Genomic DNA, 144,179 nt, shown 5'->3' on the forward strand with positions numbered 1-144,179 from the left:
TATAAGTATTACAACCAGTAAGACGCCTGAGGGCGAGAAGCAACCTCGCCCATCCGCCTGGGCGACAGCAGACTGCTGGGCGAGCGCTGGCGTTTTGTCATGGGGGGTCAGATCAACATATGGAATGAATTCTGTCTTGGCCATACAAGGAGCGTATCTTGAGTGTACAGGCTTTGATGAGGTCAGCTCCATATATGGAGATCTATGGATGGCAGCGGTGGCAGTGTCTTGAGTGTACAGGGTTTGATGAGGGCCCAGCTAGGGCCGGCCCTTAATTTTCGGGCATGTTGAGAACTCTAGTGTTCGCCGGCTGCCGGGCGCGGCTGCACTAATAACTCTGGGACAGGCCCGTCTAGAGTTTAAATGGCCCATATATGGCCTGGTAAAAGAAAGAAAACAAAAAGCCACACATATACAGCTTTCTTAAAGTAAATGAGCAACGTGTGCAGTTTATTATCTCACATCTAAAAGCCAACGGTTGCGTTGGTCGAGGTGATATAAACATTTCCTGTGTAGATGGAGCGTGTGGTTTTGACGTGGGCTGTGTTTCTGATGAATGGACTTCAACAGATAAACCACAGGTTGGTTCCAGGTGCTCCGTAACCACTGATCACTTCGTTAGTAGTACATATGTCAGCCAACCTTTTTTTTATTTTTTATAAATGAATGACCTACTTAATTGTACAAGCAGCAAAAATATTGCACAACCTTATAACACGCCACGGTCACAAGCTTGTAGATTTTTGACTCTTTTATGTTGGACGGTGAAAAGTGGTGTTTTGCAAAGTGATTTTTATAAATGTTCAACCAATGAAAAATATTAACAAGAAGCTTGTGACCAAATAATTATTATTGTTGGATCCATTGGAAAACATATTTAAAAAAAAGAAATCTTCCTCTCTTCTATTTCCTAGAAAAGGAAGATCATGTAGTACCAAATTAAAAGTATTAATATTCCAAATGCTTGCAATGGATTCAGAATAATGAAACCCCCCTAGTTTGACCCGACACATGCTATTAAAGCAGAATGACATTTTGTAAATTTTGCCTGCAATGTTAATGGGGGGGGGGGGGGGGCATACGTTAGTCCGACATACGTGGTAGGTTAAGACTCGCCTGTTGCTCTGACATACGTGGTCGGTTAAGACTAACTTAATTAGTTAATTAACTGACCATGCATCTTCTTACAATCGTCTGTAATCGTAATCCAACTCGAGAACCGTTCGCCCTACCAACTTCAAATTTGACACACGTCACCACAGGGAGTGCAGTGCCTGGCCTTGAGTCGGTTGGATACACGGTTGTCCAGAACCGCCGCAAAAGGCTCTGGTCAGGCTTTGCCAGTGACTAATGAGCCTAATCCCTCACCTGTAGAATTCCTTTTTTAACAAGTACACACCAATGTACTAGTACATTTCAGAATCTACATATTCAACCTCCACAGGAGATCAAATAAAATAGAATTGATGCATACAACTTGCAGGAGTGTTGTGATTGATACAATTAAATAGCCATTATCATAATTTATAGCATATGACGTCAAATATGAATAATAATGACAAACAAGTTCAACATAATGTACTATTACCTCCATTGTGAGGATAATAATCTCCCATGTATTGTAAAGCCACTTTGAGTACTTTGAAAAGCGTTGCAGGTCAGGCGATTTTAGTATAATCTGTATATATAGTGGCCCCCTGGTGTCTGGAGTGAGTGTGGAAATATAGTGACCCTCTGGAGTGAGTGTGGAAATATAGTGGCCCTCTGGAGTGAGTGTGGAAATATAGTAACCCTCTGGAGTGAGTGTGGAAATATAGTGGCCCTCTGGAGTGAGTGTGGAAATATAGTGGCCCTCTGGAGTGAGTGTGGAAATATAGTGGCCTTCTGGAGTGAGTGTGGAAATATAGTAACCCCTTGGAGTAAGTGAAAATATAGTGGCCCCCTGGAGTCTGGAGTGAGTGTGGAAATATAGTGGCCCCCTGGAGTCTGGAGTGAGTGTGGAAATATAGTGGCCCCCTGGAGTGAGTGTGGAAATATAGTGGTTTAAAGTTGCCCACCCCTGTTCTAGGCTAGCCCACAAAAAAATCAGGAAAATGCTCACATTTTCTGATTGTGTCATTCATATTTTGCCATTTTTGAGGGTGCTAGCCCCGCCTATGCCCAGTGTGAATTTAGAATGATTTGATTGGCTGAGCAGCCCATAGCGGTGATTTGAATGAGATGATGTAAGAGCGCCCCTCACTTCACACTGGTGTTATTTTTTTTTTATTTGGAACTGACAATGGTAAGACGCAGCTGTGCGACATGAAACTAATTAATTAGAGCGACAGAGAGAGAGGAGTATGTGTGTACGGGTGTGCGTGTGTGCGTCAATTTAACAAAGGTGCAGACGATCAGAAATCACAAATCAGCAGAGAGTGATCGACGTTTGCGCTACTCTATTGAAGTGAACCTCAGTCCCAGACTTTTTTTTTCTCCCTGGAAATAAAAACGTCTGGGTTTCCGAGGCTAGCGGCAATGTATACCGTGCATTTCTTTCATTCTTAATACTACTCATTTATATGTGTTTTACTTTGTATTGTATTGTATATATTATTGCATACAGTACAAATACAGTAAATATGAAAGTATTACAACCAGTAAGACGCCTGAGGGCGAGAAGCAACCTCGCCCATCCGCCGAGGTCTGATGAATGGACTTCAACAGATAAACCACAGGTTGGTTCCAGGTGCTCCGTAACCACTGATCACTTCGTTAGTAGTACATATGTCAGCCAACTTTTTTTATTTATTTTTTTAAATAAATGAATGACCTACTTAATTGTACAAGGCAAGCAGCAAAATATTGCACAACCTTATAACACGTCACGGTCACAAGCTTGTCGATTTTTGGCTCTTTTATGTTGGACGGTGAAAAGTGGTGTTTTGCAAAGTGATTTTTATAAATGTTCAACCAATGAAAAATATTAACAAGAAGCTTGTGACCAAATAATTATTATTGTTGGATCCATTGGAAAACATATTTTTCAAAAAAAAAACATCTTCCTCTCTTCTATTTCCTGGAAAAGGAAGACTAGGGATCATGTAGTACCAAAGTAAAAGTAGTAAGTAATATTCCAAATGCTTGCAATGGATTCAGAGTAATGAAAACCCCCTAGTTTGACCCGACACATGCTATTAAAGCAGAATGACATTTTGTAAATTTTGCCTGCAATGTTAATGGGGGGGGGGGTTATTGTATCTTGTTGTCCAGTTGGATAAAGCAGGTGTTTATTGTATCTTGTTGTCCAGGTGGATAAAGCAGGTGTTTATTGTATCTTGTTGTCCAGGTGGATAAAGCAGGTGTTTATTGTATTTTGTTGTCCAGGTGGATAAAGCAGGTGTTTATTGTATCTTGTTGTCCAGGTGGATAAAGCAGGTGTTATTGTATCGTGTTGTCCAGGTGGATAAAGCAGGTGTTATTGTATCTTGTTGTCCAGGTGGATAAAGCAGGTGTTTATTGTATCGTGTTGTCCAGGTGGATAAAGCAGGTGTTTATTGTATCGTGTTGTCCAGGTGGATAAAGCAGGTGTTTATTGTATCGTGTTCTACAGGTGGATAAAGCAGGTGTTTATTGTATCGTGTTGTCCAGGTGGATAAAGCAGGTGTTTATTGTATCTTGTTGTCCAGGTGGATAAAGCAGGTGTTTATTGTATCTTGTTGTCCAGGTGGATAAAGCAGGTGTTTATTGTATCTTGTTGTCCAGGTGGATAAAGCAGGTGTTTTATTGTAACTTGTTGTCCAGGTGGATAAAGCAGGTGTTTTATTGTATCTTGTTCTACAGGTGGATAAAGCAGGTGTTTATTGTATCTTGTTCTCCAGGTGGATAAAGCAGGTGTTTATTGTATCTTGTTGTCCTGGTGGATGAAGCAGGTGTTTATTGTATCGTGTTGTCCAGGTGGATAAAGCAGGTGTTTATTGTATCGTGTTGTCCAGGTGGATAAAGCAGGTGTTTATTGTATCGTGTTGTCCAGGTGGATAAAGCAGGTGTTTATTGTATCTTGTTGTCCAGGTGGATAAAGCAGGTGTTTATTGTAACTTGTTGTCCAGGTGGATAAAGCAGGTGTTTATTGTAACTTGTTGTCCAGGTGGATAAAGCAGGTGTTTATTGTAACTTGTTGTCCAGGTGGATAAAGCAGTTGTTTATTCTAACTTGTTCTACAGGTGACTAAAGCAGTTGTTTATTCTAACTTGTTGTCCAGGTGGATAAAACAGGTGTTTATTGTATCTTGTTGTCCAGGTGGATAAAGCAGGTGTTTATTGTATCGTGTTGTCCAGGTGGATAAAGCAGGTGTTTATTGTATCGTGTTGTCCAGGTGGATAAAGCAGGTGTTTATTGTATCTTGTTGTCCAGGTGGATAAAGCAGGTGTTTATTGTATCTTGTTCTACAGGTGGCTAAAGCAGTTGTTTATTCTAACTTGTTCTACAGGTGACTAAAGCAGTTGTTTATTCTAACTTGTTGTCCAGGTGGATAAAACAGGTGTTTATTGTATCTTGTTGTCCAGGTGGATAAAGCAGGTGTTTATTGTATCGTGTTCTACAGGTGGATAAAGCAGGTGTTTATTGTATCTTGTTCTACAGGTGGCTAAAGCAGTTGTTTATTCTAACTTGTTCTACAGGTGACTAAAGCAGGTGTTTATTGTATCTTGTTGTCCAGGTGGATAAAGCAGGTGTTTTATTGTAACTTGTTGTCCAGGTGGATAAAGCAGGTGTTTATTGTATCTTGTTGTCCAGGTTGATAAAGCAGGTGTTTATTGTATCGTGTTCTACAGGTGGATAAAGCAGGTGTTTATTGTATCGTGTTGTCCAGGTGGATAAAGCAGGTGTTTATTGTATCGTGTTGTCCAGGTGGATAAAGCAGGTGTTTTATTGTATCTTGTTCTACAGGTGGATAAAGCAGGTGTTTTATTGTAACTTGTTGTCCAGGTGGATAAAGCAGGTGTTTATTGTCTCCACCAGGCCGAAGGCATGGGGAGAGAGTATGTTTTGCACTCCGTCCGTGTGTGTGTGTGTCCTTCCGTCCGTCCGTCCGTCCTTCTGTCCGTCCGTTATCAGCTAATCTCCGGCACCGTTGGCCCGATCAATGCCAAACTTTGCACACACACTCCCTGGATGCCAACGATGAACCTCTGCCCCACATTTTCCAGAACGGCCTGTTATAGCGCCACCATGAGGCAGCTTTTCACATTGTTTACCTAAAACTGCACCGATCTGCGTGATACGTTGCATGCACACTCCCTAGAGGCCAAGGACAAACCTTTGACCTGCATTTTCCGCATCTGCCTTTTATAGCGCCACCAGGAGGCCGACTTTTGTAAAACACATTTTTTGATATTACTCCTCCAGATTCTGTCCAAAAATCTCACAAATCGTTACACAGTATCTCTATGGTCATGTGCTCAAGTCGGATCTGTCCGATATTTCATATTCCATCCTAATTGGCTATAATTGGCTTTCACAGTTTGCAAGATTGCCCCGTTTTGAACAAAAGCCTCAAATCATGAACGCAGCTAGACCTAGAATGCCTGTGATCATTTAATTAACTTCGTAAATTTTCATGTATCATAGGCATAGAACGGTCGCTACTGTCCCTGGTAGATTTCAATTGTGTGCGGCCTGAATGTGATAAATGCTCCGTTTGTACTCACCCATTAAATAATTCCAAAAACGTGGAGGGAAATATGGTCCTCTAGTTTTATATCCATGTGAAAGTTCTGGCACAAAACGTGTATTTAGTAAATTATCTCCACTTTTTCAAGAGATGCACACGGACTTCTTTCTCTCCGGCGAGGGGGGACTGGAATGATCGATGAACTGATTTTAGACGTCATCACCAATTGACAAGGGAAACACAAAAAGTTTGGGTCACACAATTGGCAGGTGCCTTGCGATAGGTGCTGGGTAATTAATCACACCACCTGCCAATTGTGTGACCCAAACTTTTTGTGTTTCCCTTGTCAATTGGTGATGACGTCTAAAATCAGTTCATCGATCATTCCAGTCCCCCCTCGCCGGAGAGAAAGAAGTCCGTGTGCATCTCTTGAAAAAGTGGAGATAATTTACTAAATACACGTTTTGTGCCAGAACTTTCACATGGATATAAAACTAGAGGACCATATTTCATTCCACGTCTTTGGAATTATTTAATGGGTGAGTACAAACAGAGCATTTATCACATTAAGGCCGCCCAGTTAACGTCCAACATGAAAGTAACCGCGACCGTTCTATGGCTCTGTATGTGAAATACTGTATATACTGTATGTAACAACAGAGCCATTCTAGGGCTAGAACGCAGCATGCAATTTACGTGAAATCTTTCACACATTTTCTTACTAGGCTGAGGAATATATCCCACCCTTTTCACATTGGCCTGTTATAGCGCCACCAACAGGTAGATTTTTGCAAAACACATTTTTGGAACAAAATGCTTAAAAAACATGTTTATATTAATCCTAAACATTTTGCCAAACATCTCACACAGTCCTATCCTCCTGGTGGAGACCTGTGCCCAGAAGGGGCACTTCAGGTCCAACATGGAGATCAGTCGGAGCATCATGTGTGTCCCCTAAACCTAACGAAGCATTTCAAGAACCTGGTGTGTAAGCAGCTCGGATGTGGAGAAGCCAGGGAGGACTTTAAGACAGACCTGAATCACACAGAGGAGGTAGAACACTGTTTACTCTTTGCTTCATTACAGAAGCGGAGGAATACCTCAGATGTATATGTATATAATGCTTTTATTAAGTACTCAAAGTCGCTTCACGTGTCTTTTGGACACTTTTAGACAAGTTTTGATTTTGATTTTAGGACCTGGAAACGACCCTGGATTGTACGAACAGTCAGTTGGACATCAGAGAGTGTGTCAGCCTGCAGTCTTGTAAGAATGTCACACCAGCTGAAATTTATTGTGAAGGTACCAATCACCTGCTTTCGTATAAATAGTATACAAACAATGAATCGTATATTAAACTACCTGTGTAATTCTCCCTTGCTATTCAATCGCTATTTTATCTAGCCACTTAAGTGGAGTTAAACCAATTATTGATTCATATATTTTATGTGGATGACAATGCAAGTCAACTACACAAAGGAGAAGACTACCAAAAAAATAATTATAGGCATACACACCCCATGAAGCCTTGAATTCATTTATTACACACCCCATGAAGCCTTGAATTCATTTATTACACACCCCATGAAGCCTTGAATTCATTTATTACACACCCCATGAAGCATTGAATTCATTTATTACACACCCCATGAAGGCTTGAATTCATTTATTACACACCCCATGAAGCCTTGAATTCATTTATTACACACCCCATGAAGCATTGAATTCATTTATTACACACCCCATGAAGCCTTGAATTAATTTATTACACACCCCATGAAGCCTTGAATTCATTTATTACACACCCCATGAAGCATTGAATTCATTTATTACACACCCCATGAAGCCTTGAATTAATTTATTACACACCCCATGAAGCCTTGAATTCATTTATTACACACCCCATGAAGCATTGAATTCATTTATTACACACCCCATGAAGCATTGAATTCATTTATTACACACCCCATGAAGAAGCATATTTTGAATTCATGGAGTATTTTTTTTTTTTTTAAGCTTTTGTCACATTCCTGGCGAATCGCGAGCCAGTAATTTGATGAGCGGATCATCGGCCAATCGTAGTCTCAGTAGGAGACTTCCTACCCGGAGACTCCACCGGTCATCATTATTATGATTGGCCCAGGGATGTGACAAAAACAAAACATGTCCATCTTGACATTGATCCATTGATAGAACATATTAAAGTCATTTTTTTGGTAAACTACTAATAATGTCATTATAGGTGAAGGTCTTTAATCATTTTCAACAACAGCAGATGTGCAATGTGCCACAATTAAAACTTGTAGATCGGCTCTTTTCTTTCGCTATCATACAGTATGGCTGGAAGTCGTTAAGATCTTGCGGCACGTTGTGAGCTTGTATATCGGCTATTTCCGTTGAATGTTGGCCTGCCTATGACACGGCTAAAATCCAGACTCTAAAGTTCCATGTGGTTGATCACCTGATTTCAGCTCCTCCCACACCTGAGGTTCTCGTTAGTAGGATCTGGACCGCCACTGTCCTTGTGGTTCTAACCATGGTTGTCATCTGCCTCTTCCTGGGTTTTTGTGTTTTTTTTTGTGTTTGCTGTGAGTAACTTCATATTATAATTGTGTCTCCATATCTACATTTCTTTGTGTATCTTTCGTAAATTAATGCTCGGTTTCATCATACAAGAGGGTTGAACAAAAGCAGTGAAAATAACTGTTGAAATGAATCTGACTTCACCATTTTAAAATAAAAATAAAGAAGGAACGGCTTTAGACAAAAACTCCCTGAAGGTGAACAATGACCACCTTCGCCTCGGTGGTTAAACTCCCTGAAGGTGAACAATGACCACCTTCGCCTCGGTGGTTAAACTCCCTGAAGGTGAACAATGACCACCTTCGCCTCGGTGGTTAAACTCCCTGAAGGTGAACAATGACCACCTTCGCCTCGGTGGTTAAACTCCCTGAAGGTGAACAATGACCACCTTCGCCTCGGTGGTTAAACTCCCTGAAGGTGAACAATGACCACCTTCGCCTCGGTGGTTAAACTCCCTGAAGGTGAACAATGACCACCTTCGCGTCGGTGGTTAAACTCCCTGAAGGTGAACAATGACCACCTTCGCCTCGGTGGTTAAACTCCCTGAAGGTGAACAATGACCACCTTCGCCTCGGTGGTTAAACTCCCTGAAAGTGAACAATGACCACCTTCGCCTCGGTGGTTAAACTCCCTGAAGGTGAACAATGACCACCTTCGCCTCGGTGGTTAAACTCCCTGAAGGTGAACAATGACCACCTTCGCCTCGGTGGTTAAACTCCCTGAAGGTGAACAATGACCACCTTCGCCTCGGTGGTTAAACTCCCTGAAGGTGAACAATGACCACCTTCGCCTCGGTGGTTAAACTCCCTGTCGGTGAAGGTTAAGGTGACCAATCAGAATCAAGCATTCAACCAAGCCATGTAATAAACGGCCATATTATTGGGTCTACAACACACAGTATGGAATCCCCCTATAGCTAGTATCCCCCTTCACATTGACTGGATCCAGTGATCTTTAGTGACCAGATGTAATTTCCTGCATGGGATCTATAGTAGGTAGGGGTGTAACGATACATTTGAACAACGATACGATACGTATCACGATACATGGTTGGCGATACGATACATGGACGATATTGGTTGGTTCATCATGGCGAAACGATACGATTCAATGATTTGAAATCGCTATAGTAACTGTTTGAAATACATTGACATTATTTTAAACTAAATCATTAAACCCCTCTTTTTATTTTTTCATCCAAAAAAATGCAAAATACCCCGCACAAAAATGTAGTATTGATACAATCGATTAGTTGCACAGCGACACGATTCGATACCGCTTAATTGCATTGCAAAACGATACGATACATAGTCAATGTTGCTGTTTTCATTTCGATATACTTCAATTCTTGAAATTAAAATCGATTTTTCGATTGCAGTTACTATATAGTTACACCCCTAATAGTAGGACTATAGTAAATAACACTAAATAATTCGCATTAACGCTTTGTTAGACAAAACTAATAAAAAAATACATTATCTAGGCACTTGTTCTAATGCCCCTGCCCCCTGTAAAAATATCTAAAAATGCTAAAGCAAAAGAAAAAAATGAAAATAACACTTATTTTACTTTCTCTAATACCACCCTAAAACATGAACCAATTGGTGGGGGAAAAAACAAAGGTGTCCTTAAACTATAGTAATTTTAATCCAGATGCATTAATGCTGCTGTCTGGTCACAAGAGGGCAGTATTTGTGCATTATAGTATCATCATGTTGCCCCTAGTTTTTCCACAGTGATTGTTCCTTTTTCTTTTACATTCTTGCACCAGTATAACTTAATATGTGTTCTTATGCAGTAAACAGATGTTCACAGAAATACAAAGTGAATGAAGGTGTTCAGCACGAGGATATTGAAGCTGTTGAGTACGAGAATGTTGAAGGTGTTGAATACGAGGAGATTGGCAGCTCTGCACGTTGCTCTGCAATGCTCTGCTTTCATTGGCAGACTCCTGCAAATGAAAGCAGAGCAGAAAGCACTGTTCCTGGTGAGTGATATTTATATGTTCATCAGACGTACGTGTGTGTGTGCGCGCGCGTGTCACACTCATTCATTGTATATTCAAATATAATATATACTAATTATAGTATTTTTGGTACTTTAAGTACATTTTGATGCCGATAGCAGTACTTTTACTAATTAATACATTTTGAGTTCCGTCCAGTTACTTGTAACGGAGTATTTCTACATTGCTGTATTGATACCAGTGTTGTTTTCGTCGACTAAAACTAAGACGAAAAATGTTCGTCGACTACCCTTTTTCACTGACTAAACCAAAATAAAAACGAATCTATGATGACTAAAACTATGACTAAATATATTGACAATATGGTCAACAAATAAAAACTAGACTAAAAATGTTAGGGAAGGATCTAGTGGACAAGAGATCCAACACATTTTATTTAGTCGACTAAAATCTTATGATATTAAAACTGGATAAACACTAGAACATTTCAGGTGACTAAAATGTGACTAAACCTAAATGAAAATGATTCAAAAGACTATGACTAAAACTAAAATGTACTAACATGTGAGTACCTTTTTCCACCACCGTGTGTTGTTTTAGTTGGAGCCAGAGCAGCGGCTCTGAGACGAATCCAGAGAGGAATATCTTTCTCCTCTTCCTCCTCCTCCTCTGAAGAGAGCATTGTACACATTAAGCCACGTTACATCAATACTCAACCTGCAGGAAAGTTTGCATTCATTGTTAAACTTGTGAAAGGCGTTCCACATTCTAGTCAGATTGTCATACATTAGCATCGTATACGGCACACCCACTGTATATATAAAGTGTGTGTGTGTGTGTGTGTGTGTGTGTGTGTGTGTGTGTGTGTGTGTGTGTGTGTGTGTGTGTGTGTGTGTGTGTGTGTGTGTGTGTGTGTGTGTGTGTGTGTGTGACTACAGATAGTGTGATCTATGAAATGGAAGACCCAGAGGAGGTCTATGATGACGTGGACACAGATCCTGACAGACTGGGTATGAATCATATTAGTTTTATATTAGATATTAGATCAGAGTTATCAAAATCTGTCCACTCATTATTTTTTCCTTTTTGAGGGGCGCTAGCCCCTCCTATGCCCAGCTCACAAACATTGGCTTGTGATTGGCTGATAACCCCATATCGATGATTTGATTGGCTGAGCAAAGTAGGCTACATATTGAAGATAAATGTGTAGCCTCTGTCCCAGGCTTACTTATCAATAAATGTGAGGGCAGAAAAGTGAAGACGCCAAAAGTCATTGGCTGGAATGACTTGTGATGATTTGATTGGCTGAGCACGGAATGTGATGTTAAGAGCACCCCTCACATCCCACAAGTGTGATTTTTGAGGGGCGCTAGCCCCTCCTATATACAGCTTTTGTCCCCACACGTCTCAATATTTGCCATTGGCAATGAAAGGAGAAATTAGGTCAAATGTCCGCCAAATATGATGTAAATTTAACCAACCAATCACGTGTGTGTGTGTGTGTGTGTGTGTGTGTGTGTGTGTGTGTGTGTGTGTGTGTGTGTGTGTGTGTGTGTGTGTGTGTGTGTGTGTGTGTGTGTGTGTGTGTGTGTGTGTGTGTGTGTGTGTGTGTGTGTGACTACAGATAGTGTGATCTATGAAGTGGAAGACCCAGAGGAGGTCTATGATGACGTGGACACAGATCCTGACAGACTGGGTATGAATCATATTAGTTTTATATTAGATATTAGATCAGAGTTATCAAAATCTGTCCACTTATTTTTTTCCATTCTTTTTTTCTTTTTGAGGGGCGCTAAATATGTCCGCCAAATATGTCCGCCAAATATGATGTAAATTTAATTTTTATATTACTGTCACGCTGTTGTAGGATTGCAGTTTCGGGACCAAGTATCTATAAGTAAAAAGCTAGCCTGAGCTAATGTCACCCAGTCACCCCCGGCCCCTCCTCTCCCCCCCCTAGTGCAGCGCTACGTCACATAATTTGGAGCGACGCCCACCCGGAAGGGTTGACTCCCACTTCTAGCCCACGCAGAGCGGCCAATGCGTTCCTCCAGGCTTTCATTTTTTGCGCCAATGAAAATGAAAGCCTGGTACAGAGGCTAGTAAAAAGGCAAGCAATGGGAGTTGTTGAAACAATACTTTACCGGTAACTTTAGGCAACACAGGAAAACGTCCCTCAGGGCAGAAATAACAGAAAAACAACAAAAGGCACAACCAGGAACAGCAGCGACGTGTTGTTAAATACAAGAGTCCACAATCAAGGCAATAGTTCACAGCTGTGTTCCTCAGAGTAAGCAGTCTCTCAAGGGGGCGGGGAAACGCACCAGGTAGACAGGGGAAAACATAGGGAAGGCGGACCTGGCATGGTACGTCCTGGGACGTGACAATTATAATATATTGTCAGTTGCAGGCTGCAACTTGCAGCTGTAAGGCTAGGAGTGTTTGGGTAGATGTTTAGTTGTTCAAGTTGTCGTTGAGTTTGAGTAGTTGTGGTGTTTTCGTTTTGAACGCAGCATCCGGACCAGAGGGGGCAGCACTCCCACAGAAGGACACAGGAGATTCGTCCTCCTTGTCTTATGACGACGTCGGTGAGGAAGTGAGCTTCATCCGCAACTCTCAGCCCCGTCGTCAACCTGCAGCAACACCTGGAGACACTGGTAAAACCTGTGTGAAAGAAGCTTAATTTCTTCAGTTAAAAACGTCTCTTATACTGGGTTTTTAGATATTCGTCCAAAGTTTGTGTGTAGAAGGTTTAGAGCAAATTGCCCAAAGATCATTCATTGTTAGACTTGTGAAAGGCGTTCCACATTCTAGTCTAAAGACAGATTGTCATACATTAGCATTGTGTATGTACGGCACACACACTGTGTGTGTGTGTGTGTGTGTGTGTGTGTGTGTGTGTGTGTGTGTGTGTGTGTGTGTGTGTGTGTGTGTGTGTGTGTGTGTGTGTGTGTGTGTGTGTGTGTGTGTGTGTGTGTGTGTGTGTGTCTCTCTACAGATAGTGTGATCTATGAAGTGGGAGACCCAGAGGAGGTCTATGATGACGTGGACACAGATCCTGACAGACTGGGTATGAATCCTATTAGATCTCTAACATAAAGACAGACTGGGTTCGTGTCTATAAGCAGGGTGACAAGTGACATACTATGTAGCCCTCTACCATATTGCCGCATTTCGTAAAAAAGAAAACGACTGCACGGTTTGGCCTTGACCGCAGACAGAAGAAATTATCCATAATTCTAAATAGTGGGTGAACTAAAGGTCAGAGGTCAAAAGTCAGAACACAATCGTTTTTTGGCATGAAGAGACGTATACTGTATCAAAGTTTAATTGCTGACGGTCAAACGGTTCATGGTTCAAAGGCATTTTCATTTGGCTGCTATAGTGCCACCCTTTGGCCAATGGTTGTGGGCTTTGTGTCTTCACCTTTTGGCATAGCCCTCTACCATAGTGACGCGTTTCGCGAAAACCGACTGCACGGTTAAGCCAGAACAGGCTTACCATTAAGTGGCGGAAGAAGGAGAAGAAAAAACAAACATACAAATACAATAAGGGACCATAGGCCATTCGGGCTTGGTCCCTTAAATAACATGAACAAAATAAAATCATATATGAAATGGAATTATTGTAATTATACACGTGTGTGCGTGTGTGTGTGTGTGTGTGTGTGTGTGTGCGTGTGTGTGCGCGCGTGTGCGTGCACGCACAGACTATGAGGTGGAGGACCCACAGGACGAGTACGATGACGTGGGCACAGGAAGTGACATCGCAGAGACAACAGTTTAAGGTCATCATTGTTACGCAGATTGTATTTATTTATTTATTTTTAATATTTTTTATCCCACGATTTTGTAACACATTTTTCACCCCTGTGTCAATTATCTAATGTGATGCTGGGCTCTACACACCCTCCGCCAACCTAGTCCCCATATATGGGGGACATGGGGAGAGCAACGGACTTGAACTCATGCTTCCCTCATGCCTGAGTGTCCAAGTTGCTCCTTTACACCTGACAGGGGGGAGTTTCCCTGGTTGGACGTAGCGCGTGGAAGGAACACGTTATTCCAACCAGTTCCTTTCCCCTCCATCAGGAGGCAGTTTAGAGACCAGTATTACTGCATGTTTTTTGTGAGGGTACCTACCCAGATTTTATTTTTTAAACAATAATTCAATATTTTTGTTTTTTATTTAGATTTGTATTAACGCGAGAACAATGGCTTGGCTTCCATTCCGTTGTAGCACTAACCTTCCAGGAATAGAACGCCTGCCGTTTCTATTATTCATTCTTATAATTAATTTGGACAAAAATGTGATTGTGTAATTTTGATGTATGATGACTATTGATGTCTGATGACTCATGTTGCTTCTTTCACAGCACTGTGGGTCTGACCGACTCGACACCGGGCACTGCACTCCCTGCGGGGGTGTGGAACGTGTGTGTGTCGAATGTGAAGTCGGTGGGGCAAACGGTTCTCGAGTTACGTGCATTACAACCGTACACACGCACGCACACGTCACACACACACACACACACACACACACGCACGCACGCACGCAGACATGTGTGCGTTTATTGTTTAGATTAGATTAGTTTTATACTTTTATATGATGTTAAAGCTATATTAGGCATACTGTTTATTTTTATACTTTTATATGATGTTAAAGTTAGTTTACTGTTTTTTTTATATGATGTTACAGCTACATTGCTGTCTTACTTGATGCCTGTTGAATGTATGAATGAATTTAAAGTTAGTGTAGTCTTTAGACTTTTATAACTTTGTGAGATTGGCAGCGGTGGCCGAACGGATAGCGGCGCGGTCTAGATACCGGAAGGTTCCCAGTTCGAACCAGCCGTCCGACACGTTAAAATTACCACCGCTGAAATGCCCTTGAACAAGGCATCAACCACTACGATGAAATGTGTTCTATGAGCAGGGCCTGGCTGGAAACAAGTTCTTGAGCTTAGCCCAGATACCCTGGGTAAATATAGATTTCATTTCATTTCATTTCATTTCATTTCATTTCATTTCATTTCATTTCAGATATATAATATGCTAAAAGGTTGTTAAAAGGTGGCATAGTGCAGCTTTAAAGTTAGTTTAGAATCATTGGGATTAGTTTTTTCAATCTTACTGTATTTACACATGAATGCATTATAATCACATGCTATAATTGGATGATTGTATTTACAGTTTTGGTGTGCTATTTCATTAACCACTATAGAGTTATTCTTCTGTCGTATATATCCTGTTTTCACAGAAATAAGGCCTCTTATTTCTGTTTACTTTTTTATTTTATTTTTTATGTTCACCATGTTTAATCAACATGTTTTGAATTAACATAATAAAAACAACAATTTACAATTTACAATTTAGGCATTTAGCAGACGCTCTTAATCCAGAGCGACTTACATTAAGCAATAACAAAAGCATGGCATACATCTCATATATAAAAAGTAGTTATCATGAATCATGCGTAGACTAAGAACGTAACAGTGGAGTATCTATGTAAACTATGTACACATACTATACTATATAATATATTATACATGTGTACTATAAAGTGCTATGACTACATAAAGTGCAATTCTAGAGCTGTCTACAACAGTGGTTGTTATGGTTGAGCTTCTGGTGATATTTTTTCCCTTCCTTATATTTCAAGAAGTCAGATTTTAGAGATTAGACACCATTTTAAACCATGAATGATAGAATGTATTATGTCACTATGACAACCCTGGTCTATATGGCAGTGCTTCTCAAAGTGTGGCTCGGGGACCCACATCCCATCCCGCCACATTGTTTTGATCGATTGTTTGAAGTTTTACAACATTTAGAGACGTACAAATATACACTTCTATATGGCCAAAAACAGGAAATCATCATAAAAGAGGGAAAAAGGGGAAAGAAAACATACAGTGAGGGGAATGTGTGTGTGTGTGTGTCTTTTGTGTTGCAACACTGCAACACAAAATAATCACCTGCGAGGACAGAAAGTATAGCTCATAACATGTCTACAGTGGATTTTTGAGGGGCGCTGTTGGTAGGGCGTTGTGAGCGTGTATTATCAAATAGTCGAATAATAAAACAGGGATTCTTTGTAGTAGGCCCAGAGCCATAGAGTAAGACAGAGTTACGCAAACTCTGTTCACTTCATGGGGCCAGTCCAATGGCCTGGACCGGAAGTAGGCAGAAATGCATTGGCCCAGGCAACAGCCCAGCTTTAATGATCTTAAATGCCTTTATTTTAGATTGTTTTTTAGTAATAGTACAACATTACAGAAACTTTAGTTGTCACTGTACAATACTTTAAAACAGTTGTCATGTTGCACACATGCCTACAATTGCTCTTATTTGCGCCGCCCTCGTTGAAAACAATGTATTTCAAATTCCAGCTTGTCCCAGTTCAGGCTGCGCTCGGTTTCTGCCCCCTCGATATCGTAACTCTTCTATTAGATGGCTCTGACTAGGCCTTAAAGGACCACTTCACCACTTTTCAACCTATCTTCATATAATAGGTCCTCACTAATAATCATGATAAAATGGCACCATTTGTTCTACTCTAGAAGTCTGTCTCATAGGAGGGCTGTGGGCAGTTCAGAAACCCGTCCACCAGTGACATCATTGTTAGGCAGACTTTTTTTTAAACAATATTTTTTTTTTTTATTGTCGCGAGAATGATGGCTTCCATTTTCACATTGCAACTTTTCAGGACTAGAAAGCCTGCAGTTTCTATTAGCTTGGATTCCCCATCGATGATGTCACTGGTCGACGGGTTTCCGAACTGCCCACAGCCCTCCTATGAGACACAGACTGAGTAGAAAATTACCTGTTATATGAAGATGGTTTGAAAAGTGGTGAAGTGGTCCTTTAATAATAATGTCCATAAACTGGCATCAGTGCGTCACTTTAGCTACCGCTACTGAGTTTCAATGTAACAATGCTGCCACCTGCTGGAGAGCAATTGCAAAATGCATTCAAAATGTAGCCTACTTTTTACCCACATCTATTCTAGACTCGTGGGCTATTCAGAATAGAGGATCATTGTCCTAAATGATCATTTCTGAAGATGTTTTGCTAGTAGTTCACGTCGTTCGGGTCGCATGCAGCGGGACAATTATTATATTTTTGGACCAGTCTCTGCTCAACTTTCTGACCAGCTGAAAAAAAGACACAGCTCTCCGTCAGAACAGCGGTGGCAAAAACGTTACTTCCGGCCTTCCCTTCAAAATATAACTATTCACCAAAACCTTAATTGATGTTTCTGTAATTCATGTGGACAATAGCCTACCACAAAATATCAGCATGCATTTCTTCTCTGTGTGACGCTGGGCACAGCTTTATGGTTTTCATTTTTGTCCCTTTTCAGACATTAACAAATTGTAAATCATTTAAATTTGTTCTTGGTTAAAATAAAAGTCTAACTAGCACTGAACGCACAGGGAAGAACCAGAACTACCATATTTGAATAGAAATCAGATTAAATGAATCATTAATTTCTCGGAACATTGTTAAACAACAACAACGTCGTCGACGTCTGCATATCTCCTACTATACACCTAATTATAATAACAATAACACATAATTCATGTCATCATCAAATAAACACTAGGCTATATAGCCTAGCTCCTTGTGTTTACCTCCCCTTTGTGGTTTGTTTGATTGGTTGATTGATTGAATTGATTGAATATGTTATTAGTAGTTTTCAGAAAAAAAGCACAGGCATAAATAGCCTACAATCCAATACACAGTCTTCTAAGATGATTTAAATCCAAGAAAGCTTGTTTGTTTCCATTCATCAAAATTAATGTCAGGCAAAATACAATGCTTATATGCAAAACATTAGGGAAAAAAATCAAAATAAGTAGGCCTATATACAGGAAACAGTTCCGGGGGGGAACTGCCCCAGGCCAATTTAGAAAGAAACCAGTTATTCACATGTTTTGATTGATTGATTGATTGATTGATTTAATACTTTATGAACAGTTTGCAGAAGAAAGCACAGGAAAGTAGCCTATACAGTTCAATACAATTTAAAAAATCACACCCGTGTGAACTGAGTGGTGTAAGGTTTTATATAGCATGATCAGCTGTGGTCTGACGTAATGTCTAAGGTATTATATAAGGTAAGGTATTATTTAGCCTCACACCCGGATGTGATTTCACAACTGGCTGTTTTTGTGCAGAAAAAATGACCATGGTTGCTACGGTCATCCAGTTCACCCGGGTGTGATTTAATTACGTCAGAAATTATTTTGAACATAGCAACCATGCTCATTTTTTTCTGCACACACAAGCCAGTTGTAGGAGTGGTTTACACCACTCAAAAATGAATGGTGTCAGGGCATTCCACATTTTGGTGGCAGAGTAGTAGAAAGAGAATTGTCCCATTGTTTGCTCTCTATAGGAATACAGGAGGGGTCTTGTAGCCCAAGGCCGCCCCATGGCCCCTGGTAGTCAAGGGCTCCTGAGCACTGGCCCCATTGGCCCCCGTCTAGCCTCCGTCCATATCACTAACGAGGTCCAATCTGGGAAAAGATCAGCCAACCAATCCAATCAGCCAACATGATGAGTTGACCCATGCAGGCCCGGGTGCCAGAGGGGGCCTAGCTGGCACCCTCGGTTGCAAATTCTGCCCGCTCAATTTAGGGTTTTACTATATGAGATGTGCCCCCTCACCATTTTCAACCAGTGGTTCGGTTCCTAAAGTAGGGTCCGGGGACCCCCAGGAGTTTTCGAGGGAGTTCCAGGGGGTCCCCAGCTAGTTAGGATAGTTTGGAACCAAATGGACCCTTATGGGTCTGTAACGGGTCCATTTGGTTCCATTTGAACACTCTCAGAGTTAAATTAACATTGACTTTACAATATAAATTGGGGGTCCCAGAGATGGAAAATTGGAAATGCCATTAAATGGGGGTCTGTAGACTAATGCAGGTCAAACTGGGGGTCCTTGAAATGAAACGGGTTGAGAATCACTGCTAGAGCCGTGAAAACAATTCTCTTATGGGGCTCCCTGACACAGCTTTTCAAATGTGGGGTCTGCGGGCTAATTAGTGTCAATTTGGGGGTCCTTGACATGAAAGAGTTTGGGAACCACTGGTATAACGGCCACATCAGACCTTGCAAAGCTTTTGAAGAGGAGCTCGTCAACAGATCGTCTGTGGTGCGATGCGGTGCTTTTACTTTGAAAACCGTTAGACCAGATGCATTGACTCAGCTCTCCTGACTTGACGCGCCTGGTAGAACAATCACACTCACATCACACACACGCACCCACACACCGAGAGAGAGAGAGAGAGAGAGAGAGAGAGCGAGCGAGCGAGGGAGAGGGAGAGAGAGAGAGAGAGAGAGGCTTAGCAAGCAGCAGCGGCTCCAGTCCACGGTGTGCGTACAGTGCGTAGTAGTGTGTGCGTGCGTATAAGGGTCAGTGTGTTTGGTTAGTATGCTAGAAAGATGTCCGTGGACGAGGTGCACCATCATGTGTTCAGGCCCTTCAAGCTGATCGCTCTCCTCAGCGTGTTCCTGGCGCTATGTCTGGACGTGGTGGCTCTGCTCAGCCCGGAGTGGGTCACCGCGGACCACTTCTCCCTGTCCCTGTGGCAGTCCTGCACGCAGTCCGCCGCCGCCAAGGACCACCAGCATGAGCCCGAGTGGAGCTGCTTCTCCACGCTGTCATCTGGTGAGAAGGAGATATTCATATATCAATGATTTCATTATGCGTTATAATTCCTAATCCTGAAATGTCATGTGTTCTTGTTGTTTTTAATTGTTTGCAACGTGGCCGTATAGACAGAGCAGTGTTTTTCCCAATTAACCCTGTTGATTCTGGGCATTGTTGAGCCACACGGACCACCATTTGGATGTCAGAGTTTGCGCCTCACTCAGACCAAAAACCCAGGAATATTTTGTTGTCGTTGGATAAGATTTTGCCCACATTTCCATGCTGTATTGATGCTGGTACCAGTACCACCCATTATAGGAGAGATAACGGTCAAACGTGATCAAAATAACAATTCTTCTACATTCTCTAATTGTGTAGAATTAAGTAATGCAGTTCATGCTTAATGGGTCCAGTTGGTTTCATTTTATGCTCTCAAGTGTTTAATATCTAATAAGGGTCCATTTGGTTACCAACTTTTCATCATTTTGCTGGGGGCCACCTGGAACCCCCTCAAGACCACTGGTGGTCCCCGAGCCACTGGTTGGTATATTATGTTTTGGTAGTCTAGTAAAAGTGCAGTGGTTCTCAAAACTAAATTTCATGGCAATAAAATCCCCAAATTGATGTATTTATGGCCCCATCTTAAAATATGTTGTACCAGTGATCAGAGAAGATTTGTTAAAATATGTATTTTAAATGTAATATTTCCAATAAAAATCACCCAAATATGAAGGTATAGGCTAGCTTATTTATCACACATCACAGAAACTTTGTTTCTGTCTGTGGCTATAATGTTGCAAACCACTACCGATCTACAAGCTCACAATGATAGCATATTGTGAAGTTGTAGATCAGCAATTTCTAATAGACCATGTGTTCTCTGGGGTTAAAATGGTTCAACTGAATTCGATGCTATTGGTAACTAATTTAGCTAGGGAGGGACCCCCTAAAACCCTGCAAGGACCCCTGGGGGTCACCAAACCGCACTTTAGGAACCATATTATTGGCTGCTGGCTAGCGGATGATAAGTGGCATCGAATCGATATCCACAAATCAATGCAGAGTCAAATATGACATCGGTTTAACTACAGGCAGGCCTTTCCTTTTATGTAAGGTTGATTTCTGTCTAGTATGAATACAATGTACATATAACTGTAAAACAATGTGTTTTAATTATCTCATCTTTGTTTGAACTGAAATAGTGGGATTATTTAGATTCAGTGTGTAGGGGCTACTATAAAAATCTTTGTAATTAATAATTTTAATAATTTATAATAATGATCTTTTTTTGCAAAACATGCATTTGTATTTTTGTAATTTACATATTCATATTTAACCCAATATGGTTCTCAACCTGTGGGTTGGGACCCACCAGAGGTTGCATAACCTTTTTTTTCTTCTTTTTTTAAATAATTTGGGGACCCCCTAAAATAATTTGGCGACCCCCCGAGGGGTCGCGACCCACGGGTTGAGAACCCCTGGCATAATGCATAAGAAGAGCGTTTGGTGGGGGTGTTTATTGTTTATTAAGGATCCCCATTTAGTCAAAAACACCACAATACAATTATGTAACAAGGAATGGTCAATGTTGGAGAAATGAAAACCAAAACGGAACATTCAAAGTAAAGTTGTCTTGTCTGAAAATTCCAATAATAGCAACCTAATCTAAACCAATTTCCATTCTGATTATTGCTTCCTTATGTTTCCTTTATGAAACCACATGTATTTCTAGTTGGCGTCAAATGTGGGGCGGGGTCGGGGGCGGGGTGGGGGTGGGGGGGAGAGCACATTCCACTATGCAATGGCTCTGTGTACATTGCATACGTGTGTGTGTGTGTGTGACTGTGTGTGTGTTATGGGAGAGAGGGTTCAAATAATTAGTGCCTATTTACTCCAATGATGGGGAAAATATTCATAATAATGACACTGAAGTGGTGTTTGCTGTTTGATATTGTAATGTGACAAATGTTGTCACGTTATGTAATGACAGGCTATTAGTGCGGCTCACACCAGCTGTGTATCTCCAACATTTTCATGTCATGAACCCCGCAGGCCCCCTTTCCAAAAGATGGTCCCCCATGAGAGGAGATTTGTTGTCAACAAGCTTGTAGATCATTGCCTGTCCGGCTATGTACACGCATGGCTTCATTGGCTTGAGCCAGTCTGAGCGGGTACAAGCTGAAAAATAAAACAGGGCTGTTCCCCATTTAGCTGGAACCCCCCTCAGCCCCCCCCCCCCCCCCCCCCCCCCCTCCCCCTAGAGGGCGGTGTCCAGACCCCCAACACATCCCTGTCTACCAAAACAAAGCGAGAAAACGCCAAAATACAGTGAGAGGCTGAGAGGGCAGGGTGTGTTGCTGTAGGTATAACCACCAGCACATTACTCCAGTGGCTAAACTGGCTATTATGACTGCTGTTATGATTGGTTTGTTGTGTGAGCTACTGTATATACGCATACAATACACGCCATTTTGGAAAGAACTTGGTCCACTTCCCTACTTGCTTCACAGGTGTTACTGATGATGATACTAATGAAGGCTCTGTTCCATTCTGGTCAAACAGAGTCACGGTGTTGCTATTGTGGATGTTCAGCTCAATGGAAACACTCAAAGTGTCCTTGAGTGGGTTCCAAATGGCCCCGTACGGGTGTGTAACTCTGAGAGTATACACATTTGCCACACTTTTTAATTTCAAGGACCCTCATAACTCTCAAAGTTTGAGAACCACTGCACACTAAATGGAACAGAGCCTATTAGTATCATCGGTAACACCTGTGAAAGAAGTAAAGAGGTGACCTGGAAGTAGGAAGAGTTATTCTGTGTGCATATAGCCTACTGTAGCCCCGTTTGGAACCTCGACCCTCCGCTGTTACTGGCTTCGAGAAGAGGTTCCGTATAGAGGTATCCGTGCGTGCATACTGGGTGTAGCCTCAGAAACCCAGGTTTTTATTTCCAGGAAGGAAATAAAAGGGGGTCGAGTCCACTTCAATACGGCATAGAGTAGCGCAAACGTCGATCACTCTCTGCTGATTTCTGATCGTCTGCACCTTTGTTAAATTGACGCACACACGTACACACACACACACACACTCCTCTCTATCTCTGTCGCTCTAATTAATTATTGTCATGTCGCGCAGCTGCGTCTAGATTCTCCCGGGTGGATCCTGCCGGGAGCTGCCTATGCCATAGAAAGCAAAGAAATTGGTGGATCCCAGGCTATACTGGGTGAAATGGGGGGAGCACGTCCAAAAGCAGTGGCGAAAACCCTTTTCGCAGTATCGCTTCCAAAAAGTAAAGGGGTGAAACAACCGCTAACATAGATTACGAAGTCTGCCAGCAACAGGTTTTTAAGACTTGTCGGAAGCGGAGAGGCAACATTAGCACCTCCCCTGGTTGAAAATGTCCAACTGACTTCTGTTGGAAAATGTGAATCTCAATTCTGACACGATTCTCACATTTTTTTCCATGAAAATGTTTGTCTTTTGTCTGTAGTTGCTGAACATTACTACATTCAAAATGTGGCACCTGGAGCCCACTACTGTGGCTGTAACGGACAACATCAAAGTGCTCGACTTAAACCTCTCATAAAGTCTCTCTCTTGTAGCAAAAACATCAGAGTAACTAAAAATGAATTGGATAGCCAACTGGTGCTGCACGATTTCTTGCTCAAATGTAGGAATTAGATCGCTTAGGCGTCTGAATCTAGATCGCAATCTTTTTTTCAATTAATCGTGCAGCACTAGGGCAAAGGTACACATTATGCCTTTATAAAGTGACAGCAGTGCGGAGTCTACTACTGAGGTGGGAACAACACAACGTATTCTGTTGCTGGTGCATTTTGTAAGTCTTTTCTAGCAGTGCAGCAACTTTTTGGCAGGTACACGGCAACCATTCAATGGTGCTACTGTTCCGTTTCAAAAGCCTGTTTGGCTTATCAAACGGCGCAAAGTGAATTGGTTCCGATGGACAAAAGAAGTAGGTCTCCACTCTCCAGCTACCCTGGTCTTCAGCGATCATTAACACAATCATTCCCGGGATTCCTTGAAAATAGGAGCTATTATTTTGCTAGCTTACCTTGCTCTCGATTCTATTATATCGCTAAAATCTCCAAAGCGTTCATATTTTGAACGAGAGGCGGATGAGAAGTCAGAAATGAAGCGCTTAGTATATCCATCAGATCAAAACCACGGAGAGCGCCCTGGATTAGCAGATACGAGGCATTCTTTCTGCCACGCTAACGGCTATAAGTGAACGGGACGCTAATATGAATGAAGAGCGACGCGTACGGTGGCCTTAGAGGCTCACTCAAAAATAAAAAAAGGCCTGATGGATGCGCTAGGACGTGTACACACGTCCTATGCATCCGACGATTGGATTCCCTATGACGTGTGGACACGTCGGATGGACGGAACCTGTTAATATTGGTTACACAAAATGTAGTTATAAAAACGATGGGAAACTCAAAGTTTGTTTTTGACCTTATTCTATGCTGCGTTCAAACTGGCAGCTACAAAGATACAGTCTGCCATTCCACTTTCAATGGAAGCCACTGAAGCCAGCGACATGAAGATACAAAGACGCATCTGACATGTGGTCTTTTCAACGGCTCCAAAAAGTTGAGCTGGCTTCAACTTCAGATACGAAGCTACAAAGCGACAGATAACAGAGAGCTTTGCATAGTTTGTCATATCTGTGAACGCAGCATTCAAGATTGTTTTGTTGTCGTTTTAAACCAATGAGGCTTTGGGAAAAAACAAGTCCTTAATGTAAAACACAGACTATGAAGTCACACAACAGAGCCATCCAAGTGAATGAAACAGTAATTGGACTGGGTGGTGGGAGTCCATTCAGATCACCCCCCCCCCCCACCAAACAAACCACATGAACCCTCACCCAGTGCTCTGCCATTATTTGCACGCATGCACAAACGCACGCACGCAGCCACGCACGCTCAGTCGCACACACACACACTCTCACACACACACACACACACCATGCGGCACTGCATGAACACAACAGGACGGCAGTGATTGATGGCTCTGCAATGGCAGAGGAATGCGACACGTTGAATCGGAGGCAGGCCCTGTTGGGTTTTTTTTTGGGGGGGGGGGGGGGGGGGGGGGAGACGGGTGGGATGTCCCAGTTGAAGAGGGGAGCGTGCATGGTGATGATGCCTGGTGCCGGAGCTCATTACTACCACAATACGCAGGGGTGTGACTGAGGTCAACGGGGTCAAAGTCCTCCCCCAAAAAAACAAAACAACAAAACAACTATAGGGTTGGGTGGGTCTCCAGGAACCGGAGGAAACCGGATGCACCATTGAGGGAACCAGGACTCGGTTCCGGTCACATTTTGGAACCGTTTCCCGGCGAACGGGGTTTTCATTCATTATTACACTGTCAGAGCTGGTATAATGTGGACTTCACGTCTGTTATATAATTACAACAACACCGGTGGTTCTCAAAGCGTTTTCATTTCAAGCACCACCATCAGCTACAGACGGTAGACCTGTATAAAGCCCAGCCGCACCCACAGCTTTAGTTGTATGATAAAGGGGGAGGGGTTAGGGGAGGGGCTGATAGTGTGATGTCACTATATTACTGTTTATTTCATTGGCCCGTTTGACTGTCAAGGGTTCAGCCTCCAGGAAGAAACCCTAAATACAAAGGGATACATCATTGCACATACAAACGACCCCAGGGTGTCTAATGAAGTACTGTCACCTCATAGACACTGGAAAAATACAAAAATTGTGACACTCCATCTTTAAGGTCAAACACACCAATGCAACTCCTTGCAACTCCATGAGTTGCATTGGTGTGTTTACCTTAAAAAACTAAACGTTTTGTTTCCATTTGGATGTTAATAGTTAATCGCCGATAAGAAAATAGTCGGTAGTCGTTACATTTAATAACTAATCGTAATGAATCGAAAATGATGTGGTTCTATCATTGGGTGGTTTTCTGCGAATGTAATGCTGTCTGCGCGCGCGTGTGGCCGAGGAACGCACATACAGAGATGCCATTGCCTGACCCTGTATCGTCAATGGTCAAATAAATATTTGATTAAGGAATATAATATGCCTTTTGTATTACTTCTGTATATCAGCTAAATGTAGATTTGTATGTTAGACGTTGAGGGAAATTAAGATTCATAGATTTTATTTACAAAAACGCCGCTTATCAACTAACCGGTTAATCGATCGATAACCTTATCAAAACGTATCGATTAACTATTAATGCATTAATCGATAATTCACGTCCCTGGAACCCTCTAGTCCAGGGGTGTCAAACTGGTGATCCGCAGGCAATTTGCGGCCTACGGAGAGGTCCAATGCGGCCTGCGACATGATTTAAAAAAAAGTAAATGAAGACTACCTCTAACCGACATAACGACACCATGCAGTGCTTGCTTGTAAACAGTGGTCAAATCAGTTCTTCTCCCAGCTCAATGGACGGTTTTGATATAGACTAGACTCTAGTCTATATCAAAACCATCCATTGAGCTCAGTGGACAGGTGGGGGAGCCATCTTGCGAGGTTTAATTTCAGATAATAATTTCAATGGTGTGATACGTTCACATTTCCTTTCTGATCGGAATCGTTGAAGGGAGCCAACCGCTATAAGGAATGGGACCTTGTTAAGAGGGAATTGTTAAGCAACCGGAATCGTTAACATCCTAAATTATCCCAACCCTAAAAACAAACCCAAGCTGATTTGTTATGGGCAGGATTTCACCACAATCCTCCAAACGCTCCTCAACACTGTCTCAATAATTGTTTCGGTCTGCTGGCAGCTTATGATGACGATGATGTCTTTCATCCAATGATGAAATCTGTTGGACATTCTTTGCATGCTGGGTGTTTTGGAAAAAACAAACGGGTTTAATTGAATTATTATAAGAATGAATAACAGAGAGAGAGAGACTATAAATTGTACATTTTAGAGAATACAGCAGTGGATTTTATGATTCTCCAGGAATGTCGCTGAAAACAAATCGAAGTACAGAAGAATTTGAGTAATTATTGGCATTAAATGCTAACATTGCCGTCTCAGTATTCTTATTTTCAGACGGTGCATATAATATTGTAATCTTTATTCAGAACTTATGTGCACATTGTGCAGTAGCTGACTGTCAACCAAGGACTGGTTGACAGGAGAGCACAGACGGATTCAAATGCTTTCTACTCCTACTGAAGACAGGCTAGCCAGAAAGTAGGCTATTAGCACACACACACACACACACACACACACACACACACACACACACACACACACACACGCTCCCTGGCTTCTTCCAGTGAACATCGACCTGGTTCTTTTAGAGGAGCAGTGTATTCTGGCACTGGTGCTGCTCTGCTGGGACGGTCCCAGCTGGGACTGGTGGTGATGGAGGCACTGACAGGGCTCCTCCAGACTAACTTTTAGTTGGCTGCACTGGTGCACCTTACTTTTTCATCACACACACACACACTAGGGCATTAAGCAACTTGTCGACTAGTTTACTAGTCGACTAGTTTACTAGACTAGTTTACTAGTCGACTAGCAAATCCACTAGTCGACCTTGTTGGTACTAGTTGACTAGTTGATAAGAAAAAAAAGTATTTATTTCTTTTTTTCGATTTTGTAGGTCTCAAGATCAGGTAGATTATAGTTATAGTCACCAATGTACACAGTTTTTAAATGTACACATATTTATTTAAAACAAATGTTTTTTTTTTTTTTTTACATAATTGGTAGTTAAACAACTAGTCGACTAGTAAACTAGGCAACTAGTCAACTAGTAAAAATGACTAGAAGTGAATGCCCTAACACACACACACACACACACACACACACACACACACACACCAGACTGCTAAATGTAAGGAGCACAGGTGCGACCAACAGTGGTTGGTGGACCAAAAGTTGCTGGACAGATTTTTGGGTGCATGCACTCCCGAAATGGCTGTGCTATGGTGGCCTGACTCGGCGGCCTGCCTTTTTTGTGATTGGTCAGTGCTGGTGTGTGTGTGTGTGTGTGGGGGGGGGGGGGGGGGTGTTGATGGTGCGTGCGTGCGTGCGTGCGTGTATTGATGAAGCTGGTTGATTAAAGTGGTTCATGCGACGTTGTGTGTGTGTGTGTGGGTCCCGGCGAGACGTCACATTTCTCCGTTGGGGTATAATATTCAGCTGAAAAGGTTTGAGAAACACACAGACTGCCATAAATCCATCCAGTAGTCTCAGTGGAGAAACCCCTCCCTCCCGCTGTCATCTCTACCCAACTGTTACTGATTAGGCTTTGATTGCTTCAGGCCTAAACGAATGCCTTCTGTTACTTCACGGCCCGTATTTGTATAAATGCCGCAACCGATCGCAGCTGCCGTTTTTCACTGGTTCTCAACGTGTGGTTCGGGGGAACCACCAAGGGACCAGTTGGACCCCTAACGGGTCTGTGACTCGGCGAACGTACGAATGGAAACCGAGAACCAACCGTTACGGGTTCATTTGGTTCCATTTGTACGCTCGCAGAGTTCAATTAACACGGGGAATTTGAAATGGGGGGGGGGGGGTCTGTGACTCTGTGCATAGGGGGGGGGGGGGGGGGGGGGGGTCTGTGACTCTGTGCATAGTGCATTGCACGTTATGCAATATGTTACCGGTATGCATATGAATTGAGAAAGGATGAGAATCTCTTGAGAATCAATAGTCTCTAACAATGTGTCTGTGTGGTCTCAAACCACTGGACTGATGCAGCGCCGCGCATTTTGTAGCCTCGGAAACCCAGACGTTTTTATTTCCAGGGAGAAAAAAAAGTCAATTCGGCATAGAGTAGCGCAAACGTCGATCACTCTCTGCTGATTTCTGATCGTCTGCACCTTTGTTAAATTGACGCACACACGTACACACACACACACACTCCTCTCTCTCTCTGTCGCTCTAATTAATTAGTCTCATGTCGCGCAGCTTGCGTCTAGATTCTCCCGGCGGATCCTGCCGGGAGCTGCAGAAAGCATAGGTGGACCCCAGGCTACGCATTTTGTGAACCCTGCCAGTAGGAAGTGACTACCCAAACAGTTTTAGATGTTTGAACTTTATAATTCGATACTGGGACCTGTCAGTGGAGGTTGGATTGGGCTGAAACTTGGACCAATTATGGGGATGACTCGCTGATGTCTCAGCACCAACATAAATGGTCCAATGTGAACTGTAAATGGTGCATTTATACTGTACTGTACTGTAAGCCTTTATCCAAAGCGCTTTGCAATGTGCTGCACATTCTCTCACACACGCACGCATGCACGCGCACACACACACACACACACACACACACACACACACACACACACACACACACACACACACACACACACACACACACGGATAATGCGAGAGCGCCAGCCTGCTATCGGACTGGGAGCTGTTAGACTTTAACCGTGTAGTAGATTCTAGTGTAGGTCCACTGGTCCAGTGGGAGAGGGTTCAGGTGGTTTGGAGGATTCCCAGTTGTTGTTGTTGTTATTATTATTTCCTTGGATGATGATCTTCACATGATCTTCTTCATAATGCAAATGCAATATCTCTAAAATAAGGTAAAATCTTTTTTCAGGCAAATGCGCAACATTCCGCCATTCCGACGTGCTCAATACTAACCCTGAACCCTATAACCTTAAACCCCATTTTGACCTGAGATCAGATTCTAAAAATGTCTTCTACATCCTGACTGTTTTCTGAAAAAGCTATGTTTCTATGTCAGTCGTTCTTCGATTTTTCAAAAATAGCAGACCTACAAGCTCGTAGCGCGCCACTCGGTGGCGCGCTATGAGCTTGTAGATCTGCTATTTTTCAATAGCTAAAGCATAACATAATGCTAACACCAAAAGGGGTTCCCGCCCAAAATGGGTTAAGTGCACGCGGAAGCCAGTCAAGTCACGTAGTCGGAATGGCGGTGCGTCGGGAATGGCGCTCTGTTCCCACCTTTTGTATAACCAAGTCATTGTTGAAGACCAGGGTAGAAGATGGAGACCTACTTCTTTTGTCCATCTGTTTTCAAACGGGCTTTTGAAACGGAACGGGTCAGTAGCACCATTGAATGGTTGCTGTGTTAGTACCTGCCAAAGTAGCTGCACTGCTCGAAAAGACTTAGCCCATTTTGGGCGGGAACCCCTTTTGGTGTTAGCATTATGTTATGCTTTAGCTATTGAAAAATAGCAGATCTACAAGCTCGTAGCGCGCCACCGAGTGGCGTGCTACGAGCTTGTAGGTCTGCTATTTTTTTTAAATCGAAGAACGACTGACATAGAAGACATTTTTAGAATCTGATCTCAGGTCAAAATGGGTTAACACAATGCAACAGAAGATGGTGTGTTGTTCCCAGCTTAGTAGTAGACTGCGCTGCAGTCACTAATCAAATTGTGAATGTCAGATGTGATTAGAAAAATAAAACGTTGTGGTTTTTATTTGGATGAGTGTTGTCTCTTGAGTCGTGCTCTCTTTGTGGTCCAGACAGAGCAGGTTCAAGACAGTCACTCTGACTCACTCATTAGTTTTTGAGTGGTGCAACCACTCCAAGGAACAGCAATGTCCGTGACTATGTGACTATATGTGACTATGTTTAGAGTACCAGTAGGGGCAAAAGTGGCGCTGTTGTGCCAGAAACAGAGAGAGAGCGATAGTGCTAAATGGTAAATGGTGCATTTATATAGCGCCTTTATCCAAGGCGCTTTACATAGATTGTGCATTACATTCACCCATTCACACACACATTCATAAACCGATTGCGGCGGAAGCCATGCAAGGTACCAACCAGCACATCGGGAGCAATTTGGGGTTCAGTGTCTTGCCCAAGGACACTTCGACATGTAGACAGGAGGAGCCGGGATTCGAACCGCCGACCCATGGATCATTGGACGACCTGCTCCCTCTTGAGCCACAGTGCTGAGAGATGGAGAGAGAGAGAGGGGGGGGGGGGGGGGGGGGGAGTTGCACCACTCAGTTCACACAGGTGTGATTTTTCTTTTTCAAGTCTTCCAGGAATGGGGTTATCCAAGTCAATGTGAAATCAATAGTTTGTGTTTTTAAGTTAACATAGCTCTCTAGTGTAGCTCTCAAAAGTTGCATTTCACTTAGATCTCTAGAGAGACTGACACAGGAGTGGATTCTCACTCCCGTCCAATCCAAAACCTACAGAAAAATCCCATCCCGTCCCACTCAAACTTTACTCCCACATCACTCCACTCCACTCCACTCCACTCCCACATCACGCTCCCGTAGTTTATTTGTCTTGTTTTTATTAATAGGTTAGCCATTAGGAAAGGTAATGGATTTTGTGTTATTTTTGTTAGATTACTGTGTTTCATAATTCAAAAGATAGGACCATCTGACTCCCAAGATCCACCGGTTTAAATAACATTAGGAAGCAAGCTACACTTTTAAAAAACAAGCCCCCCCCCCCAAAAAAAAAAAAAACGGCAACCCGAAGCGACATCTGACGTCATCATCTGACTGGTCACATCAATTCTAGCCATGCCGTGATTAGACCCTGTGTTGTATGGCCTGTTGTTTTGTTATTTTTCTTTTTTAAATAATTGTGTAATTGTATTCCGTGTGACCTGGTTGTGTCCCCAGTACACTGTCACAAAGCTCTCCTGTGGTCCAGAGTGGGCACACGTGAGGTGTGTGTGTGTGTGTCACAGTGTTCACTCACCTCAGGGTGTGTGTGTGTGTGTCCCAGTGTTCACTCACCTCGCTGTGTGTGCGTGCGCGTGTCACAGTGTTCACTCACCTCGCTGTGTGTGCGTGTGCGTGTCACAGTGTTCACTCACCTCGCTGTGTGTGCGTGTCACAGTGTTCACTCACCTCGCTACCTTGTGTGTGTGTGTGTGTGTGTGTGTGTGTGTGTGTGTGTGTGTGTGTACACACCTCCCTCTGTGGGATTACAGCCCTTGTTTCATGTTTGTCAGCACAGCGCTTCCATTCAGCGCAGGCCTCTGAATCATGCTTTTGTTAGCAATGCTCCCCCCCGTAACCTGTGTGTGTTAGTTATAGTCATAGTCTTTTGATTCAAATTCTATTTAGTCATCTGAAAAGATTTAGTGTTAGTCGACTTTTTGTCGACTAATTATCATAAGATTTGAGTCGAATAAATGTACAGTTTAGTTATTAAACTAAATGACTTGTCTTTTAGTTCTACTGGATCTCTTAAGTCCCCCTCAAACATTTTAGTCTAGTTGTTATTCGTTGATGAAATTGACATACTGTATTAGTTAGTTTTAGTCATCATAGCTAGTTATTATTGCGTTTTGCTTTTTAGTTTTTCGTCAGTGGAAAAAAGGTATTTGACGAACATTTTTAGCTTCAGTCGACGAAATCCAAATGTATACAGTATATTTTCCCTGAAGCTAGTTTTGTGTTTCAAAATGATTTGGTGGAGTAAGGCTTATACTTCTGAAGAGATCCGTGTTAGTTAGGGTGTCGTACGGTTTAGGGGTTGTGGTTGAACTTACACTTAGCCGTGTGCTGGTGTTATGCACCGAAAATAGCATCCTGGCTTCAGAGGTTAAAAATGGCACGGCAACATATTTCTTTTTTCAACAGCATTCATTCACTCATCAGCTTGAGGCATGCCTCAAGACCAGAAGAAGGTCTCCAACCGGATGAATGACATGAAACATTTAATTGTTTTCCCCCAAAATAATGCTTGCTATAAAATAAATGGGATTTCTGCACAGCTAGAGTGTTTGGAGGCTTTTTATTATTCATTTGGTTTCCTTTTGGCTCTAGTTTACTGGCAGATGACTGGCCCAGTAGTTATAATATAGCACCACACAAGCTCACTGCTCTCTGCTATTCTTAAAAATAGCCAAAATGTTTGGGAAACTTTGAATAATTTAGAATTGTTTTAACACAAATCTTCTCTCCTGGGGGTCCATGGCTGGTGGGGGGGGTGACCCTAGTAAAATGTTGATGTCCTCACAACAAGTAATATAGTAAAAGTATCAATTTTGCGATATAGAAGTAAAAGGTCCAGAATTCATAATTGCATTGTAATGGCATCAAAATGTAGTTAAAGTACCAACACTGAGACAGTATATATACTCATTACCCGTATGCAGATTGTTCCATGTTCATGTTTTCAAAATGTCTAAAAATAAATTGAAAATGTCCGATCTACAAGCTCACAGTGCGTTTCGATGTACTTTGAGCTTGTAGATCTCCTTGTATAGAGGGTATGCGCGTGACATCATCATCAAACCCGGAAGTTATGCGGGAGGGAACGCCTACTGCGTGGCAAAAAAACCCGACTTTCTGACCATGACCATGTGGCCCATACATCCAAACAGAAAAGTTGTATTTGATTGCATTAAACAACATTAACACATTCTGAACGGGATCCCCTTTTGGTGTTTAAAGCATTATGTTATACTTTAGCTATTGAAAAATAGCAGATCTACAAGCTCATAGCGCGCGCTATGAACTTGTATATCTGCTATTTTTGAAAAATCGTGAAAATGTGGCGCAAATCTTTGAATATATATTCTTTCAGAGCGAACGTTTTGAACACAAATATTTGCTTCTGAGGGGATCCCTGGAACAACATATAATCTTTGGGGTCCTTGACATGAAATATTTTGAAAACCACTGACATAGAAACATGGGTTTTTCAAGAAAACTGTCAGGATTTAGAAGACATTTTGTAGAATCGTCTTCAGGTCGAAATGGATTAAACTCACTTTGCCCACTCGATTTGCCCACTCGATTTGCCATTCACATTATGCATGTGCATATACCAGGGTTCCCCAATTAATTTTCCTCAAGGGCCATATTTTGACTAGGGTACCAGGCTGTGGGCCGAGCCCGCATGCACAAGGTCGAGGTCTTGCCTGAAAATGAATTTTCAGGACCCCATTTGAAAAGGATGCCCAGTTTCACATGCATAGGCTACTGACCCCCATTTAATGCCATTTATATCTGGGACCCCCTAAAAAAAAAAACCCAAAAAAACTTCTTTTTTTGAAATTCTTCCAGGGGCCACAAAAGGGCGTTCCGCGGGACGCAAATGGCCCACGGGCCGCCTATTGGGGAACCCTGGCATATACCCTCTATTAGCCTGTATACTGTACAGTATGTTTTGTTTTATTCCCAACATTCTGTGTGTGTGTGTCCCTCCTGCCTGGCAGACTGGCAGATTGCCACCCTGGTGCTGCTGATCGCCGGAGCCGTGTCGACGCTCGCAGCCTTCCTGGTGGCGCTCATCTCCCTGTGCCGAGGGACGCAGAGACGACACTATCGCCTGGTGGCCGTGTTCCTGCTCACCGCAGGTGAAAACACTTCACACATTGATTGTCAGGTATTAGTTAGCCTGCAGGCCCAGCCTGTGTGGTTTCAGGTCTATAGCCCATTTTGGGCGGGAACCCCTTTTGGTGTGTTAAACATTATGTTATAATTTAGCTATTGAAAAATAGCAGATCTACAAGCTCATAGCGCGCCACCGAGTGGCGCGCTACGAGCTTGTAGGTCTGCTATTTTTTAAAAATCGTGAAAATATTTATTTCAGAAAACTGGAGGATTTAGAAGATTTTTTTTTTTTTTCCCGAGGTCAGGCCTAAATGGACTAGAGGGGGGCGGGTGCCGGCCAAAATACGGCGGTGGAACCTATTGGTTCACTGATCTGAGCGCCCGCCCACCTCCCCTCATCGGTAGAAAACAGCGGAAAAAACACTGATGTCACCAATTTTGGAGCGACGCCCCTCTGCACTGTTATTGGTTAATGCAATACAAGTTGTCTCCCACTTCGTATGCCAGATTTTCCAATGCATTCCCCCAGTCTTTTCTTTTTGAGCCGAATGCGAACGAAAATAAAAGCCTGGGTACCGAGGCTAGGTTTTAATTCAACAATTCTTCAGCCAATGGCTGTGTTTTTCATTGTTTTACCTCACTTTGGTTTGTAAACAAAGGCCACCTGCTGCTCATAAAATGGTAGTAGCAGGAATTCTGTTGAATGTTTTGAACCAAGCCGTCTTTGGTAGTGTTTTCTAGCTCGACTGTATGATTGATTGATTGATTGAAATATTTATTAACAGTTTGCAGAATTACAGTACATTTCAAGCACAAACTCAATACAAAAATGTTTTGTGATCAAAACGGAATGGGCGGTGTCCATTTTGGTTACACTCCCAACGTTAAATTACTGCGTACATTACCATGTAAATTACTGTGCTCAAAATTAATTACTGGGTACAAATGGACCCTTTTGTGTCCATTTGCGTCCTGTTGTTACTGATTCGCCTACTGTTTGATTGCTTCAGTCCTGCAGTCTGACGTATGCATTCTGTGACTTCACGGACCATATTTTATAATCGCCACAACCATTCGCAGCTGCCGTTTGATTATTTTTTTACCCTAGTGCGCAACTAAATACATTTTGTCAGCGTGTCAAATGCCGTAAAAGTGACCGGGCTGTTTCACTGTACTTTTGGCAATGTTTAAAAAGTAAGCCACATATATAGAATGTAAAAGACGGGGTTTTTTTTTTTTTTCAAGGACCATACCGGCGTCATTACGTCACTGTCTATTCACAACTTTGGCCACAGCCTAACTGTAAACATAGACCTTTTTTCCCCCAGTAAATGACAGTTACGTGGTTTGTAACTTTGTACTTGACCATGAAGGAAGAACGTTCTCTCCACATGTCTCTGCAACATAGACCAGTGGTGGACAAAAGTACTCAATGTTTTTTGAGTAAAAGTATCACTGCAAGTACAAGTCTGGAATTCAAAATGTGCAGAATGTCCCGTTTCAGTAAAAAAAAACATTTTGAAAATGGCCAAAATGTGTATAGGGCTGATGTGGTTAATGTATGCTTTGTAATTATAATCAAAGTTTTCAAATAAAAAGTAGTAGAAAAAAGTACAGTATTTGCGTATTTGAGATGTAGTGGAGTAGAAGTAAAAGTACTGGAAATGGGAAATACTCGTACGTACGTACGTACGTACGTACAATATATGTACTTAATTACTTTGCACCACTTTGATTATTTTATTAGACAATAGAAAATGCAACCATACTCTGTTTCAAGTAAAAGTCCAGAATCATAACGCTGTATAATTATAACAACGTATTACTGCTTCACAACAATCATCACAAGGCCTACTTGTTCCTCAGACTAAAATGTGAGTGCTGCTGGGACAGAGGAATGAGGCGTTTTGGGGGTGAGCTCACTTTCTGTGGTGTGGAACGGAGAGTCCCATGTGAGCCTCAGTGAACTAGCTCTCATGCCAAAAAAAAAGTGGAGCCGCAGAATGATCACACTTACCCCAAAAAATGTGTTCCCACAGGCTGCTCCCCCAGCCTCTCCCTCTCTCTCTCTCCCTCTCTCTCTCTCTCTCTCTCTCTCTCCATCGCCACCCGCCACCACTAACACCACCCCTTGTTGCTTAACCCATTCTGAACGGGAACCCCTTCTGGTGTCTTAAGCAGTATGTTATCTGTTGAACAATAGCAGATCTACAAGCTCATAGCGCTGCACCGAGTGCCGCGCTATGAGCTTGTAGATCTGCTATTTTTTTTAAATTGTGAAAATGTGATGCAAATCTTTGAATATATATTCTTTCAGAGCGAACAATTTTAACTCAGGGGAGTCCCTGGAACAACATATTTTCAGATGGGGGTCAGCGGCCAGTTTTTGGGGGTCCTTGACATGACAATGTTTGAGGACGACTGACCTAGAAACATGAGGTTTGTCAGAAAACTGTCAGGATTTAGAAGACATTCGTAGAATCGTCCTCGGGTCTAAATGGGTTAAAATGGGGCCTCTCACTTAGGAAGTGTCGTGTCCTCAAACATACACGTAGCCGATCTACAAACTACAACATCGATTCGAATTAGAATCGCGATTCCCGTTATTTATTTAATTTTTTTATTTTATTCTGGTTACAGTTACAGGAGTTTTCACTACATGGTGTTTGTGATATGAAATGTAAGCTTACCCTAATCACAGTAAACATCATGTATTCAGTCATTTTCAAGTTACTGTAGTATAGTCACTTCAGTTGGCTGGAGTAGATTGTGATGAAATCCTATGTATTGAATCGAGAATCATCATCGTTTTGAATCTGGAAAAAAAATGCTTTTGAATCGAATCGTGACCCCAAGAATCGGAATGGAATCGTGAGACACCCAAAGATTCACAGCCCTAGTTGCGATGTATTGATTTGAGAGCTTTGCCCCCGCAACTGCATAAGGCTGCAGTTGAACCAGGATGATTTATATATATAGTGTGAATTAAATGTGTTGGATCAAACTAATTTCGTTTTTGTGGTTTGTTTTAGCTGATTTCCTTATCTGTGGTACATATTTCGCAACTTTTAGACGCTGAGCATGTCAAATTTAAAGCTGTAATTCGTAAGCCGTATGTCCTACCTGGGATTTCTTCTGGGGGGCACATGTTGTTGTTACTCCGACATTCCGTTAGTCCGACAACGTGGCCGGTTAAAAGCCTATTCATAGTCCAGTTTTCGGTGAAGAGGTGACCACCGAAAACTACAACATGACGTCGGTGGTCACCGACGTCAGCACCTTAACACCGCGGCGTTAACGTGCTGCGTTAACGCGAGACTCTTATCGCGCGATAAAAAAAATATTGCCGTTAATCTATTCTCAAAGTTGGGTCTGGGAGCTGGGTCTCTATAACTGCGAGTGTAGCCTTAGCCTACTTCAAATGGAACCAAAGGACCCCTTTCTAAAAATAAACTGTACAAATTATAAACTAAGGGGTCGTCCGATGTCGCCCTAGGCGATATTTAAGACTCACCCGTGGCTTCCGCATGCGGTTATGGATAGGGTTAGTATGGGGCTCTATGGTCGGAATATTAGGTAGTCAGATTTATGGGTGTACAGTATGTGAAACTTTATCTTTTCTATCCTGAAGGCAACTAAGCAACAGAACAAGATGAGTTTCTGAGGCGGGGTCAGGTGATCTGTTATGACTCCCGTTTCAAAACGAAATAGTACCCCCTCCCTCGTCTTTGTAGTTAAAATGGTAAATGGTGCATTTATACAGCGCCTTTTATCCACAGCGCTTTACTATGTATATTACCTTCTGGGGGGGGGGGGGGGGTCCGGGAGCAGGTTGGGAAGATGTGGGAACCTTCCGGTTCCCAAGCGGGCCGCTCTACCTCCTGAGCCGCTGCCGCCCCGTTTTCGGTTGGTTCCTGGTGCTTCGCGGTGGAATCTCTGGCAAAGCTAATTGCAATCTTAATCAAACCACATTTCTAACACCAGCAATTAAAACACAACCTTCCTCACGGACACATAAATAGCAATATGAAAAACAAACGAGGCGTAACGGGCACGACCCGCAAACTAAAATGTGTGTTCCGCATTTTTTTTTTAAATCTTTCTGTGCTGACACAGCTGTGAGTGAGCATTCTCTGATCAATCAGTAGTAGTCACAGACTTTACACGTCACCGTTTAGTTGTTCAGCACAAAAAGAGCCAAGGCTGATTTGAGTCAAAGGCGGATGCTCCAGGGCTTGTTTACCGTCTGCCTGTCTGTCTGTCTGTCTGTCTGTCTGTCTGTCTGTCTGTCTGTCTGTCTGTCTGTCTGTCTGTCTGTCTGTCTGTCTGTCTGTCTGTCTGTCTGTCTGTCACCACCTCAAAATTGTCCCTGTGTGTGGGGAGGAAGGGGCGAATGTTTAGGCCTGTCACAAAGATGCAAAACGATATACTACTACGTACATATCTGATTGACTTTTATACCACTTAAACGGTATAAAAGATCAGTTTCTCTGATTGAGCCAGTTGGAGTGAAAATCGGAGCACCTCTACAATAACTCATAATGTGTCCAAAAAACGTATCGGGACCTGGTGGTTCCCTGCATTATGGAAAGGACCGCGAATGCAGTTGGTTCTGTGCAGGTCCAGCAACAGTATATGGAAACCCGGCGTATTCCAGGATTCGCTCGTGATTATTATTTTTTTCCCACCACGATTCCAACAGGGTCTCTCACTTTGGTAGCCAACCAGCGTGTGTTACCAGTACGCCAGGATAAAAGCAGGAGCACCGCAAACGTAAACACGGTGAATGGAGAACAGAACAAGCAGCTACTTCATGCTACTTGGCTCGTTGCTGCATGAGTGCCCTAACCCATTTAGGCCTGACATCGAAATTAAAAACAAAAAAGTCTTCTGAAAGAATATATATTCAAAGATGTGTGCCGCATTTTCACGATTTTTCCAAAAATAGCAGACCTACAAGCTCGTAGCGCGCCACTCGGTGGCGCGCTATGAGCTTGTAGATCTGCTATTTTTCAATAGCTAAAGTATAACATAATGCTTAGTTAAAACACCAAAAAGGGGTTCCAGTCCAGAATGGGCTAATTTGTACTGAACCCCCCCCCCCCCAAAAAAAACAAAACCAAAGAGAATAGAAATCATCAGACCACACGTTGTCGGAAACATGGGTTCGCTGTTCTTCGGGGAGAACTCGGAGCTCGTTGGCCGTTAATACTCGTAGACGTAGACGCAAGAATCCGCCCCGTGACTGCCTGGAAAGAAAATCGGAACCGATTTGATTCAAGTCTTTGAAGTGGCCGATCTGCGAGCTCACAACGCTTCGCAATTGTGACACGTTGTGAGCTTGTAAGATCCGCAGTCTTCTGTATTTTTAGAACATTCTTTTGAAAATGTGTTCCTATAATGACATGTCCCCCGAAAAAGCTTAAAGTGTTTTAGCAGTTTTAGTATCTGCTAATGCAGCTCTGGGGGCTGCATTAGCACTGCTACTAACCCATTTTGGGCGGGGAACCCCTTTTGGTGTTTTAAACATTGTTATAATTTAGCTATTGGAAAAATAGCAGATCTACAAGCTCATAGCGCGCCACCGAGTGGCGCGCTACGAGCTTGTAGGTCTGCTATTTTTGAAAAATCGTGAAAATATTTATTTCAGAAAACTGGAGGATTTTGAATAATTTTTTTTAAATTTTGAGGTCGGGCCTAAATGGGCTAAAAAAAGGACTGATGGTTTTTGGGGGGAGTGCATGCTGTCTAGTGTGTTTATGTTTTATTCAACTTTCAGCATTATCACAGGTTTTACAAGACAGGTGCCATTAAAAACACTGAATTATTTTGCCGATCACAAATATAAAACTTCAAATCTAAAATGCAATAGCCTATCTAAAAATGCAAATGGTGTAAAACACAAATCTAAAATCCACTATCATTTAAAAGTCCACACATATATGGGATTGGTGATTTTCTGTATCTCTCGGTTCTGCATGATGGGGTGTCCAGGTCGTCTCCATTTCTAGTTTGACGTCCAGAGATCTCTTTTCTGAGGGGAGGTAGCCAGTTCCTGAAGTTAGATTTGAACAGCTTCCTGGTGTCTACGTGCCGCCAGACCAGAGCCAAGGCCCACATTGAGCCTGCCTGTGGAAGCACTGACGCATTGGCTTCAACGTCAAGCCAATATTATACAGCAATGGTTTCCAAACAACGGTCAAAACACAACCGCAGCCTCACTTATAAACGTGGTGCCCTGACCATTACGTTTGCCATAAGTTTCCCCCCCCAGTACAAATTCGGACTACGGTACAGTATGTAATAAAGAGATGTCCTGTTTATGGAATCCACATAAGATATATATATATATATATATATATATATATATATATACACCTCCTACCTCAGGCTGAATGTATACTTATTGCTGTTGTCGGGCAGAAACCTCTTGTCTCCATTGTTTCACTTCTTGTCTTTTTTTTCCTAAACGAATGTCCTATTTGATACTTGATACACACAAAAGCATCAAAAGTAGCAGATCTACAAGCTTGAAGCGCGGTGCAAAGCTCCGTGCTTTGAGCTTTGAGCTTGAATTTTAATCCTGAAAAGGATTAACATAGGAGGAATAAATAAGACGAACACGCAGGAGTAGCTGTGACATTTAAAGGCAGCAGAACTCCTGAGGCTTTACTGTGACTCCTGGCGGTTGGGACAATGGACCCTTACAGGTCTCCCCCCCTTCCTTCTTTTTAAGCGTACAAGTAATCTTTGTCTTGTTCGGTCCATCTGGGCCGGGCAGTCTTTCAAAGGGACCAGTGTGAATGGGCTCTAAATTGCAGGGGACGTAATCTCTGTGGCTTTGGCTGTTTTCCATTTAGTGAAAACATGCAGATGCAGTGTTTTCCTTTCCGTGTGTGTGTGTGTGTGTAATTGCCTGGAGGGGCCAGGCTGCGAGAATAATGTCTCCCCTTATAGCTAGCTGCCTGCACGACCCGACGAGAGAACAGCAGCGGGGAGGAGGTTGTGTTAAAACCACTTAAAACCTCTCTGGACTTTGTAAACCATCGCCCATACAAAGTACTGCAACCTCGGTACTTGAGTTCAAAGTATAGTTCTAAAACGGTTGGTCCCTAATACTTGATTTTTGATTGGCTGGTTGCCATGGTAAATCTCACGATAATCCACACCTTCAATCACTTTATATCATTCCCAGCTGCGTTACATTGATCCCTCAGCTCTGTAGCTGAACTGGGGAAGGGGAGCACTTGATTACCGGTACCTTACAAACACTGGCCGTGCGGCACCACCCGCGCTCATATGACTGTGAATGTGTGGCTCCGGGCGGCCTCGTAAAAACATCAAGCGCCTCCTATTCTCCCGTCTGAGTAAAAACAAGGAAGTGTGGCTCGCTCTGGTGGGCGCAAAGTGTAGCTACTTTTGTGAATTAGGAATAGTTTTGAGGTTAATATTGCTATATGTTTGTAACCGTTTAGAAAAGCAATAAGCCACTCGAGGTCCCAGCTTACCGGGACCTCGGGTACCGGCTGAAAGGGTCGGAGACACTCCACTACGCGTCGTGTCTCACTACGCCTCTCAGCCATTATAAAATACCCGGTAACCTGAGACCTCTTGTGGCTTATTGCTTTAATAACTCCTCCTGGTCCTGATAAAAAAGTCAGGGCAGAAAATTGAAGACGGCAATTGTGATTGGCCGGAATTACAGAAAAGTGAGGACGCCAATTGTGACTGGCCGGAAAGTGATTTTTGAGGGATGCCAGCCCCTCCTATATACAGCTTTTCGTCCTGTCACGTGTCACATTTGCCATTGACAATGAAGGGAGAATTTGTGGAATCATATGTGGACGAGCAAATCGACTCTTCTAAACACAGTGCAACTCAGCTCGGGGCTTATTAAATACATTGAATATTTCTTTAAACATTGTATCATGGTTAAAAGATAACATAAGTTGACAAATGAATTCATACGGAAGTATATTCATTGTATTATTGGATGATGTATGATGATAAGAGCGCCCTTCACTTCACACAATTTGTATTGATAGGACAGTAGACTGACGGGAAACGAAGAGAGAGAAAGAGATGGGGAGTGACACGCTGAAAAGGACGTTTGGATCGGGATTTGAACCCACGACACGCCATCAGGCTGGCATTTGCAGGCTAGGTGCCCGGACCGCTACGCCAGCGGCCCAGGCTTTGCTTTTACAAGATACACTTGCATACCCCCCCCCAAAAAAAATTCAAAGACTCCAGAAATGTTAAAAAAAACACATTGATTTCCCATCATCTATAAGCTGATCGTGTCAAAGCGTCATGTCGTCTTGCTTGTTAGATCGGCTATTCTTTTTTAATATACAACTGTTCTTGCAAGTGATGATGAATTCCAATGCAATAGAGCGTCGCAGTCCCGCCCCCTACCAGGGCCCAGGAAATTATTCTCCGTTCATTTTCCTCATAGACTTTTCAGAAAGTATTTATTTAAAGACGTTTACGCCGCGGACAAAGCCAACTCTTGTCGTGACAAATCATGACAACAAACACATTTTTTTTGGGCCGAACAAATAATTAGAAAGAAGAAAAAAACGGCAGGTTACAACCCTTTTTTTGTTGTTTTTCTTCTTTGTAATTATTTGTTTGGTCCAAAATATAGTTTGTGTTGTCATGAGTTGTCACGACTCCAGTTGGCTTTGTCCGTGGCGTAACCGTCTTTAAATAAATACTAATAGAAATGTCTATGGGAAAAATGCATTGGAAATGTCTATGGGAAAAATGCATTGGGAAGCATTTCCTGGGCCTGGTGTCGTCATGAAAGGGGGCGGGACTGCGACGCTCTATACTGATAACTTGAACTGACTTCCTGTTTTATTGTTTTTATGTGTACAGTTGGAGGCCATCGATATTGTCCTTTTCTTTTTGCTGAGGTTTGCGTGATCTGCGCAAAAGGACAGTTAACCCATTTTGGGCGTGAACCCCTTTTGGTGTTTTAAACATTATGTTATAATTTAGCTATTGAAAAATAGCAGATCTACAAGCTCATAGCGCGCCACCGAGTGGCGCGCTACGAGCTTGTAGGTCTGCTATTTTTGAAAAATCGTGAAAATATTTATTTCAGAAAACTGGAGGATTTAGAAGGATTTTTAAAAGTTTTGAGGTCAGGCCTAAATGGGTCAAATGATAAGGGACAATATCGGTGGCACCCAACTGTACCATGTGTATTCTATGTGATTTATTTTGTTTGCCTGTTATGATGTTTTGCTGTACAACAAATCGCCCCTCGGGGACAAACTAATAAATGAACCTGAACCTGATTCTCGCCACCAAAACGTTACAGCCCCAGAATACTGATGATGACCACCCCCCCCCCCCCCCCCGGCCCTTTTAGTAGTAAGCGTACTGTATATAGCTCCTCTCTTGACTGTGTGCAGCTTGCTGTGGAAGTGGTGTGCGGTATGCGTGTGTTTTTGTCAGCCAGAAATATGAGCTCAGCAGCCAGCCAGCCAGCCAGCCAGCCAGCCCAGGCTGGGCTGCATCAACACCGCACTCACATTCCTGGGCAGCAGAAAGACATGTCTTCTCCCCGCTGGTTGCATCTGCTCCATCTGTCCTACAGCAGGGAAGAGAAGGTGGTGCAGAGAGAGAGAGAGAGAGAGATGGAGGGAGAGACAGAGACAGAGAGAGGGAGACAGAGAGAGGGAGGGAGGGAGTGAGGGGTGGAGGGAGAGAGAGAGAGAGACGGAGGGAGAGACAGAGACAGAGAGAGGGAGTGAGGGGTGGAGGGAGAGAGAGAAAGAGAGAGAGACGGAGACAGACAGAGACAGAGACAGAGAGAGAGAGAGAGTGAGGGGTGGAAAGAGAGAGAGAGAGGAAGACGGAGAGAGAAATGGAGAGAGGGAGAAACAGAGACAGACTGAGAGAAAGAGAGAGAGAAAGAGAGATAACCTGACTCCGCCAGATGGGGCAGCAGAGAGTACACTGGGTTCCCCCCTCCTGCTCCCATCTGGGAACTCTCAGGCTCAGACTTGATGCCCGGCCACAAAACGGCCTGACCAATCAGCGGCAGCTAGAGGCGGGATCAAGGCATACACAGTGCTGCCTTGATCCCGCCTCTAGCTGCTGCTGATTGGCTGATTGGCTGCCCCATCTGGCGGAGTCAGGTTAAAAGAGAGAGGGAGACAGACAGAAACAGAGAGAGGAAGACAGACAGAAACAGAGAGAGGGATACAGACAGAAACAGAGAGAGGGAGACAGACAGAAACAGAGAGAGGGAGACAGACAGAAACAGAGAGAGACAGAAAGAAACAGAGAGAGGGAGACAGACAGAAACAGAGAGAGACAGACAGAAACTGAGAGAGGGAGACAGACAGAAACAGAGAGAGACAGACAGAAACAGAGAGAGGGAGACAGACAAACAGAGAGAGGGATACAGACAGAAACAGAGAGAGGGAGACAGACAGAAACTGAGAGAGGGAGACAGACAGAAACAGAGAGAGGGAGACAGACAGAAACAGAGAGAGGGAGACAGACAAACAGAGAGAGACAGACAGACAGAAACAGAGAGAGACAGAAACAGAGAGAGGGAGACAGACAGAAACAGAGAGAGACAGACAGAAACGGAGAGAGGGAGACAGACAGAAACAGAGAGAGACAGACAGAAACAGAGAGAGGGAGACAGACAGAAACAGAGAGAGACAGAAAGAAACAGAGAGAGGGAGACAGACAGAAACAGAGAGAGACAGACAGAAACGGAGAGAGGGAGACAGACAGAAACAGAGAGAGACAGAAAGAAACGGAGAGAGGGAGACAGACAAACAGAGAGAGACAGACAGACAGAAACAGAGAGAGACAGACAGAAACAGAGAGAGGGAGACAGACAGAAACAGAGAGAGACAGACAGAAACAGAGAGAGACAGACAGACAGAAACAGAGAGAGGGAGACAGAAACAGAGAGAGGGAGACAGACAGAAACAGAGAGAGACAGACAGAAACAGAGAGAGGGAGACAGACAGAAACAGAGAGAGGGATACAGACAGAAACAGAGAGAGGGAGACAGACAGAAACAGAGAGAGGGAGACAGACAGAAACAGAGAGAGACAGAAAGAAACGGAGAGAGGGATACAGACAGAAACAGAGAGAGGGAGACAGACAAACAGAGAGAGACAGACAGACAGAAACAGAGAGAGACAGACAGAAACAGAGAGACAGACAGAAACAGAGAGAGGGATACAGACAGAAACAGAGAGAGGGAGACAGACAGAAACAGAGAGAGGGAGACAGACAGAAACAGAGAGAGGGAGACAGACAGAAACAGAATACAAAACTCTGATGTTGGCATTCAAAGCAACCAAAGGCATGGCCCCCCCATATCTCACAAGTATGATCGTACCCTACAAACCCTCCCGCTCACTCAGATCAGCCAACGCAGGGAAGCTGGAGGTACCTTCACTAAAAACGCCGGGACAACGCTCCACACGTCCCAAACTCTTCTCCCTTCTGGCTCCAAAACTATGGAATGCACTTCCCATTGCAGTCAGAACTGCAGCCTCACTCCCAATCTTCCGCCGTAGTCTGAAAACCCACCTCTTCAGACTCCACCATGGCCCGTAGCACTTGCCCTAGCCTAGCCCCTTAGATAGCACATTATGTAGACTTAGATAGTATTTTAAACAGACTTATAGCTTGTTATGTAGACAGCTCTAGAATTGCACTTTATGTAGTCATAGCACTTTATAGTACACATGTATAATATATTATATAGTATAGTATGTATAGTTTACATAGATACTCCACTGTTACGTTCTTAGTTTACGCATGATTCATGATAACTACTTTTTATACATGTGATGTATGCCATGCTTTTTGTTATTGCTTAATGTAAGTCGCTCTGGATTAAGAGCGTCTGCTAAATGCCTAAATTGTAAATTGTAAATTGAGACAGACAGAAACAGAGAGAGACAGACAGAAACAGAGAGAGGGAGACAGACAGAAACAGAGAGAGGGAGACAGACAAACAGAGAGAGGGATACAGGCAGAAACAGAGAGAGGGAGACAGACAGAAACAGAGAGAGGGAGACAGACAGAAACAGAGAGAGGGAGACAGACAAACAGAGAGAGGGATACAGGCAGAAACAGAGAGAGGGAGACAGACAGAAACAGAGAGAGGGAGACAGACAGAAACAGAGAGAGGGAGACAGACAAACAGAGAGAGGGAGACAGACAGAAACAGAGAGAGGGAGACAGACAGAAACAGAGAGAGGGAGACAGACAGAAACAGAGAGAGGGAGACAGACAGAAACTGAGAGAGGGAGACAGACAGAAACTGAGAGAGGGAGACAGACAGAAACTGAGAGAGGGAGACAGACAGAAACTGAGAGAGAGAGACAGACAGAAACAGAGAGAGGGATACAGACAGAAACAGAGAGAGGGAGACAGACAGAAACAGAGAGAGGGAGACAGACAGAAACAGAGAGAGGGAGACAGACAAACAGAGAGAGGGAGACAGACAGAAACAGAGAGAGGGAGACAGACAGAAACAGAGAGAGGGAGACAGACAGAAACGGAGAGAGGGAGACAGACAGAAACAGAGAGAGGGAGACAGACAGAAACAGAGAGAGAGAGACAGACAGAAACAGAGAGAGGGAGACAGACAGAAACAGAGAGAGGGAGACAGACAGAAACAGAGAGAGGGAGACAGACAAACAGAGAGAGACAGACAGACAAACAGAGAGAGACAGACAGAAACAGAGAGAGACAGACAGACAGAAACAGAGAGAGACAGACAGACAGAAACAGAGAGAGACAGACAGACAGAAACAGAGAGAGACAGACAGACAGAAACAGAGAGAGACAGACAGAAACAGAGAGAGGGATACAGACAGAAACAGAGAGAGGGATACAGACAGAAACAGAGAGAGACAGACAGAAACAGAGAGAGACAGACAGAAACAGAGAGAGGGAGACAGACAGAAACAGAGAGAGAGAGACAGACAGAAACAGAGAGAGACAGACAGAAACAGAGAGAGGGATACAGACAGAAACAGAGAGAGACAGACAGAAACAGAGAGAGGGATACAGACAGAAACAGAGAGAGACAGACAGAAACAGAGAGAGACAGACAGAAACAGAGAGAGGGAGACAGACAGAAACAGAGAGAGGGATACAGACAGAAACAGAGAGAGACAGACAGAAACAGAGAGAGACAGACAGAAACAGAGAGAGGGAGACAGACAGAAACAGAGAGAGAGAGACAGACAGAAACAGAGAGAGACAGACAGAAACGGAGAGAGGGAGACAGACAGAAACAGAGAGAGACAGACAGAAACGGAGAGAGACAGACAGAAACAGAGAGAGGGAGATAGACAGAAACAGAGAGAGGGAGACAGAGAGAGAGCGAGCGAGAAAGTGTGCTCTGGAAATGACACAACCCCCCCTTGTGTGTTTTAGAGGCCTTGTGTGTTTTAGAGGCCTTGTGTGTTTTAGAGGCCTTGTGTGTTTTAGAGGCCTTGTGTGTTTTAGAGGCCTTGTGTGTTTTAGAGGCCTTGTGTGTTTTAGAGGCCTTGTGTGTTTTAGAGGCCTTGTGTGTTTTAGAGGCCTTGTGTGTTTTAGAGGCCTTGTGTGTTTTAGAGGCCTTGTGTGTTTTAGAGGCCTTGTGTGTTTTAGAGGCCTTGTGTGTTTTAGAGGCCTTGTGTGTTTTAGAGGCCTTGTGTGTTTTAGAGGCCTTGTGTGTTTTAGAGGCCTTGTGTGTTTTAGAGGCCTTGTGTGTTTTAGAGGCCTTGTGTGTTTTAGAGGCCTTGTGTGTTTTAGAGGCCTTGTGTGTTTTAGAGGCCTTGTGTGTTTTAGAGGCCTTGTGTGTTTTAGAGGCCTTGTGTGTTTTAGAGGCCTTGTGTGTTTTAGAGGCCTTGTGTGTTTTAGAGGCCTTGTGTGTTTTAGAGGCCTTGTGTATTTTAGAGGCCTTGTGTGTTTTAGAGGCCTTGTGTGTTTTAGAGGCCTTGTGTGTTTTAGAGGCCTTGTGTGTTTTAGAGGCCTTGTGTGTTTTAGAGGCCTTGTGTGTTTTAGAGGCCTTGTGTGTTTTAGAGGCCTTGTGTGTTTTAGAGGCCTTGTGTGTTTTAGAGGCCTTGTGTGTTTTAGAGGCCTTGTGTGTTTTAGAGGCCTTGTGTGTTTTAGAGGCCTTGTGTGTTTTAGAGGCCTTGTGTGTTTTAGAGGCCTTGTGTGTTTTAGAGGCCTTGTGTGTTTTAGAGGCCTTGTGTGTTTTAGAGGCCTTGTGTGTTTTAGAGGCCTTGTGTGTTTTAGAGGCCTTGTGTGTTTTCGAGGCCTTGTGTGTTTTCGAGGCCTTGTGTGTTTTAGAGGCCTTGTGTGTTTTCGAGGCCTTGTGCTACCGCTGCGAGCACGGAACGCCAGGGCCGCCGTCGAGCAATTAATGGGGAAAAAAAGGAGATTGCTAAACGAGAAAAGGAACTACTGCAATTTCTCAAACTGTGGAGTCTGCAGTAAATTCAATTCTGTGTGTGTGTGCGTCACAAACTGGTCTTAATTAATGCTAAAAGGTGTTCTAGCGCTGCCTGTCAGAATCAACTTGGTATTGTCACATCACTGCTTAAAGGTGTACAAAAGACGTTGATCGGCAATTCACCCAATCTGGAGAAACCGATCTTTTTAAGTTATATTATTATACTGTTAACCCATTTTGACCTGAGATCAGATTCTAAAAATGTCTTCTACATCCTGACAGTTTTCTGAAAAAGCTATGTTTCTATGTCAGTCGTTCTTTGATTTTTCAAAAATAGCAGACCTACAAGTTCATAGCGCGGCACTCGGTGCCGCGCTATGAGCTTGTAGATCTGCTATTTCTTCAATACACTGACACCAGTGTAAACAGCGCCTCAAACTGTGACTCCGCCCACAACAGGGGGAAGTTGTGATTTGCGCTCGTTCACTGCAATGCAATTTGCGGCATTTTCAAAATAATATTGAGCAGAGTAGCGATTATCAAACGTATTTGCATTTTGCAATGCCATACGTTGAAAGATCTGTTGCCCGTGGACAAGGCACGCTACCTCCGCAAGTTAGATAGCATCGGCATAGATGTTTGTCCGTATGTGATTAAGGATTGGACCAAGTTGCATTGGCAGCCATAGAAAATTCTTACCCCAGGCTAAAACCGGATGTGACGTTTTTGGGCGTTCCTGTCTAGCGTGGTGTCAGTTTATAGCTAAAGCATAACATAATGCAAAACACCAAAAGGGGTTCCCGCCCAAAATGGGTTAAGTGGTATAAAAGTAAATGAAACATATAAATAAACATTTTAAACTCTTTTTTTAAAAACTCTTTCAACCATTGTGTCTATAGGGCACGGGCTGGCCTGGCCCGTGACAGTATAATAATAATCACTTTGCATCTTTGTGACAGGCCTAAACATTCTCCCCTTCCTCCTCACACACACACACAGGAACAGTTTGGAGGATTTTGTGGGTTTTGACATGTATACAAATTGTCAAATTTTCCCCTCACGAGTCACGCACAAGATCGGTATCGGCAGATCGTAACAGAGCAGCCCTAATCAAAGGGTTGCGTATTAATGGATTGTGCACAATATGACTTATTGTCTCTCATTTCACGAATGAAATGGCAGTCGCAATATCCCTTTGAAAACAATGACCCCCAGAATCATTCTGCCTCACATCACATGCAACACCAGCTTTATACTGATGTGAGAAGGAATCGCAGCCGCCAGTGTTTTAGCAGACCACAATGTGCCTCTGCTCTGTGCACATTGCACACACACGTGCTGCGTGCACATTCACTCACTGGCTCGCGAGCACACAGACACACACACACACACACACACAGACACACACACACACACACACACACACACACACACACACTTGCGCACACAGTGCTGCCAAGTCATTTAACCACAATCTCCACAGGGAGATGATTTGGCTCTTGGACGGCTTTAGAAGAAGTCATTAGCGTGATAGCAGGGTTAAAGTTATTGCACCTCTGTGGTGGAACCCATTGATGTGGATTGTTAGACAGTCGAAACGCAAGCACACCGGAATGGAACGGAATGGAATGGAACGGAATGGAACGGAATGGAACGCATGGAGGTGGAAGGAAAGGAAAAATGAAATGCTGCTGGCAGGGACGTGCACACATAGACAACAAATGGGGGGCTTCGGCCCCTGCCCTTTTATCCGTCTGTAAAACAACTGCCCTAGCCCATTCTGACCTGAGATCAGATTCTAAAAATGTCTTCTACATCCTGACAGTTTTCTGGAAAAGCTATGTTTCTATGTTGGTGGTTCTTCGATTTTTCAAAAATAGCAGACCTACAAGCTCGCAGCGCGCCACTCGGTGCCGCGCTATGAGCTTGTAGATCTGCTATTTTTCAATAGCTAAAGCATAACATGATGCTAACACCAAAAGGGGTTCCCGCCCAAAATGGGCTAGTCTCCAGACCTGCATTTACTATGGTGAAAGAAAGGCAAAATGCCTCCTCCTCTCCTTTCCATGCCATACCGGAAGGCAGCGTTCAGGAGATTTTTTTTTTTTTCTTTTCTTTCCTCGAAGTTTCCTGAACTCATTTGTTTTTCGAAATCCATGTCGTTACACACCGCATCTCCAGTAGATCAAGAGTGCAGGGTTGCGCCCCGAAAATGGCAGATCTACACACTCACAATGTGTCGCGCTGCGACGCGTTGAGAGCTTGTAGATCTGCTATTTTGGGCAAAAAGTGCCCCCTTATGGGATTTCAGCCCCTGCCTCTCTGACACTCTCTGCACGTGCCTGAAAAAGAGCAGGGGGGGCGGACAAAGTGCGTGAGTAAAAAGTATTGATACAAATTATGTACTGGAGGAGTACATGTGTTAAGTATTCAAAAGTGGGCTACATGATTTTAAAAATACTATGTATTCAAATGTGCAAATTACAAAGTATATTTTCTTCTTTTTTTTTTTATATCGGTGCGAATGTTTTTTATTATTTCGACGTCAGGCCTAAATGGGTGAAAAATATGTGTTTAATTCATAATGTACTTTTTTTTTCTCCGTTCCTATAAATGTAGTGGAGTCAAAAGCACAATATCTGTCTTTGGAATGTTAGTACAGTTAAAAATGTACTTAAGCACAGTACTCAAGAAAAATGTCCAAAACTGTAGTGTTACTTTTCAGGATTCAAAAAAAAAAAAAAAAACAGATCTACAAGCTCAAAGCGTGTCGCTTCACGGCACGTTTTGAGCTTGTAGATCTGCTACTTTTCTTGCTTTTTTCGCATGACGCAGTAGGATGAACTCAAACTCAAAAATCTAAACCAAACTAAACGATGGAGATACAGATCGCTTCTGGCCGACAGCGATGAAATGTACTTCGCTACTGATAAAGAAAGAGCAACGGCACGGCAAAAAAGTAGAGTTCCATTACGGAGTTGATGGGAAGCCGATATGGTGTAATTGGGCCTGGTGTATCTTGATCCTTGCCTTGTTTTTGACACAATTCCTGTTTTTAAACCAGTTATTTAGACGGGCCCGTAAAAAAAAAAGAATCCTTCATTTCCTCATTGGATGGTCTGTTACGGGAATTGTAGATCAGCCTCCCTCGTATTTTATCTTTTAGCCGCTTCTACTCGAGATGATATAATCGTCCCCTTTTTTGCCCTGAGCAATCGCTCGTCCGTGTGCTTGTCTGAATGCGCAACATGGGAGGCTCTGGCGGATGGAAAGCAACGTCACACGAGACCACTGTCTTGTTTACCTGACAGGTGGAGAATGTGAAGTGTCAAAGCATCCCTGTTTGGCTACTTTGACATCATATCGTTGCTTGTCGGACGTCGAACGTCTTATCTCCATGTTTGATGCCCTACTACTTGATCATACTGCAGTGTTTGATTGATTGATTGATTGATTGATTGAAAACTTAACAGTTTGCAGAATAAGCGCAGGAAAGTACAGTTCAATACGAGGTCTGCTAAGAGGATTAAAAAAAACACAAGATTCAATGTATCCCCCGAGCAAGCAGCCAGGCTTTATTAGCTCAGTGGTAACACACAAAAAGAAATCGAAACCGGGTTCAAATCCGGGGTAGAAGAGGAACGTGACATTACAGTTTAAATGGCCATAATGTTAATACCGGTAATCTTTTATTTTATTTTTTATCCCACAATTTTGTAACCCATTTCTTTCAATGATCTAATGTAATCCTGGGCTCTAAAACTCCCAACGGACTGACCTCGTGCTTCCTTCAGTGCATGAGCGTCCAAACCGCTTCTGTACACCTGACAGTTTCCCTGTGGTTGGACGTAGCGCGTGGAAGGAACACGTTATACCAACCAGTTCCTTTATTTCCCCTCCGTCAGGCGCCCCGGCTGACCAGGGGGAGGCAGTATAGAGACCAGGATGGATTACAGCATGTTTTTTTTGTGTGTGTGAGGGTACCGACTCGTCATATTTTATGTATTTGTGTTGTTTGTCGTTTGCAGTGGTGCTGCAGGCGTGCGCGCTGGTCCTCTACCCCATCAAGTTCATCGACGGGACGGTGCTGCAGACCTACCACGAGTTCAACTGGGGCTACGGCCTGGGCTGGGGGGCCACCATCTTCATGCTGGGAGGGGGCATCCTGTTCTGCCTGCGCACCGACATCTACGAGGACGCCACCTACTGAGGGGCGTTCACACCGCCGCGCCAAGACGGACGGACGGACACACACATAGACCCTTCACACCACCGCCCCCCCCCCGGGGACGGACGGACACACGCATAGACCTTTCACACTGCTATTTGTAGGGCTGCCACTGTGGATTTATTATTTTCTTAGAGGTTATTCCATCGATGACTTTTTCGATGAATCGAATAATCCCAAAGAATAAATTGAAAATTGCAGATCTACACGCTCTCGTGCAACGCATTGGAGATTATTCTGTAGATCTGTTTTCTTTTAACTTTTGACGCCTTAATAGAATGCCCAAAATAGGGATCGTTTTACTAATCGATTATTTTTATTGAAATATTTATAATTGATTATTCTTTAAATATCACTTAAGTCAATTAGGTTGCGGCCGTATACTTCCTCTTCCTCTGTCTTTCTCACTCTGGCATGTTGATATTTCCAGGCTGCAGTGTGAGGAGCTATTTCAGACCGTGGTCTTGCGTGGGTCAGGGGGCCTTCAACAGGGGGTCCGGGACCCTTATGGGGCTCCTCAGAGATACTGCAGGAGTGCCAACCAAATCTTTGTGCGATAGGACACTTTATTTTTAGCATTTTTTTTACATGAACCAATTGAACCCCTCGCATCCCTGTTCTGGGGGGGAACGTTGGTTGAAAATAGCAGATCTATAAGCTGTCGGCGAAGAGGTTTGGTGTACAGGGGGGGGGGGCAGACCAAGTACAGAGTCAAAGGTGAAGTTCACAAAATAGTGGTTAAACGTCCGAAAACATACATTTGACATTAGTCGGGAAGGTTCCTGCATGCTTCATCTCTCTCAAAAATGTTGAAGACAACGGGCGGCGATAGTTCCCTTCCCTCTCCTTACGGCCAGTGGCGGCCTCACCTCACCCCAGCCAGGCCCGGCCCGGCCCAGGGGGGGGCGCAAACGGGTTGAAGTTCGAGAGGGTGAAGTCAAACCCTGGAGAGATTTCTGGACGCGTTTGAGCCGATGGGCTCCGGACCTTTCTACAGCACACTGCCCCATCAGTCCCGGCTTTTGTTTGGTCACCCACAAACAGCCAGGTGGATGAATTTGAAAAGGGACTGATTTTTAGCTCTGTTTTTTTCTTTTCTTTTGTATTCTGTTTTGTAACGTCGTGTGTGACAATGAAGTGTTGTTTAATGTATCGACGATGCTGTCGTTTTTCTACTTGCTAAATAATGCGAATAATGCTGATCGACCAGATAGAGCTGTGGGTGACTGTAGCCTCACCATCTCTCCTTCAGAGGCCAGATAGAGATATGTGGGTGACTGTAGCCTCACCATCTCTCCTTCAGAGGCCAGATAGAGATCTGTGGGTGACTGTAGCCTCACCATCTCTCCTTCATAGCTTGAAAACATATTTACTTTTTGCTGTCTCCTCCTCCTCCTCCTGGACAGCTGGTAGTGTAAGGTAAAACCAGTGACCCTGACACATATGATGCTGGCTTGTGGTGGACAACATTGACATAAGTACGAATTGTCTGCCACGGACATACAACATGAGCAGATAATAATATCACCAGAAACACACACACAGAGAGAGCCCTGACTGACCGTGACAGGTCTGTAACTCTGAGAGTGTACGAATGGAACCAAAGGGACCCTTACGGGTCCATTTGTACACTCAAGAGTTGAGGGGGTCCTTGTAAATAAAACATTTGAGAACCACTATAGTACTGATTGATTGAGTCTTTATTTAAGTGTCACGCTTCCGAAGAAGCCCAGCCCATATGGACTTACAGGACACTTTTTACAGTTTACATGAACAATTACAATAAACCGACATGACTGTTTGCAAACAATGATCAATTGAATACCAAACTGACACTCCTGTTCCTTACGAGGCAGATTACATAATATATAACATAAAATAAAATAAAATACCATAAAATAAAATAAAATACACCATTAGGCCTGTGACAGGAGACACATGTACCTAGTACTAGTTAGACTCCTAATGTTTCATAGTAAATAAGTGCCATACATATTCTGAAGAAAACCTGGAGACTTGACATTCAGTTATTGGTCTCATGATAAGAATTCTAAGAACATTAGAACGGTGTGTGTATAAAAAAAGAAAATCTAAAATTGGCCAGCGATAAGACCAAGGCGTGTACGGACAAATGGATGACCCTCTGCTATCACGTTTCTGTAGAGTGTGCTGGTAAACTGAACGCGGACGATGAGCATTGTTGTAACCATTTCTAATGGAAGGAGGGGGGGAAAAAAGCACTTATATGCATTTGTAAAGTTATTATGGCAAGTAAAACAAATAAAGGTACATTGCAAAAGAAACAAATCGATATGAATAATTGAATGTGGCGTTTTAACCCTGTTTGTAACCGTTGTAAAGGGTCAGTATCTAGAAATCAGCATGCCTAAAACGGTGCCGTGTCATTGTTTCCGACTCGCCGCATTAACGCACACGAAGCCACGTTGTCGGAGTAATGGGACTGTAGGAGTTACGGGCAGCAGTCCTCCCTCAAACAGCAGACCTACAAGCTCACACAGCATCACATTGCAACACGGTATGGGCTTGTAGATCGGCTATGTTCGGCGCACCGGCACTCATTAAAGGACCACTTCACCACTTTTCAACTTCTCTTCCTATAATTGGTCCTAACTAATGTTCATGATAAAATACCACAATTCTTTTCTACTCAGTCTGTGTCTCATAGGAAGGCTGTAGGCAGTTCAGAAACCCGTCCACCAGTGACATCATCGATGGTGAATCGGCAGGCTTTCTTTTCCTGAAAAGTTGCAATGCAAAAGTTGAAGCCATCGTTCTCACGATAAACGATAATAAAGAATCTAAATATATTTTAAAACAAATCTTGTTTAAAAAAAAAAATCTGCCTAATGATGATGTCACTGGTGGACGGGTGTCCGAACTGCCCAAAGCCCTCCTATGAGACACAGACTGAGTAGGAAAAAATGGTGGTGTTTTATCATGAACATTAGTGAGGACCAATTATATGAAGAGATGTTGAAAAGTGGTGAAGTGGTCCTTTAAGCATTATAAGAAAGCACCACAGCCAATGATGTATAGAGGGTATGCGCATGCATGAAGTGAATGGCAAATCGAGTGGCAATGCGAGTGGAAAAGTGAGTTTAACATCATTTGACATTGTTTAATGCAATCAGATAGGACTTTTCTGTTTGGATGTATGGGCTGTCATCACCAGAATTATTTTTTTTCATGTCATGCGCATACCCTCTAGGGACTACCTTCCATCCATCCATCTTCAACCGCTTATCCGTAATCAGGTCGCGGGGGCAACAGCTCCACCAGAGAGCTCCAGACTTCCCTCTCCAGAGCAACATTAGTGACTTCCTTCTGGGGCATCCCGAGACGTTCCAACGCCAGTGAGTCGATGTGTTTCCTCCAACTGTGCCTTGGTCTGCCCCGGGGTCTCCTCCCAGTGGGACGTGCCTCGGGGACGTCCCTAGGGAGACACCCTAACCAGATGCCCGAACCACCTAAGCTGGATCCTTTACAGGCGAAGAAGCAGCGACTCTACTCCGAGTTAGCCTGGATCCAGCCCAAAGACCCCGCCCACTCTCTGAGTGGACTGAAGCTTCAAGAAAGCTACAGTCTGATAATCAGGCTAACTCCGAGTCTCTCTCGCATGACTGAACTTCTCACCCTATCTCTGGAGAGATGCCTGCAGCCACCCGTCGAAGAAAACTCTTTTCGGCCGCTTGTATTGGCGACCTTATTCTTTCGGTCATGACCCACACTTCATGACCATAGCTGAGAGTAGGAACGAAGATTGCTCGGTAGACAGACTACCATCCAGTGCTGGACAAAGTACTGTATCAATACTGCAACATAGAAATACTCTGGTACACGTAAAGGTCCAGAATTCTAGGCGGCGACTCACATGGTCGCAACAGATTGATGTATGCTTGTTGTATGAGATGTATAGCTGATGCAAGCTCGCAATGCATTTCCAATGGGAGTCACATGGTTTGACACAACATTTGTGTTGTATGAGGGGGAGGGGGGCAGTCGAAACACTGCCGAAAGCCATACAACAGCTTGTAGTCCAAAATGTTGTATCAAACCATGTGACTTCCATTGGAAATGCATTGGGGCGGCCATGACACTTACAACATTCATACAACAAGCATGCATCAATGTTTTAAAGGTGTGAGTGAGGCCTAAATGTACTTGATTAAAGTATACTGTAGGTATCAAAATGTAATTCAAGTACTAAAAGTAGTAGTAGAAAAGTACTCATTGTGCAGAATGTCCCGTCTCACAAGATTTTCAAATGCGTACAAATCTTTTGAAAATAGCCGAAATGTATGTAGGGTCGAAGTGGTTGATGGTATGTAATAATCAATTTACAAAGTACTGTAACTATAGTAACTAAAGTTGTTGCAAATGAATGCAGTAGAGTAAAAGTATTTTATATATATATTTGGATATGAGATGTAGTGGAGTAGAAGTAAAAAGTAGAAGTAAAAGTATTGGAAATTGGATAGGCTCCTATGCTCAAGTAAAGTACACAAATAAATATCTAAAAAATTGTACTTATGTACAGTACTCAAGTAAATGTAAGTTTAGTTCCTTTCCACCACTAGTGAAGGATTGCATATTTGTGGCCTTCTTTGCATGAAGCATAATAAAAGATTTAGCCCCACTATGCGGCATGGTTCTGAGGTTCTTAATGTCGCATTAACTTAAACAATACAGCTGTGGCAACATCGCAGGCCCGGGGGGGAAATTATAGAGCCCTCCTCGATATTAAAATACAATATAAACCAGATCAAACCATCGGAAAAAGCAAAATGCTGTGGAAATTGCCTCCATATGTGTGGCTGCAAAATGGAACATACAGTATGTAAAGTGAGACTGTAGTCCTGTAAGAATCTGTTTATGACCATATTATATAATGTGTTGTGTGGAATACCAGACGAGTCGCCCCGTTACCAACTCGCCCCGGGCGTACTGCCTGGCGGAACTGCGTGGCCTGGTATTCCTAAAGTAACCTAAGTAAATGATGCTTAAATGGTTGAACCTAACCTTATTCCTAACCTTAACCGTAGTAAAACTATGCCTAAACCTAACCCTATAGCCTACCTAAACTTAACCCCAGTAAAACTATGCCTGAACCTAACCCTATACCTAAACTTAACCCCAGTAAAACTATGCCTGAACCTAACCCTATACCTAAACTTAACCCCAGTAAAACTATGCCTGAACCTAACCCTATACCTAAACTTAACCCCAGTAAAACTATGCCTGAACCTAACCCTATACCTAAACTTAACCCCAGTAAAACTAGGCCTAAACCTAACCCTATACCTAAACTTAACCCCAGTAAAACTAGGCCTAAACCTAACCCTATACCTAAACTTAACCCCAGTAAAACTATGCCTGAACCTAACCCTATACCTAAACTTAACCCCAGTAAAACTATGCCTAAACCTAACCCTATAGCCTACCTAAATTTAACCCCAGTAAAACTATGCCTGAACCTAAACTTATTTCTAACCATATTATCAGTTAAACAAAATAATAAAGTAGAACCGCGGCACCGAGCGGTCGGTGTGAGGCCCGCAGAAAAAACACCGAGGGGCGAGATGGCTTCTGGATCTGTAGTGCCGAGTCCGACCACCTAAATATTAGAGTTTATATATTTCCAATTACCATGCTAACGGAGACAAGATTGACACTTCTATAAATATTGTCTGTGTGTTTGTGTGTCGCCCCATAATAGATCTGACCTCTCAGGAATGTGTGTGTGTGTGTGTGTGTGTGTGTGTGTGTGTGTGTGTGTGTGTGTGTGTGTGTGTGTGTGTGTGTGTGTGTGTGTGTGTGTGTGTGTGTGTGTGTGTGTGTGTGTGTGTGTGTGGGTAGAGGTGACATGGGTAGTTTGGTTACATGTTCACAGTGCAGAGGGAACATACGTGACGAGCCTTTCAATGACATGATGTGCCACCATGTGACGCTGGTGTCATGTCAGTGTCACACACACACACTTTAGTATTCCTATACTTGTGAGGACATCAACGTATCAGGGCGTCAATTATGAATGCCATTTGAAAATGTTCTGCCATTACGCGGCCGGGCGCACAACTAGGCCTAAGTCATGCATGCATAATTCCAACCCAAAACCCTGGCTATAAATAAACCTAAGTTCTAAATGTCTAATCCAAACTCCAACCACAACCTGAATGTTTTTTGTTTTGTAATTTTAAACGTTTTTCCTCTGGGGACCAGAAAATGGTCTTCACAGCGCATATTTCTCATAATTATTGTCCTTCATATGACCACCGCGCTCTGACTATAGGTGCGCTACCCGTTCAAAACATGTAAAAATAAAGGTAGTGGGTCGACCACACCAAGACTGCAGTTCAAATAGTTTATTTCATATTTGAAAAATAATGAGTACCACAGACGAAAAACAACGAAAGTCCAAATTTCAGACTGACCCCTCCACGAAAAGGCCTCGTTGTCCTGACCCCTTATCTATCATTTATACATTATGGATAAATAGTGTGGACTTAGACTGTTTTTCGTCTGTGGCATTCTGCGAACCCCCATCTGAAAATATGTTGTTCCAGGGACCCCCCCAGAAGCAAAGATGAGTTCAAATGTTCGCTCTGACAGAATATATACAGTATATTTATCAACATTGATCAAGAATTGATCAATGTTTCCATGGTCCACATACTGTACAGTGTAACTGTACAAAATAAGAAAGGAAAAAAAAAGTGTTTTTTTTTTGGTTTGTTTTTTAAAGGGCACATTGCCAAAAGGGCAGGGGGTGCTCTAGCACCCCCTAGTGTCTATCTGTGCACGCCATTTTTCAACACCGAAAGGGGTTTCCGTCCTCTTAATGCAGTCGGTGTACTATTGATCTGTGTGTCATTAACCCCCGCTGGAGCAGCGACACAGGCAACGCACACTCGCACAGTATAGTCGATTAAATCTCCACAGCCACTTAAAGCCTTCACACACGGCATAAAACAGCTGGTCTGCACGCGGCTCAGCGTCCCTGTGACATAGTCGTGTCATGTCCAGGGGGTGTACTTAACTTACTGTACTTACTGTATACTGCCTCACACTATGGACGCAGGAGATGACCTCCTGACCTTTGAGCCACGAGGCTATAAGTAGGCTATAGCCTTACATGCTCACGATGTGTTGTGAGCTTGTAAATCTGCAAGAAAAAAAAGAGGGCTTTTTTGTAATGTTTCCCGCCTGTAAAGACATGGCCAGAATCTGGACGTCGCGTTTAAAGTAGTTAAATCTGCAATCCCTACAGGTGGGGTTGACGAAAGGGGCCTTTCTGTGGGCTCAGGGGGGGGGTTGCCCAGGGCGCCAGTTAGCCCAGCCCCGTGCCTGAGGGTAGGTACCCTCACAAAAAAAACATGCAGTAATCCTAGTCTCTATACTGCCTCCCCATGGTCAGTCTGATGGAGGGGAAATGAACTGGTTGGAATAACGTGTTCCTTCCACAGGCTATGTCCAACCGGGGGAAACTCTCCCCCGCCAGGTGAAAAGAACTTGGACTCCTCATGCATTGAAGGAAGCATGAGGTCAGTCCGTTCGCTCTCCCCAGGTTGGCAGAGGGAGTGTAGCGCCCAAGGATTACATTACTAGACACTGGGTGAAAATAATGGGTTACAAAAATCGGGGGATAAAAACTTTGTTTGTTTTGTCCAGGATTCCAGACTTCGAGTTTCTACTATTTGAGTGATACGGAAAGCTCCTTTTGATTGATTGTTTGATTACTTACTTTATTAGTCAGAAATGTGAACACAAAAACCCTATGGACTTGTTTCCATTGTGGTACTGTGTGTATTCAATTCATCAACATAATTGGCATACCGGTATAAAGAATTAACACAATAATACATGTAAACAAATACAAACACTATATGTAGGAATTGACATACTGTACATTTGAATCATGTGAGCAAGGATATATTGCTCCTAGACCAGTTAGTGGTGTTCCACGACCACATAATGTATTTCTCAATGGAAGAGCAGGAAGACTTATAGTTATGTTATATTGTTGTACTGTATTAACATACTCTGCCATACGGATTGGATAATGTAATGTTTTAGTGGCCCCCAAAAACAAAAACAAAGAAAACGATTACGTTACCGATTGCAACCCAAGCATATAGGCCTAATTTAATATTGACGACAAAGTGCTCTTTAGCCAGAATGCAGCTCAACATGATTTACAGTGTTGTACACTTTAGAAGTAAATTAATTACTACTGTAGAATTGGCTGAGAACAAAATGTGACCATATTTGATGAATAATAGGAGCCACTTGTACACGGAACAAACAAATGACTTGTACTGTATCGCCATCCATCCACAGACAGCAGCCCATGCATCCCATTGGGAGCCCGATAACACCGGGAATTCATTCTAGGGGTGTGCTGAAATATCGATATGGCGATATATATCGATACGTCCTCCCGCGATAACACTATTAATTTAGTGTTTGAGTGGTGCAACCACTATAGACAGCTATGTGTGTGTCCCTCCTTGTGTCCGAGCACGAAAATAGCATTTTTTCAGTTCCAAGTATTTTGTAGTTGCAGATATCGTGATATATCGTTGATGAAATTTCATACAATATATTGATATATCGCAAATATCGCAATATATTGAATATCGTGATATTATCGTTATCGAGGGCCTAATATCGCGATATATATCGTATCGTGAGGTACCCATATCGTCCCACCCCTAATTCATTCCAGGTTGACGTGGTTCCTCTGCGTCCACATCTCTCACAGGTCACATGGTCTACAGTTTGTTCCTCTGCGCTCACAACACTATAGGCTTCACTCACACGGTCACAACAGATTGTTGTATAGCTGATGCACGAGACTTGTTTACTGATGCAAGCTCGCAATGCATTTCCAATGGAAGTCACATGGTTTGACACAACATTTGTGTTGTATGAGGGGTTGGGGGGGGCAGTCGAAACACAGCCGAAAGCCGTACAACAAAAATGTTGTGTCAAACCATGTGACTTCCATTGGAAATGCATTGGGGCGGCCATGACACTTACCCTTTGTTTACATCTAGCATCCAACAATGTTGTATGCTAGATGCGAAGGTGTGAGTGAGGCCTTAAGGCTCATACATAGTCTGGATTTGCGGTGGTTAGGTGACCACCGAACTACAACATGACGTCACGAGCCGCGGTGAAGAGCAAACCACCGCCACCGCTCCACCCCTTTTCTCTGTTTTTACTCACCACCGCTCAACGTTATTTCAGCTCCGGTGGTCAGCTCACCACCGGAGCGGTGGTCACCTCACCACCGGAGCGGTGGTCACCTCACCACCGGAGCGGTGGTCAGCTCACCACCGGAGCGGTGGTCACCTCACCACCGGAGCGGTGGTCACCTCACCACCGGAGCGGTGGTCACCTCACCACCGGAGCGGTGGTCACCTCACCTCCGGAGCGGTGGTCAGCTCACCACCGGAGCGGTGGTCACCTCACCACCGAAAATCCAGACTATGAATAGGCCTGTAGGCCTCACTCACACCTAAAAGACACACGCAAGACACACTTGTGTCCTGTGTGTTCTGTGTGTCATGGCCGCCTCAATGCATTTCCAATGGGAGTCACATGGTTTGAAGATACAACCTTGTTGCATGGCAACAATGTTGTGTCATGAAACCATGTGACTCCCATTGGAAATGCTTATTGTATTACAGTGCCAAATCACAAAGATTGCTCTTGGTGCTCTACTACTGTACATGTAGAGCACCTTACCATACCGTACCGTACTGTATATAAGAAGTAAGTACTGTATAATGATAATGAAACGTTGAGATCCAACATTCTCACCTGAGCAAGCACTTGGTGACCGTATAGCGAGCAAAACCACTCCTTTAACGGTAGCCTGGGCAGCATTCCATTTCGGGTTTATGATCCGGTAATAATCATAGTAATGATATCGCTACGTCATGTTGTAGTCATTGTTTTGTAGTCATCAATCTTCCCGGAACTTCCTTTTCCCTCATACCGATTTTTCTCAATACAAGCTACAGGCTAGCCCACGAGAGCTTTTATTGGTATTCTTCCGGTTTGAGGGAAAAGGAAGTTCCGTTTGATTGTTCCTGCCTGATGACTACAAAACAATGACTACAACGTGACGTAGCGATATCATCCACTCCAGACCGGTTCTCACGGCACTTTTGGAACAGAGACCAGGCTTTCCTCCGAGGTGGAACGCCTGGTGAGGCGAGGTTACTTTAACGGTATAAGAAACCTTGAGCAGAGCCATCTCTGACGGGGGGGGGGGGGGGAGGGGGAGGGGGAGGGGAGGTATGCAGCCATCTGCCTCAAACACGCTGCTGTCCTTCACTGTCCTCTGCCTGGAATTACTCGTGTTTTTGTTTTACTTAAGTAAAAGTATCAAAATGTGCTTGAGTAAAAGTACAAAATTATTGTAGATCGGCTATTTTCAAAAATACTATAGAGCTGAAGTGGTTAATGTATGTTTTGTAGTAATAATCAAAATCTACAAAGTAACTATAGTAGCTAAAGTTTTAAAATAAATGTAGTGGAGTAAAAGTACAATATTTGTCTCTGAGAGATGCAGTGGAGTAGCCTAGAACAGGGGTTCTCAACCCGTGGGTCGCGACCCCTCGGGGGGGTTTTTAAATTTTATTTTCACGATTTTTCAAAAATAGCAGACCTACAAGCTCATAGCGCGCCACTCGGTGGCGCGCTATGAGCTTGTAGATCTGCTATTTTTCAATAGCTAAATTATAACAATGCTTAAAACACCAAAAGGGGTTCCCGCCCAAAATGGTTTAAGGTTATTGTAGCAGTCAATTTATATTGGGGGTCGGGAGGGGGCGGGGCGGGGGTCCCGAGACATTGCCAAAGCATTTCCGGGGGTCCCCGGCCAAAAACGTTGAGAACCCCTGGCCTAGAAGTTAAAAGCATTGAAAATTGGAATTACTCAAGTACAGTACTCAAGTAAATGTACTTAGTTACTTTACAGTACACCTATTACCTATTACTCACAGTAGTTTTCTGCTCCTGATTCTGTGCTGGTGAAATGTGGGTCACTCACAAGCAGCATAGCATCATAGCAGGCCGACGTGGCTTTTCTCAGGAGGGTGGCTGGCATATGGCATCTGTCTGCTTCAAGGCCTATTCATAGTCCACTTCTAGGTGATAAGGTGACCACGCACCGGAAATTACAACATGACGTCACTGAGCCGTGGTGGTAAGCGACTCGCCGCTCACCCAAACACATGTCTACAGTTGGAGGCCATCGATATTGTCCTTTTCTTTTTGCTGAGGTTTGTGTGATCTGCGCAAAAGGACAGTTAACCCATTTTGGGCGGGAACCCCTTTTGGTGTTTTAAACATTGTTATAATTTAGCTATTGAAAAATAGCAGATCTACAAGCTCATAGCGCGCCACCGAGTGGCGCGCTACGAGCTTTTAGGTCTGCTATTTTTGAAAAATCGTGAAAATATTTATTTCAGAAAACTGGAGGATTTAGAAGGATTTTTTTAAATTTTGAGGTCAGGCCTAAATGGGTCAAATAATAAGGGACAATATCGGGGGCACCCAACTGTATGTTTTTGAGGGGCGCTCGCTCGCCCCTCCTATATACAGGTTTAATGTTTGTTTTTAGTTCAATGTTTGTTTTAAAAAACGCCATTGACAATGAAGGGAAAATGCACGTCATATTGTCCCTCATTACGCCATATCGTCTCTTTATTGTTAATGGCATTTAATGTTTGTGTTGGCACCGTTTGTTTTACATCACTGTTACATCACTTCACACAGGTGTGATTATTACTATTAAACCACCGTTTAACGGTGGTCACCTTTTATCACCTAAAACTGGAGTCTGACAGGCCTTTAGGGACACCAGGGTGAGCACTAGTCTTGCCATGGCCACTTATTCTAAGCCACTTAGACGTTTTTCTGTGAAGTCACTTATAGCTTGCAATTTTTGGGGCTTGTTTTTGCTTATTTGGGAAAACAAAATGAAAATGTTCAAACCTCTCGTTTAAAGTTAAACAACAGAGACACGGTCGGAAACATGGGTCGAGTACCCCCACATTCTACTAATCTCAGAGCCAAAATGTGTACTTTTACTCTGTTCTGTACTTAAACCTTAGTTGCTAGTTACTTTGGAGATTTTAATTTTGATTAGAAAACTATACATTAACCACACAAAATAGCCGATCTACAAGCTCACAATGCGTCGCGATGCGACACATTGTCGGCTATTTAAAAAAAAAAAATACACATTTTGTCAAGAGCCAATGGAGGTGGTTGTACTTCTATGCGTATGCGATGAATTGAAAACGGTGGACCCTCTTGTAAACAAGTGTAATGCTTTATGGTGTTGTCCACTCACAGTTAACAGTTTTTGTATTGAGTTGTGCTTGAAATGTACTGTAATTATGCAAACTGTTAATACATACTTCAATCAATCAATCAATCAATCAATCAATCAATGCATAGCAGAGAGAGAGTAGAGGTGCGTGGTTGCATAGGGCATCTTATACAGTAGGAAGGATGCCTCCTGGTGGTCTCCACGGGGAGGTGTTCCATGCAGGCAGGCAGCAGGCACACCCAGCTGGGAAAGAGGCCATGTAATGAGGGGGCAGACCCGCAGGACCACATGGAGGAGCTAGGGGATTACCTATACTGTATGTCCACAACAATGTCTGGCCTGGGAATGCCTCAGGATAGCCCTAGTCCAGGGGTGTCCACACTTTTTTGACTTGAGAGCTACTTTCAAAATGACCAGCTCAACAAGATCTACCCACCGGAAAAAATATTATACCTGAAGGTGCTTTGGAATAGCGGTGCTGGTGTTACATATAAGAGAAACACACACTCGAAATAGAGGGGGAAAATGGAATTGGTACCGTTTTGTATAACTTATGTAATGCTTATGACGTTTGTGCTCAACACTCTTGAAAACAAAGTATTGCTTTGTGGATTTGAGCTGACAGGCCCTATTTGATGTCAATGAAGTCACCTTAATTTGTGTGGTGCCTTTTTTCCTTTTTTATCATATATGTTTTAGGGCCATGTTATGTGATCTACCTGTACAGCCTTTGTGATGTACTGGTAGATCACGATCTACCTTTTGGGCACCCCTGCCCTAGTCTCTCTCTCTCTCTCTCTCAGTCTGTCAATATCTGTCTGTCTGTAGCAGCTAATCTTGTAAACTGCTGGACTGTCATCATTTGGCTTGTAACTGTTTGACTCTCTCTGGCATGTCTATCCTCTTTCAGAGCCAATCCGACTATAAGTGGAAGTGAAAACCATGTCCAACATAATATATAGAGAGGTCATAGACAACTGAAGCCAGGCTGTTATTAGCCCCCCTTTCTATTTTAAATGACAATATTAAAGATACATTTGACCAAATAAACAATTTATTGTGCATATATATACCGTAATCCGGACAAATGCCAAGAGCAGAACAAGTTTGAAAGAGTGAATTTGTCTTGCCTGTATTGTTGTCATAATATGATTGTACAGGACACTGTCTTACAGTAGGGTAGCTTTACATACTCAAAAAAGGAACATTTGAGTCATTCAGAATGCCTGAAGAAGGAGGTCTAACGACAGAAAGCTTGTTATCTTGGGGGGAAAAAAAGAAAGAAAAAAAGATTGTGCACAGATTTGAGTGTGCGGAGCCGCCCTTTATTTTTTCATATGTGTAAATAGAATGTAAAGTATGTCCTGGATTAGCGTCACTACCACCGAGGTCTGGAACAAAAGGCAAACAATTCAGATGCGTGTTCCGTCCTCTAAAATAAATACAAATATTGCACAGTGAAAATCAATTTGCAACTCTGGCGGTGTACAAACTGAACTTTTTGGTTCCATTTTGTATGTATACGGTCAGAGTTTAGTGAAAAGAGAATTTAAAAAAAAGGTTCAAAGTTAAACCATTCCCTGGCTGGAGAGCAAGCTGAGCCCTGGGCACAGTAACCAGACAGGCCCTGCACTGCATGAGAGACTCTGCAGGGACAGATTCCAGTTACTGAGCCCTGGGGACAGACAGAGGGACACCGTTGGGGGGGGACCATCTCCGTAGGTCCCCCCAGAGGTGGGCGTTTGTGTCACCGGGGGAGGGCGTAGCCTATAGGTCCCCCCGGAGGGGCGTTGGTCTCACCCGGGGGGCGTTGGTCTCATGTTGGTCTCACGTTGGTCTCACTGCATGGGGAACAGAAGAACAACCGTCACTTGCCTCACCAGGGGGACTTTGACAGCTGTTTGTGTGAGTTCATTTTAAAACAAAGGTAATTCCGCACATCATCCTCCGTCTTTGGTGCTGAGCCACAGTGCAGAAGTATAGCAGAATCATCATAGAAAAGGAAAGGGCTTATATATTGCCTTTTGAATGCTCCAAAAACCTTAATAAGCAGCAACAGTCGACAAACTTCTTGCAGTAAATGAAACCTGAAGAAGACTGTCTGGTCAAAAAGCTGTTTAAAATAGCAGATATAGAAGCACATGGTGCGGCACGAAGTGACGCGCTATGAGCTTGTATATCTGCTATTATATTGATTGCCATTGATATTGACTAAAGGTTGATGATGACTAATAGTATGACTAAATTATATATTGACAATTCTGTCAGTTTGTGACAACTAGCCTTTAGGGAGCTGAGGACTAGTGGAGAAGAGATCCAGTAGAACTAAAAGACAAGTCATTTAATGCTCAGTTGTGCGCGGGTATCACGCTCTGAAAATAGCTGATCTACAAGCTCACAACGTGTCGCAGAGCGACACGTTGTGAGCTTGTAGATCGGCTATTCTCAGCACACTTAGCTGAGTATAAATCAGGCATTTCGACTCCACCACGGCCGGCCAAAATTCATTTTAGTCACTCAAATCAACTGTAGATTTGGTCGACTTAAAATCTTATGATATTTAACTAGACTAAAACAGCAAAACATTTCATATGACTAAAATGTGACTACAAACTATAAAATGGAAATTTATTCTAAAGAGTATGACTAAAAACTCAAAATTTGCTGTCAAATCCAACACGATTCAAAGTGAGTTGCGAGGCCTTCCTCTCAGTTGTTTGCATCGACACAAAGCAGTGATGGAAAAGTAAATGTACACTTACAGAGTCAAATGTTAAATAGTGCTCATTATGTAGTAAAATAAGTAAAATAAAAGTACATCAACATTGTATTTAAGTATACTGTACTATGACACATACTATAAGGTACAAGTACATACGGTTTCCATCACTGCAGAATGGGAAGAGAAAGTTCATCGCTGTACACAAAGAAAATAATGTAAAAGTCCAACGAGGCAAGTTTGTTTGGCTAGTATACCTGTATTCGTTGCTGTCGGGAGGAAACCACCTAACTCCATTTTTGAGGTTTTTATTTTTATTTGTTTGCATGAGTCAGTGCTATTAAGCACCCTTTACGTCTGTGTGTTGTTTCGAAAATATTGAACCAATGGAAAGTAGTAAAAAGATGCTTTGGACAAACACCCTCTTAACTCCATCGGACCCTCAAACCGTCTGCTAAAGCAACTAACTCCACTACCTCTCTCCCTCTCATGCGAGTAATTGACAAAATATACATTAAGCAAGAACAAAACATGGCGATACATAATATACATAAAGACTAGTTATCATGAAGCATACGTAAGATATAAGAACATAACAGTGGAATATATCTATATAATGAAACCATACATATATACTATAGTGCATAGTGCTATGTCTACATAAAATGCCTTTGCATTCGCCTGCAAGGTCGTTGGGCTATAGGACGAGTGCTACAGCAATATTATATTTTTCATTTCCTGATAAATGAACATTTTGGAGTTATAGGACGTTTCTTCCCGACAGCAGGGATACAATAAACGCTAACCTTCTGTGTTACATTTCCTCGTGTGGAGATTCAGACCCACGCTCTCCCTGGATCTCCTGGATCTCCTGCATGCATGGGGCTGGACTGGACGGCAGGGCAAGCAGCTGGATGTTCTTCTGCAGAGAACCGACGAAAAGACTTGGGCTAAAGACACATGGCGCTTAATACCAGGGCTGTATACGCTACAGACCTACCCCCCCCCCCCCCCCCCCCCCCCCACACACACACACACACACACGCACGCACACACAAATTACATATTAACCAAAAGATACCCCCCCTTTGCTCTGAATACCTTTCTGTGCATGCTGTAAGCATCCTCCAATCTCCCTATAGTCTATATTGCATTTACATTTTGTTCAAGTAATTATGAAATGAGCTCACTGCACCTAGTGTACGAGTGCTTATATTACTGTAATTAATCACGCAGTGTTATAAACCCATTATAATATATAATATATAAGTATATTTATGACGCATTGTGACAGTTGTTAGAAAGTATTACCAATATCAATCAATATCAATATCAATCAATCAATCAATACCAACTGCTCTCCTTCTCTCTTGACTTCCCAGTAGAAAGTTAACCCATTTAGGCCTGACGTCGAAATAAATAAAAACGCTCGCTCTGAAAGAATATATATTCAAAGATTTGTGCCGCATTTTCACGATTTTTCAAAAATAGCAGACCTACAAGCTCGTAGCGCGCCACTCGGTGGCGCGCTATGAGCTTGTAGATCTGCTATTTTTCAATAGCCAAATAATGCTTAGTTAAAAAACACCAAAACGGGTTCCCGCCCAGAATGGGTTTTAAACCAGGGGTTCCCAAACTTGTTCATGTCAAGGACCCCCAAAGTGACACTAATTAGCCCCGCGGACCCCCATTTGAAAAGACGAAGAGAAGAGAAGATTTTTACGGCTCTAGCAGTACGTGATTCTCAACCCGTTTAATGACAAGGACCCCCCAGTTTGACATGCATTAGTCTACAGACCCCCATTTAATGGCATTTCTATCTCTGAGACCCCCAATGTATATATAGTAAAATCATCAGATGTTAATTTAACTCTGAGAGTGTCCAAATGGAACCAAATGGACCCGTCTTTGGTTCCATTTGTACACTCTCAGAGTTACAGACCCATAAGGGTCCATGTGCTTCCTAACTATCCTTTAGCTGGGGACCCCCTGGAACTCCCTCAAGGACCCCTGGGGGTCCCCGGACCCCACTTTGGGAACCGCTGAGTTATACCACCATGCAAATGGGATTAACCACTTTGTGGTTAGATAACATCAATTACAGTAATAGAGAAATCACTTCTATTAACAGCGAGACAAATTATGCGAAAGTGTGACAAATAACCATGCAAATGTACAAGTCACACACACACATGCACACGCACGCACATGTGCCACACACGCACGCAAGCACACACACACACACACACACACACACACACACACACACACACACACACACACACACACACACACACACACACACACACACACACACACACACACACACACACACACACACACACAAATAACCGTGTGTGAATCAGCCAGGTGACTGCATGGTTGGCCTTGGTGAGTTTCCGTGGATGTTGAAACAGGTAGCCTCAGAGCAAAGCAGGTGGCTGTTTTCTCATCACGTGGAGGAGGGGTCTTTCAGCGCTTTTCAGGCCAAGGACCCCTTATAGCTGAGAGAGAGAGAGATAGCCTCGGAAACCCAGACGTTTTTATGTCCAAGAAGAGAAGAGAGAGATGAATCAGGGACCCCTTAGCTGAGAGAGAGATGAAGCAGGGACCCCTTAGCTGAGAGAGATGAAGCAGGGACCCCTTAGCTGAGAGAGAGAGATGAATCAGGGACCCCTTCGCTGACAGAGATGAAGCAGGGACCCCCTTAGTTGAGAGACAGATGAAGCAGGGACCCCTTAGCTGAGAGAGAGATGAAGCAGGGACCCCCTTAGATGAGAGAGAGATGAAGCAGGGACCCCTTAGCTGACAGAGATGAAGCAGGGACCCCTTAGCTGAGAGAGAGATGAAGCAGGGACCCCCTTAGTTGAGTCTGGTGAAGCAGGGACCCCCTTAGTTGAGAGAGAGATGAAGCAGGGAGAGAGAGATGAAGCAGGGACCCCCTTAGTTGAGAGACAGGTGAAGCAGGGACCCCCTTAGTTGAGAGAGAGATGAAGCAGGGACCCCTTAGCTGAGAGAGAGATGAAGCAGGGACCCCTTAGCTGAGAGACAGATGAAGCAGGGACCCCTTAGCTGAGAGACAGATGAAGCAGGGACCCCTTAGCTGAGAGACAGATGAAGCAGGGAGAGAGAGATGAAGCAGGGACCCCCTTAACTGAGAGACAGATGAAGCAGGGACCCCTTAGCTGAGAGACAGATGAAGCAGGGACCCCTTAGCTGAGAGACAGATGAAGCAGGGACCCCTTAGCTGAGAGAGAGATGAAGCAGGGACCCCTTAACTGAGAGAGAGATGAGGCGGCGGCGGTGGGGGCTGAAATGTTTACTTCTGTGGTCTGCTGCTCATGAGCTGTAGACAGAAAGCCCGTTTGGACAGAGGATATATTGTGTTTTGAGCATCATGCAACAGCAGCAGCACCACGTGTCAACCAGTAGTAGTCCTAACTGATCACAGTTACCTATACAAATAGGTCAATAGGCATGCACACACGCATGTGCACGCACGCACACACGCACACATGCTGCACGCACACACAGTGACTTGGACAGTGCTTGTGGTTCCAGTAAAGCCATCAGGCTCGGGCCTGAACCCCATCTATTCTGTTCTGGAATGGAATGGGGTACCGGAGAACTCGCCAGTTTTCCAACTCGCTGCATCGAAAATTCTTCATCAATGTCTTCATCGTTATGCTAACATGCTGTCTTCATCAGTGTAGTATGTCAAACCCACAGATGTTATAGTTCATTTCCAAAGTGATCAAATTATTTTTGTGCTAGATGATGATAAAAAGGTGAGTATGTGAATACCAATGATAGTACCAATGATATTTCAGGATATTGTTTACTAATGAATTACATTGTTTCGGTACTTTGGTGTTTAAACTTTAGCATTCCTACTGTAGGAGCGCACACCAGTAGTGGGGAGGTGCTGACCGCAGGAGATAAAACTTTGACTAAGAAAGGAAAGAGGCCGCCAGGGCTGGACTGGCCACAGGACGTACCGGGCATATTCCCGGTGGGCCGCGACCGTAGGGGGCCGCCATGATTATATATATAAAAAATAAAAAAACAGGCAGGCCAATAGGCGGCAGGCCACCAGGAAAGGTCCGGGCGTGCTGCCATTCTGCCAGTTCCATCATGATAATTTCACTGTACCTGTATCAGTGAGTGACAAATAAACCCTCTACAAAGGGTTGTGTAGTTGTCTGTTGGTTTGTATCATTTATGTTGTTCTGTAAAAGTGGTGGTATTAGGGCTTGTTTGTTTGTGTGTGCCTCGACAGAGCGGGCGGTAGAGTTTCTGCTATCTGCGCGCTGGTTGTGGTGGGCCGGTCTGGGCCAAATTCACACGAAAATGACCGGGCCGAATTTTTGTCCCAGTCCAGCCCTGGAGGCCGCACAGCTCGTAGTCACGGTGCTAGAAACTTTATTAAACCATTAACGTTTCGGCAAGCAGGTTGCCTTCTTCAGGGTATGATATATGCAGTTAAAACATAAAGAAAGAAAGAAAGATTTGATCTCATCTATACGTCTCCTATAGATGAGAATATATTGCTGCAAGGTTAATATTAATAGGACCATATACAAAGCATCATATTAAAAAACAAAGTTAACTAAGTTAAAGGTAGAATTGTGTACTTGAATTTGTAGTCAAATGACATCTTTATTGACTGTGTTTAAGTCCTAACTGCTGTTGCTGTCACAAACACCTGCATTAACCCGGTAGTACCCACAGGGATCAATATAACATTATCTTTATATTTTAGAATGAGTGGGACCATAAAACAAGGTAATGCTACATTGCCATCTAGTGGACATGTTTGGCACGTCAGCATGATTATTATAATGCGTAAGCATTTTTAGTGTGGTTGCTGCAATGCTGTACTGAAAACCACTGGCCTACAGCTTTAAGTTTTCAACCCTTTTCATAGCAAGGCCCATTTTTTATTCTGCATTTGACCACCATTTGATGACATTTAGACCTCTCTCAGACCCAATTGTAGACAATATGCTGTATTGATGTTGGTAGGCCTACATAACAGTATAGGAGAGATAACAGGCAAACGTTGATCAAAATATTCTTATACATTCTCTAATTGTGTAGACTTCTTGTAAATTAACTTATGTGGACTATGTCCCTCTGACCCTCTCGCACCCTCTCATCCAAACAGGTGTCCAAGCAGGCAGCAGATATGGTCACTGGTTGACATGGGAATGGTACCGTATTCCCCTCACCATTGACATGCAGCTGTTTGTTCTACCCTTACAGGTATGCCGGGACGGTCCAGGGACAGATTAACCCCCACGAGGGCCCCTGGGCCGGTAATGTTGTTGGGGCCCCCATAGCGCCTGAGTGCGCAATATTTTTTTTTTCATCTTTTTATCATCTTTTTGACCTAAATTTAACTAAATCAATGGCCAATTTCAGTGTCTCAAACCCAGTTCTGCGCCAAGGGCCCCAGGGCCACTGGCCCAAACCCAGTTCTGCGCCAAGGGCCCCAGGGCCACTGGCCCAGTGGCTAATTTGGCCAGCCCGTACAGCTCTATAATGTGCATAACAACCTTTTCTCTCATGAAGCATATGATGAAGTACTATAATAATAATAATATCTCAAACTTATATAGCGCTTTTCGGAGTACCCAAAGACGCTTTACATGGGGGATACTGAAAGCAACAAGAACACATCAAAACGTTAATAAAGACAATATAAATATATAAGGTGTCTTTGCACAGACAGTATGCAGCATTACAGATAAGCCTCATCTGTGACGCCAGCACAAATTAGTGACTCATTGACAGCATTATCAGCTAAATCAAATAGTGTTCACGCTTCGTGACGTCTCTCAGAACACGAGACGGCGGGGCTTTCGCTTGAAAATCTCTATAACAGAATCGTAGTTCAGACCTTCAGTTAAACCTCTGAACCGCTAGGAGACAGAGACCATTTAGGCGAGGTTTTGTACTTCTGCATGCGCTTTTTACTCCTTGTACACTAGTAAACAGGCGTTCAACAGTGTATGTGGTCATTGGCAGGGTAATTAGTGCCCTGGAGTGGACACTGCACTGCAGGGCACGCGTCAAATACCTTCAGTAGTGTGTCAAATGTAGCTCCCTTCAAGGTATCCCCCACCTCCTCCCCTTGGCTTGAACACAAGGGGTCTATACATTTGCATGTCTATGGGAGGGTCGCGCCACGGAATGGACACGTCTGTGAATGGGCGAGGGGCCAATGGAATGGTTTTCAAGGAGAGGCGAGATCGAGACTTGGCCAGACGGCGGCCTCGCCTTCTTGTGAATACGCCACTGCTCGCAACTCACTTTAAGATGCTCCAAACTTTTATTCAGCGACAGACAGGGAGAAAAAATATGTGCCTCAATTCCAAATATTGCCAGAATGTAGATCTGGGAAGGCCGAATTCTGTAACTACCGGTAAATCATCCTAACCCAACCGATTTAAGAGAGTATTCTTTGCATAAGCGGCCCAATGTAAGAATTCCTTTATTAACCCAATCCTTCAATAAAAAAATAGTTGTGTTAACCCTGAACACTAAACACAGGGGTGATTTTCACCCGGACAATTATATTTTTGTAATTTTCATAATGTTGCTGATGTCTGAGGTGGGTGGGTCTTTCAGTACCTTCATGATGCTCAGTGACATCATAGAAGGTAGATTTTTGGCTGATCCAAGATTTGGGTCACAAGGTGGCGGTAATGCACTAAAAACTGGATGCCAACTTCCGTAAAACAAAAAGAAGAAGAAGCAGCCATTTTGATCTGATACAGAATGGTGTTCCACAAGCATGGTACCTGTGGGCCAAAATGTTTGTTGCGGCTAATGCTGCTACTGGCTTTTGTTTGTTTTAGCACTTTAGTCTGTGTCAACATTGTTTTATTTGATCTTATTCAAATGTATTTATTTGTTTCGGTCTTCAAATGAGTTGACCACAAAATAATGAAGTGCTCTGCTGCTGTGTCTATAGAGACCTGGAGATACTGGTGCAATGCATACATGTGTTCTACATTCTACATATGTGTGTATTGCATTTAAATGCAGTTTTAGTTTTGTAATATCACTGTCTTGTAGCTGTGAGGCCACTGCTGTTGATATGCCCTCGCATTGATTGTGCTGTAGTATCACTGCACATCAAAGTAGGTTTTATTGTTTGTTCTTTTAATAATGATTTGAATGCAGTGTTTGCTTAAGTTGCACTACTAGGGCTGTGTTTTTCCGTTTCCTTAAAGGGACCCGTCTTTTTTGTTTTGTTTATTTGAGTTATCCATTTAGTTTTGTAGGACAGTTACTGTAGACATTTGAGTTTTCTACTGGCATGTTTTAATTGTTTTCTCTCCGACCTTGTTCGAGGCTGGGTCTGCCCTGCTGCACACGGCTTTCCTCTTTTGTTGGGACCGCACTGTGGGACCTTTGGGTGTTTGTTTTGGTGTGTATGTTATGTTTATTGTTTACCCCCCCCTCCACTATGTTGTTGCATTGTTTTGATGTCCCCTTTTCTTTCCCCAATATCATTTCATTATATTATAGTGTGCACGGTCCGACCTGTCCTTCTCTAGGAGAGCTAATTATAAACGTGTCACACTGAAAGGAACTCTTCCATGTATCATTTATTTTAGAACACAGATATATTCCAGTGTTTCACCCAATCAATTTTAACTTGACAAATCAAAAATGTTAGGATTGTTCAACAAAAGACTTCAGGTGAATGTGTTATTAGTATCTTATCTATTTTTTTTTTGTATGTGTAGGAAACTGTTTATGGACAACCTCGCTCAATGTCTTTGCTACTCCTGCGCAGACAGACAGACTGCACCGAGCACCAACGACCCACTGCGCACTCAAGAGAGTGTGTCTTGAGTGTACAGGGTTTGATGTCAGATCGGGTACATGCTTTAGTTTAGACATACTATTGGTCCGACTGTCATTAGACCGACAACCTATACCTCAAACCCTAACCATAACCAAGCACGAAAGCAGCGCATGTTCGAGTGCTAGTCCGACCGTTGTTTCCGCATGTCGATCTGTTGGTATGTCTAATCTTTATGTGCATCCCAGTCAGATCAACATATGGAATGTAGGAACATGGAAGCTCCATATATGGAGATCTAAGGGTGGCAGCGGGCTCTTGAGTGTACGTGGGGACAGGCGGCCATATATGGTGGCATGACTGATCAAACGACTGACAGGTTTTGCAGGTTTAAATGGTACATCTGTGACCTACAGTCGCAATATATTTACTTTATTATGTGAATTTGGTTTGGCATATTTATATACTTATATACTATATACTTATTTTGATTTCAAGGTATCAGTGTATTAAAACGTTTTTCTTCTTTTTGTACGTGTGTAGGGAACAGTTTATGGACAACCTCGCTCAATGTCTTCGCTAGTCCTGCACAAACAGACAGAGAGCAACGACCCACTGCGCGAACAGAACACCAAGGACCCACTGCGCAGACGGGATGGATGACCCAGGATGGATGGAGAAACATCACAGTGAGTACAACTCGGTACCCCCTGCTCTCTCTCTAACCGTGCACAAACACCCAGCATCATATTTTATATTCAGTGGTGGAAGACTTTAGTACTCGGATGTTTTACTTAACCCATTCAGGACGGGGACCCGCTACGAGCTTGTAGATCTGCTATTTTTTTTAAATGGTGAAAATGTGGTGCAAATCTTTGAATTATATATATATTCTTTCAGAGCGAACGTTTTTAATTAAATTCTTTACTTCTGGGAGGGGGGGTTCCTGGAACAACATATTTTTCAGATCGGGGTCAACAGCCATTATACATATTTTTGGGGTCCTTGACATGCAATAGTTTGAGAACCATTGACATAGAAACATAGGTTTTTCAGAAAACCGTTTTAGAAGCCTTTTTTTAGAATCGGCCTCGGGTCTAAATTTGTTAATTAAAAGCAGTTAATTTAGGGTCACGGTCTGAAAGGTTTGAACTCTTGACATGCATATAACCACTTCAGCCCTATAGGCCTACATTGGCTAGTTGAAAATAGCCAATCTACAAGCTCACAACCTGTCACTCTGTGAGCTTGTACATCTGTTATGTTCTAACTGGACGTTCTGCTAAATTAGAATTTTTACTTTGAACTTTTAAGTATATTTTGGTGGCAATACTTTTGTACTTTTACGCAAGTAATTATTGAATACCAAACCAGACTATGTATACGATTGGGTACTTTTACTTGTTGGTAACAAACTGCGAGTATACTTCCTTTTCTTGGAAATGCATTGAACGGTGAATACTACAAGATTACAAAAGGCATAATACATAAGCAGTGAAATATTGCAGTGTATAGAACAGCAGCATGAAATTAGTTATATAATGTAAAAACAAGCAAAGAACAGTACTGACATCTTATTTAAAACGCTAACAAATGAGAACAAGATTAGATTGCAAGTTTCTAAATTGCCCCTGCAGGGCATGCATGGAGTCCATTATTAAAGCCGAAGGCTGTTGGGCGGGCTGGCGGTTGGGCTGGCTGGCTGGCTGGCTGGCAATTAAAGCAGATGGGGAAACCCTGGGCTGCTCTGATCATTATCAGAAAAGTTTGATTTTATCTGGCTCACTATACTGTGTGGATAATATACTGTAAGACGTTGGGGGCTCTTTTTGGTCAAACAGTAGTGTGTTGGTGTTAGAGGCCCATTGGCTCTGTCTCTCTCAGCAGATCAGCTTCCACCAACTTCTTCTAATACCACCTACCTTCTAATACCACCTCCTTCTAACACGTCCTTCTAGCACCACCTCCTAACACCACCTCCTTCCATGTTGGTGGAAGCTGAACTGCAGAAGACATATGATTATGTGAATTCACTCACTCCCACTGGTACCAGTACCTGCCTTCTATACAGCCGACTTAAATTCCCAATACAAGGATTGGGGTTACAGCCAAACATCATCAAATGGGGCGACACATAGCCAATGGGCCTCTAACGCCAACACACTACTGGTGTTTGACCCAAAAGAAGCTTCCTCTCTGCACAGCGGAACACCCATACCAACCCAGACCTGGCCTTTGCCGTGTGTCAGTAATGGAAATGCACCAGTACCTCAGTCATGCCACTTGAACTGTTCACAAAAGACTTGTATACATGCTGAAGGGTAAAACAAGTTGTTTACTTGTTTTGGAAGTCTTGAGGCGTTTGAAATTGCTATAACATTGCCTTGCTATTTTCCATTTTAGAGGGGCGCCTATACACAGGTTTAATGTTTGTTTTGTCTCCAACACAAACATTAAATTCCATTACAATGAAGAGAGTTTGTTTGTTTTGTCTGTCACTGAGCAAATCGGCAGAGGAAGACCTCGGCCAATAAGGTACCACGATTATTATAAACTGCTATTTTGCTATTAAATTGATGTCAAATGTGATGTTGGTAAAGCTTCACACAGGTGTGATTTTAAAAAAAAACTGCTCCGGTTGCTGTGCACCGCGGTCTTTGCGTGCCTTTTTCTCTGAAACGAATGTGCTGTCCGTGGTTTTGAACTGATTGGCGATGTTTGGAGGTCGTTTCTGATTATCCGGTGAGTGTGATGGGAACATTTCTAGAGCAAGGATAGACCTCATTTTAGCTCGCTAGCATTGATGCTATGCTTTAGCATCCAAGATGGAAGCCAAAAGCCGAAGCGCATCATAGTGGAATAGCCTGAAATCACCAGCACCCAAGCGCCGTACCACTTTCATCTAGCAGGTGGCACTCATTGTGTTAACGGCCAACGTGAGTTACAGTACATACCTTTATTTTGTCGATAAGTCAGTTCTCTCACACACTCACTCAGTATATTGAACCATCTAGTGGCCTAACATTATGGTAATTGTTATGGTCGGGCCGAGCCTCGGGCCGGCCCAGTTAGGGTAGGGCCGGGCCTTAATTTCCAGGCCCAATTTTCAGGAGGAGGGGATGTCTCCCCATCCCCTCCTCCCCCTCCTCCCCTTTCTCCTCCCCTCCCCTCCCCTCTCCTCCTCCTGGTTGTGTGGGTATAGTTTCCCATCAGCGCGATTGTGATTTACACTGTACAGACTCGTGGTCCCGTAAGGCCTGCCACTAACTCATCATTCGGGGAGCCACTCCCCGGAGATCCTTTTTGTCTCCCACTCTGCAGCTTAACAAGAGTGTGACCGTGGACCAGACCTCTTCACGGAGCCTTCACTGAACCTATCAAGAGTGACTGTGGACCCGGCCTCCTCACAGAGCACGACCATGGACTGCTAGCATATCATAGTACACCACTACACTGTATTTTATCTTAGTTTAGTTTATTTGATTTGATCATTTTTCTGTTTCAAATATAAATTTTACAACATTGAATGGAAGCTGTTACATGAAGGTGATCAAAGGGAATAGGCAGAAGCTGAAAGCTTGTAAATGCCTATCCTACTTACAACATGACATCATTCGTAGTACTCATAGTTCAGATTCACAAAACATAAGTCAGAAACGAGAAATCAATCCTACCCCAGACCCACCCCAGTGTCACAATAGAGATCCACCAGGATCCATGAGTTAAATTGCACTACATAACCATTAAATTAGACATTATTATTGTTATTATCACCAACATTACCCTTGTTACTGTGTAATGTCATTTTTATTCTCATTCTTATTAACATACAATATTTTCTATGAATTAATTATTAATAACGGTAATGACTATCAATACTACAATCACTATCAATACCAGTATATCCAAAAATTATCATTTGATCATATAACGTTATCATCCACAATACCAAGGCTAACACTACCGTACTATACCCTCATAATGTAATATGCGACCCCTCAGGGGGGTCGCCAAATTATTTTGGGGGGGTCCCCAAATTATTTTCACAAAAACAAAATGCAACTGAATGGCTGGAAAATGGAAATTAAGAGTTTACATAGTAGGCCTACGTGGTGCATGCATAAACTTTCCTTAATGATTATATTTGGAGGGGCACAGCGCCCATACCCGAGGCGGGGTTGGCGAAAGAAGATCCTACTGGACTACAACACCCAGAACCTGGAGGCTCAGCAAGGACTACAACACCAGTGAAACGGTCAGACAGACATGCACACAAGCAGGATTTTCACTAACATGTTTTCTTAATGTCGTGTCGCACAGAAATCCCTTCTCTTCATATTTTGACTTGTTTTTTTGTTCATAAATTAACACCAGCGTCACACAAAACCAACAAATGTAGTAGATCGGACAAGCTCGACTTTGAGTTTTGACTTTGTGTGTTTTGGTGTTCACGCACTGATCTAAAACCCTTGTATGTAATAACAGAAGTGCAGGATTAGCTAGTCATTATATATGTGGCCAAATTTGACTGAGGGACTGCCATTGGATTTTTTTTGAATTTTCATTTTTCCATGCTCTAGTATGTGAAGAGTTTAATCTTGTATAAAATATAAATTTAAGTTTTTCTCCTCTGGTGAAAAGCTGGATATATCTGGTCACATGACGTATCTGTCGTTCTCCTGCAGATGTTGCATTTCATGGACGGTGAAAGGCATACGTTTGTGGAGGTCCAGATCATTGACGACACGGTTCCAGAGGGAGCAGAGAGGTTCCAGATCATTGACGACACGGTTCCAGAGGGAGCAGAGAGGTTCCAGCTCATTGACGACACGGTTCCAGAGGGAGCAGAGAGGTTCCAGCTCATTGACGACACGGTTCCAGAGGGAGCAGAGAGGTTCCAGAGGGAGCAGAGAGGTTCCAGCTCATTGACGACACGGTTCCAGAGGGAGCAGAGAGGTTCCAGCTCATTGACGACACGGTTCCAGAGGGAGCAGAGAGGTTCCAGATCATTGACGACACGGTTCCAGAGGGAGCAGAGAGGTTCCAGAGGGAGCAGAGAGGTTCCAGAGGGAGCAGAGAGGTTCCAGAGGGAGCAGAGAGGTTCCAGAGGGAGCAGAGAGGTTCCAGCTCATTGACGACACGGTTCCAGAGGGAGCAGAGAGGTTCCAGCTCATTGACGACACGGTTCCAGAGGGAGCAGAGCGGTTCCAGCTCATTGACGACACGGTTCCAGAGGGAGCAGAGCGGTTCCAGCTCATTGACGACACGGTTCCAGAGGGAGCAGAGAGGTTCCAGCTCATTGACGACACGGTTCCAGAGGGAGCAGAGAGGTTCCAGAGGGAGCAGAGAGGTTCCAGAGGGAGCAGAGAGGTTCCAGAGGGAGCAGAGAGGTTCCAGAGGGAGCAGAGAGGTTCCAGCTCATTGACGACACGGTTCCAGAGGGAGCAGAGAGGTTCCAGCTCATTGACGACACGGTTCCAGAGGGAGCAGAGAGGTTCCAGCTCATTGACGACACGGTTCCAGAGGGAGCAGAGAGGTTCCAGAGGGAGCAGAGAGGTTCCAGAGGGAGCAGAGAGGTTCCAGAGGGAGCAGAGAGGTTCCAGAGGGAGCAGAGAGGTTCCAGAGGGAGCAGAGAGGTTCCAGCTCATTGACGACACGGTTCCAGAGGGAGCAGAGAGGTTCCAGCTCATTGACGACACGGTTCCAGAGGGAGCAGAGAGGTTCCAGCTCATTGACGACACGGTTCCAGAGGGAGCAGAGAGGTTCCAGAGGGAGCAGAGAGGTTCCAGAGGGAGCAGAGAGGTTCCAGAGGGAGCAGAGAGGTTCCAGAGGGAGCAGAGAGGTTCCAGAGGGAGCAGAGAGGTTCCAGCTCATTGACGACACGGTTCCAGAGGGAGCAGAGAGGTTCCAGCTCATTCAGTCCAGGCCTCCTTCCTGGCGTGGAGCTGGGCTTTAACACCACAGGTACAGTGTGCTTCTGTCTGTCAGACAGTGTTGGGTAATGTGCATTACTTAACGCAAATTATATTTGCATAATATGCAGTAACGCATAATACATTACTTAACAAAAAATCTGTAATATATTATCAAAATTATTCTGCGTTACTGCATTACTTTCTGTCTGTCTGTCTCGTTGTCCGTGGCTCTGTCTTGTGACATTATGTGACAACTGCAGAAGTTAAAGAATTACTTATTTTCTATAATTTGTCATCAAATTATTTATTGGCTTCCATGAATTCAAGGAATATGTAGTGCCCAAAGTCCTATACTAAAGGCACTATGTGGTATACTGATGGCAAGGAGGATGTTCAGACGTGTGCTTGATAAACTGAAGTCCAAACTGTTTGTTGAGTTCATAAATAAATTATATATATTATCATAGCCGATCTGTCACCTCAGCATATACAATAAATACTTAAACAAACGGTCCGCCTGTCCATGATGATGATGGTGTGTGTGTTTTCTTGCAGAGGGCAGCGTCCCAGTGCTGGGCGTGCACCAGACCTACTTGCCTCCTCCCTGGCTATGAGACTGGACAGAACGCCCCCTGTTTGATCAGCTTACACCCTAGCCACCCACTCTGTACAGATAACAAGGGGTCTTTGTCCCCATACAGGTACAGTACAGACCACCTCCCCCCTCTCTAAGAACCTTGCATTTACCTCCATTTTGTTTGCTGTCTGGTGGAAACCTTGTATGTCCAAGACAGACTTTTCAGAATAGAATACTCGCCCATCTCTTCCAAAACAAGTCCACAAGATACTGCACTTTTTCACCCTTAATCATGTATAGTCTTCTTTTGTGAACAGCTCAAGTGTCACGACTGAGGTGCTGACATATTTCCATTGCTGACCCACGGCAAAGGCCAGGTCTGGGTTGGTATGTGTGTTCCATCGTGCAGAGAAGCAGCTTGGGGGCTCTTTTGGGTCAAACAACAGTAGTGTGTTGGTGCTAGAGGCCCAGTGGCTCTGTCTCTCCATTTGATGATGTTTGGCTGTAACTCCAAAACGTTGTTGTTGGAAATTAAGTCCCCTGTATATATGGCAGGTGCAAATGCCAGCATTCACTCCTGCTAAATAAAGTAAAAATAAAGTATTCTGCAAATCAGCTTCCACCAACTTCTTCTAATACCACCTCCTCCTAACACGTCCTTCTAACAACACCTATGTTTTGTGTTTTGTTGATTGCCTGTTCACTGTTCAGCACCTTGTAACTTTGTTTTGAATGGTGCTTTATAAATAAAATGTACTTACTTACTAACACCACCTCCTTCCATGTTGGTGGAAGCTGATCTCCAGAAGACATATGATTATGTGAATTCACTCACTCTCACTGGTACCTGTGTCTGCCTTCTATGCAGGGTACTTCAATTCCCAATACAAGGGATTGGGGTTACAGCCAAACATCATCAAATGGAGTGACACAGAGCCAATGGGCCTCTAACGCCAACACATTGTTTGACCCAAAAGAAGCTTCTTCTCTGCACAGTGGAACACCCATACCAACCCAGACCTGGCCTTTGCCATGTGTCAGCAATGGAAATGGGTCAGTATCTCAGTCATGCCACTTGAACTGTTCACAAAAGACTTGTATGTATGCTGAAGGGTGAAAAAGTGCAGTATCTTGTTGACTTGTTTTGGAAGTCTTGAGGCATTTGCTATTGCTATAACATTGCCTTGCTATTTTCCTTTTTTTTTTTTAAAACGCTCCAGTTGCTGTGCACCGTTGCTAGGGCTCCGCCCGCACCGTGTCTGTATGACCAACCACATTAGCTTCTGTTTTAGTCGCGGCCTTTGCACGTTTTTTTCTCTGAAACTAATGCGCTGTCCGTCTTTTTCAACAGATAGGTCTTTTCTGATTATCCGGTGAACGCGATGGGAACATTGGTGTTTTCTAGAGCAAGGATTGACCTAATTTTAGCTCGCTAGCATTGATGCTATGCTTTAGCATCCAAGATGGAAGCCAATCTTGGATTCCACGTCATAGTGGAATAGCCTGAAATCACCAGCACCCAAGCGCCATACCACTTTCGTCCAGCATGCGCCACTCATTGTGTTAACAGCCAGCGTTACAGTTGCATAAATCCTTTATTTCGGCCATAAGTCTGTTCTCTCACACACTCAGTATATTGAACCATCAAATCTACTAATCAAATGATTCCCGAGCGCGGCACGGCTGCAGCTCACCGCTCCTTGGCTGCGGCTCACTGCTCCAAGAGATGGGTCAAATGCGGAGAACAAATTTCACTGCTGTAACGTGTGTGACAAATCGTATGACTTTTTTACTTTGATCTAGTGGCCTAACATTATGGTAATTGTTAGGGTTGGGCTGTGCCTCGGGCTGGCCCAGGTAGAGTATAGGGTAGTGTAGGGTCGGGCCTTAATTTTCAGGCCCGTTGAGGACTCTACGTCTCCCCCTTCCCCTCCTCCCTTTTCTCCTCCCCTCCCCTCTCCTCCTCCCCTTGGTTGTGTGGGTAGTTTCCCATCAATGTGATTGTTATTTACACTGTACATACTCACGGTCCAGTAAGGCCTGCCACCAACTCATCATCCGGGGAGCCACTCCCCAGAGTTTCTTTGTGTCCCACTCTGCAGTTCCATGGACTTTCAGCCCAGGCTGCTTCCCACTCTGCTGTCCTGATTCTCCTAGACCTATCAGCAGCATTTGACACAGTGAACCACCAGCTGCTCCTAGACACCCTAGCGGATCTAGGCATCGTTGGGACAGCACTAAAGTTGTTCTCTTCCTATCTCACCGACCGGACCTACCAGGTTTCCTGGAAAGGTTTTCTATCATCCCCCCGAACCCTCCAAACTGGGGTCCCACAGGGATCTGTACTTGGTCCCCTCCTTTTCTCACTGTACACCAAATCCCTTGGCACTATCATCTCTGCTCACAATATATCCTATCACTGCTATGCCGATGACACACAACTGTTTCTATCCTTCCCCCCCCTCTGCCACTCAGGTGGAAGAGCGCATCACTGCATGCCTGGCTGACATCTCACAGTGGATGTCCTCCAACCACCTCAAGCTGAACCCAGACAAGACTGAGCTTCTCTTCTTCCCAGCTAAGTCCTGCCCTATGCGGGAGCTAACTATTTCCGTAGACAACGCCCTGGTAACGTCTGTCCCAACAGCCAGGAACCTTGGTGTTGTCCTGGACAGTCAGCTCTCGTTTAAAACTCACATCACAGCTGTCACTCGATCCTGTAGGTTCACACTCTATAACATACGACAAATTAGACCGTTCCTCACCCAGGAATCAGCCCAGCTCCTAATCCAGACAACAGCCGGTAGGGCAGCTCCTTACTGCCCTACCGGCATGTGCACTTAAGCCTCTCCAACTGATCCAAAATGCCGCAGCTCGTTTGGTCTTCAACCAGCCAAAATTCTCACATGTCTCCCCCCTGCGCCGCTCCCTGCACTGGCTCCCGGTCGCTGCACAGAATACAAAACTCTGATGCTGGCATTCAAAGCAACCAAAGGTATGGCTCCCCCATATCTTGCAAGCATGATTGAACCCTACAAACCCTCCCGTGCACTCAGATCAGCCAACGCAGGAAAGCTGGAAGTACCCTCACTAAAAACGCCGGGACAACGCTCCACACGTCCCAAACTCTTCTCCCTTCTGGCCCCAAAACTGTGGAATGCACTCCCCGTTGCAATCAGAACTGCAGCATCACTCCCAATCTTCCGCCATAGTCTGAAGACCCACCTTTTCAGACTCCATCATGGCCCATAGCACTTATCCTACCCCCTTAGATAGCTTGGATAGCATTTGAAACAGACTTATAGCATGTAGACAGCACAATAATTGCATTGTATGTGGTCATAGCACATCATAGTACATATGTATAGCATAGTATAGTATATATGTATAGTTTATATGTGTATAGTGTCATTATATAGATATGTTCTAGTTACGTTCTTAGTTTACGCATGTTTCATGATAAATGCATTTTATATATGTGATGTATTCCCATGCTTTTGTTCTTGCCTAATGTAAATCGCTCTGGATTAAGAGCGTCTGCTAAATGCCTAAATTGTAAATTGTATTATGGACCCCCAGATGCCTATCAAGAGTGTGACCGTGGACCAGGCCTCTTCACGGAGCCTTCACTGAGCCTATCAAGAGTGATGTGGTTTGTGGACCCGGCCTCCTCACAGAGCACGACTATGGATTGCTACCATATCATAGTACACCACTACACTGTATTTTATCTTAACATTACCAGTAAGACACCTGAGGGCGAGAAGCCACCTCGCCCGTGCACTTGCCATATATGGAGCGTGTCTTGAGCGTACAGGGTTCGATGAGGTCAGATCAACATATGGAATGTCAGAACAGGTCAGCTCTAAGGGAGACAGCGGTGGCAGTGTCTTGAGTGTACAGGGTTAATTTCTAGAGTTTAAATGGACAGGTATCAGTCAAAAGGGAGACATCGAAGAGGAAGGATTGATGGGGAAGGATCAACATATGGAATGTCAGAACTGTATCATGAAAAGAATAAACGTAAGTGTCAGATGAGGCCCCTTTCATCAGGTATCATATGTAACTCTTCCCTTTGCATCAGCATGTATATGAGACTTCTTTTGTGAACAGCTCAAGTGGCATGACTGCCACTTTGATGATGTTTGGCTGTAACCCCAAACCTTGTGTTGGGAATTGAAGTCCCCTGTATATATGGCAGGTGCAAGTAGATCAGCAGATCAGCTTCCACCAACTTCTACCGCCTAATACCACCTTCTTCTAACACCACCTCCTTCTAACACGTCCTAACACCATCTTCCATGTTGGTGGAAGCTGATCTACAGAAGATATATGATTATGTGAATTCACTCACTAATCCCACTGGTACCAACCAGGCCACTTGAACTATTCACACAAGACTTGTATACATGCTGAAGGGTGAAAAAGTGCAGTATCTTGTTGACTTGTTTTGGAAGAGATGGATGAGTACCTCTCTCCGCTTCAAGTGCCACAAAAGTGGACTCGGATTGTGTTGTCCCATCCTGTTATGCATAACAAATATTTCAGGGCCTATCACTTGTGATATTTATGTCGCCAGATTTACCCCCTGGTCTCTGTCCCTAATATATTAAGTTGTAAAACTGTGGAATAATGTTGTGATCATTCAATCATGGAATAACGCTATGTCAAGCCTGGATCTGTAACATCTTTTCACTGAGAATCAATTTATATAAATTCCCCTAAACTTTATAATTCGGTGTGGTCTGAATTCCTGCGTCTTCCAATTACTTTTTAAGGGTCTTTTACCAAGGTGTTTTATCCATTGCCTGGATTGTGTTCAAAGGGTTTTTTCTAGAATTGGCTAAGGTGACTAAAGGGTTTTATTTAAAGCGTATTTCACTCATTTGTGAAGGTAATATACAGATTAATTTGGTTCCATTCAAAGTGCTATGTTAAATTGACAGTGCACTATATTTGACAACTAGGCCTAAGGTTTTTTCAAATGTTTCTTACTGTCTTAAACTGACAGTCCCACATAACTATTAGGATAATTTATTTGACATTGTTATACTATATTGTATTATCTTACACTATTATTTATTTATTAATTCAATTGCTACTATTTATATTTGCCTGTATTTCCTCTGTCTCTCCTTGTCTCTATTTTTCTCTCCTTCGACACGGTTGAGGCAGATGGCAGCCCACACTAGAGTCACTCGCTCACTCACACTTATGGAGGTCATTAAATATAAGGCCTAAATACCACTAGGTTGAACTCTGAATGTAAATTGTTGCGGTTTATTTATTAGACACTGACAATATGTGATTGTCTACGTCTATCACATATTTCAATAGGTCACCAATTTCATCGTAACACCATGCTGGAGTGACCGAGATTTGGAGTATTGGAATTTGGCTACAGGTATTTTTTAATTATGTGAAATGTGGACTATTGTGTGATGGGATTGGACTATGTTCAAAAGGTAATTTCCTTTGCTGAACTCAGTAAATATTTCCATTACATTTTACCTTTTGTGTCTGTGACTTATCCCTAAACTGGCGTTTAGTGTTTTGTTTTGTTTTCCCCCCCTAATAAAGTTGTTTTTATTTTTGTTGCCTCTTATGTAAAGCATCTTTGGGTACTCGGAAAGGCGCTATATAAGTGTGATATTGTTGCGACCATAGCAACAATATCCCTCCGTCTGTCCGTCCATCCGTTAGTCATCCTCCAAAATCACGAAAAACGAAATGCTATAGTATGCCGTCCGAAACCATGAACTATAGTATGTTTTTTCATGATTTTCATCTTTTTTTCAAATCCTCCAAAATCACGAAAAACAAAATGCTATAGTATGCCGTCGGAAACCATGAACTATAGTATGTTTTTTCATGATTTTCATCTTTTTTTCAAATCCTCCAAAATCACGAAAAACGACATGCTATAGTATGCCGTCCGAAACCATGAACTATAGTATGTTGTTTTTTCATGATTTTCACATTTTTTTCAAATCCTCAAATCACAAAAAACGACATGCTATAGTATGCCGTCCGAAACCATGAACTATAGTATGTCGTTTTTTCATGATTTTCATCTTTTTTTCAAATCCTCCAAAATCACGAAAAACGACATGCTATAGTATGCCGTCCGAAACCATGAACTATAGTATGTCGTTTTTTCATGATTTTCATCTTTTTTTCAAATCCTCCAAAATCACGAAAAACAACATGCTATAGTATGCCGTCCGAAACCATGAACATGTCGTTTTTTCATGATTTTCATCTTTTTTTCAAATCCTCCAAAATCACGAAAAACGACATGCTATAGTATGCCGTCCGAAACCATGAACTATAGTATGTCGTTTTTTCATGATTTTCATCTTTTTTTCAAATCCTCCAAAATCACGAAAAACGACATGCTATAGTATGCCGTCCGAAACCATGAACTATAGTATGTCGTTTTTTCATGATTTTCATCTTTTTTTCAAATCCTCCAAAATCACGAAAAACGACATGCTATAGTATCCCGTCCAAAACCATGAACTATAGTATGTCGTATTTTCATGATTTTCATCTTTTTTTCAAATCCTCCAAAATCACGAAAAACGACATGCTATAGTATGCCGTCCGAAACCATGAACATGTCGTTTTTTCATGATTTTCATCTTTTTTTCAAATCCTCCAAAATCACGAAAAACGACATGCTATAGTATGCCGTCCGAAACCATGAACTATAGGCTAGTATGTCGTTTTGTCATGATTTTCATATTTTTTTCAAATCCTCCAAAATCACGAAAAACGACATGCTATAGTATGCCGTCCGAAACCATGAACTATAGTATGTCGTTTTTTCATGATTTTCATCTTTTTTTCAAATCCTCCAAAATCACGAAAAACGACATGCTATAGTATGCCGTCCGAAACCATGAACTATAGTATGTAGTTTTTTCATGATTTTCATCTTTTTTTCAAATCCTCCAAAACCACGAAAAACGACATGCTATAGTATCCCGTCCGAAAAAAATTATAACTTTGGCATGCTACTAGTCCTACATACTTACACCTAGAATCCCCATTCAAACCTATTTAGGTTCATCTTACGGTGGACATGTTTGCCTGAAAAGGAATCTTTGAAATGTTTCATAGTTTTAGAAATATAGTGCTTTAAATGTGAGAAATTTATAATGGCAGATAGTGGCACGTCAAAATCACTTTCACCTAGAAACTCCATTCACACGTTTTATAATTCAGCTTACTGTGGAGACACATGCTGGAACTTTTTACTTTGAAATGTTTTGTAGTTTCTGAGTTATTTAACGCCCAATGCATTCTCAATGGCAATAGCACAAACTTTGGCATGCTACTAGTCCTACATACTTACACCTAGAAACCCCATTCAAGCCTACTTAGGTTCATCTTACGGTGGACATGTTTGCCTGAAAAGGAATCTTTGAAATGTTTCATAGTTTTAGAAATATAGTGCTTTCAAATTTGAGAAATTCAGAATGGGGGTCAATGGCAGATTTTGGCAAGTAAAGATTTGAGTGGGGTTTGAACCCACTATCTCCAGATCATGCAGCCAGTGTGCTAAGTCACTGATCTACTTGCTACCTGACACAATGCAGTCTGCTGTTCCCTTTGAGTACAACATTGATACAAAAATAAAATACAAAAAATAAAATAACAGGAGATTTGTCTATTGTTTCTTTTGCTGTTGTTTATCTCTAGACGCTCGAATGTTTATGAACCACAATAGAAACAAGTCTCTGGCTCTTCTGTCATTATCTATTCGGCCTTTTAAGAACGGCATGCACAATGGCTCACTGCGTACAGAGCCTGCCTGGTAATCAGGAGGCTGCAGGTTCATGTCCTGGCTCTGACATAGTGTCCCAAAATCATGAAAATATGACATAATATATTATGCCGTCCCAAACCATGGACTATAGTATGTCGTTTTTTCATGATTTTCATCTTTTTTTCAAATCCTCCAAAATCATGAAAAACGACATGCTATAGTATGCCGTCCGAAGCCATGAACTATAGTATGTCGTTTTTCATGATTTTCATCTTTTTTTTCAAATAGTCCAAAATCACAAAAAACGACATGCTATAGTATGCCGTCCGAAAAAAATTATAACTTTGGCATGCTTCTAGTCCTACATACTTACACCTAGAATCCCCATTCAAACCTATTTAGGTTCATCTTACGGTGGACATGTTTGCCTGAAAAGGAATCTTTGAAATGTTTCATAGTTTTAGAAATATAGTGCTTTAAATAAGAGAAATGTATAATGGCAGATAGTGGCACTTCAAAATCACTTTCACCTAGAAACTCCATTCACACGTTTTATAATTCAGCTTACTGTGGAGACACATGCTGGAACTTTTTACTTTGAAATGTTTTGTAGTTTCTGAGTTATTTAACTTTAACGCCCAATGCATTCTCAATGGCAATAGCACAAACTTTGGCATGCTACTAGTCCTACATACTTACACCTAGAAACCCCATTCAAGCCTACTTAGGTTCATCTTACGGTGGACATGTTTGCCTGAAAAGGAATCTTTGAAATGTTTCATAGTTTTAGAAATATAGTGCTTTCAAATTTGAGAAATTCAGAATGGGGGTCAATGGAAGATTTTGGCAAGTAAAGATTTGAGTGGGGTTTGAACCCACTATCTCCAGATCATGCAGCCAGTGTGCTAAGTCACTGATCTACTTGCTACCTGCCACAATGCAGTCTGCTGTTCCCTTTGAGTACAACATTGATACAAAAATAAAATACAAAAAATAAAATAACAGGAGATTTGTCTATTGTTTCTTTTGCTGTTGTTTATCTCTAGACGCTCGAATGTTTATGAACCACAATAGAAACAAGTCTCTGGCTCTTCTGTCATTATCTATTCGGCCTTTTAAGAACGGCATGCACAATGGCTCACTGCGTACAGAGCCTGCCTGGTAATCAGGAGGCTGCAGGTTCATGTCCTGGCTCTGACATAGTGTCCCAAAATCATGAAAATATGACATAATATATTATGCCGTCCCAAACCATGGACTATAGTATGTCGTTTTTTCATGATTTTCATCTTTTTTTCAAATCCTCCAAAATCATGAAAAACGACATGCTATAGTATGCCGTCCGAAGCCATGAACTATAGTATGTCGTTTTTCATGATTTTCATCTTTTTTTTCAAATAGTCCAAAATCACAAAAAACGACATGCTATAGTATGCCGTCCGAAAAAAATTATAACTTTGGCATGCTTCTAGTCCTACATACTTACACCTAGAATCCCCATTCAAACCTATTTAGGTTCATCTTACGGTGGACATGTTTGCCTGAAAAGGAATCTTTGAAATGTTTCATAGTTTTAGAAATATAGTGCTTTAAATAAGAGAAATGTATAATGGCAGATAGTGGCACTTCAAAATCACTTTCACCTAGAAACTCCATTCACACGTTTTATAATTCAGCTTACTGTGGAGACACATGCTGGAACTTTTTACTTTGAAATGTTTTGTAGTTTCTGAGTTATTTAACTTTAACGCCCAATGCATTCTCAATGGCAATAGCACAAACTTTGGCATGCTACTAGTCCTACATACTTACACCTAGAAACCCCATACAAGCCTACTTAGGTTCATCTTACGGTGGACATGTTTGCCTGAAAAGGAATCTTTGAAATGTTTCATAGTTTTAGAAATATAGTGCTTTCAAATTTGAGAAATTCAGAATGGGGGTCAATGGAAGATTTTGGCAAGTAAAGATTTGAGTGGGGTTTGAACCCACTATCTCCAAATCATGCAGCCAGTGTGCTAAGTCACTGATCTACTTGCTACCTGCCACAATGCAGTCTGCTGTTCCCTTTGAGTACAACATTGATACAAAAATAAAATACAAAAAATAAAATAACAGGAGATTTGTCTATTGTTTCTTTTGCTGTTGTTTATCTCTAGACGCTCGAATGTTTATGAACCACAATGGAAACAAGTCTCTGGCTCTTCTGTCATTATCTATTCGGCCTTTTAAGAACACCATGCACAATGGCTCACTGGGTACAGAGCCTGCCTGGTAATCAGGAGGCTGCAGGTTCAAGTCCTGGCTCTGACATAGTGTCCCGAAAATATGACATAATATATTATGCCGTCCCAAACCATGGACTATATGTCGTTTTTTCATGATTTTCATCTTTTTTTCAAATCCTCCAAAATCATGAAAAACAAATGCTATAGTATGCCGTCCGAAGCCATGAACTTTACTATAGTATGTCGTTTTTTCATGATTTTCATCTTTTTTTCAAATAGTCCAAAATCACGAAAAACGACATGCTATAGTATGCCGTCCTAAAAAAATTATAACTTTGGCATGCTACTAGTCCTACATACTTACACCTAGAATCCCCATTCAAACCTATTTAGGTTCATCTTACGGTGGACATGTTTGCCTGAAAAGGAATCTTTGAAATGTTTCATAGTTTTAGAAATATAGTGCTTTAAATGTGAGAAATTTATAATGGCAGATAGTGGCACGTCAAAATCACTTTCACCTAGAAACTCCATTCACACGTTTTATAATTCAGCTTACTGTGGAGACACATGCTGGAACTTTTTACTTTGAAATGTTTTGTAGTCTCTGAGTTATTTAACTTTAACGCCCAATGCATTCTCAATGGCAATAGCACAAACTTTGGCATGCTACTAGTCCTACATACTTACACCTAGAAACCCCATTCAAGCCTACTTAGGTTCATCTTACGGTGGACATGTTTGCCTGAAAAGGAATCTTTGAAATGTTTCATAGTTTTAGAAATATAGTGCTTTCAAATTTGAGAATTTTACAATGGGGCTCAATGGCAGATATTGGCACGTCAAAAAAGCACTTTCACCTAGAAACTCCATTCACACTTTTTATAATTCAGCTTACTGTGGAGACACATGCTGGAACTTTTTACTTTGAAATGTTTTGTAGTTTCTGAGTTATTTAACTTTAATGCCCAATGCATTCTCAATGGCAATAGCACAAACTTTGGCATGCTACTAGTCCTACATACTTACACCTAGAAACCCCATTCAAGCCTACTTAGGTTCATCTTACGGTGGACATGTTTGCCTGAAAAGGAATCTTTGAAATGTTTCATAGTTTTAGAAATATAGTGCTTTTAAATTTGAGAAATTCAGAATGGGGGTCAATGGCAGACTTTGGCAAGTAAAGATTTGAGTGGGGTTTGAACCCACTATCTCCGGCGCGCGGCCGTCGCGTATTGTTTAGCTAAACGGCCCTAAACGAGGTCCCGTTCATTCTCTACGGTAGTGAATTTTCACTACGGGCGCAGTACCGCTTCCGGCCGCAACGTGGGTGCGGACGGCGGCCGCGGCGCTGTCCTAAACTTCGGTACCGATGTAATATATGTCTGGCCACAGAGTGGGTGTGGATGGGCTGGCTGTGGCGCTGTCCTAATCTCACTGCCGATGTAATATACGTCTGGCCACAGAGTGGGTGTGGATGGGCTGGCTGTGGCGCTGTTCTGAATGTCGCTGCCAAATGCCTCTGTTCTTCTTCTGTCGAGTAATGTTTATCCTCTCGTCTCGTTGTATTTTTTCGTGCTCATCATCATCATCACCTTTGTGTTACTTTATCACAGCGAACCATCACATCAAGGTCTGTGAAATATTTTGTAATGAATAGCTGACTCTCTCGCGATTTTGGCGTTTACGTTTTATATATTTTTGGACGAGATTAATGCCTGGATTCATATATGTCTCTCTGCCTGTTTAATGTTTACGTCACATACATGAAGTCCCGAGCTAGCCTGGCTAATAAACCAGACTAATATCACACAACACTGTCGCCAACGGCTGATTCGGTCTGGTTTATTAACCAGGCTAGTCCCGAGCAGCAGCAGAAACTGACAGGTCGGTACAATGCATTGTCTTGACCACAGAAACGCCGATAAAGACGTGTAACATAATGTGTATACATTGACAGATTTTTTATTTTGCACGTCTTTGACAAAGGAAGGGATGCTAATCGAATTAGCGTGTTAGCATCATCGTAAACAGACGAACAGATCACTCTCTGACTTGTCAAAGGAAACGTTTTAATGTCTTGGTGATTTGGTGAATGTAGTGGATTCGTTTTTAGATCGATCAGGGATCTGTTAATTGAGTACTGTGCTGAGCTGTTACTGTACATGGGGCTGAACTCGTGCAACCAGCAGACAAAATAATAACTCACTGTATCAGTGTTTACTCCTTAGACCCTACACAAGACCCGATGTTATATTTCATGATTTAACATTTATTTGACTGAGTTTAATGGTCTGATTTGTTGAAAATAGCTGATCAACAAGCTCGTAGATCGCCTAGTTTCAAATAGGCTTTATAGTGGCTTTAGCTGATGTTGATGCTATTTACAAAATCTGGGGGTCCCCGGACCCCTCGCTGTGCTATTGGAGGCTATATTGTTATTATAGGTCAGTCAGTAAACACTGAAGTTGGTGCTTTCATTTAAGTACATTGATTCACAATACCAGAATGCACTTTTAATTATAATACATGAAGCAGACAGCCCTGTGATTACATCGTTAGCATTACACTGCAACCACACTGTGGTTAATATGTTTTATTCACAATGCAAAGTTATTGTACTCCTATCATGGTGTCATCAATAATTCACATGCAAGTAAAGGCATGGTGTTGCAAAGCAAAAAAAGCACTGGTAGAGTACTATCCGAGCTTCTGCTGGATATAGGGTTCGAAGCCCTACAGCGCTGTGACCTGCTGACTGCCTCACCTTAGTCCTCTTTGTATGTTTACATTAAATATGAAATGCACTATTTCACTAGAGTGTAAAGACGCTGTGTTCAGATGACCACACTTGAAACCCAAATATATTGTCTACCATACAACAGTAATACAACATAATTTGTGTGATATAGCAATACAATTTTAATTGTCATATCAATATGTATAACACCCAGACAGCTAATGCAGTGTTTTCCAAACTGTGGGTCTCTCACTCAACAGTAAACAAGCCAACATACAGTTTAAGTGTACACTTGAGTTTTGGTGTTTAGTTAGCTCCTTTCGGAACCCTACGTTAAAGTTTCTGACATTTTGATGACTTTATGTAGGGTTCCTTCTCACCGGATTCAAGCGACATGGGATGCAATCTGATTTCCCCTGACTTAGCCCTGTGCTGCGGTGTGGGTGTCACGCTGACATATTCCAAACGAAGCATATGGACGCTATAGGAGACAACGAACCATCTGACCCCCCCCGCGAACGGCTCAGAAGCCGTTAAGTATTTTTAATGTTTGTACGACCGTTTTGCCAGCTCTGAAATTCTCTCTTCGGTCCCTCCTTGTTGACATCTCGGTTGGCTAGCTGCGCCTACGAGGCGCGTAGGGAGGCGCTGCTAGCCAACCGAGATGCCGAGAGGCGGTACAATGGGATGTCAACAAGAGAGAATTTCAGAGCTGCCAAAACGGTCGTACAAACATTAAAAATACTTAACGGCTTCTGAGCCGTTCGCGGGGGGGGTCAGATGGTTCGTTGTCTCCTATAGCGTTCATATGCTTCGTTTGGAATATGTCAGCGTGACACCCACACCGCAGCACAGGGCTAAGTCAGGGGAAATCAGATGGCATCCCATGTCGCTTGAAGCCGGTGAGACCGGACCCTACGTGGTAGGTCCAAAGGAGCTCAACCCGGGGGGTCCGGAGACGGGCTAGTGTTTAGTAAGAGTCATGACTGTACTTTTCAAGGTGTATAGCTTGCTGCAAGTCGTCTTCCCCCGTAAGCAAAGATTGGAGTTTAAAACGTTCGCTCTGAAAGAATATATATTCTAATATTTGCGCCACATTTTCAAGATTTTCCAAACATAGCAGATCTACAAGCTCGTAGTGCAGCACTGCGCTATGAGCTTGTAGATCTGCTATTTTTCAATAGCTAAAGTACAACATAATCCTTAAAACACCAGTCCCTGTGCCCCTTTGCCACACAGGCTCAGGAACTGCTTCACACAACACCAGCTGACACCTCCAAGGCTTCCTGGGTGATGGCGAGATGGAGGGATCAGTGCAAGGCAGCAGAACATCCAGGCTTCACCACTACATCAAGGATCCCACAGATGTTCCTGGCCAGCCAGCACCTGCCCTGCATGGAGTGGACAACCCTCAATCGTCTGAGGACAGGTGTGACGTTTCAGTACAGCAATGCAGAAGTGGGGTCTGACAGATGTGTAGCCTGTATAGTACACACACTGCCCACGCTTGATGAGTTGAATACATATAACCAGAATGGAAACAAGGCCTGTGTTATCCTTTTAGCATTATCTGTATCTCTGTACTTCTTTGCAAGCTGTTATTAAAGTATTCAATCAATAAATCAAACAAACCATTAGAAGAATCCATTCTGTATCTCTACTCAGCCGACACGTTTTGTGATTTGATGCATGAGTTATAGGGACAATGCAGAACTTTCTAATCAAACTAACCGGTCATTTAAAAAACAATATGCTTTCCCTGCCTGTTTTAGGTGTTTTAGTTAACGAGTGAGTGAGCGGCAGACCGTGGCAACGCAGTGCAGGCGTTGGGCGCTGCCTTCATGGACGCACAGGTCAAAGTCTCCTTCTGGAGGCGAGGAGGAGGGCTGCCACATCACCTCACAGTCCAACTGTCTGTACGCCTCTACTGTGCCTGAGGAACACACACACGCATGCACACACGCACGCACACACATACAAGTGTTGATAAAAACAAATGACTAAAACTTTTTTCATAGAGAGAGAATGCACTCTGAAAGGAATGCAATGGAAGCACCTTAAGGAATACAAATCATTGTGTGTACACTGTTTATACCCATACACTGCTTACAGCAAATTACATCTGTATAAAGAAATTCTGTTACATACATTCTTCATTTGTTTTATTTTTAGGATGGGATTTCAACTGCTGCTAGCCGATACATTTGCACTATATATTGTATCCCACAGTTTTTTGATATTTTATCTATTTTCTAATACTATTTATCTTTATCTTTGTATGTATATAAGAGTTGTGTAATTTCACAGAGTTCAACAGAAATGTTTTGTTGCTAATAAAAAATAATAATAAAACTTTATTTGTATAGCACCTTTCATGACATGAAATGCAGCTCAAAGTGCTTTACACAAAAAAGAAAGAAAGGCAGGGCATAAACAATACAGTGAGGACATGAATAACTTTTTTTAAAAAGACAAATAAATCAATTAAAAGCAAGGGTGTAGAAGTGGGTCTTGAGCTGAGCTTTAAAAATGTCTACAGAGGCTGCCTTCCATTTGCTGTGCTTTGATTTATAACAGCCACTAGATGGCAATGATGATGAGTACTACTGCTATCTACCAATGGTTCCCAAACTTTTTCATGTCAAGGACCCCCAAATTGACACTAATTAGCCCGCAGACCCCCATTTGAAAACATATGCCAGGGACCCCCCATAAGAGATATTCTTTCCTTTTTTTCCCGGCTATAGCAGTGATTCTCAACCCGTTTAATTTCAAGGACCCCCCCAGTTTGACATGCATTAGTCTACGGACCCCCATTTCTGGTATTTCTATCTCTGGGTCCCCCAATTTTTGTTTTTAAATCAATGTTAATTTAACTATGAGAGTGTACAAATGGAAACATTTGGTTCCATTTGTACACTCTGAGTTACAGAACCATAACGGTCCATTTGGTTACTAACTATCATTTAGCTGCATGGGGACCCCCTGGAACTCCCTCAAGGACCCCTGAGGGTCCCCGGAACCAACTTGGTCATCTAGATGGAAAGAATTATCCAAATTCATCAATTCAATCATAACTACTGACAATGTAAATTTACAGCAGTATAGAAAATCAAGGGCAGAGAAATAAGTCACAGACACAGTGGTACAATTACAACTCAACATATTTTATTATTATTTTACATCCAGGTATGCAATTACCAGGCAGTTAACAGGTCAATAACTAACTTTAACTATGGATCTATCTTCCATGAGGGGGAATCGAACTCCAGTCTCCAAATCCCCTACATAGAAAAGTGAAAAATTCTGATTGGGTGAAAAAGATGGCAAAACTGCCTGGCAACAAAGGCAAGCCTTCGTTTCATTGGCTGTCCGGCTGTGCCGACTATACACGACCGGCCAGATCATGCAGCCAGTGTGCTAAGTCACTGATCTACTTGCTACCTGCCACAATGCAGTCTGCTGTTCCCTTTGAGTACAACATTGATACAAAAATAAAATACAAAAAATAAAATAACAGGAGATTTGTCTATTGTTTCTTTTGCTGTTGTTTATCTCTAGACGCTCGAATGTTTATGAACCACAATGGAAACACGTCTCTGGCTCTTCTGACATTATCTATTCTGCCTTTTAAGAACAGCATGCACAATGGCTCACTGGGTACAGAGCCTGCCTGGTAATCAGGAGGCTGCAGGTTCAAGTCCTGGCTCTGACATAGTGTCCCAAAATCAAGAAAATATGACATAATATATTATGCCGTCCCAAACCATGGACTATAGTATGTCGTTTTTTCATGATTTTCATCTTTTTTTCAAATCCTCCAAAATCATGAAAAACGACATGCTATAGTATGCCGTCCGAAGCCATGAACTATAGTATGTCGTTTTTTCATGATTTTCATCTTTTTTTCAAATAGTCCAAAATCACGAAAAACGACATGCTATAGTATGCCGTCCGAAAAAAATTATAACTTTGGCATGCTACTAGTCCTACATACTTACACCTAGAATCCCCATTCAAACCTATTTAGGTTCATCTTACGGTGGACATGTTTGCCTGAAAAGGAATCTTTGAAATGTTTCATAGTTTTAGAAATATAGTGCTTTAAATGTGAGAAATTTATAATGGCAGATAGTGGCACGTCAAAATCACTTTCACCTAGAAACTCCATTCACACGTTTTATAATTCAGCTTACTGTGGAGACACATGCTGGAACTTTTTACTTTGAAATGTTTTGTAGTTTCTGAGTTATTTAACTTTAACGCCCAATGCATTCTCAATGGCAATAGCACAAACTTTGGCATGCTACTAGTCCTACATACTTACACCTAGAAACCCCATTCAAGCCTACTTAAGTTCTTCTTACGGTGGACATGTTTGCCTGAAAAGGAATATTTGAAATGTTTCATAGTTTTAGAAATATAGTGCTTTCAAATTTGAGAATTTTACAATGGGGCTCAATGGCAGATATTGTCACTTCAAAAAAGCACTTTCACCTAGAAACTCCATTCACACGTTTTATAATTCAGCTTACTGTGGAGACACATGCTGGAACTTTTTACTTTGAAATGTTTTGTAGTTTCTGAGTTATTTAACTTTAACGCCCAATGCATTCTCAATGGCAATAGCACAAACTTTGGCATGCTACTAGTCCTACATACTTACACCTAGAAACCCCATTCAAGCCTACTTAGGTTCATCTTACGGTGGACATGTTTGCCTGAAAAGGAATCTTTGAAATGTTTCATAGTTTTAGAAATATAGTGCTTTCAAATTTGAGAATTTTACAATGGGGCTCAATGGCAGATATTGTCACTTCAAAAAAGCACTTTCACCTAGAAACTCCATTCACACGTTTTATAATTCAGCTTACTGTGGAGACACATGCTGGAACTTTTTACTTTGAAATGTTTTGTAGTTTCTGAGTTATTTAACTTTAACGCCCAATGCATTCTCAATGGCAATAGCACAAACTTTGGCATGCTACTAGTCCTCCATACTTACACCTAGAAACCCCATTCAAGCCTACTTAGGTTCATCTTACGGTGGACATGTTTGCCTGAAAAGGAATCTTTGAAATGTTTCATAGTTTTAGAAATATAGTGCTTTCAAATTTGAGAAATTCAGAATGGGGGTCAATGGCAGATTTTGGCAAGTAAAGATTTGAGTGGGGTTTGAACCCACTATCTCCAGATCATGCAGCCAGTGTGCTAAGTCACTGATCTACTTGCTACCTGCCACAATGCAGTCTGCTGTTCCCTTTGAGTACAACATTGATACAAAAATAAAATACAAAAAATAAAATAACAGGAGATTTGTCTATTGTTTCTTTTGCTGTTGTTTATCTCTGGACGCTCGAATGTTTATGAACCACAATGGAAACAAGTCTGGCTCTTCTGTCATTATCTATTCAGCCTTTTTAAGAACAGCATGCACAATGGCTCACTGGGTACAGAGCCTGCATGGTAATCAGGAGGCTGCAGGTTCAAGTCCTGGCTCTGACATAGTGTCCCAAAATCATGAAAATATGACATAATATATTATGCCGTCCCAAACCATGGACTATAGTATGTCGTTTTTTCATGATTTTCATCTTTTTTTCAAATCCTCCAAAATCATGAAAAACGACATGCTATAGTATGCCGTCCGAAGCCATGAACTATAGTATGTCGTTTTTTCATGATTTTCATCTTTTTTTCAAATAGTCCAAAATCACGAAAAACGACATGCTATACCTATAGTATGCCGTCCGAAAAAAAGTATAACTTTGGCATGCTACTAGTCCTACATACTTACACCTAGAATCCCCATTCAAACCTATTTAGGTTCATCTTACGGTGGACATGTTTGCCTGAAAAGGAATCTTTGAAATGTATAATAGTTTTAGAAATATAGTGCTTTAAATGTGAGAAATTTATAATGGCAGATAGTGGCACGTCAAAATCACTTTCACCTAGAAACTCCATTCACACGTTTTATAATTCAGCTTACTGTGGATACACATGCTGGAACTTTTTACTTTGAAATGTTTTGTAGTTTCTGAGTTATTTAACTTTAACGCCCAATGCATTCTCAATGGCAATAGCACAAACTTTGGCATGCTACTAGTCCTACATACTTACACCTAGAAACCCCATTCAAGCCTACTTAGGTTCATCTTACGGTGGACATGTTTGCCTGAAAAGGAATCTTTGAAATGTTTCATAGTTTTAGAAATGTAGTGCTTTCAAATTTGAGAATTTTACAATGGGGCTCAATGGCAGATATTGTCACTTCAAAAAAGCACTTTCACCTAGAAACTCCATTCACACGTTTTATAATTCAGCTTACTGTGGAGACACATGCTGGAACTTTTTACTTTGAAATGTTTTGTAGTTTCTGAGTTATTTAACTTTAACGCCCAATGCATTCTCAATGGCAATAGCACAAACTTTGGCATGCTACTAGTCCTACATACTTACACCTAGAAACCCCATTCAAGCCTACTTAGGTTCATCTTACGGTGGACATGTTTGCCTGAAAAGGAATATTTGAAATGTTTCATAGTTTTAGAAATATAGTGCTTTCAAATTTGAGAATTTTACAATGGGGCTCAATGGCAGATATTGTCACTTCAAAAAAGCACTTTCACCTAGAAACTCCATTCACACGTTTTATAATTCAGCTTACTGTGGAGACACATGCTGGAACTTTTTACTTTGAAATGTTTTGTAGTTTCTGAGTTATTTAACTTTAACGCCCAATGCATTCTCAATGGCAATAGCACAAACTTTGGCATGCTACTAGTCCTACATACTTACACCTAGAAACCCCATTCAAGCCTACTTAGGTTCATCTTACGGTGGACATGTTTGCCTGAAAAGGAATCTTTGAAATGTTTCATAGTTTTAGAAATATAGTGCTTTCAAATTTGAGAAATTCAGAATGGGGGTCAATGGCAGATTTTGGCAAGTAAAGATTTGAGTGGGGTTTGAACCCACTATCTCCAGATCATGCAGCCAGTGTGCTAAGTCACTGATCTACTTGCTATCTGCCACAATGCAGTCTGCTGTTCCCTTTGAGTACAACATTGATACAAAAATAAAATACAAAAAATAAAATAACAGGAGATTTGTCTATTGTTTCTTTTGCTGTTGTTTATCTCTAGACGCTCGAATGTTTATGAACAACAATGGAAACAAGTCTCTGGCTCTTCTGTCATTATCTATAATGCCTTTTAAGAACAGCATGCACAATGGCTCACTGGGTACAGAGCCTGCCTGGTAATCAGGAGGCTGCAGGTTCAAGTCCTGGCTCTGACATAGTGTCCCAAAATCATGAAAATATGACATAATATATTATGCCGTCCCAAACCATGGACTATAGTATGTCGTTTTTTCATGATTTTCATCTTTTTTTCAAATCCTCCAAAATCATGAAAAACGACATGCTATAGTATGCCGTCCGAAGCCATGAACTATAGTATGTCGTTTTTTCATGATTTTCATCTTTTTTTCAAATAGTCCAAAATCACGAAAAACGACATGCTATAGTATGCCGTCCGAAAAAAATTAAAACTTTGGCATGCTACTAGTCCTACATACTTACACCTAGAAACCCCATTCAAGCCTACTTAGGTTCATCTTACGGTGGACATGTTTGCCTGAAAAGGAATATTTGAAATGTTTCATAGTTTTAGAAATATAGTGCTTTCAAATTTGAGAATTTTACAATGGGGCTCAATGGCAGATATTGTCACTTCAAAAAAGCACTTTCACCTAGAAACTCCATTCACACGTTTTATTATTCAACTTACTGTGGAGACACATGCTGGAACTTTTTACTTTGAAATGTTTTGTAGTTTCTGAGTTATTTAACTTTAACGCCCAATGCATTCTCAATGGCAATAGCACAAACTTTGGCATGCTACTAGTCCTACATACTTACACCTAGAAACCCCATTCAAGCCTACTTAGGTTCATCTTACGGTGGACATGTTTGCCTGAAAAGGAATCTTTGAAATGTTTCATAGTTTTAGAAATATAGTGCTTTCAAATTTGAGAATTTTACAATGGGGCTCAATGGCAGATATTGTCACTTCAAAAAAGCACTTTCACCTAGAAACTCCATTCACACGTTTTATAATTCAGCTTACTGTGGAGACACATGCTGGAACTTTTTACTTTGAAATGTTTTGTAGTTTCTGAGTTATTTAACTTTAACGCCCAATGCATTCTCAATGGCAATAGCACAAACTTTGGCATGCTACTAGTCCTACATACTTACACCTAGAAACCCCATTCAAGCCTACTTAGGTTCATCTTACGGTGGACATGTTTGCCTGAAAAGGAATCTTTGAAATGTTTCATAGTTTTAGAAATATAGTGCTTTCAAATTTGAGAATTTTACAATGGGGCTCAATGGCAGATATTGTCACTTCAAAAAAGCACTTTCACCTAGAAACTCCATTCACACGTTTTATAATTCAGCTTACTGTGGAGACACATGCTGGAACTTTTTACTTTGAAATGTTTTGTAGTTTCTGAGTTATTTAACTTTAACGCCCAATGCATTCTCAATGGCAATAGCACACACTTTGGCATGCTACTAGTCCTACATACTTACACCTAGAAACCCCATTCAAGCCTACTTAGGTTCATCTTACGGTGGACATGTTTGCCTGAAAAGGAATATTTGAAATGTTTCATAGTTTTAGAAATATAGTGCTTTCAAATTTGAGAATTTTACAATGGGGCTCAATGGCAGATATTGTCACTTCAAAAAAGCACTTTCACCTAGAAACTCCATTCACACGTTTTATAATTCAGCTTACTGTGGAGACACATGCTGGAACTTTTTACTTTGAAATGTTTTGTAGTTTCTGAGTTATTTAACTTTAACGCCCAATGCATTCTCAGGGGCAATAGCACAAACTTTGGCATGCTACTAGTCCTACATACTTACACCTAGAAACCCCATTCAAGCCTACTTAGGTTCATCTTACGGTGGACATGTTTGCCTGAAAAGGAATATTTGAAATGTTTCATAGTTTTAGAAATATAGTGCTTTCAAATTTGAGAATTTTACAATGGGGCTCAATGGCAGATATTGTCACTTCAAAAAAGCACTTTCACCTAGAAACTCCATTCACACGTTTTATAATTCAGCTTACTGTGGAGACACATGCTGGAACTTTTTACTTTGAAATGTTTTGTAGTTTCTGAGTTATTTAACTTTAACGCCCAATGCATTCTCAATGGCAATAGCACAAACTTTGGCATGCTACTAGTCCTACATACTTACACCTAGAAACCTTCAAGCCTACTTAGGTTCATCTTACGGTGGACATGTTTGCCTGAAAAGGAATCTTTGAAATGTTTCATAGTTTTAGAAATATAGTGCTTTCAAATTTGAGAATTTTACAATGGGGCTCAATGGCAGATATTGTCACTTCAAAAAAGCACTTTCACCTAGAAACTCCATTCACACGTTTTATAATTCAGCTTACTGTGGAGACACATGCTGGAACTTTTTACTTTGAAATGTTTTGTAGTTTCTGAGTTATTTAACTTTAACGCCCAATGCATTCTCAATGGCAATAGCACACACTTTGGCATGCTACTAGTCCTACATACTTACACCTAGAAACCCCATTCAAGCCTACTTAGGTTCATCTTACTGTGGACATGTTTGCCTGAAAAGGAATATTTGAAATGTTTCATAGTTTTAGAAATATAGTGCTTTCAAATTTGAGAATTTTACAATGGGGCTCAATGGCAGATATTGTCACTTCAAAAAAGCACTTTCACCTAGAAACTCCATTCACACGTTTTATAATTCAGCTTACTGTGGAGACACATGCTGGAACTTTTTACTTTGAAATGTTTTGTAGTTTCTGAGTTATTTAACTTTAACGCCCAATGCATTCTCAATGGCAATAGCACAAACTTTGGCATGCTACTAGTCCTACATACTTACACCTAGAAACCCCATTCAAGCCTACTTAGGTTCATCTTACGGTGGACATGTTTGCCTGAAAAGGAATCTTTGAAATGTTTCATAGTTTTAGAAATATAGTGCTTTAAATGTGAGAAATTTATAATGGCAGATAGTGGCACGTCAAAATCACTTTCACCTAGAAACTCCATTCACACGTTTTATAATTCAGCTTACTGTGGAGACACATGCAGGAACTTTTTACTTTGAAATGTTTTGTAGTTTCTGAGTTTTTTAACTTTAACGCCCAATGCATTCTCAATGGCAATAGCACAAACTTTGGCATGCTACTAGTCCTACATACTTACACCTAGAAACCCCATTCAAGCCTACTTAGGTTCATCTTACGGTGGACATGTTTGCCTGAAAAGGAATCTTTGAAATGTTTCCTAGTTTTAGAAATATAGTGCTTTCAAATTTGAGAATTTTACAATGGGGCTCAATGGCAGATATTGTCACTTCAAAAAAGCACTTTCACCTAGAAACTCCATTCACACGTTTTATAATTCAGCTTACTGTGGAGACACATGCTGGAACTTTTTACTTTGAAATGTTTTGTAGTTTCTGAGTTATTTAACTTTAACGCCCAATGCATTCTCAATGGCAATAGCACACACTTTGGCATGCTACTAGTCCTACATACTTACACCTAGAAACCCCATTCAAGCCTACTTAGGTTCATCTTACGGTGGACATGTTTGCCTGAAAAGGAATATTTGAAATGTTTCATAGTTTTAGAAATATAGTGCTTTCAAATTTGAGAATTTTACAATGGGGCTCAATGGCAGATATTGTCACTTCAAAAAAGCACTTTCACCTAGAAACTCCATTCACACGTTTTATAATTCAGCTTACTGTGGAGACACATGCTGGAACTTTTTACTTTGAAATGTTTTGTAGTTTCTGAGTTATTTAACTTTAACGCCCAATGCATTCTCAGGGGCAATAGCACAAACTTTGGCATGCTACTAGTCCTACATACTTACACCTAGAAACCCCATTCAAGCCTACTTAGGTTCATCTTACGGTGGACATGTTTGCCTGAAAAGGAATATTTGAAATGTTTCATAGTTTTAGAAATATAGTGCTTTCAAATTTGAGAATTTTACAATGGGGCTCAATGGCAGATATTGTCACTTCAAAAAAGCACTTTCACCTAGAAACTCCATTCACACGTTTTATAATTCAGCTTACTGTGGAGACACATGCTGGAACTTTTTACTTTGAAATGTTTTGTAGTTTCTGAGTTATTTAACTTTAACGCCCAATGCATTCTCAATGGCAATAGCACAAACTTTGGCATGCTACTAGTCCTACATACTTACACCTAGAAACCTTCAAGCCTACTTAGGTTCATCTTACGGTGGACATGTTTGCCTGAAAAGGAATCTTTGAAATGTTTCATAGTTTTAGAAATATAGTGCTTTCAAATTTGAGAATTTTACAATGGGGCTCAATGGCAGATATTGTCACTTCAAAAAAGCACTTTCACCTAGAAACTCCATTCACACGTTTTATAATTCAGCTTACTGTGGAGACACATGCTGGAACTTTTTACTTTGAAATGTTTTGTAGTTTCTGAGTTATTTAACTTTAACGCCCAATGCATTCTCAATGGCAATAGCACACACTTTGGCATGCTACTAGTCCTACATACTTACACCTAGAAACCCCATTCAAGCCTACTTAGGTTCATCTTACTGTGGACATGTTTGCCTGAAAAGGAATATTTGAAATGTTTCATAGTTTTAGAAATATAGTGCTTTCAAATTTGAGAATTTTACAATGGGGCTCAATGGCAGATATTGTCACTTCAAAAAAGCACTTTCACCTAGAAACTCCATTCACACGTTTTATAATTCAGCTTACTGTGGAGACACATGCTGGAACTTTTTACTTTGAAATGTTTTGTAGTTTCTGAGTTATTTAACTTTAACGCCCAATGCATTCTCAATGGCAATAGCACACACTTTGGCATGCTACTAGTCCTACATACTTACACCTAGAAACCCCATTCAAGCCTACTTAGGTTCATCTTACTGTGGACATGTTTGCCTGAAAAGGAATATTTGAAATGTTTCATAGTTTTAGAAATATAGTGCTTTCAAATTTGAGAATTTTACAATGGGGCTCAATGGCAGATATTGTCACTTCAAAAAAGCACTTTCACCTAGAAACTCCATTCACACGTTTTATAATTCAGCTTACTGTGGAGACACATGCTGGAACTTTTTACTTTGAAATGTTTTGTAGTTTCTGAGTTATTTAACTTTAACGCCCAATGCATTCTCAATGGCAATAGCACAAACTTTGGCATGCTACTAGTCCTACATACTTACACCTAGAAACCCCATTCAAGCCTACTTAGGTTCATCTTACGGTGGACATGTTTGCCTGAAAAGGAATCTTTGAAATGTTTCATAGTTTTAGAAATATAGTGCTTTAAATGTGAGAAATTTATAATGGCAGATAGTGGCACGTCAAAATCACTTTCACCTAGAAACTCCATTCACACGTTTTATAATTCAGCTTACTGTGGAGACACATGCAGGAACTTTTTACTTTGAAATGTTTTGTAGTTTCTGAGTTTTTTAACTTTAACGCCCAATGCATTCTCAATGGCAATAGCACAAACTTTGGCATGCTACTAGTCCTACATACTTACACCTAGAAACCCCATTCAAGCCTACTTAGGTTCATCTTACGGTGGACATGTTTGCCTGAAAAGGAATCTTTGAAATGTTTCCTAGTTTTAGAAATATAGTGCTTTCAAATTTGAGAATTTTACAATGGGGCTCAATGGCAGATATTGTCACTTCAAAAAAGCACTTTCACCTAGAAACTCCATTCACACGTTTTATAATTCAGCTTACTGTGGAGACACATGCTGGAACTTTTTACTTTGAAATGTTTTGTAGTTTCTGAGTTATTTAACTTTAACGCCCAATGCATTCTCAATGGCAATAGCACACACTTTGGCATGCTACTAGTCCTACATACTTACACCTAGAAACCTTCAAGCCTACTTAGGTTCATCTTACGGTGGACATGTTTGCCTGAAAAGGAATCTTTGAAATGTTTCATAGTTTTAGAAATATAGTGCTTTCAAATTTGAGAATTTTACAATGGGGCTCAATGGCAGATATTGTCACTTCAAAAAAGCACTTTCACCTAGAAACTCCATTCACACGTTTTATAATTCAGCTTACTGTGGAGACACATGCTGGAACTTTTTACTTTGAAATGTTTTGTAGTTTCTGAGTTATTTAACTTTAACGCCCAATGCATTCTCAATGGCAATAGCACACACTTTGGCATGCTACTAGTCCTACATACTTACACCTAGAAACCCCATTCAAGCCTACTTAGGTTCATCTTACTGTGGACATGTTTGCCTGAAAAGGAATATTTGAAATGTTTCATAGTTTTAGAAATATAGTGCTTTCAAATTTGAGAATTTTACAATGGGGCTCAATGGCAGATATTGTCACTTCAAAAAAGCACTTTCACCTAGAAACTCCATTCACACGTTTTATAATTCAGCTTACTGTGGAGACACATGCTGGAACTTTTTACTTTGAAATGTTTTGTAGTTTCTGAGTTATTTAACTTTAACGCCCAATGCATTCTCAATGGCAATAGCACAAACTTTGGCATGCTACTAGTCCTACATACTTACACCTAGAAACCCCATTCAAGCCTACTTAGGTTCATCTTACGGTGGACATGTTTGCCTGAAAAGGAATCTTTGAAATGTTTCATAGTTTTAGAAATATAGTGCTTTAAATGTGAGAAATTTATAATGGCAGATAGTGGCACGTCAAAATCACTTTCACCTAGAAACTCCATTCACACGTTTTATAATTCAGCTTACTGTGGAGACACATGCAGGAACTTTTTACTTTGAAATGTTTTGTAGTTTCTGAGTTTTTTAACTTTAACGCCCAATGCATTCTCAATGGCAATAGCACAAACTTTGGCATGCTACTAGTCCTACATACTTACACCTAGAAACCCCATTCAAGCCTACTTAGGTTCATCTTACGGTGGACATGTTTGCCTGAAAAGGAATCTTTGAAATGTTTCCTAGTTTTAGAAATATAGTGCTTTCAAATTTGAGAATTTTACAATGGGGCTCAATGGCAGATATTGTCACTTCAAAAAAGCACTTTCACCTAGAAACTCCATTCACACGTTTTATAATTCAGCTTACTGTGGAGACACATGCTGGAACTTTTTACTTTGAAATGTTTTGTAGTTTCTGAGTTATTTAACTTTAACGCCCAATGCATTCTCAATGGCAATAGCACACACTTTGGCATGCTACTAGTCCTACATACTTACACCTAGAAACCCCATTCAAGCCTACTTAGGTTCATCTTACTGTGGACATGTTTGCCTGAAAAGGAATCTTTGAAATGTTTCATAGTTTTAGAAATATAGTGCTTTAAATGTGAGAAATTTATAATGGCAGATAGTGGCACGTCAAAATCACTTTCACCTAGAAACTCCATTCACACGTTTTATAATTCAGCTTACTGTGGAGACACATGCTGGAACTTTTTACTTTGAAATGTTTTGTAGTTTCTGAGTTATTTAACTTTAACGCCCAATGCATTCTCAATGGCAATAGCACAAACTTTGGCATGCTACTAGTCCTACATACTTACACCTAGAAACCTTCAAGCCTACTTAGGTTCATCTTACGGTGGACATGTTTGCCTGAAAAGGAATCTTTGAAATGTTTCATAGTTTTAGAAATATAGTGCTTTCAAATTTGAGAATTTTACAATGGGGCTCAATGGCAGATATTGTCACTTCAAAAAAGCACTTTCACCTAGAAACTCCATTCACACGTTTTATAATTCAGCTTACTGTGGAGACACATGCTGGAACTTTTTACTTTGAAATGTTTTGTAGTTTCTGAGTTATTTAACTTTAACGCCCAATGCATTCTCAATGGCAATAGCACACACTTTGGCATGCTACTAGTCCTACATACTTACACCTAGAAACCCCATTCAAGCCTACTTAGGTTCATCTTACTGTGGACATGTTTGCCTGAAAAGGAATATTTGAAATGTTTCATAGTTTTAGAAATATAGTGCTTTCAAATTTGAGAATTTTACAATGGGGCTCAATGGCAGATATTGTCACTTCAAAAAAGCACTTTCACCTAGAAACTCCATTCACACGTTTTATAATTCAGCTTACTGTGGAGACACATGCTGGAACTTTTTACTTTGAAATGTTTTGTAGTTTCTGAGTTATTTAACTTTAACGCCCAATGCATTCTCAATGGCAATAGCACAAACTTTGGCATGCTACTAGTCCTACATACTTACACCTAGAAACCCCATTCAAGCCTACTTAGGTTCATCTTACGGTGGACATGTTTGCCTGAAAAGGAATCTTTGAAATGTTTCATAGTTTTAGAAATATAGTGCTTTAAATGTGAGAAATTTATAATGGCAGATAGTGGCACGTCAAAATCACTTTCACCTAGAAACTCCATTCACACGTTTTATAATTCAGCTTACTGTGGAGACACATGCAGGAACTTTTTACTTTGAAATGTTTTGTAGTTTCTGAGTTTTTTAACTTTAACGCCCAATGCATTCTCAATGGCAATAGCACAAACTTTGGCATGCTACTAGTCCTACATACTTACACCTAGAAACCCCATTCAAGCCTACTTAGGTTCATCTTACGGTGGACATGTTTGCCTGAAAAGGAATCTTTGAAATGTTTCCTAGTTTTAGAAATATAGTGCTTTCAAATTTGAGAATTTTACAATGGGGCTCAATGGCAGATATTGTCACTTCAAAAAAGCACTTTCACCTAGAAACTCCATTCACACGTTTTATAATTCAGCTTACTGTGGAGACACATGCTGGAACTTTTTACTTTGAAATGTTTTGTAGTTTCTGAGTTATTTAACTTTAACGCCCAATGCATTCTCAATGGCAATAGCACACACTTTGGCATGCTACTAGTCCTACATACTTACACCTAGAAACCCCATTCAAGCCTACTTAGGTTCATCTTACTGTGGACATGTTTGCCTGAAAAGGAATATTTGAAATGTTTCATAGTTTTAGAAATATAGTGCTTTCAAATTTGAGAATTTTACAATGGGGCTCAATGGCAGATATTGTCACTTCAAAAAAGCACTTTCACCTAGAAACTCCATTCACACGTTTTATAATTCAGCTTACTGTGGAGACACATGCTGGAACTTTTTACTTTGAAATGTTTTGTAGTTTCTGAGTTATTTAACTTTAACGCCCAATGCATTCTCAATGGCAATAGCACAAACTTTGGCATGCTACTAGTCCTACATACTTACACCTAGAAACACCATTCAAGCCTACTTAGGTTCATCTTACGGTGGACATGTTTGCCTGAAAAGGAATCTTTGAAATGTTTCATAGTTTTAGAAATATAGTGCTTTAAATGTGAGAAATTTATAATGGCAGATAGTGGCACGTCAAAATCACTTTCACCTAGAAACTCCATTCACACGTTTTATAATTCAGCTTACTGTGGAGACACATGCTGGAACTTTTTACTTTGAAATGTTTTGTAGTTTCTGAGTTATTTAACTTTAACGCCCAATGCATTCTCAGGGGCAATAGCACAAACTTTGGCATGCTACTAGTCCTACATACTTACACCTAGAAACCCCATTCAAGCCTACTTAGGTTCATCTTACGGTGGACATGTTTGCCTGAAAAGGAATATTTGAAATGTTTCATAGTTTTAGAAATATAGTGCTTTCAAATTTGAGAATTTTACAATGGGGCTCAATGGCAGATATTGTCACTTCAAAAAAGCACTTTCACCTAGAAACTCCATTCACACGTTTTATAATTCAGCTTACTGTGGAGACACATGCTGGAACTTTTTACTTTGAAATGTTTTGTAGTTTCTGAGTTATTTAACTTTAACGCCCAATGCATTCTCAATGGCAATAGCACAAACTTTGGCATGCTACTAGTCCTACATACTTACACCTAGAAACCTTCAAGCCTACTTAGGTTCATCTTACGGTGGACATGTTTGCCTGAAAAGGAATCTTTGAAATGTTTCATAGTTTTAGAAATATAGTGCTTTCAAATTTGAGAATTTTACAATGGGGCTCAATGGCAGATATTGTCACTTCAAAAAAGCACTTTCACCTAGAAACTCCATTCACACGTTTTATAATTCAGCTTACTGTGGAGACACATGCTGGAACTTTTTACTTTGAAATGTTTTGTAGTTTCTGAGTTATTTAACTTTAACGCCCAATGCATTCTCAATGGCAATAGCACACACTTTGGCATGCTACTAGTCCTACATACTTACACCTAGAAACCCCATTCAAGCCTACTTAGGTTCATCTTACTGTGGACATGTTTGCCTGAAAAGGAATATTTGAAATGTTTCATAGTTTTAGAAATATAGTGCTTTCAAATTTGAGAATTTTACAATGGGGCTCAATGGCAGATATTGTCACTTCAAAAAAGCACTTTCACCTAGAAACTCCATTCACACGTTTTATAATTCAGCTTACTGTGGAGACACATGCTGGAACTTTTTACTTTGAAATGTTTTGTAGTTTCTGAGTTATTTAACTTTAACGCCCAATGCATTCTCAATGGCAATAGCACAAACTTTGGCATGCTACTAGTCCTACATACTTACACCTAGAAACCCCATTCAAGCCTACTTAGGTTCATCTTACGGTGGACATGTTTGCCTGAAAAGGAATCTTTGAAATGTTTCATAGTTTTAGAAATATAGTGCTTTAAATGTGAGAAATTTATAATGGCAGATAGTGGCACGTCAAAATCACTTTCACCTAGAAACTCCATTCACACGTTTTATAATTCAGCTTACTGTGGAGACACATGCAGGAACTTTTTACTTTGAAATGTTTTGTAGTTTCTGAGTTTTTTAACTTTAACGCCCAATGCATTCTCAATGGCAATAGCACAAACTTTGGCATGCTACTAGTCCTACATACTTACACCTAGAAACCCCATTCAAGCCTACTTAGGTTCATCTTACGGTGGACATGTTTGCCTGAAAAGGAATCTTTGAAATGTTTCCTAGTTTTAGAAATATAGTGCTTTCAAATTTGAGAATTTTACAATGGGGCTCAATGGCAGATATTGTCACTTCAAAAAAGCACTTTCACCTAGAAACTCCATTCACACGTTTTATAATTCAGCTTACTGTGGAGACACATGCTGGAACTTTTTACTTTGAAATGTTTTGTAGTTTCTGAGTTATTTAACTTTAACGCCCAATGCATTCTCAATGGCAATAGCACACACTTTGGCATGCTACTAGTCCTACATACTTACACCTAGAAACCCCATTCAAGCCTACTTAGGTTCATCTTACTGTGGACATGTTTGCCTGAAAAGGAATATTTGAAATGTTTCATAGTTTTAGAAATATAGTGCTTTCAAATTTGAGAATTTTACAATGGGGCTCAATGGCAGATATTGTCACTTCAAAAAAGCACTTTCACCTAGAAACTCCATTCACACGTTTTATAATTCAGCTTACTGTGGAGACACATGCTGGAACTTTTTACTTTGAAATGTTTTGTAGTTTCTGAGTTATTTAACTTTAACGCCCAATGCATTCTCAATGGCAATAGCACAAACTTTGGCATGCTACTAGTCCTACATACTTACACCTAGAAACCCCATTCAAGCCTACTTAGGTTCATCTTACGGTGGACATGTTTGCCTGAAAAGGAATCTTTGAAATGTTTCATAGTTTTAGAAATATAGTGCTTTAAATGTGAGAAATTTATAATGGCAGATAGTGGCACGTCAAAATCACTTTCACCTAGAAACTCCATTCACACGTTTTATAATTCAGCTTACTGTGGAGACACATGCTGGAACTTTTTACTTTGAAATGTTTTGTAGTTTCTGAGTTATTTAACTTTAACGCCCAATGCATTCTCAGGGGCAATAGCACAAACTTTGGCATGCTACTAGTCCTACATACTTACACCTAGAAACCCCATTCAAGCCTACTTAGGTTCATCTTACGGTGGACATGTTTGCCTGAAAAGGAATATTTGAAATGTTTCATAGTTTTAGAAATATAGTGCTTTCAAATTTGAGAATTTTACAATGGGGCTCAATGGCAGATATTGTCACTTCAAAAAAGCACTTTCACCTAGAAACTCCATTCACACGTTTTATAATTCAGCTTACTGTGGAGACACATGCTGGAACTTTTTACTTTGAAATGTTTTGTAGTTTCTGAGTTATTTAACTTTAACGCCCAATGCATTCTCAATGGCAATAGCACAAACTTTGGCATGCTACTAGTCCTACATACTTACACCTAGAAACCTTCAAGCCTACTTAGGTTCATCTTACGGTGGACATGTTTGCCTGAAAAGGAATCTTTGAAATGTTTCATAGTTTTAGAAATATAGTGCTTTCAAATTTGAGAATTTTACAATGGGGCTCAATGGCAGATATTGTCACTTCAAAAAAGCACTTTCACCTAGAAACTCCATTCACACGTTTTATAATTCAGCTTACTGTGGAGACACATGCTGGAACTTTTTACTTTGAAATGTTTTGTAGTTTCTGAGTTATTTAACTTTAACGCCCAATGCATTCTCAATGGCAATAGCACACACTTTGGCATGCTACTAGTCCTACATACTTACACCTAGAAACCCCATTCAAGCCTACTTAGGTTCATCTTACTGTGGACATGTTTGCCTGAAAAGGAATATTTGAAATGTTTCATAGTTTTAGAAATATAGTGCTTTCAAATTTGAGAATTTTACAATGGGGCTCAATGGCAGATATTGTCACTTCAAAAAAGCACTTTCACCTAGAAACTCCATTCACACGTTTTATAATTCAGCTTACTGTGGAGACACATGCTGGAACTTTTTACTTTGAAATGTTTTGTAGTTTCTGAGTTATTTAACTTTAACGCCCAATGCATTCTCAATGGCAATAGCACAAACTTTGGCATGCTACTAGTCCTACATACTTACACCTAGAAACCCCATTCAAGCCTACTTAGGTTCATCTTACGGTGGACATGTTTGCCTGAAAAGGAATCTTTGAAATGTTTCATAGTTTTAGAAATATAGTGCTTTAAATGTGAGAAATTTATAATGGCAGATAGTGGCACGTCAAAATCACTTTCACCTAGAAACTCCATTCACACGTTTTATAATTCAGCTTACTGTGGAGACACATGCAGGAACTTTTTACTTTGAAATGTTTTGTAGTTTCTGAGTTTTTTAACTTTAACGCCCAATGCATTCTCAATGGCAATAGCACAAACTTTGGCATGCTACTAGTCCTACATACTTACACCTAGAAACCCCATTCAAGCCTACTTAGGTTCATCTTACGGTGGACATGTTTGCCTGAAAAGGAATCTTTGAAATGTTTCCTAGTTTTAGAAATATAGTGCTTTCAAATTTGAGAATTTTACAATGGGGCTCAATGGCAGATATTGTCACTTCAAAAAAGCACTTTCACCTAGAAACTCCATTCACACGTTTTATAATTCAGCTTACTGTGGAGACACATGCTGGAACTTTTTACTTTGAAATGTTTTGTAGTTTCTGAGTTATTTAACTTTAACGCCCAATGCATTCTCAATGGCAATAGCACACACTTTGGCATGCTACTAGTCCTACATACTTACACCTAGAAACCCCATTCAAGCCTACTTAGGTTCATCTTACTGTGGACATGTTTGCCTGAAAAGGAATATTTGAAATGTTTCATAGTTTTAGAAATATAGTGCTTTCAAATTTGAGAATTTTACAATGGGGCTCAATGGCAGATATTGTCACTTCAAAAAAGCACTTTCACCTAGAAACTCCATTCACACGTTTTATAATTCAGCTTACTGTGGAGACACATGCTGGAACTTTTTACTTTGAAATGTTTTGTAGTTTCTGAGTTATTTAACTTTAACGCCCAATGCATTCTCAATGGCAATAGCACAAACTTTGGCATGCTACTAGTCCTACATACTTACACCTAGAAACCCCATTCAAGCCTACTTAGGTTCATCTTACGGTGGACATGTTTGCCTGAAAAGGAATCTTTGAAATGTTTCATAGTTTTAGAAATATAGTGCTTTAAATGTGAGAAATTTATAATGGCAGATAGTGGCACGTCAAAATCACTTTCACCTAGAAACTCCATTCACACGTTTTATAATTCAGCTTACTGTGGAGACACATGCTGGAACTTTTTACTTTGAAATGTTTTGTAGTTTCTGAGTTATTTAACTTTAACGCCCAATGCATTCTCAGGGGCAATAGCACAAACTTTGGCATGCTACTAGTCCTACATACTTACACCTAGAAACCCCATTCAAGCCTACTTAGGTTCATCTTACGGTGGACATGTTTGCCTGAAAAGGAATATTTGAAATGTTTCATAGTTTTAGAAATATAGTGCTTTCAAATTTGAGAATTTTACAATGGGGCTCAATGGCAGATATTGTCACTTCAAAAAAGCACTTTCACCTAGAAACTCCATTCACACGTTTTATAATTCAGCTTACTGTGGAGACACATGCTGGAACTTTTTACTTTGAAATGTTTTGTAGTTTCTGAGTTATTTAACTTTAACGCCCAATGCATTCTCAATGGCAATAGCACAAACTTTGGCATGCTACTAGTCCTACATACTTACACCTAGAAACCTTCAAGCCTACTTAGGTTCATCTTACGGTGGACATGTTTGCCTGAAAAGGAATCTTTGAAATGTTTCATAGTTTTAGAAATATAGTGCTTTCAAATTTGAGAATTTTACAATGGGGCTCAATGGCAGATATTGTCACTTCAAAAAAGCACTTTCACCTAGAAACTCCATTCACACGTTTTATAATTCAGCTTACTGTGGAGACACATGCTGGAACTTTTTACTTTGAAATGTTTTGTAGTTTCTGAGTTATTTAACTTTAACGCCCAATGCATTCTCAATGGCAATAGCACACACTTTGGCATGCTACTAGTCCTACATACTTACACCTAGAAACCCCATTCAAGCCTACTTAGGTTCATCTTACTGTGGACATGTTTGCCTGAAAAGGAATATTTGAAATGTTTCATAGTTTTAGAAATATAGTGCTTTCAAATTTGAGAATTTTACAATGGGGCTCAATGGCAGATATTGTCACTTCAAAAAAGCACTTTCACCTAGAAACTCCATTCACACGTTTTATAATTCAGCTTACTGTGGAGACACATGCTGGAACTTTTTACTTTGAAATGTTTTGTAGTTTCTGAGTTATTTAACTTTAACGCCCAATGCATTCTCAATGGCAATAGCACAAACTTTGGCATGCTACTAGTCCTACATACTTACACCTAGAAACCCCATTCAAGCCTACTTAGGTTCATCTTACGGTGGACATGTTTGCCTGAAAAGGAATCTTTGAAATGTTTCATAGTTTTAGAAATATAGTGCTTTAAATGTGAGAAATTTATAATGGCAGATAGTGGCACGTCAAAATCACTTTCACCTAGAAACTCCATTCACACGTTTTATAATTCAGCTTACTGTGGAGACACATGCAGGAACTTTTTACTTTGAAATGTTTTGTAGTTTCTGAGTTTTTTAACTTTAACGCCCAATGCATTCTCAATGGCAATAGCACAAACTTTGGCATGCTACTAGTCCTACATACTTACACCTAGAAACCCCATTCAAGCCTACTTAGGTTCATCTTACGGTGGACATGTTTGCCTGAAAAGGAATCTTTGAAATGTTTCCTAGTTTTAGAAATATAGTGCTTTCAAATTTGAGAATTTTACAATGGGGCTCAATGGCAGATATTGTCACTTCAAAAAAGCACTTTCACCTAGAAACTCCATTCACACGTTTTATAATTCAGCTTACTGTGGAGACACATGCTGGAACTTTTTACTTTGAAATGTTTTGTAGTTTCTGAGTTATTTAACTTTAACGCCCAATGCATTCTCAATGGCAATAGCACACACTTTGGCATGCTACTAGTCCTACATACTTACACCTAGAAACCCCATTCAAGCCTACTTAGGTTCATCTTACTGTGGACATGTTTGCCTGAAAAGGAATATTTGAAATGTTTCATAGTTTTAGAAATATAGTGCTTTCAAATTTGAGAATTTTACAATGGGGCTCAATGGCAGATATTGTCACTTCAAAAAAGCACTTTCACCTAGAAACTCCATTCACACGTTTTATAATTCAGCTTACTGTGGAGACACATGCTGGAACTTTTTACTTTGAAATGTTTTGTAGTTTCTGAGTTATTTAACTTTAACGCCCAATGCATTCTCAATGGCAATAGCACAAACTTTGGCATGCTACTAGTCCTACATACTTACACCTAGAAACACCATTCAAGCCTACTTAGGTTCATCTTACGGTGGACATGTTTGCCTGAAAAGGAATCTTTGAAATGTTTCATAGTTTTAGAAATATAGTGCTTTAAATGTGAGAAATTTATAATGGCAGATAGTGGCACGTCAAAATCACTTTCACCTAGAAACTCCATTCACACGTTTTATAATTCAGCTTACTGTGGAGACACATGCAGGAACTTTTTACTTTGAAATGTTTTGTAGTTTCTGAGTTATTTAACTTTAACGCCCAATGCATTCTCAATGGCAATAGCACAAACTTTGGCATGCTACTAGTCCTACATACTTACACCTAGAAACCCCATTCAAGCCTACTTAGGTTCATCTTACGGTGGACATGTTTGCCTGAAAAGGAATCTTTGAAATGTTTCATAGTTTTAGAAATATAGTGCTTTCAAATTTGAGAATTTTACAATGGGGCTCAATGGCAGATATTGTCACTTCAAAAAAGCACTTTCACCTAGAAACTCCATTCACACGTTTTATAATTCAGCTTACTGTGGAGACACATGCTGGAACTTTTTACTTTGAAATGTTTCGTAGTTTCTGAGTTATTTAACTTTAACGCCCAATGCATTCTCAATGGCAATAGCACAAACTTTGGCATGCTACTAGTCCTACATACTTACACCTAGAAACCCCATTCAAGCCTACTTAGGTTCATCTTACGGTGGACATGTTTGCCTGAAAAGGAATCTTTGAAATGTTTCATAGTTTTAGAAATATAGTGCTTTCAAATTTGAGAAATTCAGAATGGGGGTCAATGGCAGATTTTGGCAAGTAAAGATTTGAGTGGGGTTTGAACCCACTATCTCCAGATCATGCAGCCAGTGTGCTAAGTCACTGATCTACTTGCTATCTGCCACAATGCAGTCTGCTGTTCCCTTTGAGTACAACATTGATACAAAAATAAAATACAAAAAATAAAATAACAGGAGATTTGTCTATTGTTTCTTTTGCTGTTGTTTATCTCTAGACGCTCGAATGTTTATGAACAACAATGGAAACAAGTCTCTGGCTCTTCTGTCATTATCTATTCTGCCTTTTAAGAACAGCATGCACAATGGCTCACTGGGTACAGAGCCTGCCTGGTAATCAGGAGGCTGCAGGTTCATGTCCTGGCTCTGACATAGTGTCCCAAAATCATGAAAATATGACATAATATATTATGCCGTCCCAAACCATGGACTATAGTATGTCGTTTTTTCATGATTTTCATCTTTTTTTCAAATCCTCCAAAATCATGAAAAACGACATGCTATAGTATGCCGTCCGACGCCATGAACTATAGTATGTCGTTTTTTCATGATTTTCATCTTTTTTTCAAATAGTCCAAAATCACGAAAAACGACATGCTATAGTATGCCGTCCGAAAAAAATTATAACTTTGGCATGCTACTAGTCCTACATACTTACACCTAGAATCCCCATTCAAACCTATTTAGGTTCATCTTACGGTGGACATGTTTGCCTGAAAAGGAATCTTTGAAATGTTTCATAGTTTTAGAAATATAGTGCTTTAAATGTGAGAAATTTATAATGGCAGATAGTGGCACGTCAAAATCACTTTCACCTAGAAACTCCATTCACACGTTTTATAATTCAGCTTACTGTGGAGACACATGCTGGAACTTTTTACTTTGAAATGTTTTGTAGTTTCTGAGTTATTTAACTTTAACGCCCAATGCATTCTCAATGGCAATAGCACAAACTTTGGCATGCTACTAGTCCTACATACTTACACCTAGAAACCCCATTCAAGCCTACTTAAGTTCTTCTTACGGTGGACATGTTTGCCTGAAAAGGAATATTTGAAATGTTTCATAGTTTTAGAAATATAGTGCTTTCAAATTTGAGAATTTTACAATGGGGCTCAATGGCAGATATTGTCACTTCAAAAAAGCACTTTCACCTAGAAACTCCATTCACACGTTTTATAATTCAGCTTACTGTGGAGACACATGCTGGAACTTTTTACTTTGAAATGTTTTGTAGTTTCTGAGTTATTTAACTTTAACGCCCAATGCATTCTCAATGGCAATAGCACAAACTTTGGCATGCTACTAGTCCTACATACTTACACCTAGAAACCCCATTCAAGCCTACTTAGGTTCATCTTACGGTGGACATGTTTGCCTGAAAAGGAATCTTTGAAATGTTTCATAGTTTTAGAAATATAGTGCTTTCAAATTTGAGAATTTTACAATGGGGCTCAATGGCAGATATTGTCACTTCAAAAAAGCACTTTCACCTAGAAACTCCATTCACACGTTTTATAATTCAGCTTACTGTGGAGACACATGCTGGAACTTTTTACTTTGAAATGTTTTGTAGTTTCTGAGTTATTTAACTTTAACGCCCAATGCATTCTCAATGGCAATAGCACAAACTTTGGCATGCTACTAGTCCTCCATACTTACACCTAGAAACCCCATTCAAGCCTACTTAGGTTCATCTTACGGTGGACATGTTTGCCTGAAAAGGAATCTTTGAAATGTTTCATAGTTTTAGAAATATAGTGCTTTCAAATTTGAGAAATTCAGAATGGGGGTCAATGGCAGATTTTGGCAAGTAAAGATTTGAGTGGGGTTTGAACCCACTATCTCCAGATCATGCAGCCAGTGTGCTAAGTCACTGATCTACTTGCTACCTGCCACAATGCAGTCTGCTGTTCCCTTTGAGTACAACATTGATACAAAAATAAAATACAAAAAATAAAATAACAGGAGATTTGTCTATTGTTTCTTTTGCTGTTGTTTATCTCTGGACGCTCGAATGTTTATGAACCACAATGGAAACAAGTCTCTGGCTCTTCTGTCATTATCTATTCAGCCTTTTTAAGAACAGCATGCACAATGGCTCACTGGGTACAGAGCCTGCATGGTAATCAGGAGGCTGCAGGTTCAAGTCCTGGCTCTGACATAGTGTCCCAAAATCATGAAAATATGACATAATATATTATGCCGTCCCAAACCATGGACTATAGTATGTCGTTTTTTCATGATTTTCATCTTTTTTTCAAATCCTCCAAAATCATGAAAAACGACATGCTATAGTATGCCGTCCGAAGCCATGAACTATAGTATGTCGTTTTTTCATGATTTTCATCTTTTTTTCAAATAGTCCAAAATCACGAAAAACGACATGCTATAGTATGCCGTCCGAAAAAAAGTATAACTTTGGCATGCTACTAGTCCTACATACTTACACCTAGAATCCCCATTCAAACCTATTTAGGTTCATCTTACGGTGGACATGTTTGCCTGAAAAGGAATCTTTGAAATGTATAATAGTTTTAGAAATATAGTGCTTTAAATGTGAGAAATTTATAATGGCAGATAGTGGCACGTCAAAATCACTTTCACCTAGAAACTCCATTCACACGTTTTATAATTCAGCTTACTGTGGATACACATGCTGGAACTTTTTACTTTGAAATGTTTTGTAGTTTCTGAGTTATTTAACTTTAACGCCCAATGCATTCTCAATGGCAATAGCACAAACTTTGGCATGCTACTAGTCCTACATACTTACACCTAGAAACCCCATTCAAGCCTACTTAGGTTCATCTTACGGTGGACATGTTTGCCTGAAAAGGAATCTTTGAAATGTTTCATAGTTTTAGAAATGTAGTGCTTTCAAATTTGAGAATTTTACAATGGGGCTCAATGGCAGATATTGTCACTTCAAAAAAGCACTTTCACCTAGAAACTCCATTCACACGTTTTATAATTCAGCTTACTGTGGAGACACATGCTGGAACTTTTTACTTTGAAATGTTTTGTAGTTTCTGAGTTATTTAACTTTAACGCCCAATGCATTCTCAATGGCAATAGCACAAACTTTGGCATGCTACTAGTCCTACATACTTACACCTAGAAACCCCATTCAAGCCTACTTAGGTTCATCTTACGGTGGACATGTTTGCCTGAAAAGGAATATTTGAAATGTTTCATAGTTTTAGAAATATAGTGCTTTCAAATTTGAGAATTTTACAATGGGGCTCAATGGCAGATATTGTCACTTCAAAAAAGCACTTTCACCTAGAAACTCCATTCACACGTTTTATAATTCAGCTTACTGTGGAGACACATGCTGGAACTTTTTACTTTGAAATGTTTTGTAGTTTCTGAGTTATTTAACTTTAACGCCCAATGCATTCTCAATGGCAATAGCACAAACTTTGGCATGCTACTAGTCCTACATACTTACACCTAGAAACCCCATTCAAGCCTACTTAGGTTCATCTTACGGTGGACATGTTTGCCTGAAAAGGAATCTTTGAAATGTTTCATAGTTTTAGAAATATAGTGCTTTCAAATTTGAGAAATTCAGAATGGGGGTCAATGGCAGATTTTGGCAAGTAAAGATTTGAGTGGGGTTTGAACCCACTATCTCCAGATCATGCAGCCAGTGTGCTAAGTCACTGATCTACTTGCTATCTGCCACAATGCAGTCTGCTGTTCCCTTTGAGTACAACATTGATACAAAAATAAAATACAAAAAATAAAATAACAGGAGATTTGTCTATTGTTTCTTTTGCTGTTGTTTATCTCTAGACGCTCGAATGTTTATGAACAACAATGGAAACAAGTCTCTGGCTCTTCTGTCATTATCTATTCTGCCTTTTAAGAACAGCATGCACAATGGCTCACTGGGTACAGAGCCTGCCTGGTAATCAGGAGGCTGCAGGTTCAAGTCCTGGCTCTGACATAGTGTCCCAAAATCATGAAAATATGACATAATATATTATGCCGTCCCAAACCATGGACTATAGTATGTCGTTTTTTCATGATTTTCATCTTTTTTTCAAATCCTCCAAAATCATGAAAAACGACATGCTATAGTATGCCGTCCGAAGCCATGAACTATAGTATGTCGTTTTTTCATGATTTTCATCTTTTTTTCAAATAGTCCAAAATCACGAAAAACGACATGCTATAGTATGCCGTCCGAAAAAAATTAAAACTTTGGCATGCTACTAGTCCTACATACTTACACCTAGAAACCCCATTCAAGCCTACTTAGGTTCATCTTACGGTGGACATGTTTGCCTGAAAAGGAATATTTGAAATGTTTCATAGTTTTAGAAATATAGTGCTTTCAAATTTGAGAATTTTACAATGGGGCTCAATGGCAGATATTGTCACTTCAAAAAAGCACTTTCACCTAGAAACTCCATTCACACGTTTTATAATTCAACTTACTGTGGAGACACATGCTGGAACTTTTTACTTTGAAATGTTTTGTAGTTTCTGAGTTATTTAACTTTAACGCCCAATGCATTCTCAATGGCAATAGCACAAACTTTGGCATGCTACTAGTCCTACATACTTACACCTAGAAACCCCATTCAAGCCTACTTAGGTTCATCTTACGGTGGACATGTTTGCCTGAAAAGGAATCTTTGAAATGTTTCATAGTTTTAGAAATATAGTGCTTTCAAATTTGAGAATTTTACAATGGGGCTCAATGGCAGATATTGTCACTTCAAAAAAGCACTTTCACCTAGAAACTCCATTCACACGTTTTATAATTCAGCTTACTGTGGAGACACATGCTGGAACTTTTTACTTTGAAATGTTTTGTAGTTTCTGAGTTATTTAACTTTAACGCCCAATGCATTCTCAATGGCAATAGCACACACTTTGGCATGCTACTAGTCCTACATACTTACACCTAGAAACCCCATTCAAGCCTACTTAGGTTCATCTTACTGTGGACATGTTTGCCTGAAAAGGAATATTTGAAATGTTTCATAGTTTTAGAAATATAGTGCTTTCAAATTTGAGAATTTTACAATGGGGCTCAATGGCAGATATTGTCACTTCAAAAAAGCACTTTCACCTAGAAACTCCATTCACACGTTTTATAATTCAGCTTACTGTGGAGACACATGCTGGAACTTTTTACTTTGAAATGTTTTGTAGTTTCTGAGTTATTTAACTTTAACGCCCAATGCATTCTCAATGGCAATAGCACAAACTTTGGCATGCTACTAGTCCTACATACTTACACCTAGAAACCCCATTCAAGCCTACTTAGGTTCATCTTACGGTGGACATGTTTGCCTGAAAAGGAATCTTTGAAATGTTTCATAGTTTTAGAAATATAGTGCTTTAAATGTGAGAAATTTATAATGGCAGATAGTGGCACGTCAAAATCACTTTCACCTAGAAACTCCATTCACACGTTTTATAATTCAGCTTACTGTGGAGACACATGCAGGAACTTTTTACTTTGAAATGTTTTGTAGTTTCTGAGTTTTTTAACTTTAACGCCCAATGCATTCTCAATGGCAATAGCACAAACTTTGGCATGCTACTAGTCCTACATACTTACACCTAGAAACCCCATTCAAGCCTACTTAGGTTCATCTTACGGTGGACATGTTTGCCTGAAAAGGAATCTTTGAAATGTTTCCTAGTTTTAGAAATATAGTGCTTTCAAATTTGAGAATTTTACAATGGGGCTCAATGGCAGATATTGTCACTTCAAAAAAGCACTTTCACCTAGAAACTCCATTCACACGTTTTATAATTCAGCTTACTGTGGAGACACATGCTGGAACTTTTTACTTTGAAATGTTTCGTAGTTTCTGAGTTATTTAACTTTAACGCCCAATGCATTCTCAATGGCAATAGCACAAACTTTGGCATGCTACTAGTCCTACATACTTACACCTAGAAACCCCATTCAAGCCTACTTAGGTTCATCTTACGGTGGACATGTTTGCCTGAAAAGGAATCTTTGAAATGTTTCATAGTTTTAGAAATATAGTGCTTTCAAATTTGAGAAATTCAGAATGGGGGTCAATGGCAGATTTTGGCAAGTAAAGATTTGAGTGGGGTTTGAACCCACTATCTCCAGATCATGCAGCCAGTGTGCTAAGTCACTGATCTACTTGCTATCTGCCACAATGCAGTCTGCTGTTCCCTTTGAGTACAACATTGATACAAAAATAAAATACAAAAAATAAAATAACAGGAGATTTGTCTATTGTTTCTTTTGCTGTTGTTTATCTCTAGACGCTCGAATGTTTATGAACAACAATGGAAACAAGTCTCTGGCTCTTCTGTCATTATCTATTCTGCCTTTTAAGAACAGCATGCACAATGGCTCACTGGGTACAGAGCCTGCCTGGTAATCAGGAGGCTGCAGGTTCAAGTCCTGGCTCTGACATAGTGTCCCAAAATCATGAAAATATGACATAATATATTATGCCGTCCCAAACCATGGACTATAGTATGTCGTTTTTTCATGATTTTCATCTTTTTTTCAAATCCTCCAAAATCATGAAAAACGACATGCTATAGTATGCCGTCCGAAGCCATGAACTATAGTATGTCGTTTTTTCATGATTTTCATCTTTTTTTCAAATAGTCCAAAATCACGAAAAACGACATGCTATAGTATGCCGTCCGAAAAAAATTAAAACTTTGGCATGCTACTAGTCCTACATACTTACACCTAGAAACCCCATTCAAGCCTACTTAGGTTCATCTTACGGTGGACATGTTTGCCTGAAAAGGAATATTTGAAATGTTTCATAGTTTTAGAAATATAGTGCTTTCAAATTTGAGAATTTTACAATGGGGCTCAATGGCAGATATTGTCACTTCAAAAAAGCACTTTCACCTAGAAACTCCATTCACACGTTTTATAATTCAACTTACTGTGGAGACACATGCTGGAACTTTTTACTTTGAAATGTTTTGTAGTTTCTGAGTTATTTAACTTTAACGCCCAATGCATTCTCAATGGCAATAGCACAAACTTTGGCATGCTACTAGTCCTACATACTTACACCTAGAAACCCCATTCAAGCCTACTTAGGTTCATCTTACGGTGGACATGTTTGCCTGAAAAGGAATCTTTGAAATGTTTCATAGTTTTAGAAATATAGTGCTTTCAAATTTGAGAATTTTACAATGGGGCTCAATGGCAGATATTGTCACTTCAAAAAAGCACTTTCACCTAGAAACTCCATTCACACGTTTTATAATTCAGCTTACTGTGGAGACACATGCTGGAACTTTTTACTTTGAAATGTTTTGTAGTTTCTGAGTTATTTAACTTTAACGCCCAATGCATTCTCAATGGCAATAGCACAAACTTTGGCATGCTACTAGTCCTACATACTTACACCTAGAAACCCCATTCAAGCCTACTTAGGTTCATCTTACGGTGGACATGTTTGCCTGAAAAGGAATCTTTGAAATGTTTCATAGTTTTAGAAATATAGTGCTTTCAAATTTGAGAATTTTACAATGGGGCTCAATGGCAGATATTGTCACTTCAAAAAAGCACTTTCACCTAGAAACTCCATTCACACGTTTTATAATTCAGCTTACTGTGGAGACACATGCTGGAACTTTTTACTTTGAAATGTTTTGTAGTTTCTGAGTTATTTAACTTTAACGCCCAATGCATTCTCAATGGCAATAGCACACACTTTGGCATGCTACTAGTCCTACATACTTACACCTAGAAACCCCATTCAAGCCTACTTAGGTTCATCTTACTGTGGACATGTTTGCCTGAAAAGGAATATTTGAAATGTTTCATAGTTTTAGAAATATAGTGCTTTCAAATTTGAGAATTTTACAATGGGGCTCAATGGCAGATATTGTCACTTCAAAAAAGCACTTTCACCTAGAAACTCCATTCACACGTTTTATAATTCAGCTTACTGTGGAGACACATGCTGGAACTTTTTACTTTGAAATGTTTTGTAGTTTCTGAGTTATTTAACTTTAACGCCCAATGCATTCTCAATGGCAATAGCACAAACTTTGGCATGCTACTAGTCCTACATACTTACACCTAGAAACCCCATTCAAGCCTACTTAGGTTCATCTTACGGTGGACATGTTTGCCTGAAAAGGAATCTTTGAAATGTTTCATAGTTTTAGAAATATAGTGCTTTAAATGTGAGAAATTTATAATGGCAGATAGTGGCACGTCAAAATCACTTTCACCTAGAAACTCCATTCACACGTTTTATAATTCAGCTTACTGTGGAGACACATGCAGGAACTTTTTACTTTGAAATGTTTTGTAGTTTCTGAGTTATTTAACTTTAACGCCCAATGCATTCTCAATGGCAATAGCACAAACTTTGGCATGCTACTAGTCCTACATACTTACACCTAGAAACCCCATTCAAGCCTACTTAGGTTCATCTTACGGTGGACATGTTTGCCTGAAAAGGAATCTTTGAAATGTTTTCTAGTTTTAGAAATATAGTGCTTTCAAATTTGAGAATTTTACAATGGGGCTCAATGGCAGATATTGTCACTTCAAAAAAGCACTTTCACCTAGAAACTCCATTCACACGTTTTATAATTCAGCTTACTGTGGAGACACATGCTGGAACTTTTTACTTTGAAATGTTTTGTAGTTTCTGAGTTATTTAACTTTAACGCCCAATGCATTCTCAATGGCAATAGCACAAACTTTGGCATGCTACTAGTCCTACATACTTACACCTAGAAACCCCATTCAAGCCTACTTAGGTTCATCTTACGGTGGACATGTTTGCCTGAAAAGGAATCTTTGAAATGTTTCATAGTTTTAGAAATATAGTGCTTTAAATGTGAGAAATTTATAATGGCAGATAGTGGCACGTCAAAATCACTTTCACCTAGAAACTCCATTCACACGTTTTATAATTCAGCTTACTGTGGAGACACATGCAGGAACTTTTTACTTTGAAATGTTTTGTAGTTTCTGAGTTATTTAACTTTAACGCCCAATGCATTCTCAATGGCAATAGCACAAACTTTGGCATGCTACTAGTCCTACATACTTACACCTAGAAACCCCATTCAAGCCTACTTAGGTTCATCTTACGGTGGACATGTTTGCCTGAAAAGGAATCTTTGAAATGTTTCATAGTTTTAGAAATATAGTGCTTTCAAATTTGAGAATTTTACAATGGGGCTCAATGGCAGATATTGTCACTTCAAAAAAGCACTTTCACCTAGAAACTCCATTCACACGTTTTATAATTCAGCTTACTGTGGAGACACATGCTGGAACTTTTTACTTTGAAATGTTTCGTAGTTTCTGAGTTATTTAACTTTAACGCCCAATGCATTCTCAATGGCAATAGCACAAACTTTGGCATGCTACTAGTCCTACATACTTACACCTAGAAACCCCATTCAAGCCTACTTAGGTTCATCTTACGGTGGACATGTTTGCCTGAAAAGGAATCTTTGAAATGTTTCATAGTTTTAGAAATATAGTGCTTTCAAATTTGAGAAATTCAGAATGGGGGTCAATGGCAGATTTTGGCAAGTAAAGATTTGAGTGGGGTTTGAACCCACTATCTCCAGATCATGCAGCCAGTGTGCTAAGTCACTGATCTACTTGCTATCTGCCACAATGCAGTCTGCTGTTCCCTTTGAGTACAACATTGATACAAAAATAAAATACAAAAAATAAAATAACAGGAGATTTGTCTATTGTTTCTTTTGCTGTTGTTTATCTCTAGACGCTCGAATGTTTATGAACAACAATGGAAACAAGTCTCTGGCTCTTCTGTCATTATCTATTCTGCCTTTTAAGAACAGCATGCACAATGGCTCACTGGGTACAGAGCCTGCCTGGTAATCAGGAGGCTGCAGGTTCAAGTCCTGGCTCTGACATAGTGTCCCAAAATCATGAAAATATGACATAATATATTATGCCGTCCCAAACCATGGACTATAGTATGTCGTTTTTTCATGATTTTCATCTTTTTTTCAAATCCTCCAAAATCATGAAAAACGACATGCTATAGTATGCCGTCCGAAGCCATGAACTATAGTATGTCGTTTTTTCATGATTTTCATCTTTTTTTCAAATAGTCCAAAATCACGAAAAACGACATGCTATAGTATGCCGTCCGAAAAAAATTAAAACTTTGGCATGCTACTAGTCCTACATACTTACACCTAGAAACCCCATTCAAGCCTACTTAGGTTCATCTTACGGTGGACATGTTTGCCTGAAAAGGAATATTTGAAATGTTTCATAGTTTTAGAAATATAGTGCTTTCAAATTTGAGAATTTTACAATGGGGCTCAATGGCAGATATTGTCACTTCAAAAAAGCACTTTCACCTAGAAACTCCATTCACACGTTTTATAATTCAACTTACTGTGGAGACACATGCTGGAACTTTTTACTTTGAAATGTTTTGTAGTTTCTGAGTTATTTAACTTTAACGCCCAATGCATTCTCAATGGCAATAGCACAAACTTTGGCATGCTACTAGTCCTACATACTTACACCTAGAAACCCCATTCAAGCCTACTTAGGTTCATCTTACGGTGGACATGTTTGCCTGAAAAGGAATCTTTGAAATGTTTCATAGTTTTAGAAATATAGTGCTTTCAAATTTGAGAATTTTACAATGGGGCTCAATGGCAGATATTGTCACTTCAAAAAAGCACTTTCACCTAGAAACTCCATTCACACGTTTTATAATTCAGCTTACTGTGGAGACACATGCTGGAACTTTTTACTTTGAAATGTTTTGTAGTTTCTGAGTTATTTAACTTTAACGCCCAATGCATTCTCAATGGCAATAGCACAAACTTTGGCATGCTACTAGTCCTACATACTTACACCTAGAAACCCCATTCAAGCCTACTTAGGTTCATCTTACGGTGGACATGTTTGCCTGAAAAGGAATCTTTGAAATGTTTCATAGTTTTAGAAATATAGTGCTTTCAAATTTGAGAATTTTACAATGGGGCTCAATGGCAGATATTGTCACTTCAAAAAAGCACTTTCACCTAGAAACTCCATTCACACGTTTTATAATTCAGCTTACTGTGGAGACACATGCTGGAACTTTTTACTTTGAAATGTTTTGTAGTTTCTGAGTTATTTAACTTTAATGCCCAATGCATTCTCAATGGCAATAGCACACACTTTGGCATGCTACTAGTCCTACATACTTACACCTAGAAACCCCATTCAAGCCTACTTAGGTTCATCTTACGGTGGACATGTTTGCCTGAAAAGGAATATTTGAAATGTTTCATAGTTTTAGAAATATAGTGCTTTCAAATTTGAGAATTTTACAATGGGGCTCAATGGCAGATATTGTCACTTCAAAAAAGCACTTTCACCTAGAAACTCCATTCACACGTTTTATAATTCAGCTTACTGTGGAGACACATGCTGGAACTTTTTACTTTGAAATGTTTTGTAGTTTCTGAGTTATTTAACTTTAACGCCCAATGCATTCTCAATGGCAATAGCACAAACTTTGGCATGCTACTAGTCCTCCATACTTACACCTAGAAACCCCATTCAAGCCTACTTAGGTTCATCTTACGGTGGACATGTTTGCCTGAAAAGGAATCTTTGAAATGTTTCATAGTTTTAGAAATATAGTGCTTTCAAATTTGAGAAATTCAGAATGGGGGTCAATGGCAGATTTTGGCAAGTAAAGATTTGAGTGGGGTTTGAACCCACTATCTCCAGATCATGCAGCCAGTGTGCTAAGTCACTGATCTACTTGCTACCTGCCACAATGCAGTCTGCTGTTCCCTTTGAGTACAACATTGATACAAAAATAAAATACAAAAAATAAAATAACAGGAGATTTGTCTATTGTTTCTTTTGCTGTTGTTTATCTCTGGACGCTCGAATGTTTATGAACCACAATGGAAACAAGTCTCTGGCTCTTCTGTCATTTTCTATTCAGCCTTTTTAAGAACAGCATGCACAATGGCTCACTGGGTACAGAGCCTGCATGGTAATCAGGAGGCTGCAGGTTCAAGTCCTGGCTCTGACATAGTGTCCCAAAATCATGAAAATATGACATAATATATTATGCCGTCCCAAACCATGGACTATAGTATGTCGTTTTTTCATGATTTTCATCTTTTTTTCAAATCCTCCAAAATCATGAAAAACGACATGCTATAGTATGCCGTCCGAAGCCATGAACTATAGTATGTCGTTTTTTCATGATTTTCATCTTTTTTTCAAATAGTCCAAAATCACGAAAAACGACATGCTATAGTATGCCGTCCGAAAAAAAGTATAACTTTGGCATGCTACTAGTCCTACATACTTACACCTAGAATCCCCATTCAAACCTATTTAGGTTCATCTTACGGTGGACATGTTTGCCTGAAAAGGAATCTTTGAAATGTATAATAGTTTTAGAAATATAGTGCTTTAAATGTGAGAAATTTATAATGGCAGATAGTGGCACGTCAAAATCACTTTCACCTAGAAACTCCATTCACACGTTTTATAATTCAGCTTACTGTGGATACACATGCTGGAACTTTTTACTTTGAAATGTTTTGTAGTTTCTGAGTTATTTAACTTTAACGCCCAATGCATTCTCAATGGCAATAGCACAAACTTTGGCATGCTACTAGTCCTACATACTTACACCTAGAAACCCCATTCAAGCCTACTTAGGTTCATCTTACGGTGGACATGTTTGCCTGAAAAGGAATCTTTGAAATGTTTCATAGTTTTAGAAATGTAGTGCTTTCAAATTTGAGAATTTTACAATGGGGCTCAATGGCAGATATTGTCACTTCAAAAAAGCACTTTCACCTAGAAACTCCATTCACACGTTTTATAATTCAGCTTACTGTGGAGACACATGCTGGAACTTTTTACTTTGAAATGTTTTGTAGTTTCTGAGTTATTTAACTTTAACGCCCAATGCATTCTCAATGGCAATAGCACAAACTTTGGCATGCTACTAGTCCTACATACTTACACCTAGAAACCCCATTCAAGCCTACTTAGGTTCATCTTACGGTGGACATGTTTGCCTGAAAAGGAATATTTGAAATGTTTCATAGTTTTAGAAATATAGTGCTTTCAAATTTGAGAATTTTACAATGGGGCTCAATGGCAGATATTGTCACTTCAAAAAAGCACTTTCACCTAGAAACTCCATTCACACGTTTTATAATTCAGCTTACTGTGGAGACACATGCTGGAACTTTTTACTTTGAAATGTTTCGTAGTTTCTGAGTTATTTAACTTTAACGCCCAATGCATTCTCAATGGCAATAGCACAAACTTTGGCATGCTACTAGTCCTACATACTTACACCTAGAAACCCCATTCAAGCCTACTTAGGTTCATCTTACGGTGGACATGTTTGCCTGAAAAGGAATCTTTGAAATGTTTCATAGTTTTAGAAATATAGTGCTTTCAAATTTGAGAAATTCAGAATGGGGGTCAATGGCAGATTTTGGCAAGTAAAGATTTGAGTGGGGTTTGAACCCACTATCTCCAGATCATGCAGCCAGTGTGCTAAGTCACTGATCTACTTGCTATCTGCCACAATGCAGTCTGCTGTTCCCTTTGAGTACAACATTGATACAAAAATAAAATACAAAAAATAAAATAACAGGAGATTTGTCTATTGTTTCTTTTGCTGTTGTTTATCTCTAGACGCTCGAATGTTTATGAACAACAATGGAAACAAGTCTCTGGCTCTTCTGTCATTATCTATTCTGCCTTTTAAGAACAGCATGCACAATGGCTCACTGGGTACAGAGCCTGCCTGGTAATCAGGAGGCTGCAGGTTCAAGTCCTGGCTCTGACATAGTGTCCCAAAATCATGAAAATATGACATAATATATTATGCCGTCCCAAACCATGGACTATAGTATGTCGTTTTTTCATGATTTTCATCTTTTTTTCAAATCCTCCAAAATCATGAAAAACGACATGCTATAGTATGCCGTCCGAAGCCATGAACTATAGTATGTCGTTTTTTCATGATTTTCATCTTTTTTTCAAATAGTCCAAAATCACGAAAAACGACATGCTATAGTATGCCGTCCGAAAAAAATTAAAACTTTGGCATGCTACTAGTCCTACATACTTACACCTAGAAACCCCATTCAAGCCTACTTAGGTTCATCTTACGGTGGACATGTTTGCCTGAAAAGGAATATTTGAAATGTTTCATAGTTTTAGAAATATAGTGCTTTCAAATTTGAGAATTTTACAATGGGGCTCAATGGCAGATATTGTCACTTCAAAAAAGCACTTTCACCTAGAAACTCCATTCACACGTTTTATAATTCAACTTACTGTGGAGACACATGCTGGAACTTTTTACTTTGAAATGTTTTGTAGTTTCTGAGTTATTTAACTTTAACGCCCAATGCATTCTCAATGGCAATAGCACAAACTTTGGCATGCTACTAGTCCTACATACTTACACCTAGAAACCCCATTCAAGCCTACTTAGGTTCATCTTACGGTGGACATGTTTGCCTGAAAAGGAATCTTTGAAATGTTTCATAGTTTTAGAAATATAGTGCTTTCAAATTTGAGAATTTTACAATGGGGCTCAATGGCAGATATTGTCACTTCAAAAAAGCACTTTCACCTAGAAACTCCATTCACACGTTTTATAATTCAGCTTACTGTGGAGACACATGCTGGAACTTTTTACTTTGAAATGTTTTGTAGTTTCTGAGTTATTTAACTTTAACGCCCAATGCATTCTCAATGGCAATAGCACAAACTTTGGCATGCTACTAGTCCTACATACTTACACCTAGAAACCCCATTCAAGCCTACTTAGGTTCATCTTACGGTGGACATGTTTGCCTGAAAAGGAATCTTTGAAATGTTTCATAGTTTTAGAAATATAGTGCTTTCAAATTTGAGAATTTTACAATGGGGCTCAATGGCAGATATTGTCACTTCAAAAAAGCACTTTCACCTAGAAACTCCATTCACACGTTTTATAATTCAGCTTACTGTGGAGACACATGCTGGAACTTTTTACTTTGAAATGTTTTGTAGTTTCTGAGTTATTTAACTTTAATGCCCAATGCATTCTCAATGGCAATAGCACACACTTTGGCATGCTACTAGTCCTACATACTTACACCTAGAAACCCCATTCAAGCCTACTTAGGTTCATCTTACGGTGGACATGTTTGCCTGAAAAGGAATATTTGAAATGTTTCATAGTTTTAGAAATATAGTGCTTTCAAATTTGAGAATTTTACAATGGGGCTCAATGGCAGATATTGTCACTTCAAAAAAGCACTTTCACCTAGAAACTCCATTCACACGTTTTATAATTCAGCTTACTGTGGAGACACATGCTGGAACTTTTTACTTTGAAATGTTTTGTAGTTTCTGAGTTATTTAACTTTAACGCCCAATGCATTCTCAGGGGCAATAGCACAAACTTTGGCATGCTACTAGTCCTACATACTTACACCTAGAAACCCCATTCAAGCCTACTTAGGTTCATCTTACGGTGGACATGTTTGCCTGAAAAGGAATATTTGAAATGTTTCATAGTTTTAGAAATATAGTGCTTTCAAATTTGAGAATTTTACAATGGGGCTCAATGGCAGATATTGTCACTTCAAAAAAGCACTTTCACCTAGAAACTCCATTCACACGTTTTATAATTCAGCTTACTGTGGAGACACATGCTGGAACTTTTTACTTTGAAATGTTTTGTAGTTTCTGAGTTATTTAACTTTAACGCCCAATGCATTCTCAATGGCAATAGCACAAACTTTGGCATGCTACTAGTCCTACATACTTACACCTAGAAACCTTCAAGCCTACTTAGGTTCATCTTACGGTGGACATGTTTGCCTGAAAAGGAATCTTTGAAATGTTTCATAGTTTTAGAAATATAGTGCTTTCAAATTTGAGAATTTTACAATGGGGCTCAATGGCAGATATTGTCACTTCAAAAAAGCACTTTCACCTAGAAACTCCATTCACACGTTTTATAATTCAGCTTACTGTGGAGACACATGCTGGAACTTTTTACTTTGAAATGTTTTGTAGTTTCTGAGTTATTTAACTTTAACGCCCAATGCATTCTCAATGGCAATAGCACAAACTTTGGCATGCTACTAGTCCTCCATACTTACACCTAGAAACCCCATTCAAGCCTACTTAGGTTCATCTTACGGTGGACATGTTTGCCTGAAAAGGAATCTTTGAAATGTTTCATAGTTTTAGAAATATAGTGCTTTCAAATTTGAGAAATTCAGAATGGGGGTCAATGGCAGATTTTGGCAGGTAAAGATTTGAGTGGGGTTTGAACCCACTATCTCCAGATCATGCAGCCAGTGTGCTAAGTCACTGATCTACTTGCTACCTGCCACAATGCAGTCTGCTGTTCCCTTTGAGTACAACATTGATACAAAAATAAAATACAAAAAATAAAATAACAGGAGATTTGTCTATTGTTTCTTTTGCTGTTGTTTATCTCTGGACGCTCGAATGTTTATGAACCACAATGGAAACAAGTCTCTGGCTCTTCTGTCATTATCTATTCAGCCTTTTTAAGAACAGCATGCACAATGGCTCACTGGGTACAGAGCCTGCATGGTAATCAGGAGGCTGCAGGTTCAAGTCCTGGCTCTGACATAGTGTCCCAAAATCATGAAAATATGACATAATATATTATGCCGTCCCAAACCATGGACTATAGTATGTCGTTTTTTCATGATTTTCATCTTTTTTTCAAATCCTCCAAAATCATGAAAAACGACATGCTATAGTATGCCGTCCGAAGCCATGAACTATAGTATGTCGTTTTTTCATGATTTTCATCTTTTTTTCAAATAGTCCAAAATCACGAAAAACGACATGCTATAGTATGCCGTCCGAAAAAAAGTATAACTTTGGCATGCTACTAGTCCTACATACTTACACCTAGAATCCCCATTCAAACCTATTTAGGTTCATCTTACGGTGGACATGTTTGCCTGAAAAGGAATCTTTGAAATGTATAATAGTTTTAGAAATATAGTGCTTTAAATGTGAGAAATTTATAATGGCAGATAGTGGCACGTCAAAATCACTTTCACCTAGAAACTCCATTCACACGTTTTATAATTCAGCTTACTGTGGATACACATGCTGGAACTTTTTACTTTGAAATGTTTTGTAGTTTCTGAGTTATTTAACTTTAACGCCCAATGCATTCTCAATGGCAATAGCACAAACTTTGGCATGCTACTAGTCCTACATACTTACACCTAGAAACCCCATTCAAGCCTACTTAGGTTCATCTTACGGTGGACATGTTTGCCTGAAAAGGAATCTTTGAAATGTTTCATAGTTTTAGAAATGTAGTGCTTTCAAATTTGAGAATTTTACAATGGGGCTCAATGGCAGATATTGTCACTTCAAAAAAGCACTTTCACCTAGAAACTCCATTCACACGTTTTATAATTCAGCTTACTGTGGAGACACATGCTGGAACTTTTTACTTTGAAATGTTTTGTAGTTTCTGAGTTATTTAACTTTAACGCCCAATGCATTCTCAATGGCAATAGCACAAACTTTGGCATGCTACTAGTCCTACATACTTACACCTAGAAACCCCATTCAAGCCTACTTAGGTTCATCTTACGGTGGACATGTTTGCCTGAAAAGGAATATTTGAAATGTTTCATAGTTTTAGAAATATAGTGCTTTCAAATTTGAGAATTTTACAATGGGGCTCAATGGCAGATATTGTCACTTCAAAAAAGCACTTTCACCTAGAAACTCCATTCACACGTTTTATAATTCAGCTTACTGTGGAGACACATGCTGGAACTTTTTACTTTGAAATGTTTTGTAGTTTCTGAGTTATTTAACTTTAACGCCCAATGCATTCTCAATGGCAATAGCACAAACTTTGGCATGCTACTAGTCCTACATACTTACACCTAGAAACCCCATTCAAGCCTACTTAGGTTCATCTTACGGTGGACATGTTTGCCTGAAAAGGAATCTTGGAAATGTTTCATAGTTTTAGAAATATAGTGCTTTCAAATTTGAGAAATTCAGAATGGGGGTCAATGGCAGATTTTGGCAAGTAAAGATTTGAGTGGGGTTTGAACCCACTATCTCCAGATCATGCAGCCAGTGTGCTAAGTCACTGATCTACTTGCTATCTGCCACAATGCAGTCTGCTGTTCCCTTTGAGTACAACATTGATACAAAAATAAAATACAAAAAATAAAATAACAGGAGATTTGTCTATTGTTTCTTTTGCTGTTGTTTATCTCTAGACGCTCGAATGTTTATGAACAACAATGGAAACAAGTCTCTGGCTCTTCTGTCATTATCTATTCTGCCTTTTAAGAACAGCATGCACAATGGCTCACTGGGTACAGAGCCTGCCTGGTAATCAGGAGGCTGCAGGTTCAAGTCCTGGCTCTGACATAGTGTCCCAAAATCATGAAAATATGACATAATATATTATGCCGTCCCAAACCATGGACTATAGTATGTCGTTTTTTCATGATTTTCATCTTTTTTTCAAATCCTCCAAAATCATGAAAAACGACATGCTATAGTATGCCGTCCGAAGCCATGAACTATAGTATGTCGTTTTTTCATGATTTTCATCTTTTTTTCAAATAGTCCAAAATCACGAAAAACGACATGCTATAGTATGCCGTCCGAAAAAAATTAAAACTTTGGCATGCTACTAGTCCTACATACTTACACCTAGAAACCCCATTCAAGCCTACTTAGGTTCATCTTACGGTGGACATGTTTGCCTGAAAAGGAATATTTGAAATGTTTCATAGTTTTAGAAATATAGTGCTTTCAAATTTGAGAATTTTACAATGGGGCTCAATGGCAGATATTGTCACTTCAAAAAAGCACTTTCACCTAGAAACTCCATTCACACGTTTTATAATTCAACTTACTGTGGAGACACATGCTGGAACTTTTTACTTTGAAATGTTTTGTAGTTTCTGAGTTATTTAACTTTAACGCCCAATGCATTCTCAATGGCAATAGCACAAACTTTGGCATGCTACTAGTCCTACATACTTACACCTAGAAACCCCATTCAAGCCTACTTAGGTTCATCTTACGGTGGACATGTTTGCCTGAAAAGGAATCTTTGAAATGTTTCATAGTTTTAGAAATATAGTGCTTTCAAATTTGAGAATTTTACAATGGGGCTCAATGGCAGATATTGTCACTTCAAAAAAGCACTTTCACCTAGAAACTCCATTCACACGTTTTATAATTCAGCTTACTGTGGAGACACATGCTGGAACTTTTTACTTTGAAATGTTTTGTAGTTTCTGAGTTATTTAACTTTAACGCCCAATGCATTCTCAATGGCAATAGCACAAACTTTGGCATGCTACTAGTCCTACATACTTACACCTAGAAACCCCATTCAAGCCTACTTAGGTTCATCTTACGGTGGACATGTTTGCCTGAAAAGGAATCTTTGAAATGTTTCATAGTTTTAGAAATATAGTGCTTTCAAATTTGAGAATTTTACAATGGGGCTCAATGGCAGATATTGTCACTTCAAAAAAGCACTTTCACCTAGAAACTCCATTCACACGTTTTATAATTCAGCTTACTGTGGAGACACATGCTGGAACTTTTTACTTTGAAATGTTTTGTAGTTTCTGAGTTATTTAACTTTAATGCCCAATGCATTCTCAATGGCAATAGCACACACTTTGGCATGCTACTAGTCCTACATACTTACACCTAGAAACCCCATTCAAGCCTACTTAGGTTCATCTTACGGTGGACATGTTTGCCTGAAAAGGAATATTTGAAATGTTTCATAGTTTTAGAAATATAGTGCTTTCAAATTTGAGAATTTTACAATGGGGCTCAATGGCAGATATTGTCACTTCAAAAAAGCACTTTCACCTAGAAACTCCATTCACACGTTTTATAATTCAGCTTACTGTGGAGACACATGCTGGAACTTTTTACTTTGAAATGTTTTGTAGTTTCTGAGTTATTTAACTTTAACGCCCAATGCATTCTCAGGGGCAATAGCACAAACTTTGGCATGCTACTAGTCCTACATACTTACACCTAGAAACCCCATTCAAGCCTACTTAGGTTCATCTTACGGTGGACATGTTTGCCTGAAAAGGAATATTTGAAATGTTTCATAGTTTTAGAAATATAGTGCTTTCAAATTTGAGAATTTTACAATGGGGCTCAATGGCAGATATTGTCACTTCAAAAAAGCACTTTCACCTAGAAACTCCATTCACACGTTTTATAATTCAGCTTACTGTGGAGACACATGCTGGAACTTTTTACTTTGAAATGTTTTGTCGTTTCTGAGTTATTTAACTTTAACGCCCAATGCATTCTCAATGGCAATAGCACAAACTTTGGCATGCTACTAGTCCTACATACTTACACCTAGAAACCTTCAAGCCTACTTAGGTTCATCTTACGGTGGACATGTTTGCCTGAAAAGGAATCTTTGAAATGTTTCATAGTTTTAGAAATATAGTGCTTTCAAATTTGAGAATTTTACAATGGGGCTCAATGGCAGATATTGTCACTTCAAAAAAGCACTTTCACCTAGAAACTCCATTCACACGTTTTATAATTCAGCTTACTGTGGAGACACATGCTGGAACTTTTTACTTTGAAATGTTTTGTAGTTTCTGAGTTATTTAACTTTAACGCCCAATGCATTCTCAATGGCAATAGCACACACTTTGGCATGCTACTAGTCCTACATACTTACACCTAGAAACCCCATTCAAGCCTACTTAGGTTCATCTTACTGTGGACATGTTTGCCTGAAAAGGAATATTTGAAATGTTTCATAGTTTTAGAAATATAGTGCTTTCAAATTTGAGAATTTTACAATGGGGCTCAATGGCAGATATTGTCACTTCAAAAAAGCACTTTCACCTAGAAACTCCATTCACACGTTTTATAATTCAGCTTACTGTGGAGACACATGCTGGAACTTTTTACTTTGAAATGTTTTGTAGTTTCTGAGTTATTTAACTTTAACGCCCAATGCATTCTCAATGGCAATAGCACAAACTTTGGCATGCTACTAGTCCTACATACTTACACCTAGAAACCCCATTCAAGCCTACTTAGGTTCATCTTACGGTGGACATGTTTGCCTGAAAAGGAATCTTTGAAATGTTTCATAGTTTTAGAAATATAGTGCTTTCAAATTTGAGAATTTTACAATTGGGCTCAATGGCAGATATTGTCACTTCAAAAAAGCACTTTCACCTAGAAACTCCATTCACACGTTTTATAATTCAGCTTACTGTGGAGACACATGCTGGAACTTTTTACTTTGAAATGTTTTGTAGTTTCTGAGTTATTTAACTTTAACGCCCAATGCATTCTCAATGGCAATAGCACAAACTTTGGCATGCTACTAGTCCTACATACTTACACCTAGAAACCCCATTCAAGCCTACTTAGGTTCATCTTACGGTGGACATGTTTGCCTGAAAAGGAATCTTTGAAATGTTTCATAGTTTTAGAAATATAGTGCTTTCAAATTTGAGAAATTCAGAATGGGGGTCAATGGCAGATTTTGGCAAGTAAAGATTTGAGTGGGGTTTGAACCCACTATCTCCAGATCATGCAGCCAGTGTGCTAAGTCACTGATCTACTTGCTACCTGCCACAATGCAGTCTGCTGTTCCCTTTGAGTACAACATTGATACAAAAATAAAATACAAAAAATAAAATAACAGGAGATTTGTCTATTGTTTCTTTTGCTGTTGTTTATCTCTAGACGCTCGAATGTTTATGAACCACAATGGAAACAAGTCTCTGGCTCTTCTGTCATTATCTATTCTGCCTTTTAAGAACAGCATGCACAATGGCTCACTGGGTACAGAGCCTGCCTGGTAATCAGGAGGCTGCAGGTTCAAGTCCTGGCTCTGACATAGTGTCCCAAAATCATGAAAATATGACAAAATATATTATGCCGTCCCAAACCATGGACTATAGTATGTCGTTTTTTCATGATTTTCATCTTTTTTTCAAATCCTCCAAAATCATGAAAAACGACATGCTATAGTATGCCGTCCGAAGCCATGAACTATAGTATGTCGTTTTTTCATGATTTTCATCTTTTTTTCAAATAGTCCAAAATCACGAAAAACGATATGCTATAGTATGCCGTCCGAAAAAAATTATAACTTTGGCATGCTACTAGTCCTACATACTTACACCTAGAATCCCCATTCAAACCTATTTAGGTTCATCTTACGGTGGACATGTTTGCCTGAAAAGGAATCTTTGAAATGTTTCATAGTTTCAGAAATATAGTGCTTTAAATGTGAGAAATTTATAATGGCAGATAGTGGCACGTCAAAATCACTTTCACCTAGAAACTCCATTCACACGTTTTATAATTCAGCTTACTGTGGAGACACATGCTGGAACTTTTTACTTTGAAATTTTTTGTAGTTTCTGAGTTATTTAACTTTAACGCCCAATGCATTCTCAATGGCAATAGCACAAACTTTGGCATGCTACTAGTCCTACATACTTACACCTAGAAACCCCATTCAAGCCTACTTAGGTTCATCTTACGGTGGACATGTTTTCCTGAAAAGGAATCTTTGAAATGTTTCATAGTTTTAGAAATATAGTGCTTTTAAATTTGAGAAATTCAGAATGGGGGTCAATGGCAGATTTTGGCAAGTAAAGATTTGAGTGGGGTTTGAACCCACTATCTCCAGATCATGCAGCCAGTGTGCTAAGTCACTGATGTACTTGCTACCTGCCACATCGCAGTCTGCTGTTCCCTTTGAGTACAACATTGATACAAAAATAAAATACAAAAAATAAAATAACAGGAGATTTGTCTATTGTTTCTTTTGCTGTTGTTTATCTCTAGACGCTCGAATGTTTATGAACCACAATGGAAACAAGTCTCTGGCTCTTCTGTCATTATCTATTCGGCCTTTTAAGAACAGCATGCACAGTGGCTCACTGGGTACAGAGCCTGCCTGGTAATCAGGAGGCTGCAGGTTCAAGTCCTGGCTCTGACATAGTGTCCCAAAATCATGAAAATATGACATAATATAATATGCCGTCCCAAACCATGGACTATAGTATGTCGTTTTTTCATGAATTTCATATTTTTTTCAATTTTTTCAATTGCTAAGTTGGTTAACTTGTAAATATTGGTAGTTGTTGTTGACATACAGTGTTATTAAATACCTTGATGCCATACTATAATAAATATTACCAGTGAGGGCGAGGTTGCACTGAAACTACAGGTCTGGGAATGCCCATATATGGACCTTTTTAATTGATGTTTTCGGGCTGAGTGGGACAAAAAATGTGTGCTAATTAGTAAGGCTAGGTGGGGCCTCAGGCCAGCCCAGTTAGGGCCCAGGTAGGAACGGACAGGTATCAGTCAAAAGGACGGGTGGGGAGGGATCAACAGGAATGACAGTACTGGTCAGCTATGGATCTAAGGGTTTGAGGTTTGAGTCCAGATGTAGAGTTGCTGGCCGGTTCCATATATGCAGATCTAGGTGATAATCCAGTCTTCTCCATGTATGGCTATCCAGGGTTTGATGAGGTCAGTGTTGTGATCGTCATGAGGCGTGACGGACTGACGGCCATATATGGTGGTGTGAGTCCTCTGTGTTATTTTATCCATTTGTAACTCTGAGCACAACACAAATATTGTTTAATGTTACACTCATGTTATTATGAATGCCAGTTATTGTGACATGTTAACAGTATACTATGTAACAGAGGGTGAAAGTGAACACCACCCTCTCCTCAACGTTAACTAGTAATGTTGGTGCCCCCCCAGGAGTGTGTAAGCTCAGCTGTACTTTTCACCCTTTATACTGACAGCCGTCGTACTGAGGAATGTCTGTCTGAATGTCGCCCGACACTACAGATCAATACATTCTAAAGTACTCAGAGGATACAACTTTAATTTCTCTTCTAGATAATAATAATAATAATAATAATAATATCTGGGACTTATATAGCGCTTTTCATGACACTCAAAGACGCTTTACATGTGTGGGGACCAGGGGGGGGGAACAAGAAAAGACAACTTTATTAGGAAAAAAACAATTAAAAGAATAAAACCAATAAAACAATGCACATAACAAGTTTAAAAACACATCAGCTTGATAGCTAGATAGTTCCAGTGATCCAGGACTGCACCAGAGTAAATAAGGTGGTTGAATGGAGTGATAACAACGCTCTCATCATTAACACAAAAAGACAGAAAAGAGATTATATTTGGTGCACCACTAGAGAGGTCAGGAAGTGCGTGCACATCCCAGGCTAATTCAACGGGTGCTCGGACAAAAAGAATAGACTGCAAAAGAAAGAATAAGTCTCCACACCATTTTGAAAGCTCCCCAAAAACTTTATTTACCAAGGCAGGGAAAAAAACACAAAGTTTCGGCCTCTGTGGCCTTTGTCACCACTAGAGACACACAGATCCCCCATTACTATTCATGGTGAACAGATTTACCAGGTATGTTCATATAAATACCTAGGAGTTGTAATAGATCTTCTCATGGGGCGACTGTGGCTCAGGTAGAGCAGGTCGTCCAATGATCCATGGGTCGGCGGTTCGAATCACGGCTCCTCCTGTCTACATGTCGTCTAAGTGTCCTTGGGCAAGACACTGAACCCCAAATTGCTCCCGATGTGCTGGTTGGTACCTTGCATGGCTTCCGCTGCAATCGGTGTATGTGTGAATGGGTGAATGTAATGCACAATCTATGTAAAGCGCCTTGGATAAAGGCGCTATATAAATGCACCATTTACCATTTATTTATGTCGTGGAAAGATCAGATTGAATCAGTGTGTAAGAAAACAAAGCAAAGAATCAATTTCCTTTTAAGTTCCTGTGGTGCTAGCAGACGGATCCTTCTTTTGTTTTTCACTTCCGTTATTATGAGTGTTCTTCAGTACTGTTAGTACCAGCTGGTATGGATGTTAAAGTCACAACTGCTGCAACAACTAAACATTTGTTCAAAGACTGTTGGACAACCACTTCAGAGACTCTATACATCCACGTATGATAACAGCATCCTAAGGT

General features: G+C 41.0%; 1 protein-coding gene and 1 long non-coding RNA gene across 2 annotated transcripts; both read left to right on the plus strand.

Moving 5' to 3' along the window:
* The first annotated feature begins 19,435 nt into the window (after positions 1-19,435).
* On the plus strand, positions 19,436-55,082 carry LOC306927458 (transmembrane protein 47-like). Its single transcript, XM_079507209.1, has 3 exons — positions 19,436-19,874; positions 34,014-34,154; positions 52,603-55,082. The coding sequence occupies exons 1-3, from the start codon at positions 19,649-19,651 to the stop codon at positions 52,782-52,784; spliced, it is 549 nt and encodes a 182-aa protein (XP_079363335.1). The 5' UTR covers positions 19,436-19,648; the 3' UTR covers positions 52,785-55,082.
* Positions 55,083-81,545: 26,463 nt separating this feature from the next.
* On the plus strand, positions 81,546-85,044 carry LOC306927787. Its single transcript, XR_013790584.1, has 4 exons — positions 81,546-81,674; positions 82,181-82,326; positions 83,071-83,255; positions 84,678-85,044. It is a non-coding gene; the product is annotated as an uncharacterized lncRNA (long non-coding RNA).
* Positions 85,045-144,179: the final 59,135 nt, after the last annotated feature.

Source organism: Electrona antarctica (assembly GCF_951216825.1).
Source record: "Electrona antarctica genome assembly, chromosome: 8".
Lineage (NCBI taxonomy): Eukaryota > Metazoa > Chordata > Actinopteri > Myctophiformes > Myctophidae > Electrona > Electrona antarctica.

Coding starts and splice junctions, on each gene's coding strand:
- LOC306927458 (XM_079507209.1), top strand. CDS start 19,649: ATGTCCGTGGACGAGGTGCACCATCATGTGTTCAGGCCCTTCAAGCTG. Junction 19,875..34,013: donor CTTCTCCACGCTGTCATCTG/GTGAGAAGGAGA, acceptor CCTGCCTGGCAG/ACTGGCAGATTGCCACCCTG. Junction 34,155..52,602: donor CGTGTTCCTGCTCACCGCAG/GTGAAAACACTT, acceptor TGTCGTTTGCAG/TGGTGCTGCAGGCGTGCGCG.